This window comes from Myripristis murdjan, chromosome 16 (assembly GCF_902150065.1).
Source record: "Myripristis murdjan chromosome 16, fMyrMur1.1, whole genome shotgun sequence".
Taxonomy (NCBI): domain Eukaryota; kingdom Metazoa; phylum Chordata; class Actinopteri; order Holocentriformes; family Holocentridae; genus Myripristis; species Myripristis murdjan.
In genome coordinates, this window is record NC_043995.1 from 32,822,561 (window position 1) to 32,964,010 (window position 141,450).

At 44.3% G+C, this 141,450-nt stretch overlaps 11 protein-coding genes across 13 annotated transcripts in view; 1 reads left to right on the forward strand and 10 right to left on the reverse strand.

Annotated features, from left to right (window-relative positions):
• Window positions 1-2,122, reverse strand: part of LOC115374104 (membrane-spanning 4-domains subfamily A member 12-like) — a 5,704-nt gene extending 3,582 nt beyond the window's left edge. The window contains exons 1-2 of the mRNA XM_030072859.1: window positions 1,761-2,122; window positions 494-604 (exon numbers count right to left, since the gene is read on the reverse strand). Coding sequence (XP_029928719.1) covers window positions 494-604; window positions 1,761-1,898 — 249 coding nt within the window. The 5' untranslated portion in view covers window positions 1,899-2,122. The remainder of the gene's footprint in view (window positions 1-493; window positions 605-1,760) is intronic.
• Window positions 2,123-9,292: 7,170 nt separating this feature from the next.
• LOC115374105 (membrane-spanning 4-domains subfamily A member 12-like) lies at window positions 9,293-15,013 on the reverse strand. The gene is made up of 7 exons (XM_030072860.1): window positions 14,775-15,013; window positions 13,488-13,598; window positions 12,279-12,335; window positions 11,446-11,583; window positions 9,962-10,075; window positions 9,717-9,800; window positions 9,293-9,558 (listed from the first exon to the last, which is right to left on the reverse strand). Exons 1-7 carry the CDS (start codon window positions 14,910-14,912, stop codon window positions 9,475-9,477), a joined length of 726 nt encoding a protein of 241 aa, XP_029928720.1. The 5' UTR covers window positions 14,913-15,013; the 3' UTR covers window positions 9,293-9,474.
• A 9,097-nt stretch (window positions 15,014-24,110) lies between these two features.
• On the reverse strand, window positions 24,111-32,669 carry LOC115374106 (membrane-spanning 4-domains subfamily A member 12-like). The gene is made up of 7 exons (XM_030072861.1): window positions 32,081-32,669; window positions 30,867-30,978; window positions 27,215-27,271; window positions 26,472-26,603; window positions 24,849-24,962; window positions 24,605-24,685; window positions 24,111-24,495 (listed from the first exon to the last, which is right to left on the reverse strand). Exons 1-7 carry the CDS (start codon window positions 32,215-32,217, stop codon window positions 24,412-24,414), a joined length of 717 nt encoding a protein of 238 aa, XP_029928721.1. The 5' UTR covers window positions 32,218-32,669; the 3' UTR covers window positions 24,111-24,411.
• A 23,151-nt stretch (window positions 32,670-55,820) lies between these two features.
• Window positions 55,821-61,569, reverse strand: LOC115374339 (membrane-spanning 4-domains subfamily A member 12-like). Its single transcript, XM_030073197.1, has 7 exons — window positions 61,444-61,569; window positions 58,936-59,046; window positions 57,879-57,935; window positions 57,074-57,205; window positions 56,485-56,598; window positions 56,238-56,321; window positions 55,821-55,904 (listed from the first exon to the last, which is right to left on the reverse strand). Exons 1-7 carry the CDS (start codon window positions 61,567-61,569, stop codon window positions 55,821-55,823), a joined length of 708 nt encoding a protein of 235 aa, XP_029929057.1.
• Window positions 61,570-70,963: 9,394 nt separating this feature from the next.
• LOC115374340 (membrane-spanning 4-domains subfamily A member 8-like) lies at window positions 70,964-74,493 on the reverse strand. The gene is made up of 5 exons (XM_030073198.1): window positions 74,218-74,493; window positions 72,837-72,947; window positions 71,985-72,041; window positions 71,159-71,290; window positions 70,964-70,999 (listed from the first exon to the last, which is right to left on the reverse strand). The coding sequence occupies exons 1-5, from the start codon at window positions 74,491-74,493 to the stop codon at window positions 70,964-70,966; spliced, it is 612 nt and encodes a 203-aa protein (XP_029929058.1).
• Window positions 74,494-77,778: 3,285 nt separating this feature from the next.
• Window positions 77,779-86,555, reverse strand: ankrd34a (ankyrin repeat domain 34A). Its single transcript, XM_030072820.1, has 2 exons — window positions 86,474-86,555; window positions 77,779-80,009 (listed from the first exon to the last, which is right to left on the reverse strand). The coding sequence occupies exon 2, from the start codon at window positions 79,992-79,994 to the stop codon at window positions 78,327-78,329; it is 1,668 nt and encodes a 555-aa protein (XP_029928680.1). The 5' UTR covers window positions 79,995-80,009; window positions 86,474-86,555; the 3' UTR covers window positions 77,779-78,326.
• A 13,558-nt stretch (window positions 86,556-100,113) lies between these two features.
• On the forward strand, window positions 100,114-105,288 carry polr3glb (RNA polymerase III subunit GL b). Its single transcript, XM_030072862.1, has 8 exons — window positions 100,114-100,306; window positions 101,023-101,227; window positions 101,362-101,491; window positions 101,996-102,064; window positions 102,641-102,697; window positions 103,134-103,219; window positions 103,378-103,497; window positions 104,253-105,288. The coding sequence occupies exons 2-8, from the start codon at window positions 101,108-101,110 to the stop codon at window positions 104,337-104,339; spliced, it is 669 nt and encodes a 222-aa protein (XP_029928722.1). The 5' UTR covers window positions 100,114-100,306; window positions 101,023-101,107; the 3' UTR covers window positions 104,340-105,288.
• A 1,728-nt stretch (window positions 105,289-107,016) lies between these two features.
• Window positions 107,017-116,512, reverse strand: LOC115374100 (major histocompatibility complex class I-related gene protein-like). Of its 2 annotated transcripts, none has more exons than XM_030072854.1 (3): window positions 116,453-116,512; window positions 114,553-114,687; window positions 107,017-108,118 (listed from the first exon to the last, which is right to left on the reverse strand). In XM_030072854.1, the coding sequence occupies exons 2-3, from the start codon at window positions 114,608-114,610 to the stop codon at window positions 107,100-107,102; spliced, it is 1,077 nt and encodes a 358-aa protein (XP_029928714.1). In that variant the 5' UTR covers window positions 114,611-114,687; window positions 116,453-116,512; the 3' UTR covers window positions 107,017-107,099. The 2 variants fall into 2 exon arrangements, with proteins under 2 accessions (XP_029928714.1, XP_029928715.1); XM_030072855.1 differs by lacking the exon at window positions 116,453-116,512 and adding an exon at window positions 116,369-116,429.
• Window positions 116,513-119,713: 3,201 nt separating this feature from the next.
• Window positions 119,714-123,044, reverse strand: LOC115374098 (thioredoxin-interacting protein-like). Its single transcript, XM_030072851.1, has 7 exons — window positions 122,792-123,044; window positions 122,289-122,364; window positions 121,827-121,974; window positions 121,529-121,741; window positions 121,231-121,377; window positions 120,747-121,052; window positions 119,714-120,207 (listed from the first exon to the last, which is right to left on the reverse strand). Exons 1-7 carry the CDS (start codon window positions 123,042-123,044, stop codon window positions 120,199-120,201), a joined length of 1,152 nt encoding a protein of 383 aa, XP_029928711.1. The 3' UTR covers window positions 119,714-120,198.
• Window positions 123,045-125,981: 2,937 nt separating this feature from the next.
• Window positions 125,982-137,902, reverse strand: bnipl (BCL2 interacting protein like). Its single transcript, XM_030072852.1, has 10 exons — window positions 137,675-137,902; window positions 133,554-133,631; window positions 131,055-131,125; window positions 130,567-130,812; window positions 129,902-130,096; window positions 129,167-129,269; window positions 128,094-128,225; window positions 127,772-127,858; window positions 127,375-127,473; window positions 125,982-126,874 (listed from the first exon to the last, which is right to left on the reverse strand). The coding sequence occupies exons 1-10, from the start codon at window positions 137,716-137,718 to the stop codon at window positions 126,850-126,852; spliced, it is 1,080 nt and encodes a 359-aa protein (XP_029928712.1). The 5' UTR covers window positions 137,719-137,902; the 3' UTR covers window positions 125,982-126,849.
• A 1,750-nt stretch (window positions 137,903-139,652) lies between these two features.
• prune (prune exopolyphosphatase) overlaps window positions 139,653-141,450 on the reverse strand; it is a 26,535-nt gene continuing 24,737 nt past the window's right edge. For both annotated transcript variants that reach the window (XM_030072825.1, XM_030072824.1), the window contains 3 exons: window positions 141,207-141,365; window positions 140,615-140,705; window positions 139,653-140,518 (listed from right to left, as the gene is read on the reverse strand). In XM_030072825.1, the coding sequence (XP_029928685.1) occupies window positions 140,262-140,518; window positions 140,615-140,705; window positions 141,207-141,365 (507 nt within the window). In that variant the 3' untranslated portion in view covers window positions 139,653-140,261. The remainder of the gene's footprint in view (window positions 140,519-140,614; window positions 140,706-141,206; window positions 141,366-141,450) is intronic.

Genomic DNA, 141,450 nt, shown 5'->3' on the forward strand with positions numbered 1-141,450 from the left:
CACAGCCTCATCAAACTTTACAGACACAAACTAGAGAGCGAAGCCATTCAGAGGAGCTCTGCTTCTCCAGCTGGACTGACAATAAGGGACAGTTTCTGGCACATTTCCAAAACACAACACTCAACATCCAATTAACAAAAAATGCAGCTCTTAAAGAAATCTGAAAATGTCAAAAGTTTTTGGCACCAAATCAAAGCCTGAATTTTTCTGTGGTGTTCCTCAGGGTCTGGAGACTTTTTTACTTTTTGGATCAATTCTCCAGGGGTCAAACATGGTTAAATGTTGTACCAAATCTGTCTAACAAATGGTAACAACCCAAAAATTACTGCACCAAGTTATGGCACATAACTGAACATGGGAATGGCCTCATATACTTCCATCATAATGTTCTAACCCTTATACACTGAAAATAAACCAAAAAATAAATATATGCAACTAACCAAAACACAGGGTTTCTTTCAGATTTATGACTAGAATAACTTGAAGGACTCACAAACACGGCTCCCCACACAAAGATGCCGCTGAACACGGCGATCGAGTTTGGGGGGATCACCATCCCGATCCCGAAGAGGAGGACCAGCAGGCCGATCATGATCTGCACCGTCTGCAGGGACAATAAAACACAGCAACAATATTATTGATAACAGTTACACCGTTCATAGAATTTCAAAGAAGTAAAATAAATCAGCAGGAAAGAGGGAATTTTTAGTCACAAGTAGGTTTCACACAGAGAGGTGGATTCAAGACGCTCCGTGTGAAAAGCTTGAAATAACACAATAAAATGTATAAACTCAATTTCACATTAAAATGTGGAAGAAGTAAGAGGAATAAAGGAAATATAATTAAGATTAAGAAAAATAGACAGATAAAATATAAGATAAATAAGATACAAATAAAGATGAAGAAAATAAAAGGTTAGAAGAAATTGATTTAATTCCTTGAGTGTGGACAACAACAACAACAATAATAATAATGTTGATAAGCATTTTCTAAAAATCCATGTGAATTTCACACACATTGGTGAAGAGGCTGCAGAGCACAAACTCAACAGAAACACTGAACATCAGACACACACACACACACACAGTTGTTCCATGTTGTGACATATTGGCAGATAATAACTGATGATTAATCAGTCTTTTTTTTTTTTTTTTTTTTTAATAAATATTAGCTTATAAATGTCAGTAAAACTGATAATGATCAGGCTTCAGGGGACAAGAAATAAAACCCTGGCAGGAGAGGAAAAGTGGGCGTGGACAAAGGTCACGTAGGTGTGTGTTTTACACAAATCTAATAAAAATAATAATAATAATAAAATAAAAAAATCTCCGTGATCTTTAGGCTGCTGTTTGACTCTCCCACTGGCTGCTGGGCAAGGCAACTTAATTTGTGCTTTACACAGACCAACACAGGCAACACGAGCAATAAAAATAAATTGAATTACAATTAAAAAGATTTCAATTATATAAAAAAAAATATCAAACTAAATAAGACCAGTCGAACAGAAGAGTAAAAGTTATAGTGCAGTGTAAAGTTTTAACCAAACACCTCAAAGTTCATTTAACAAAAGTCAGGCAAACAGAAAAGCCTTCAGCCGGGATTTAACGGAGTAAATGTGTGATAGCTGGCAAAATATCAACATATAGGCTAATGATGAATTTTGCAATTATGCAGCTGAGATAAACAAAAACAGAACTTATTAAAAACCAATACTGTGTGTGTGTGTGTGTGTGTGTGTGTGTGTGTGTGTGTGTCCTCACCCCCAGTGCCAGCAACCGTCTCTGTGTGGCGCCCTGGGGGCCCAGCGGTGGGCCCCCTTGGGCCCCCGGGGCTGAAGGGTAAACCTGGGTGATGACCGTCACGCCGGCCAGCGAGGAAGACGCCACCGACGCAGACATGATGAGCTGAAATGAAGCCGCTCTGCTTCTTCGCTGCTTTTATCTGAACGAGTAACCCGAGTCTGAGAGGGAAAAGATCCCTGCAGGACGTTTTTATTGCGGCTCCCCATCCAGGAAAACAACACCCACACTTCTGGGAACACAGTTCTCACTTCCAGTACATCAGCAGCCTGGCGAATGTCCAGGATCACATACCGACTTATTAGGCACTCGTTTCTTGTCAGTTTTCGACCAGTTGCGTAACCCGACAGACTTACATAGAACTACCACAACTTCTGAAACAGACGCGTGTCATATGTGTCATATTTTGTGGAAATAGAGTCTGCCAGTAACTAACGGTTAACTGATAGGCTTGTGCCGATCGGCAACCCGATTCTTTGTTTTTGTTCTCGTTGTTTTTTTTGTTTTTTTGTTTTTTGTTTTTCAGAGAGGAACAGCAGAGCTCCTCCGAGTAGCTCTGCTGTTCCTCTCTCTTTAGCCTGGTGTTTGGCTGATCAGCTGATACAGGGCACAGTGTGTGTGTGTGTGTGTGTGTGTGTGTGTGTGTGTGTGTGTGTGTGTGTGTTTTAACGGCAAAAAACAACATCTTCGATCATCCTCTCAATCACTAATAGAGAATCGGGTTCGATCGGCACAAGCCTATCAGTTAACGGTTATTAATTGGTTAACAAACGCTAGTTAACTGATTACCGTTAAGTGATCGGTTAAAAACATTAATAATAGCCTAATAATAATAATAATAATAATAATAATAATAATTTGTGCATCTCTAATCCAGAGGTCATTCATTGCTACATCTTTTAACACTTCTCCCCGTAAACAGGTCACTGAAAAAAACATTAAAAAAAAACACCGGCACCGATCTACCAGGCATCGAATACTAATACTATGTAGCTATACTGATTTAGTGCGACAAAAACTAACGACGTCAGCAGTGTACGCTGCACGCTGTACGCTGCATTTAGTTTAATGTTTAAAGTAACGCTAGGCCTACAAACTAATCCCATTAAAAAAGGAAGTGCTAAAAGTGTTAACGGAGTTCTGGGTTTACTCTACGGGTTTACTCTATTTCGACGTTATATGACGCAAAAAACGTCACGTTACCATGACAACAAAGAGGTAGCCGATGCCCCAAATGCTTCCTGTGGCATCTATCTCAGACGCTGTGGTAGTTCTATGTAAGTCTGTCGGGTTACCCAACTTGTGGAAAACTGACGAGAAACGGGTGCCTAATGAGTCGGCATGTGACCCTGACCATTCGCCAGGCTGCTGACGCATTGGGAGCGAGAACGTGTTGCAACACTCACACAACATCCAGCCACTGTTGTAATTTAATCTTCAGTGGTTGCAGTTTAGTAGTTTAGTAATGTTCACACCTATTTCAGATAATAAATACAAAGTTTTATGAAGATATATTGATATTAAAATGGTGGTAAGATTAAACCACAAAGAAGAAAATGTTCAAATGATCCCTCAGACATTTCCCTCTTTCCTTTATTTCTAGTGAATTTAAACTACCCCTCATATTGGTGAGGACCCCTAGAGCACCTTCAAGGGCCCCTGGGGGCCCCCAGACCCTGCTTTGAAAACCAGTGTTGTAGTTTGTTTCCACCTGTGTTGAAGTGAAACTGGGGTTTCTGCCGACAGCAAAGTGGCGCCACCAAGTGGCCAACAGAGTCAAAGCACCAGCAGTGAAGTTGATGCGTGTCACCCAGGACCTTCATCCTCCTCCTCACAGCTGAAGATAAACATCCAATCACAGCAATGCGGCTCCAGCTGGAGCTCGCTGACGTCTGGAGTGTTTTCTGCCCCCTGCAGGCGACTGAGCGCTCAACATGTCTGACAGGGGTTTTTTTTCTTGCTCCAGACCCCCAAGTGGAGGTTCATTAAGCCACGCCCCCCCATCTGAAGTGGTTTTATGGACTTCAATGAGGGGCTGTGGACCCTGACATGACCTCCACCTCCCGTGGCTGCGTCTTTCTCTGTGTGACTGTCTGTCTGCCTGCCTGCCCGCTCCTGTCCCGGGTTGCCTAGTAACACACACCGACGCTGCGCACTGCGCGCACCAGGGCACCCGCATGTTTTCAAGATGTCGGCTACACCCGACACTCCACCACGTCCCAAAAAGCAAAAACGTTTGCAAAAGTACAGACGTGAATGGGAAGAGGCGAACCCGTGGCCTGACAGCGTCAGAGGCAATGAGTACAAGGCAGATTGCAAAACGTGTCGGCGAGTAGTACAGTAAGGGACGTCATTATATGATCAACTTGATTTCCTATATGGTTGTGTATTTAGCAGAAGATGTCAGTGCTTATGCTGATGTGGACATATACCCTACAGCACAGTTTCTCAAATGGGGGTATGTGGAGGAACTCCAGGGGGTAGCCTACATGAGATTTAAAAAAAAAAAAAATTATACAACACGTAGATCTGACCAAGCAATCCGACTGGTCAATCAGACGTTTAGAATGTGCTCAAATGAGCATGATAGCACGGCTAGCCGTGCTCAAATGAAAAATACCTCATCAATGAAAATGTTACTCCGCCTATATCTTATAGAGTGGTGAAGTCCCGCCCCTTCCGGTGGGCCCCCATGGGACCTTTCGGAGCGAAAAAAAAATGAATGGTGTTCAATGGACAGAAAATAATTATTTTCAGGTCCCCCGTCGTTATGCCATGGATTACACAAATGTTGTTTATAGGCTTAAATAACAAATTTTCATGTCAAGAGTTTGACCGTTTATTGCTCCATTGTTCAGTTAAATGCTGTTGAGAAAACACAATTAGAAAGACTACATACTGTGTCGCGTATGTGACGCCACGTCATCGCCGTTTCCCTCCATCCAGATTCAAGTCAAGATGCCGGTGTGTTTTGTTCCCGATTGTCCGCGTCTCCGAGGGCCGACGGAGCGCCGGGCCGGGCGGGAGGGCGAGTGGACCCCGCCGCCGGGCGGAAAAACTCAGAACCTCAAAAACTCAGCGCGGAGCAGAGAAATCGCCATGTCTGTTGTAGGCTTCCAGTGCGGGTGGTGATGTATATCATTCGCACCGAGAGCAGCGAAGAGTTGTAGTTTACAAAGCGGGCTCACACAAAACCTAGCATTATTAATATTCTTCGTGTTAAATTGTAGTCTCCTTTACGTGAAAATTTATCTTTAAATATCACAAACAACATATTTGAAATCCATGGCACAATTCAAACGGGACCAGAAAATAATTTTTATCTACCCATTGGATCGCATTCATAATTTTTTGCTTTTGAGGACCCATGTACCGGAAGTGGGTGTGTGGTTTCCATGGCAACACGGAATGTTTCACTGAAACCTGCATCAAAAGCCACTGTCAACTTTGTTAGTCTGCATAATGTACCGTTTTGTTGTCAATTTTGATTTATTTGGCGACCTAAATTTGGATGAATGGCTGAACGAGGAAGACAAAACAGAACAGATAAAGCCGAGATACGCGAGAGTGATGAGTGAAGAGCTGGATCAGCTGGAGAGGTCAGGAAATGAAGCCGGTACGGCCCGGTCAACGTCTTGGGCCGTCAAATGTCTACAAGACTACCTGACAAACACCGGGCAAACAGCTGATTTCTCAGGTGCCAGTAAAGAAGAGCTAAACAAGATCCTCCGTGAATTTTATGGAGCTTTAATTTCTACAATAAAGAAAATGAAATGCACAGACAGTAGCCTACCTGTTGAGACAGATTCAGGACCACGGACAGTACTATTCGTTCTTTAAGCGTGATGTAACACCCTTTCAAAATACCGTATTAAAAAGGTTCATTTGGCCTACAAATTAATGTTAACCACAGTCTCCTCTGACGAAGGCTGCAGAAGCAAGGTAGCCGAAACTTGTCAGGTACAAACAATTCACCTTACAGGCCTTTATAAAAGAAAAACTGTGGTTAACCATTCAAAATACTATTTCCGGGTCCAAATGCTCTGACAGATACTCAAAACAAACGACAATGGCTTAACCGGTGAACTTGTTTACAATCACTTTTTTCTTCGGTGAGGTACCTGCGAGAGTGAAAAAAGGCTACAACTCCTTCAGTTCCAACAGAAAAAGAGAGTTTACGAGGTTGAGGTGAGTTAGAAGTTAGCAGTAAGCTAGCTAGCTAGTTGACATCTTAAGATGACATGCCAAAAAAACGTACAGGGGTCCGTTTCACAAAGCAGATTTAGTGAAAACTCTGAGTCTGAGAGTCTGTTAACCCTGAAATGAGGGAAACTGGCAGAAAGAGGGGCAACTCTAGCCTGTTTCACAGAGGGAGGTAACTGCTGTTTGTTTATTAAAATGAGAGAAGTAGCAGGTTCAACCACTGCTCATTTAACCTGAATACAACTTGGGTGCACTGTATTATTGTACTGTTATATCGCAAACAACAATTTATTCAAATAAAAGGTTATACATTTGCCATTAATTGTTGTTTTCTTGTTAATATCCATTACTTTAAACCTGATTCCCTTTCAAGAAACAACAGGGATGTAGGAAACTTCGCCTGCACTGTCCAGTATCCAGGTATTTATTTCACATTCACACTGGTTTTGGCAAAAAAAATCGCTGAATCGATTTCAAGTCATTGAATCAAATCGAATCGAATCGTTCTAAATGAAGTAAGATCGTCCTTGAATCGGATCGGCAACCATGAATCGTGAATTGAATCGAATCGTTGTTAAAAATGAATCGTTACATCCCTACTTCCTACAGTAAAGACACTCCACTCTTCACTGCACTACAAGCAGATAACATCCACCAGCCGTGGGGCGATGACATTACTAACCTGACCTTTGACCTCTTACAGACGCCGGCTGCATCCACATGGAGATGGTGGTGGACATGGTGATGACTCCGGTGTTTATTTTTCAAAATAAAGTTAATTCAAGGATTCAAGGAGTCTTTATTTGTCCCCGTGAGGCAAATTGCTCTGCAGCCAGCAGTAACAAGACAAAAAACAAACAGCCACAACACAGAATAACAACTCATATAACATATAACACAGCAGATAACAACAAATAGAACAGACAATTGTTAATCACTTGTTGAGAAAACCTATGGCAGCAGGGACAAAAGAATATTTTAGTCTGTTCGTCCTGCATTTTGGCAGGATGTACCTGCGGCCTGACGGGAGCAGCACAAACTCACCAACCAAGGGCTGGCTCTGGTCAGTCAGGAGTGAGCGGGCCTTACTGAGGGTTCTGAGCTTGTATACATCAGAAAGAGCACTAAGATTAATCCCTGCAATTTTGCTGCACGCTTTCACTATGCCCTGCAATCTGTTTTTGTTTTTGAGGGAAAGCAAGCCGAACCAGCAAACAAAAGAAAAGGTCAAAACAGATTCAATGAAACAGGAATAAAACATCCTCATAAAAGTGCTGTCAACATTAAAGCTCCGCAGTTTCCTATAAAAATACATACGTTGATGTGCCTTTTTACAGACAGCATCCACATGGAAATCAAAACACAGCTTGTCATGAATGTTAGTGCCAAGATATTTGTAATTATGGACCAGCTCGACAGCTTGATCCTCAATGACAAGAGGAGAGGTGACTGACAGATGTTTACGAAAGTCTATCAACATTTCTTTGGTCTTTGACACATTGATGCACACAAAAGATGAGGAACACCAGTCCGTGAATTCCTTCACCACAGGGCCATGGTCAGGGTCGTCGCTGCTCAGCAAGGACACGATTACTGAGTCATCAGCAAATTTCAAGATGTGACGCCCCTCATATTGGCTACGGCACTCGTTCGTGTACAACACAAACAGCAAAGGTGAAAGGACGCAGCCCTGAGGTGATCCAGTGGAGGAGACAAGATTGTCTGCCAGGACACCATTGACCCTCACACATTGTGGTCTTTCAGTTAAAAAGTCCATTAACCAGGCCATATGACCAGGATCGATGCTGTGGAAGTTACTTAGTCTTTCTGTTAAAATGTGTGGCTGTATGCAGTTAAAAGCAGATGAAAAGTCAATAAATAAAAGACGGGCAAATGTCATGGCTCCCTCAAGATGAGTCAAGACGAGATTTAAAAGGGTGGCTAATGCATCTTCGACACCTCTACCTGACCTGTAAGCGAACTGCAGCGGGTCCAGGTTGTCTTGAACACAGGTCAGAAGTCTTTCCTTGACAATTTTCTCAAATGACTTCATAACAAGGGAAGTCAATGCCACAGGTCTAAAATCATTTAGGGATTTGGGGGATGCAGATTTGGGGACTGGATCAATAATGGAATCCTTCCAAAGAGAGGGGACCTTCTGAAGCTGGAGGGACATTGAAAAGATAGAAGAAAATTTGTCTGCCAGCTGGTCAGTACAGTTCTTGAGAACACGCCCTCCAATGCCATCCGGGCCAGGGCTTTTCCGTTCCTTGACTCCACGGAAAGGTTTGCACACCTTGCTCCTGTCAACAACATTATTCTGTGAGGAGATAGCATTTTTAAAAACTGACAATTCCTCACTGAAATTCCAGTTGTTAAAACGAAGGTAAAAATTGTTCAGATCATTTGAGAGCACCAGATCAGGCCTTCCATTAAGGGAGACATGGCTCTTCCTGGATTGCATCCCCATCATGGATTTGACCCCCTCCCATGCAGTATCCCATGCAGTATCACCCTGAGCAAAGCAAATGTTTCTTTGGTTAATCACAGTTTTTACACTTTTAGTCACCCACGGCTTATTGTTGGGGTAAAAGAAAATTTCTTTCCGTGGGATAATGGAGGCCTCACAGAAGGAAACATATGAACAAACAACATCAGTTAATTCATCAGTATCCACGGAAACGTAATTGCTGTGAAATGTAACATTTCATGATATTTAAATTAACATTTCAAACTGATTATAGTAAGTATATTTGCGCAAATAAAGGCTACATAGCCTATATATGTGTATATATATACATTTAAAATTGTTTTAATATCTGGAAGAAAAAAATCATCATTCCAAAGGCGTGGCGGCTTTTATTTTGCCGTAGCGGTGCGCCATGATGAATTACATGTAGCGGAAACCATGCATTCAAAATCACCAGGCTGCACCTTTAACCCTATAAAGCCATTCGTATCATATATGATACACATTTTCAATTCCGTTTTTCATTTTCAGTTTAATCAATACTTGACCAAAAAAACTCTGATTTATACAGCACTTTTCTGAGTACCCAAAGACACTTTACAACAGAGAAGTAGAGAATGGAGAAATTAATAGCCTACTTTTATGTTTTATGAACAACTGAACATTCGAAGCTGCCTTTCGCCAACTATTATGTCTGTTCTCTCACTGCTACTAGAATCTGAGCCACAGGTGCTGCTAAATAATGGCCAATTTGGTGATTTTTTTTCGGGCTTTATCGGGCTGTCAGGCCTAAAGTTCGGCTAATTAGTCAGGTCGGGTAGGGCCTCGGGCTGGCCCAGTTGGGCCCGGTTCGGGTCGGGTCTTAATTTTCAGGCCCGATGAGAACTCTAATTCTGATTGGTCAATGCACTCTGTAATCCATTATTTCTAAATGCAGCTGTGTCCTGAAGCTGTGACATCATCCGTGTTTCTGATCAGCAAAGCTCTTTAACCAGCAGCAGGTCAGCCGACAGTGGTGGTGTATGCTGGAGGCTCGCCCAGATCAGCAGCTCCTCGGTTCTCTGGTTCTTTAGGAAGCTCCATGGTCTGCAAAACAATATATCATCTATAGCAACACATCAACTATAAAACAACACATCATCTGCAAATAAACACATCTGTACAGCAACACATCATCTGCAAATCAACACATCATCTGCAACAACACATCTGCAAAATTCACGACTGCGCAGATCTACACCAACCTGGTAGATGACGGCTGAAGTGGGCGGAGCCTGCATGTTTGCTGGGAGGCCTGAAGGTAAGTTGTTGCTCATAATGAACTCCGACTGCAAGACATGACAGTTAAAGAGCTTCAAGCTGCTGCTGTCATGAGAAAATTCTCATTTCTCCAAATTTCCTCATCATTAAATTTATCTTCTTTTCAGACGGAGAACAAAGGGAAATGTCAGAGTTTAAAATCTGCTGGCATGTCGCGTGGCCGACTCACCTGGGTGTTGGAGTGGCTTTTAGCTTTACAGATTTCCACGGCGACAGTGATGGCCACGATGAACTCCAGCAGGGAGAAAATACCCAACACGGCTGACATGGCCTGTGACAGAGTCTGGAGGAAGACAGGAAGCTGCAGTCAGACTTCTAACACGGCCAGGAGAGACACCAGACTGATTATTACTAATCCAGGACACTGATGACTGATATATAGGGCCAGTCAGGGGCAGAAATCCCATTTCATTACTGGTGGGGACAATGAACAGCAAAATTTCAGAGTAATTCCTGGAGGGGACATGAAAAAATTGCTGTCTGGCACGACTGCACCTCCCTCTTTCTCTCTTACGCTCCTTTGAAACTTTCCGTACAGTGTTGAGCCCTCAGCATGTTCATATGTTTTAAATAATGCTATTAAAAGCAATAATCCTCTAACCAAATTTCTTTGCTCACTGTTCTAATTTCCACTACAGTCCATCAAAGTAGCTTTACAAGAACTAGAAACTCAAAATAAGCTCTAAAACTAGAGGAAACACCTTGAATAATCCAACTACATCAAACTATTCTTCAAAAACACATTTATTGTAGTGTCAACAAAAAACAAAGCAAGATATGGCATCAGATAGTGACATACAGATTATATTTGAGCTCTACACTGTCCCTTTTAGATAAAATATGAAAATGAAATGAAACTATGCGCCAAAATAATGCCATTTAAAATGCAAAAAAATAGATATCTATCTAGGGACAAACTCAAAATATCAGTAAAATATAAACTATTTCTGACATTAATATCCTGACAGACTTTGAAAGAATAAAAAGCTCAGTGTTTGCTCTGTCCTCTCTCTCGCTTCAGTCCTGAAACAGTCATTACCTATGAGCTTCATCAGTGAGCTGAAAGAGGTTTTGGACCAAGCAGGGAAAATATCGCTTTTCATATTACAGCCTTGTGCTTGGTGATCACTTGAGTAGGTTTTCTTGCTAGTTCTAATCAGGTTGCTACCTCTCAGGCTGACAGACTGACTGGGGGGGAGCTAAAATAGTGTGTTTTAACACTTAAAAACACACAATTTTACAATTTTACATCCGCTTGCATTGTGCTTTCATTGAATATTACTATATTATTCAAAATTACTTGTTAACAATGGTTTTTTTTTTTTTTTTTAAATTATCTATTTTAAATTATCTTATTTTTTATTTCAAACTAACAAATGTTTAATTAACATTATAATAGTGAAAATTGCAATAAAAACATTAGAAAAAGGAAAAACTCCACATAATCATTTGAAAATCTGAAAAAGTCTTTTGGAGCCATAGAGATCAGAGCAACAGTGCTGCTCTGCCATAAAAGATTTTGAGTTTCATCCCCCTTTCAATGTGATTTTTTTCCCCAGACAGAATCACTGCACTCATCAACAACAAACTGCTGTAGTAAATTCGTGGCAGAGGAAACCGTTTCATTGTTTGAAACCTGATGAAATGTCCTACCTGCCACTTATGATCGTGATAGGATCCAAAGAAAAACAAAAAAAACATGCCGAGCCCACTGACGTCAATAAAGTGGAGGATGACGGCGACAACAGAGGACAGGGTAGCAATGATGCTGAGGGTCAGGGCGGCGTTCACCTGCCGGGCAGAGCGACACCACCTGACGTTAGCCAACCATGTTGCAATTAAGCTTATTTAAATGTGTAAATATTCCCGCTCCTGCAATGGAGTGTCAAGGCAGCTGGCAGGTGAGGAATAAACCTGAGAATCCCCAGGATTAAAGTCATAAAATTACAAGAAAAAACTCTAAAAACTAGTTTTTGAAAATTCTGATTTCTTTTCTTGGAATATTACTCCACCTCACCAGGCTCTATTTTTTTATATATATGCTGCCATAAGAGAGAGAGATTAGAGAGATCTAGTCTCTTACTGTCTGTTCCTTTTCATCTTAATTTCTTATCTTTACAAAAGCCCTTTCTTGGACAGGTGTCCAAGCATCCACTACAAACACCATGATGCTGCTTTTGATAGCTGTTTTCAGTTTGTCTGTGTAAACTGTGTCAGTCCCTATCAAATAAACCATGAAGAAAATAATAAAACAGACATGAAAGACAGGGCATGACCTGCAGCTGAAGGCCTTAGGGCTCGGATTCGAACCCGGTGAGGTGGTCGACATCCACCAGGTGAACCACCGGGGCACCTGACACCTCATGTGTTTAAGTCACTGAATATGTCCTGAAAATGATTTTGTTAAATGTGCAGGAGCCCCGGGTGTGCAGGAGGTGTCGGTGTCTCTGTTTCAGTGATGAGGGACAGGAAGTGGGCGTACTGACCTTGCAGCGGTCCATGGACCTGGTGGCAGCCACCGTCAGAGAGCCTGCCAGGATGTACTGCAGGACACACACATTCAGCACCGTCAGCATCACCTCACTCATACCATCATTATTACTGTTACCAGTCACTGTTCAAAGTGAATCTGCTACCTGTTACTGAATCATATGAAACCAGACGACCTGAGGAATCTCTTGGTACCAGCAGGTCATGCTGGGCCGTTGGCAAGGCGGCTAAGTATGACTCCAAAGTGTCTCAATGAAAATGGGTTCTCTGGGCAGCCACGGCTCTCCCCTTTGACACGCCCACCTTCTGCTAATCCTATGCAGTTTGGGCCACAAAGCCTGCAGTCCACATGTGTTCTTGTGGCCTGTTGTAAAATGGTGTGTGTGTGCAGACTGGGGCCTAAACAGTCTTGGAGCTGCATCAGTTGGCTTTGACTGGAAAGCTGAGACTCTTGTGGATTCAATGAGCCACATTTGATTCCTCTGTGATGATGTTGGCCCCCATAGCAGCCATTTCACTGCAGCCACAGACTTTTGTCAAACTGGTCGTCGCTGGAGAAAACAACCTCTAGTGACCTCTAGGAGAATCACAGCCTCATCAGACTTTACACACACAAACTGGAGAGTGAGTCTATTCAGAGGAGCTCTGCTTCTCCAGCTGGACTGACAATAAGGGCCAGTTTCTGGCAACTAAAAATGTCGTTCTTAAAGAAATCTGAAAATGTCAGTTTTGAAAGTTTTTGGCACCAAATCAAAGCCTGAATTTTTCTGTGGTGTTCCTCAGGGTCTGGTGACTTTTTTACTTTTTGGATCAATTCTCCGGGGTCAGACATGGTTAAATGTTGTACTAAATCTGTGTAACAAATGGTATCAACCCAAAAATTACTGCAACAACTTATGGCGCCTTGCGCTGAAAGTAGACGTGGTTTCAGATGGCGAGCTTTTGGCGCACCTCGGCGAAGCCTTTTGGCACGAAACTGTCACTGCGCCAAGCCGAATCTGTCGGCACCTCCCCCCGCTGCGCCGCCACTCCCATCTCGGCGAACCTCCGCCTGCGAAACTTGGACACTGTCCGCCTCTGCCGTTTCGCCGGTCGAAACTAGCTCTGCGCGGGGTTCGCCTCACTGCGCCACCCCGCGCTGCGCCGGGAAACTAGAGCCCAGTGTTTCCTTCAGATTTATGACTAGAATAACTTGACAGACTCACAAACATGGCTCCCCACACGAAGATGCCGCTGAACATGGCGATCGTTTTTAGGGGGATCGCCATCCCGATCCCAAAGAGGAGGACCAGCAGGCCGATCATGATCTGCACCGTCTGCAGGGACAATAAAATACAACAACATTATTGATAACAGTTACACCTTTCATAGAATTTCAAAGAAGTAAAATGAATCAGTAGGAAAGAGGGAATTTGCAGGTTTCACACAGAGAGGTGGATTCAAGACGCTCCGTGTGAAAAGCTTGAAATAACAGAATAAAATGTATAAACTCAATTTCACATAAAAATACAGAAGAAGTAAGAGGCGTAAAGGAAATATAATTAAGATTAAGAAAAATAGACAGATAAAATATAAGATAAATAAGATACAAATAAAGATGAAGAAAATAAAAGGTTAGAAGAAATTGATTTAATTCCTTGAGTGTGGACAACAATAATAATAATACTGATAAGCATTTTCTAAAAATCCATGTGAATTTCACACACATTGGTGAAGAGGCTGCAGAGCACAAACTCAACAGAAACACTGAACATCAGACACACACACACACACACATACACACACACACAGTTGTTCCATGTTGGGACATATTGGCAGATAATAACTGATGATTAATCAGTCTTTTTTTTTTTTTTTTTTTTTTTTTTTAATAAATATTAGCTTATAAACGTCAATAAAACTGATAATCGATCAGGCTGCAGGGAACAAGAAATAAAACCCTGGCAGGAGTGAAAAAGTGGGCGTGGCCAAAGGTCACAAGAACAGTGTTTTACTAATGAAAATCTAATGAAAAAAATAAGATTAAAAAAAATCTCCCTCATCTTTAGGCTGCTGTTTGACTCTCCCACTGGCTGCTGGGCAAGGCAACTGAATTTGTGCTTTACACAAACCAACACAGGCAACACGAGCAATAAAACTAAATTGAATTACAATTAAAAAGATTTAAATTATATTTTAAAAAATCTCAAACTAAATAAGACCAATCGAACAGGAGAGTAAAAGTTAAAGTGCAGTGTAAAGTTTTAACCAAAAGCCTCAAAGTTCATTTAACAAAAGGCAGCAGCAAACAGAAAAGCCTTCAGTCGGGATTTAAAGGAGCAAATGTGTGATAGCTGGCAAAATATCAACACATAATGATGAATTTTGTAATTATGCAACTGAGATAAACAAAAACAGAACTTATTAAAAACCAATACTGTCTGTGTGTGTGTGTGTGTGTGTGTGTGTGTGTGTGTGTGTGTGTGTGTGTGTGTGTGTGTGTGTGTCCTCACCCCCAGTGCCAGCAACCGTCTCTTTGTGGCGCCCTGGGGGCCAAGCGGCGGGCACCCCTGAGCCCCCGGGGCTGCAGGGTACACCTGGGTGATGACCGTCACGCCGGCCAGCGAGGAAGACGCCACCGACGCAGACATGATGAGCTGAAATGAAGCCGCTCTGCTTCTTCGCTGCTTTTCTCTTAACGAGTAACCCGAGTCTGAGAGGGAAAAGATCCCTGCAGGATGTTTTTATTGCGGCTCTAAGGAAACCCCATCCAGGAAAACAACACCCACACTTCTCGGAAAACAGTTCTCACTTCCAATGCATCAACACGGGGAATGGCCAGGGTTACATGCGGACTTATTAGGCACCCGTTTCTCATCAGTTTTCCACGAGTTGCGTAACCAGACAGACTTACATAGAACTACCATAACTTCTGAAATAGACGACACAGGAAGCATTTGGGGCGTCAACTAACTCTGTTGTCATGGTAACGTGACGTTTGTCATATTATGTGGAAATAGAGTCTGCCAGTAACTAACGGTTAACTGATAGGCTTGTGCCGATCGGCAACCCGATTCTCTTTGGGTTTTTTTTTTTCTCGATGTTTTTTTTTTTTTTTTTTTTTTTTTTTAGAGAGGAACAGCAGAGCTCCTCCGAGTAGCTCTGCTGTTCCTCTCTCTTTAGCCTGGTGTTTGGCTGATCAGCTGATACAGGGCACAGTGTTTGTGTGTGTGTGTGTGTGTGTGTGTGTGTGCAGGCCGGGACTGTACATCGGGAGAATCGGCAGATTTCCCGAAGCGCCGGCCTGTCACTGGCCTGGTGGCCTGCCCGTCTTTTTTTTTTTTTTTTTTTTTTTTTTTTTTTTTTGGACAGGTTGCCGGCCAGGCCAATCAGCTGTCAGGCAGGTCCGCTCCGGCTTTTTTTTTTTTTTTTTTTAAGTCAGAGAGACAGGCCAGGCCAATCAGAGGCCACCAACCTGTGAAGAGATCAAGACGTGATTGGTTTGTTTTGATTAACACCCGCCCCAACAGTCCGAGTCTGTTGTAAATAGGCAGTATGCTGAGGAGGGGGTGTCCTGAATCGTGTGTGTGTGTGTGTGTGTGTGTGTGTGTGTGTGTGTGTGTGTGTGTGTGTGTGTGTGTGTGTGTGTGTGTGTGTGTGTGTGTGTGTCTGACTGTGGAGGAGAGGAGAGGAGAGGAGAGGAGGCGGATGCAGTGGCGGTTCTGCGTATGTTGCCGCCCAAGGCGAAATTACTGGCTTGCGCCCTTCATGTCACTACTCCATGTTACTACTCGAGAACAAAGTTAAAACAGCAGCGCACTGACAAAGATTGTGTAACAAAGTGAAGAGTTGCCACTCCGCTCTATTTTCACTGGCTAACAGCAGCACACTGGCTTACCTTGTCTATTCAGAGAAGAGGTATCACTTCGGCTTATTTTTCAATCTATGTTATCACAGGCATACTACTGCTCATTCATTGGTCGCTGAATTGTTAGGTCTGTTTGATAGACCTAACAATTCAGCGACCCCCCCACCCCCCTTTCGCTCTGGCCTGACACCTGACTGACACGTGGCCTGAAAAAGTATCCCAGTCTGGCCCTGTGTGTGTGTGTGTGTGTGTGTGTGTGTGTGTGTGTGTTTTAACGGCAAAAAACAACATCTTCGATCATCCTCTCAATCACTAATAGAGAATCGGGTTGCCGATCGGCACAAGCCTGTCAGTTAACAGTTATTAATTGGTTAATGAACGCTAGTTAACTGATTACCGTTAAGTGATCGGTTAAAAAATATTAATAATAATAATAATAATAATAATAATTTGTGCATCTCTAATCCAGAGGTCATTCATAGCTACATCGTACAACTTTTAACACTTCTCCCCGTAAACAGGTCACTGAAAAGAACATAAAAAAAAAACAACACCGGCACCGATCTACCAGGCATTGAATACTAATACTATGTAGCTATACTGATTTAGTGCGACAAAAACTAACGACGTCAGCAGTGTACGCTGCACGCTGTACGCTGCATTTAGTTTAATGTTTAAAGTAACGCTAGGCCTACAAACTAATCCCATTAAAAAAGGAAGTGCTAAAAGTGTTAACAGAGTTCCGGGTTTACTCTATTTCCACGTTATGTGACGCAAAAAGTGTCACGTTACCATGACAACAAAGAGGTAGTTGACGCCCCAAATGCTTCCTGTGGCATCTATCTCAGATGCTGTGGTACTTCTATGTAAGTCTGTCGGGTTACCCAACTTGTGGAAAACTGACGAGAAACGGGTGCCTAATGAGTCGGCATGTGACCCTGACCATTCGCCAGGCTGCTGACACATTGGGAGCGAGAACGTGTTGCAACACTCACACAACATCCAGCCACTGTTGTAATTTAATCTTCAGTGGTTGCAGTTTAGTAGTTTAGTAATGTTCACACCTATTTCAGATAATAAATACAAAGTTTTATGAAGATATATTGATTTTAAAATGGTGGTAAGATTAAACCACAAAGAAGAAAATGTTCAAATGATCCCTCAAACATTTCCGTCTTTCCTTTATTTCTAGTGAATTTAAACTACCCCTCATATTGGTGAGGACCCCTGAAGCACCTTCAAGGGCCCCTGCGGGCCCCCAGACCCTGCTTTGAAAACCAGTGTTGTAGTTTGTTTCCACCTGTGTAGAAGTGAAGCTGGGGTTTCTGCCGACAGCAAAGTGGCGTCACCAAGTGGCCGAAAGAGTCAAAGCACCAGCAGTGAAGTTGATGGGTGTCACCAAGGACCTTCATCCTCCTCCTCACAGCCGAAGATAAACATCCAATCACAGCAACGCAGCTCCAGCTGGAGCTCGCTGACGTCTGGGGCTCTATTTTCCCGGCGCAGCGCAGGGTGGTGCAGTGAGGCGCACATCGCGCAGAGCTATTTTCAACCAGCGCATCCTGAGGCGCGCACAGTTTTGTATTTTCGCAGACCGAGGTGCACTGAGATGGGAGTGGCGGCGCAGCAGGGGGAGGTGTCGACAGATTCGGCTTGGTGCAGTGACATTTTCGTGCCAAAAGGCTTCGCCGAGGTGTGCCAAAAGCTCGCCATCTGAAACCATGTCTACTTTCGGCGCAAGGCACAGCGGGGCTGGCGTAATGGAATTTTGGCTGACAGGCGGGCAGTGCGCACACATCTCCAAAACCTCACAATCAGCACAAACGGTGCCAGTCTCCTTTGATCTGACATCAGTTGTGACGGGGCAGTCGATATGGAGATAAATTAATGTGATATAGTGTTTTTTGTCGGTATTTATTGATCTGTTGTGTAGGACTAGGTGTTGATATCCCTCAAAAGAGACATACTTAAGGCACCGATGAGACTCTGTGGAGTTCAAGTGAGTGGTGGCATCCTTCGGGTTATCAAGTGGGCGCCCTCCTTCATGGGTGTTTCGCTGATTGACCCACGACACCTCCAGAGGGTTCAGCAGTGAGTCCCAGCGTCCCAGGTTCACTCCCTAGATGCCATCGGCTCACTTGAAGGCCCAAATCGGATCCTTTCTCTTCATCCACAGCCACTGGCTACCCTTCTCAGCAGCTCTGGAGAGGTCCTTGACTGCCTGCTTGTGGGCCTTCCCTCGCACTCCCACTTCCCTGAGTAGCCTGGATGTTGAGGTGGCTACGAAACCTCTGCAGCCTACTTCCACTGGGCAGACCTTGACTTTCCCTCCTTGTTGTTGAGCATCCGCCGCGAGGTCGGCATACCTCATCTTCTTCCGCTCGTAGGCCTCCTCCACTGCACCCTCCCAGGGCACCGTGAGCTCTATGATGTAGACGAGCTTGAGTGAGGGTGACCACAGAACAAGGTCTGGTCGCAGGTTGGTAGATGCGATCTCAGCTGGGAAGCAGAGTTTCTTGCCCAGGTCCGCCAGCAGCTTCCAGTCCCGTGCACTGCCCAGCTGCCCAGGGTCAGCTCTTATGGTGGCAAGGCTAGCTTGACCCTCCCGGACAAATGGTATTGGCTGCCAACTGGATGACGGGGGAGGAAGGGCATTCATGCTTGTCCGTCGAGTTTCCAGCACTGCTGCAAGACATTGTAACACCTGGTTGTGCCGCCAGGTATAACGGCCTTGGGTGAGGCTGGTCTTGCATCTCACTAAGATGTGCTTCAGTGTTGCTGGACTTGGACATTGAGGGCATGTGGGGTCTTCGCCATACCACTGGTTTCGGTTTGCAGGAGAAGGCAGGACATCATAGGCAGCCCTGATGGTGAAGCTCGCCCTGAACGCCTCCATCTCCCAGAGGTCTTTCCAGGAGATCTTCCTCTTCTCCACTCCTTCCCATGCCATCCACTGCCCTTGCTTCGCCTGTGACACAGCTTGTACGCGCCTTTTTGCTTCCTCTTCCCGCCGAACCTCCTGGACCACCAGCTTGCATCTCTGAGCCAGATTGGCCTTGCTCCAGGCCAGTGTACTGGCCCTGAGACCAAGACCACTCCTCCCCTCCTGAACTCAGCCCACGATGTCCCTGTGTCTGAGTGCTGCCTTTGCCTGCTCAGTTGCAACTGACGGGGTCCACTTCCTCCCGGTGGCCAGGACGGGGGTCGCTTGGGCTACAAATGGATCACTCGAGTCCAGCAGCATCATCTCCAGTCTGACTTTGGCGCACTTGTGCTCCTCTGCCAGACTGGAAATGGGCAGGTGTAGCATCCCTTTGCTGTAGAGCCCAATACTGCTGAGGCACCTGGGAAGGCCAAGCCACTTCCTTGCATATGAGTTGACCAGTCTCTCCAGCTTTTCCACCTTTGAGAGCGGGACTTCATAGAGGGTTAGTGGCCACAGGAGACGTGGAAGTAGTCCATACTGTAAGCACCAAAGCTTCAGCTTGCCCGGAAGCAGGGTTCTGTCGATGTTCTCCAGGCCACTGGCTACCTCCTTCCTGAGCAGCTCTATTTGCTCTTTATCCTTAAGGGAGGCATCATACCAGCGACCTAGGCTCTTCACAGGCTTCTCAGAGACCATTGGAATGGGTTCCTCGCCAATGTGGAAGCGGTGGTCTGACAGCTTCCCCTTGACAATGGAAATGCTCCTGGACTTGCTCGGCTTGATCTTCATGCGAGCCAACTCGATGTTCTGCTGTAGCTTCCCTAGTAGCCGTACTGTGCAAGCCTTGGTCATGGTGAGTGTTGTAAGGTCATCCATATAGGCTCTGACCGGTGGCAGCCTCAGCCCAGGTCTTACTCGCTGTCCGCCAACCGCCCACTGAGAGGCCCGTATGATGACCTCCATGGCCAGGGTAAAGGCCAGTGGGGAGATGGTGCAGCCGGCCATGATTCCCACCTCCAGATGCTGCCATGCTGTGGTGTACTCTGCTGTTGTCACACAGAGCTGGATGTCCTGGAAGTAGGCCTTGACAAGAGTTGTGAGAGCTGGTGGGACCCTGAAGTAGTCGAAGGCTGTCCACAGGAAGTTGTGCGGGACTGAGCCAAAGGCGTTCGCGAGATCCAGAAACACAACGTGGAGATCTGTTCCCTCCTTCTTGGCGACCTGGATCTGATGCCAGATGACACTTGCGTGCTCCATACATCCTGAGAAGCCTGAGATGCCTGCTTTCTGGACTGACGTGTCAATCAGGTTGTTTCTCTTCAGGAATACTGCCAGCCGATGGGCAACCACACTGAAGAAGACATTCCGGAAACCTGCCCGTGAGGTTTTGGTGACGTGTGCGCACTGCGTGCCTGTCAGCCAAAGTTGCACTACGCCGGATCCGCTCCGCCTGCGGCAGTAGACCTCTTTGTCATTTGTGTGAACTTTCATTACGCCTTCGTGCAGCGCATTTTAAAGGCGAGGACAGGGGCTCGTTTGATTGGTTAAATGTGAATCGGCTGTGTCAAACCCACTCCACGCCTTCTCTCCTCCCTTGCGCCGGTAGGAGGAACGGCGGAGTACTTGCGCCACCGAGCACGGCGTGCCAAAATTGCAAAATCCACTTGGCCACACCCAGTTGGCGCAGCGCCCCCGCCTCGTCTGGTCTGCGAATATAGAGCCCTTGGAGTGTTTTCTGCCCTCTGCAGGCGACTGAGCGCTCAACATGTCTGACAGGGTTTTTTTTTCTTGCTCCAGACCCCCAAGTGGAGGTTCATTAAGCCACGGCCCCCCATCTGAAGTGGTTTTATGGACTTCAATGAGGGGCTGTGGACCCTGACATGACCTCCACCTCCCGTGGCTGCGACTCCCAAGGCAAATTGCAAAACGTGTCGGCGAGTAGTACAGTAAGGGACGTCATTATATGATCAACTTGATTTCCTATATGGTTGTGTATTTAGCAGAAGATGTCAGTGCTTATGCTGATGTGGACATATACCCTACAGCACAGTTTCTCAAATGGGGGTGTGTGGAGGAACTCCAGGGGGTAGCTTACGTGAGATTTAAAAAAAAGAAAAAAAAATACAACACGTAGATCTGACCAAGCAATCTGACTGGTCAATCAGACGTGTATAATGTGCTCAAATGAGCATGACAGCACGGCTAGCCGTGCTCAAATGAAAAATACCTCATCACTGAAAATATTACTCCGCCTATATCTTATTGCCCGAGTCTGTGTGGTTTCCATGGCAACACTGAACGTTTCACTGAAACCCGCATCAAAAGCCGCTGTCAACTTTGTTAGTCTGCATAATGGACCGTTTTGTTGTCAGTTTTGATTTCTTTGGCGATCTAAGTTTGGATGAATGGCTGAACGGGGAAGACAAAACAGAACAGATAAAGCCGAGATACGTGAGAGTGATGAGTGAAGAGCTGGATCAGCTGGAGAGGTCAGGAAATGAAGCCGGTACGGCCCGGTCAACGTCTTGGGCCGTCAAATGTCTACAAGACTACCTGACAAACACCGGGCAAACAGCTGATTTCTCAGGTGTCAGTAAAGAAGAGCTAAACAAGATCCTCCATGAATTTTATGGAGCTTTAATTTCTATAATAAAGAAAATGAAATGCACAGACAGTACCTGTTGAGACAGATTCAGGACCACGGACAGTACCCGCCGAGGCAAATTCAGCACCACGGACAGTATAGTACCTGCTTAGAAGGATTCAGCACCACGGACAGTACCTGCTTAGGATGATTCAGCACCACGGACAGTACCTGCTGAGGCAGATTCAGCACCACGGACAGTACCCGCTGAGACGGATTCAGCACCACGGACAGTACCCACTGAGGCAGATTCAGCACCACGGACAGTACCTGCTTAGGATGATTCAGCACCACGGACAGTACCTGCCGAGGCAGATTCAGCACCACGGACAGTACCCACTGAGGCAGATTCAGCACCACGGACAGTACCTGTAAGATTTACCACAGAGATGTGCGGCTATAACTTTTTTCTTGTTATTAAAGTGTTAATGTTATCAGTTAATCAGTTATCAGTGATAGTTAATTAGCCTATTAATCATTATTCATTTGTTTATTCTTTATGAGTTGCTTAGGCCATTGATTTAATTAATTTGTCAAGTTGTTTGCATCTGTACATTGAAATGAACATTTAATAAATCAACACATCTGTGAAAACTGTATCATTTCAGAGGTAAACTGATAATGGTAACAATAATGGTGATAAGCCTTAATGTGACTGTGTGTGTGTGTGCGTGTGTGTGTGTGTATGTGTGTTTGTGTGTGTGTGTGTGTGTGTGTGTGTGTGTGTTAAAACGGTATATTGCACATGTAGTTCGGCTCAAGTTGCATTTCTCCTTTCTGAATTCGTCCGCTGCCCAACTTGTAACCATAGCAACCTGAAAGAGCACACCTGTCAAAGCTCGTCAGGACCTGCAGCAGCTCAGCGGAGAAACTGACCAGCAGAAAAACCACACCAGTGGGTTTTACTGTTCCTCAGTAAAAGCTGCGGCTGCGTCACAGGATTTGGCCCCGTGTGAACCTCTGGCTGCGGTGGGATATAAAAACACGGGGCCATGCACAGGAAGCCGATATTACAGACAAATTTCTTCTTATTTTTGTTATTTGTTCAGATCTGGATGCATCCCAAGTTGACTTGTCTAATTTTTTCTCTCGACAGAAAATTAAGAGAAAATATAAGATAAATCTTAAAGAAAATGTTGCTGCATCTGGCCCATTTGTATCTTATTTATTTTATTTTCCCCACATGTGATTTAAACAATACTGATAATAATAATTTCAGGCTCCTCCCCTCCCCCACAGTGGCAGTGAGACAGTTAAAGTTATTAGTAATAAGTCGTGGCGGTGATGAAGATGTTTGACAAGGCGAAGGTCAACGTCAACCTCCTCATCTTCCTCCTCAACAAGAAGTTCTTCAAAAAATGAACAGAGTGACGGGTCTTTTTAACACTCCTATCTCTGCATATATTTCCCTCTGCACTGTGCAGAGTGAAGCGTCTTCCTGCACTCCTATCTCTGCTCATATTAGCACTAACACTCTGATGAGGAGGTTTTCTAACCCCGTTCTCTTCACTGTCCCACTTCTTTTGGGGATTTCAAACGACTTTAAAGGGAAATGCCAGTTAAAATCTGTCCCAGGATCAGTGCTGGCAGCTTTGGGAGCGGGTTTGCAGTATCCAAAAGTACCGTAGAAAAGTGGGTACTGTGGGTACATTGGGTTGATGAGTAGGACCTCTCGGTCCTGTGATGTTGTGTTGGTTCATGCTGGTCAGACTGGTGTCAACAGGCAGGAGCGGTTTGACCTTTGACCTTCACCTGGGAAGGTTTTTACTCCTCATTTTATATTTACACATGTATGCTTATCTACTTTATCTCTTATTTAATATCACTAAAATTAAATACATCTATATATCCTCCTCACACTTCCTACAGTAAAGACACTCCACTCTTCACTGCACTACAGGCAGATAACATCCACCAGCCGCGGGGCGATGACATCACTAACCTGACCTTTGACCTCTTACAGACGCAGGCTGCATCCACATGGAGATGTTTTGGTTTGTTTTTTTAACTTTAACTTTCAGTTTTGACCACATGAAAAGGTTTAAAGTTGTGTCTCCATGTGGACCGGTGTAGCCTCACTGGGAGGGCGGGCAGATCTGTAAATATTTGCTGTCAGTCTCTCTCTGTGTTTCCTGTGTTTCTGTGTTTGTATTCATCTGAAGCTCCAGTCATGTGCAGATGTTTCTGTCAAACATCTGAGCAGTTTTATATTTTATTCCTGCCAGGCACTAAAGCTTTTCCACTTCATGTTTAAATAAAAGTTTGAATGTGCTCAAACGTCTGCTGTGTGTTGCTGTCACCACAAAATGAAGCGCTGGCATCTCCATGTATGATCAGTGTAATATCACAGGATTTGATAAATGTTTGCTGACATGGAGAAGGTGGGGAGGTTGTAGTAAATGGGACAAACATTCAAAATCACCGGGATGCACCTTTAATACACCACACCGCTTATTTGAATAGGTGGACTTACATTCTGGGTGTTGTCTTTAATGCACAGCTAACAGCTGGAATCACAATTTTCCACTCCACACTGAAACATCAAGACACACGCTGTAGTTAACACTGTTTATTTCTTACAGGAGTATGTTGAATACTTGATTCTGATTGGTCAATGCAGTCTGTAATCCATTATTTCTGAATGCAGCTGTGTCCTGAAGCTGTGAAATCATCCGTGTTTCTGATCAGCAAAGTTCTTTAACCAACGGCAGGTCAGCCGACAGTGGTGGTGTATGCTGGAGGCTCGCCCATATCAGCAGCTCCTCGGTTCTCTGGTTCTTTAGGAAGCTCCGTGGTCTGCAAAACAACACATCATCTGCCAATCAACACATCATCTGCAATGAAACAACACATCATCTGCAACAACACATCTGCAACATTCACGACTGCGCAGATTTACACCAACCTGGTAGATGACGGCAGAAGTGGGCGGAGCCTGCATGTTTGCTGGGAGGCCTGAAGGTAAGTTGTTCACAATCAACGCCGACTGCAAGACATGACAGTTAAAGAGCTTCAAGCTGCTGCTGTCATGAGAAAATTCTCATTTCTCCAAATTTCCTCTTGTCATGAAATTTATCTTCTTTTCAGACGGAGAACAAAGGGAAATGTCAGAGTTTAAAATCTGCTGGCATGTTGCGTGGCCGACTCACCTGGGTGTTGGAGTGACTTTTAGCTTTACAGATTTCCGCAGCGACAGTGATGGCCACGATGAACTCCAGCAGGGAGAAAATACCCAACATGGCTGACATGGCCTGTGCGTGACTCTGGAGGAAGACAGGAAGCTGCAGTCAGACTTCTAACACGGCCAGGAGAGACACCAGACTGATTATTACTAATCCAGGACACTGATAACTGATATATAGGGCCAATCAGGGGCGGAAATCCCATTTCATTACTGGTGGGGACAATAAACAGCAAAATTTCAGAGAGCAATTCCTGGAGGGGACATGAAAAAATTGCTGTCTGGCACGACTGTACCTCCCTCTTTCTCTCTTACGCTCCTTTGAAACTTGCTGCACAGCGTTGAGCCCTCGGCATGTTCATATGTTTTAAATAATGCTAATGCTAAAAAAATAATCCTCTAACCAAATTTCTTTGCTCACTGTTCTAATTTCCACTACAGTCCATCAAAGTAGCTTTACAAGAACTAGAAACTCAAAATAAGCTCTAAAACTAGAGGAAACACCTTGAATAATCCAACTACATCAAACTATTCTTCAAAAAAACATTTATTATAGTGTCAACAAAAAACAAAGCAAGATGTGGCATCAAATAGTGACATACAGTATATGTTTGAGCTGTACACTGTCCCTTTTAGATAAAATATGAAAATGAAATGAAACTATGCCACAAAATAATGCAATTTAAAATGCAAAAAATAGATATCTATCTAGAGACAAACTCAAAATACCAGTAAAATATGAACTATTTCTGACATTAATATCCTGAAAGACTTTTTGAAAGAATAACAAGCTCAGTATTTGCTCCTCCTGTGGTCTGTCCTCTCCCTCGCTTGAGCCCGTAAACAGTCATTAGCTGTTAGCTTCATCAGTGAGCTGACAGAGGTTTTGGACCAAGCAGGGGAAAAAATATCGCTTTTCATATTACAGCCTTGTGCTTGGTGAACAAGTGGTGTGAGAAATGACTGACTGGCTTTCACCTGAGGAGGTTTTCTTGCTAGTTCTCATCAGGCTGCTGCCTCTCAGGCTGACAGACTGACTGGCGGGGCTTTAACACTTAAAAACACACTATTTTACATTTATAATTAGCACCGCTTGCATTGTGCTTTCATTGAATATTACTATATTATTCAAAATGATTTGCTAATAATGTGTTTTGTTTTGTTTTGTTTTTTTTGGATGGAGTGGTCTTGTCCCCCCGCCCCCTCCCAGGATTTCCGCTTATGGGGCCAATATTCATTTCTGCTAAACTTGAAAATTGCAATGTCAAAGTTTCAAGTGTTAAAAGCCAACACAAACCTTGTTTCAAACTAACAAATGTTTAATTAACATTATAATAGTGAAAATTGCAATAAAAACATTAGAAAAAGGAAAATGTCCATATAATCATTTGAAAATCTGAAAAAGTCTTATGGAGCCACAGAGATCAGAGCAACAGTGCTGCTCTGCCATAAAAGATTTTGAGTTTCATCCCCCTTTCAATGTGATTTTTATCCCAAACAGAACCACTGCGCTCATCAGCAACAAACTGCCGTAGTAGATTTGTGGCAGAGGAAACCGTTTCGATGTTTGAAACCTGATGAAATGTCTTACCTGCCACCAATAACAGTCATAGTATCCATAGTAACCGATCATGCCAAGCCCACTGGCGTCAATAAAGTGGAGGATGATGGCGACACCAGAGGGGATGGTAGCGATGATGCTGAGGGTCAGGGCCGCGTTCATCTGCCGGGCAGAGTGACACCACCTGACGTGAGCGAACCACGTTGCAATAAAGCTTTTTTAAATGTTTCTAGGTTCCTGCTCCTGCAATGGCATGTCAAGGCCGCTGCCAGGTGAGGGATAAACCTGACAATCTCCAGGATTAAAGTCATAAATTTACAAGAAAAAACTCCACAAGAGAGAGATAGATTAGAAAGATCTAGTCTCTTACTGTCTGTTCCTTTTCATTTTAATTTCTTATTTCTACAAAAGCCCTTTGTTGGACAGGTGTCCAAGCATCCTCTACAAACACCATGATGCTGCTTTTGATAGCTGTTTTCAGTTTGTCTGTGTAAACCGTGTCAGTCCCTATCAAATAAACCATGAAGAAAATAATAAAACAGAGATGAAAGACAGGGCATGACCTGCAGCTGAAGGCCTTAGGGCTCGGATTCGAACCAGGTGAGGTGGTCGACCTCCACCAGGTGAACCACCGGGGCGCCTGACACCTCATGTGTTTAAGTCACTGAATATGTCCTGAAAATGATTTTGTAAAAAGTGCAGGAGCCCCGGGTGTGCAGGAGGTATCGGTGTCTCTGTTTCACTGATGAGGGACAGGAAGTGGGCGTACTGACCTTGCAGCGGTCCATGGACCTGGTGGCAGCCACCGTCAGAGAGCCGGCCAGGATGTACTGCAGAACACACACATTCAGCACCGTCAGCATCGCCTCACTCATAGCATCATTATTAGTTCAATAGTTCAAGAGTCTTTATTATCCCCTAGGGGCAATTTGTTTCACAGCATGTAGTAAAAACATAGAAAAAAACAAGCAAACAATTCCAGTTTCTTGAAAAAACATTCCAAAAAACATTTGATCCCACAAAAAAACATTCAAACAAGGTCATTCAAGAGCCTGATCACAGCAGGGACAAATGAAGCTCTCAGTCTATTAGTCCTGCATCTCGGAAGCAGATATCTCCGCCTGGAAGGTAGCAGCCTGAACTCCTCATGCAAGGGGTGGTCTGGCTCGGCCAGCCTGGCTTTGTGTAGGTCAGAGAGGTCATTTAGGGCTGTGCCGGCAATTTTGCTGCACACCCTAACAATTCCCAAGATTTTGCTCCTGTTTTTACATGTTAAAAGACCAAACCAACAGATAAAGTTAAAAGTTAGCAAAGACTCAATAAAACAAGAATAAAACATTCTCATAAAAGTAGTATCCACTTTAAAACTTCGGAGCTTGCGATAAAAGTACATCCGCTGATGAGCCTTCTTACAGAGTGTGTCAGCATGGGCATGAAAGGTCAGCCTGTCGTCAATTACAGTTCCCAAGTATTTATACTGGTTCACTACCTCCACCTTTTCTCCAAGGATTACCGCAGGTGAGGTGACCATACTATCTTTTCTTAAGTCAATGAGCATCTCCTTCGTCTTTGTGACATTAATCTTTAAAAAGGAGGACTCACACCAGTCAGTGAATTCCCTGACCACTGGCACGTGATCAGAGTCGTCACTGCTGAGAAGAGACAGGATGACTGTGTCGCCAGCAAACTTAAGGATGTGACGCTGTGGATACTGGCTGTGACAATCGTTGGTGTATAAAATGAATGAAAGGGGTGAAAGACCACAGCCCTGTGGAGAGCCGGTAGAGGAGAAAAGGACATCAGAAAAAAAACCCATAGACCCTCACCCGCTGAGACCGTTCAGTTAAAAAGTCCATCAACCATGCAATGAGGCCAGAGTCAATGCCATAAAAACGATGTAATTTCTCAGCTAAAATGTGGGGTTGAATACAGTTAAAAGCCGATGAGAAGTCAATAAAAAGTAGTTTTACAAATGTCTTATTTCCCTCAAGATGCCTCAGAATCATATTTAAGAGAGTTCCTGTTGCATCCTCCACCCACTTCAATTTGCCTATAGGCAAATTGAAGTGGGTCCAAATGATCTTTAACTTTAGATAAGAGGACCTCCTTGACAATTTTTTCAAATGACTTCATTGCTAGTGAGGTCAGAGCGACAGGCCTGAAGTCGTTCAATGACTGAGCGGCCTTATTTTTGGGGACAGGAACAATGACAGAGTTTTTCCAAAGCTGAGGGACCCTATGAGTCTGGAGAGACTTATTAAAGAGAAAGCAAAAGATGTCTGCCAGCTGTAGGGTGCAGTTTTTCAGAATGCGACCTCCTATGCCATCAGGGCCAGGACTTTTTCTCTCTTTGGTTTTTTGAAAAAATTTCAGAACAGTTCCACTGTCAATGTGCACTGTTACATCTGAGGGAACATTGTTGTAACTGGAGAGCTCCTCTGTAAAATCATAAATATTAAACCGATTAAAAAAAAGGTTAAGATCTTTAGAAAGTTCGTAATCAGACAAGGAATTAAAAGCAATTTGGGTACTTTTGGTCGGCATCCCCATCATGGACCTAACCCCCTCCCAAGCCGGCCGAGAGTTATTGGACCTGAACATATACTCCACCCTCTCCTTATAATTTACTCTAGCTAGTTTCAGTTCTGTCTTCACTTGTTTCTTAAGTATGTGATATTGGGCCATATCACCACTGTTGAAACTAATGTTTGCACAAATTAATTGTTTTCTTGACCGATATGGAGATCCAGGGTTTATTGTTTGGAAATATCATTATGGATTTCCTGGGAATAATTGATTCCTCACAAAAGGTAATATAAGAAGAGACAGTGTCTGTGAGTTCGTCCAGGCCAGTGCATGCACTTTTAAACATATCCCAGTCGGTGCAGCTAAAACAGTCCTGAAGGCAGTGGACAGACTCCTCCGACCAAACCGGAACCAAACGTCGCTCCGGCTTGTGTTTCCTCAGGACAGGTTTGTAGGACGGAACCAAATAAACAACAGTGTGGTCCGATGAGCCGAGAGGTGCTCTGCACAGGGATTTATAAGCGTCTTTCACCGTTCCATAACACAGATCCAGGCGCTTCGTAAGTCGAGTGGAACACGTCACATATTGGTAAAAGTTTCCGAGGGACTTTCCGGGTCTGCACTGGTTGAAATCCCCCATAACAAAGTTTGGGGTGTCAGGAGAAATTCCCTGAAGCCGCTGCACAGTCCTCACCATAGCCTGAGTGGCTAGGTCCACATTAGCCTTGGGATGGATATAAACAAGTGTTATGAACAGTTGTGGAAATTCCCTCGGCAGATAAAAAGGGCACAGGGACACAGACAGGAGTTCAATATCGGGAGTACACAATGTTTCTCTAATGGTGATTGTGTGACACCACTTTTTATTTGCATAAAGACATAAGCCTCCACCAAGTGATTTGCCTGTCACCGTGGAGTCCCTGTCCAAGTCGAATGGGCTCTCCGAAGCCCTCGATTTCCAAGTCGGATTACTGTTACCAGTCACTGTTCAAAGTGAATCTGCTACCCGTTACTGAATCATATGAAACCAGACGACCTGAGGAATCTCTTGGTACCGGCAGGTCATGCTGGGCCGTCGGCAAGGCGTCTAAGTATGACTCCAAAGTGTCTCAATGAAAATGGGTTCTCTGGGCAGCCACGGCTCTCCCCTTTGTAGACACGCCCACCTTCTGCTAATCCCATGCAGTTTGGGCCCCAAAGCCTGCAGTCCACATGTGTTCTTGTGGCCTGTTGTAAAATGGTGTGTGTGTGCAGACTGGGGCCTAAACAGTCTCGGAGCTGCATCAGTTGGCTTTGACTGGAAAGCTGAGACTCTTGTGGATTCAATGAGCCACATTTGATTCCTGTGTGATGATGTTGGCCCCCATAGCAGCCATTTCACTGCAGGCAGAGACTTTTGTCAAACTGGACGTCGCTGGAGAAAATGACCTCTAGTGACCTCTAGGAGAATCACAGCCTCATCAAACTTTACAGACACAAACTAGAGAGCGAGGCCGTTCAGAGGAGCTCTGCTTCTCCAGCTGGACTGACAATAAGGGACAGTTTCTGGCACATTTCCAAAACACAACACTCAACATCCAATTAACAAAAAATGTCGTTCTTAAAGAAATCTGAAAATGTCAAAAGTTTTTGGCACCAAATCAAAGCCTGAATTTTTCTGTGGTGTTCCTCGGGGTCTGGTGACTTTTTTACTTTTTGTATCCATTCTCCGGGGGTCAAACATGGTTAAATGTTGTAACAAATCTGGCACATTACTGAACATGGGAATGGCCTCATATACTTCCATCATAATGTTCTAACCGTTATACACTGCAAATAAACCAAAAAATAAATATATGCACCTAACCAAAACACAGTGTTTCTTTCAGATTTATGACTAGAATAACTTGAAGGACTCACGAACACGGCTCCCCACACAAAGATGCCGCTGAACACGGCGATCGAGTTTGGGAGGATCGCCATCCCGATCCCGAAGAGGAAGACCAGCAGGCCGATTATGATCTGCACCGTCTGCAGGGACAATAAAATACAAAGAAGTAAAATAAATCAGCAGGAAAGAGGGAATTTTTAGTCACAAGCAGGTTTCACACAGAGAGGTGGATTCAAGACGCTCCGTGTGAAAAGCTTGAAATAACAGAATAAAATGTATAAACTCAGTTTCCCATGAAAAATACAGAAGAAGTAAGAGGAGTAAAGGAAATATAATTAAGATTAAGAAAAATAGACAGATAAAATATAAGATGAAATAAGATACAAATAAAGAAAATAAAAAGTTAGAAGAAATTTATTTAATTCCTTGAGTGTGGACAACAATAATAATAATACTGATAAGCATTTTCTAAAAATCCATGTGAATTTCACACACATTGGTGAAGAGGCTGCAGAGCACAAACTCAACAGAAACACTGAACATCAGACACACACACAGACACACACACACACAGACACACATACATTTGTTCCATGTTGTAACATATTGGCAGATAATAACTAATGATTTATCAGTCTTTTTTTTTTTTTTTAATAAATATTGGCTTATAAACGTAAGTAAAACTGATAATCGATCAGGCTACAGGGGACAAGAAATAAAACCCTGGCAGGAGAGGAAAAGTGGGCGTGGCCAAAGGTCACATAGGAAAAGTGTTTTACACAAATCTAATGAAAAAAATAAGATAAAAAAAAAATCTCCCTGATCTTTAGGCTGTTGTTTGACTCTCCCACTGGCTGCTGGGCAAGGCAACTTAATTTGTGCTTTACACAGACCAACACGGGCAACACAAGCATTAAAAATACATTTATTTACAATTAAAAAGATTTAAATTATATAAAAAAAAATCTCAAACTAAGTAAGACCAATCGAACAGGAGAGTAAAAGTTATAGTGCAGTGTAAAGTTTTAACCAAACACCTCAAAGTTAATTTAACAAAAGTCAGGCAAACAGAAAAGCCTTCAGTCGGGATTTAAAGGAGCAAATGTGTGATAGCTGGCAAAATATCAACATATAATGATGAATTTTGTAATTATGCAGCCGAGATAAACAAAAACAGAACTTATTAAAAACCAATACTGTCTGTGTGTGTGTGTGTGTGTGTGTGTGTGTGTGTGTCCTCAGCCCCAGTGCCAGCAACCGTCTCTGTGTGGCGCCCTGGGGGCCCAGCGGTGGGCACCCCTGAGCCCCCGGGGCTGCAGGGTAAACCTGGGTGATGACCGTCACGCCGGCCAGCGAGGAAGACGCCACCGATGCAGACATGATGAGTTAAAATGAAGCCGCTCTGCTTCCTCGCTGCTTTTATCCTAACGAGTAACCCGAGTCTGAGAGGGAAAACTGGAAAAGATCCCTGCAGGATGTTTTTATTGCAGCTCTAAGGAAACCCCACCCAGGAAAACAACACCCACACTTCCTGGAACACAGTTCTCACTTCCAATGCGTCAACAGCCTGGCGAATGTCCAGGATCACATGCCGACTTAGCCTATTAGACACCCGTTTCTCGTCAGTTTTCGACGAGTTGCGTAACCCCACAGACTTACATAGAACTATCACAACTTCTGAAACAGACGCCACGGGAAGCATTTGGGGCGTCAACTAACTCTGTTGTCATAGTAACGTGACGTTTCTGCGTCATATAACGTGGAAGTCTGCCAGTAACTAACCGTTAACTGCTAGGCTTGTGCCGATCGGCAACCCGATTTTCTATCAGTGATTGAGAGGATGATCGAAGACGTTGTTGTTTTAGAGAGGAACAGCAGAGCTCCTCCGAGTAGCTCTGCTGTTCTCTCTCTTTAGCCTGGTGTTTGGCTGATCAGCTGATACAGGGCACAGTGTGTGTGTGTGTGTGTGTGTGTGTGTGTGTGTGTGTGTGTGTGTGTGTGTGTGTGTGTGTGTGTGTGTGTGCATAGGCGCAAATCCCGGGGGGGTCAAGTGGTCAGTCTCCCCCCCACTTTTAAGAGACGTCCCCTCCACTTTTCAAAGATACCCCCCACCCCCAATCCATGAGTTAGAAAAAAAATACATATGGGGTGAATACTGGTAAAGTGGAACGACTGGTAAACCGGAACAGTTTAGTTTAACTCTTGTTATTTTTTTATCCATATACTTCCACTGCTAAAAATCCATACTGTGCTCTACATGAGACAGTATGGTAATTAAATAAAAAGAGTTTTGGAGTCTGATATCAATTCCAGGGGTGTGGCCTATCTTCCTCTTTGACTCCACATGTGAATCAAGATGGTAAGTCAAATGACATAAGGCTCTGAGAAAAAAGATGTTAAGGTGATAAAAGAAAAACAGATGATGGATGGTTTGTAGATGTTTCAGATTTTGCTATGGGAACTAATGGTGAATCAGAATCATCAAAAAATATATTAATTTTATTCTTTTCTTTACTATTTTTTTGTGATTTTGTCACCGTTCCGGTTTAACAGTACCATATTGTTAAACCGGAACAAGGCATTATTGTCAAACCGGAACAGCCATTTAATTCATTCCGATGGGGACATTTTGCTTGTATTTGTTCCTAGTTTGTTTTTATATGTTCCTAGCAGGCCTAAGGTAACCCCCTCACTAATAACTAGCTAGCTAGTTGTACTAATAACTATAGCTAGTTAGTTGCACCTAGTGGTGAGGTTGCAGATAGCAACTGGCTGAATACAATACATTGTGGAATATTGTGGGCGTACACGTTGGCCTAAATTTAGAGCTAGAAAGCATTACAGTAAATCTCACTATAAAGTTGATAAACAGGCTAACCCTAACCCTAAAATAAATTAAATAAGAGAAATAAAATAAACTGAGATGTTGTGGGTGGACTTGTGAGGAAGGGTTGGATGGGGTGAATGTTCTGTACCCTTTTTTAAAATAAACAATTGAAAATATTTTGGTTCTCAATCATTATTATCAATAATTAAATAAATAACAACAATAATAACCCTTTTTTAAAATACCCTGTATGTAATTCAATGGCTCTAAATGGGTGTTCCGGTTTGACAGTAGAGGTGTTCCGGTTTGACAATAGCACCTGCAAAAATGTAGTTTGAGGTCAGTGTATGTTTGAGGAGGAGCCATCCCCCCTGAGTTAAATGTTTCTTTATTTTTTCTTCTCTGTAGTATAGGAGAGCCCTTAAGCTATTTAGAAAGGTGTCATGAAGACCCTGAGACATTTGGAACATTTTAAAACTGAAGATGAATTTGAAAAATCAGAAATCGTTCCGGTTTACCACTATTCACCCTGTGTGTGTTTGTATAGGTATATTTACTTATATATTTACGTTTGAAATAATTTCTCACATAAACACAACACTTTTGAAAGGATTCTTAAAGCAGCATCCCCCGTTTATCCTGCTAAATGGTTTGGTCCGGAGTCCACTCGGTCCCTACAACTCCGGTGCAACAAGTCCTAAGTGATATCAGCCCAAACGGAGTCCGCGGCCGCGGGGCTCAGCAGACAAACTCCGCAAAAATTCTGCGGAATTTGAACACAACAGTGTTGCAGCAGCAGTATCAGTGTAGCTGAACGCATCCCGCCCCCCCCACCCCCACCCCCCATCATGTTCTTATATTTTACATACATGGGCGACACGGATCACTGCCAGAGAGAGGCCAGGTGAATCCGCCGGTGATGTTTATGAGCGCGGGGGAGTGTTGGACGGTAAAGTTTGTCAGCACTCGGTGGATTATCTGAGGAAACAGATTATCTGAGGAAACTGACCACTGTGGAGCATCTAAAGTCCCAAAAACACTACAACAGAAAAAACAGTGGTTTGGGTCGGTAACATCTACTGCTTACCAGCTGGTTAACAGTCTGAAGTCATTTGAAATGTGCTGTTGTCACCGCTGATCTAGTTTCTGTCATGCTGACAGCTGACTCCCAATGTTAAAATCCGTGGTGTGCAACGGTGTCGCGCGCGCGCGCGTGTGCGTGTGTGCGCACACATGTTAAAAATTTTTATTTTTGCTCCAAACACATTGATTATAGTACTGGATAACTGTCTAAAACCTTAAAATGGAAAAAAAAAAAAAAAAAACACAGAATCCCACAGATTTTCCTCCTGAATCACCACAGAAAACCAGAAAAAAGTCCGCAGATTCTATTTGGGCTTGTATATGATTAATATCTCATCTAAACAGACAAGACTGCCCTCACTCAGAAATTATTTGTGTTTGTCATGAAAAGGAAAAAGTGTTAAGTGTTGTCATGTCTTGTCTCGTGATTTCCTGTTTTATTTTGAAATCCCACTTCCCTCTTGTGTCAGGTAACTTGTTCTTCCTATTGTGTTCCCCTGGTTGATTGTCTTTCCCCGCCCTGATTGTTTCCACCTGTTCCCCATTACCTTGTGTGTGCGTGTATATATAGTCAGCGTTTTCCCTTGTCCTGTGCCAGTTTGTCTTGTGCCGTCTGCCAAGTAAACCACGCCATTCTAGTCTTGTTTGCCACAGTTTGCCTTGCCATTTTGCCTTATTGCCACAGCGCCTTATTGCCACAGCTTTTTGTTGATACTTTGTCTAGTTATTTCCCTTGTTTTCTTGACCACGCTACAGTGAGTATTTCTGTTGATACTTTTGTCTAGATTTTTAGTTGTTACTTTTGCATTATATTTCCTCCTAGTAGAGTGTTGAATTCCTCCTAGTTGAGTGATTTTTGGTTTTGTTTTGTCCTCCTTGCGAGTGAGTATTTGTGTTGTTACTTTTTCCCAAATAAATACTGTTTTCATTCAGAACTTTTGTCTGGAGTCGTGCACTTGGGTTCTCGTTTTTGCTCGGTCCTGTCAGTGTTGAATGTGGCCAAGTCATACATGACTCTGTGTGAAACAGCTGAAGGAGATGTGCTCCGGTATCTTCAGTGTTAACCCACCTGACAGCAGACAGATGGACAGAAAGCTATTCATGTACATTTGTTGTTCATGTAAAAAGTTGTTGATGTTGAATGTGCAAATTGCACTTTCAGAATTATTCAATATTGTGGAAAAATGTGGTAAATTCATTTGATTACAAACGGTGTTGTGGACATAATAGAAATGAAAAGCCAAGCCATAAAAGACTATGATTGCACTTACCTTTTGATACGTTTTGTGAAAATAAAACAAATGAAAGAGAAAATTAAACAAGTATCATTAATGTTGTCATTTTGTCAACTGGCCCCTGGTCCCTTGCCATTTTCCTAAAGTGGTCCCCAGGTTCAGATATTTGAGTATCCCTGCCCTGGAGCCTGCCAAAATAATTAATAGGCTGCTTATATAGGCACAGCGGCCACAGAGGGCGCAGACTGGTGACGTGTAGTGTATAGTGTGCAACTATTCCAGCATGTGCATTTTATATTGTACATTGGTTAATATTGGTGTACCCCTCTCTTTTGAGAAATTGAGGACTTGACCCCCCCAGTGGTGGAGTCGGATTTGCGCCCCTGTGTGTGTGTGTGTGTGTGTGTGTGTGTGTGTGTGTGTGTGTGTGTGTGTGTGTGTGTGTGTGTGTGTGTGTGTGTGTGTGCGTTATAACGGCAAAAAACATCTTCGATCATCATCTCAATCACTAATAGAGAATCGGGTTGCCGATCGGCACAAGCCTATCAGTTAACGGTTATTAATTGGTTAACAAACACTCGTTAACTGATTACCGTTATCGGTTAAAAAACATTATTAATAATAATAATAATAATAATAATAATAATAATTTGTGCATCCCTAATCCAGAGGTCATTCATAGTTACATACCTACTACTTTTAACCCTTCTCCCCATAAACAGGTCACTGAAAAAAACATTAAAAAAAAAAAACAACAACAAAAAAAAAAAACACCAGCATCGATCTACCAGGCGTCTACAATACTATGTAGCTATACTGATTCAGTGCAACAAAAACTAGTCAGAAGTGTAGGCTACGCTGTCTGTAGCGTTAGTTTAATGTTTAAACTAACGCTACAAACTAATTCCATTCAAAATGGAAGTGCTAAAAGCGCTAACGGAGTTCCTGGTTTACTGGCAGACCACCATTTCCACGTTATATGACGCAGAAAACATCACTTTACCATGACAACAGAGTTAGTTGACGCCCCAACTGCTTCCCGTGGTCTATTTCAGACGTTGTGGTAGTTCTCTGCAGGGGCGTCGTAGTGGGGGAAAGTGGGACTGATTACCCAGGGCCACAATGTGGGAGGGGGCCCTCGAAAGGCCTGAAATAAAAGGTTTGCCTATTGGCTGGCTATACAAGGGCCCAGTAAGATTTCTTTTCATGGGACCCAAAATCCCTGGCAGCGCCCCCGCTTCTATGTAAAGCCCAACACACACCGGCGGCGGCTAGACGCGCGTCGACACGCTGCACCGCTACCTTTCACGCCACTGTCCTATTTCCAGCGTCGACGCGCCTGAAAAAGCAGATTTTCTCCCTTCCGGATGTCCATCCCAGCTTCCGTATCTGCTCTTCTTCTCTGCCTCTGTAGCACTTTCCTGTATTTTAATAAAACTGTCAGTGAAACAGATCTAGTTTACATTACAAATAAGCACTCTGCTGGTTTGAAGGATATATTGTGGTAAACATGTCCGTTATTTGTACCGTTTTTTCCTGGTTTTCTACTTTGAACATAACTGAAACTACCGCACTCTTTGATCAGTAAGCTACTGCCCATCACTGGATATAACGTTATGGTAGCCTGTCAGACAATGCTAGTTAATCTGGTTGATTTGTCTTTTTTCTGTGGTAGCCGATGTAGTTTCCCAGTTAACGCGGGTTGACGTTCTACAGCGCGACGCTTCCAGTTTGTGTTGGGTGCGTGCGGCGTCACCTGACGCCACCGGTGTGTGTTGGGCTTAAGTCTGTCGGGTTACCCAACTCCTGGAAAACTGACGAACTGACTGAAGAAACGGGTGCCTAATGAGTCGGCATGTGCCCCTGACCATTCGCCAGGCTGCTGATGCATTGGAAGTGAGAACGTGTTGCAGCACTCACACAACATCCAACCACTGTTGTAATTTAATCTTCAGTGGTTGCAGTTTAGTAGTTTAGTGATGTTCACACCTATTTCAGACAATAAATACAAAGTTTTATGAAGATTGATTGAAGATAGATTGAAGATTGATATTCAGCTTATTGAACTTGAACTCTGACAAATGGTGGTAAGATTAAACCACAAAAAAGAAAATGTTCAAACAATCCCTCAGACATTTACCTCTTTCCTTTATTTCTAGTGAATTTAAACTAACCTCATATTGGTGAGGACCCCTGGAGCACCTTCAAGGGCCCCTGGGGGCCCCAGACCCTGCTTTGAAAACCAGTGTTGTAGTTTGTTTCCACCTGTGTTGAGGTGAAACTGGGGTTTCTGCCGACAGTAAAGTGGCACCACCAAGTGGCTGAAAGAGTCAAAGCACCAGCAGTGAAGTTGATGGGTGTCACCCAGGACACTTCATCCTCCTCCTCACAGCTGAAGATAAACATCAAATCACAGCAACGCGGCTCCAGCTGGACCTCGCTGACGTCTGGAGTGTTTTCTGCCCCCTGCAGGCGACTGAGCGCTCAACACGTCTGACAGGGTTTTTTCCTTGCTCCAGACCCCCAAGTGGAGGTTCATTAAGCCACGGCCCCCCATCTGAAGTGGTTTTATGGACTTCACATGGGGGGCTGTGGACCCTGACATGAAACCAGACATTTTGCCTACAGTGTTAAAGTCTTTAGCTCTTTGAAACCTATTAAAATTAAAATGACTAGAAAATTTTCAAAAAAAGTTTTTAAAATCACATGAACCTACATTTATAATGATTCATTTAATATGAGACTCCCAAGGACCCCTGACCCCTTAGCCTACTTATTCAAATAAATAGTTAAATAAGAAATTAAAAGCTGACGTTGATGCATGGATTTAAAATTATGTCATAAGGTCACTAGTCAAATCATCCAAGGTTTTAAGTTTTCCTGTGAAATATTAAAGGGTTAAATAAGTTCAGCTGTTCCGGTTTGATCCGTTTTTGAACATGAAACCAATATTTATTCCACAGTTGAATTACAATTAAAGTGAAGGAAGAAAAATAGATTACATATTCAACTTTACTTTCTGCTAACAGGCATACAAAAATACTTTCTTTTTGTTTGGGTTTATCATAAACTTCAAGTAATCTACATACAATAAAGTCATCACAAGGTCAATATCAAACCTCTTAGCACTTAGGACAGGTCAACTTTTCTGACTCAAACAGAGAAGGAAACTGGCGTCAGCGTGGTAAGACTCAAGACATCAGAAGGTTTCAGTTCACGTCCCGCTCTGGCTGAGACCCCAAGACACGAAACTGGTTCCTAAATCCAAAAATCCACCAGACACTTTCTCCATTTTTCCTGGCAGACTAGAATAGGATGTTTCCAATGATGATTAGGCCAGTGGTTCTCAATCTCTTTTGGCCTGTGACCCCTTAAAACAAACCAGTGCCCACTCAGGACCCCCTGTCCCAGAGTGGGGAACGGTCCACCTTAAGAAAGGCCACCAGTTCAGGTTGGTTCATCTGCCTAAATATTATAGATTAACATTATAAAACTTGTCAGTATTTCACAAGAAAATAGAAACAAGAGTAAAATCTAAAAAAGTAATTATGATAATTTTGCAAACTTCTTGAGTGTGTGAGTGTGTCTTGGTCATCTTGCGACCCCAAAAACTATCTCACAAGCCCCTGGGAGGGGGTCCTGACCCCGAGGTTGAGAGCCACTGGTTCAGATCTACATTTTCACTTTTGTTTGGACCAGAAAACAACTTTTCCAGATCTTTTGTCTTTGTTTACAAGTTTAGACTAGAAAATGACAGTTGCAGTGGATGTTTAGTCTAGTCTTCTACATTTCTCTTGATGTTTAGCCTCGAACAGGAAGTTTCCCGTGGATGGGTAGTCTAGTCGTGCATGTCTCTGTAGATGTTCAGGCCATCATCTGGAGTCCTATTCTGTTCTAAACATCTACAAGGCCATCATTTGTAACTTACCAGTTACGAGTAGATATTTACCAGCTGGTTAATTCCCAGCTCGAGGCTCTCCCATCAGCCCAACATCTGTCCTTGTGGTGACCGGACACTCAGAAGTGCTTCATTGCTTTTTGGGCAGGTTGGTGAAGACCACTTCACACTGAGTGAGACTGACATCACAGCACAGCCTATATTGCACGGACAATATTTCATTAAAACAGATGAGGTCAGTCAAATCTCTACAGTATTTACAGTCTGGTGGGCTAGGAGCTTGGTTCCTGCTGTGATGCTGTTTAGGTTGAAATGCTCCAAATGTCGATGGTGTGCTCAAAATGAAAACGAGCTGTTGTCCATGGAATTTCTTTGGAATTTTGTATGTAAGCAACCGCACTTCAATTTACTGGATCTAAACACAAATTAGATAATAATATCACAGTGTTTTTAACACTGTCATGGTTATAAATCACACATAGTTGTCAGGATAGGATGGGCCAGTGGTGGCCAAAATGTCTCTTAGAACTACCAAATAAAGACAACTCATTAGAGAGAGGAACAAATGGAGCATTTAGACAGTAATATCAACTATTATTTTGAGCAATATGTAGGTAATTACAGTACATACGGCGCAATAGGTAGTCTCACACTTCCACATTCTGCAATCAAAACAATAGCTCATAAATGAAGTAACCTGGAGATAAATTAATATTTAAATAGGTAGCTTAAATACCTGATGAATAAATGACATGTTTGTGTTTCAAGAGATGCTTAAATCAACACTGTATAATTTCAAAATGGGTGGTGATGAGGAGAGGCATTCTTCTCTTCCCTCTCCTCATACTTTTTTGCCAGTAAAATGTTCCTTGGTTCTTTACAGTAGTAATAACATATTATTATACACAATGATTCCATGGGCAAAAATAGCATTTTTCACAATGGAAAAATGAACATGACATTGGTGCAAATTGTGCATTTGTAAACATCTAATAAGTCAGAAGTGTTTTCCTTTACTCTTAATTGGTTTTAGACAGCTTAACTGGAATAAACAATATGGATGAAAATTTGGAGGAAGCGTACAAATGTGTTGTAAACATGTCACAGGGTTTTTTTTCCTCTGGTACCAAGCGCACAGGAGGCAAGTCCAATGAAAAACAGTTTATTTTCACAGTTCAAACTGATAAAAGTTGGGGGTGCATAAAAAAAGTCTTTCATTCATTAGCTCCAGGCCGGGGAGAGAGGCAGCGAGCCGTCCGACTCTGCACAGGGTCTGCAGCGGTCGAGCCTCGGGCAGGAGGAAAGGAGAGGGGAGAAGCACAGATAAAGCCACACCGGCTCACAGCGGAGGCACATTAAACAAGTCCAGAGGGTTAATTACTCGCCACTATCAGTCGTGGCGATTCATTCCGTCCCGCAACTCCGTTGAAGCTCCCTCTGCCCGCGTCTGTAGTTCTCCCTGGGCCAGCCTGCCACGCACCTGTGTCCTGACAGCCTTTAATTGTCCGTCCTGCAATCATGGCTTGATTGGGTGAGTGGCTGCGGGTGCGCTGCTGTCAAATAGGGGAGGTCAACACTCAACTCACTGCAAACAAAGAGAAAAATATAAAGCAAACTGAAAACAAAGTCTCTCCTGGTCATTCTGTGACAAACATCTTGGACTTTTCACCCCCATTTTCCTGATGAGCTTCCTGTGATAGTGCTGACTGGAAACACTCAGGTGATCCTGGTGGTCTTAACATGGAAACATCAGCAAACGATGACCGAGAGAGAGGGCAGAGCCAAACCAAACTCTAAAAGAACAAAGCGTGCTCTGAAGACAGAATTGGGTTCATTGGTAAGATTATGGATATGATCTGATGAAGAAGGCTTCACAGTAAATACCTCTCTTCCAAAACGTAACCGCGCCATCATGCCATGATTTGGCACGCTCTTTAATCAATCCCCATTTGACTCGATGACCTTCTCAGACAGAATATCCTGGAAGGTGGAAAGTTGTTGCATCAGCTCCGTCTGCATGGAGTGCCTCCTCATCAACTGCTTCTTCATCTTGAAGTCTGGGCCCCGTTTGGGTGAGGCTGGGGCTACGGGCACCAGTATCTTGTGTCCAGAGTGGACAGGTGAGGTGGGCTTGCCGTTGGCCTGGATATCTGGGATGGGCCTCTGGCGGTTGATGTTGAGTGGAGGCAGGAAGCCGGGCCTAGTGTGGGAGATATGGTCCAGCAGGAGGGTCCCAGAACCCCGCCTCTCCAGGAGGGGACATCTGCGCATGGTCATGGGTTAAACCGAGTTGGGAATGTTCTCCAGGGAGAGTGGGGAGGCGTTGTACCTCCTCCGCTCCACTGACACTCTACCAGAGTCTGGAGATCCCGGGATGGACTCAGGGCAGAGATGGGTGTCCGACTCATAGTGCTCCATTCGAGTCAATTTGGGATGAGCCAGGGCCCGGGCGGCCACTGCCGCGGCTCCACCAGCGTTCTCCTGGGACTCTGGGGTGGTGTTCCTGCAGTACAGAATCTGGTGCTGTTGGACCTTGTCGGCCCAGGAGGAGCCACAGAGAGCAGCGCAATCCTCAGAGCAGGACCGGTCGATGAGTTTGGGGGAACAGGGGTCGTGAGTCTCAATGCTGTGTCGGCGTGACAAGAGAGGTCTCACCGGCTCTGAGATGGACAGGCCGTTCATCTCTGTGATCGTCTTGGTAAGATCACAGCTGCCCTCCTCCTCCAAACCGCCATTCACCCTCTCCTGGGGAACTCCACTCAACACCGAGGGGGGCACCAGGCCCCATGGCTCAGAGTTCAGCCTCTTCTATAGTTTGCGAGGGGGTGGTCTCTTCTCCCCCGGGGGTCGTGCAGAAGGTGAGGGTAAAGCAGAGGTAAGCGCAAAGCTGAAGATTCCCTCTTCCTCCTTGGACTTGTCCGTGGCCGGGGAGCCAGAAGTCCCAATCTCCACCTCAGAGGGTGACATGCAAGTGGGAGAGAGCTTGTCCACAATACCCAGTGAGGGAGGAGAGTTGAGGTACTGCTTCGTCTTCTTGGTGCCTGATGGTGATGTGTCCGTAGTGATGATGATCACCTCCTTGCCTTTGGCCTTGCAAGCGTCCAGCAACACCTGCAGCGGTTAACCTCAGCTTTCCCTGGAAGACAGCTTTGAGGAGGGCGTTCCCCTCAGTGTGGAGCGGTCCTCCCTCTCCCATGGTCCCTTCCCTTACCGCAGACTTCCTGCCCTCTGGGAGTGCGCTTAGCGCCAGCTGGTCATCCTCCATGAGAAGTCACATGATCTGGAGGAGAAAAACAAATATCACCAGTGTTTTTAGGCCAAAATCCTACAAGATCATGATGTCGTCTACCACAGTGTTTCTCAACCAGGGGACCGCGGACCCATAGTGGTCCGTGGTGTAATTGTAAGGGGTCTGTGAAAATAAAATATTTTTTTAAAAAGATTCAATGACATTTATAGAAATAAGATTATTTTGCTCAAATGTGACTGAGACCTTTATCTACCTAAACTACAGAGGGTAACAGGCCTTTTTTTTCTCTATCTGTTTCTTCATCTGTTTCACAAGTGTAAGGAGCGCCCAAGCATGTTTGCCCCTAAAATCGGGATTATTTGACTAGTGTGATCGCTCCGTTCCATGCTTGAATACAGTACACTTACCCCGCTCTGGCACGGTTGAGAAGGGGTGTGCTTTAGCACGGTATGGACGCATACACGAGCACATGCACGGTCACGCATGCAGCGCGCGAACGTGGATACGACATAAATCATGCAACTTTCTTCCTGCCTCTGCAAAATTGTTTAATGCGTGCAGCTCGATTACCAGCAAATGGACGCGTTGCGCAATCAATAATCAACCATGTTGTCTGTGTCATTGTCCGTTGTGCCACTGCAACCGCGTATAAACAAAAGTCGGTTTATAATGAAAGTATGGCAGTCTGTATGCGCGGTGCACTGGTCAGATCCAGCAGACCTGTTGCTGGCCGGCACCGCACCGGCCCTGGCCACGGCACCCGGTCAGGTCTGGTCAGCCGGATCTGACAAGTGCCGCTCCGGCTGTCAGTTGGACATTTCTGAAGAAGGAGGAAGTTACCTCTGAAACTGTCAAGATAAATAAACATCCCATGTCTGATTGAAAAGAACAAAAACGTCTTTTAGTTAAAAAAAAGACATGACGAATGTATTTGAACTGTATTGATTTATGATGACGTCGGACCATGCCTGTTGTCGTAATTCAACGTGATTACGTGCATACCGGGGCAGTCGCACTTGGGCGCGTTTGGGTTTTACGTAATGTGAGTGCAGGCCAGTTGGGGACTGGGGAGAGGGGCATTTTTGCTTTAGCACGATACGGAGCAAACGGCCCTAATGTGAGCAGGCCCTAATTCATTTTAATTTAACGAGAGATCTCGCTCCCATTTGCATTGTTAAAGTAACTGCATGACGCTGTTAATACAAACTTAACATGATCTGCATCCTTTTCAAATTATTTATTTATTTGTTTCAAATGATAAATTAATTATCATTTCTTAATAATGCTTTTATTGTGAAACATCTGCAGGAAAGTGTTGTGGGAAAAGAAAACTGGAAACACTGCACAAGTACTGCATAGGTTGTTTTGTTCTGGAAGTTACAACTGAAAGCTCTTATTTGCCTCAAAGAGTAATTAAATGCCATAATGCAATTTAAAATGCAGTTTCTGCTCTTTCTAACAAACTGGGGGTCCTCAGGGTCGAGCAGGAGGTCCAGGACCCCAAAAAGGTTGAGAACCACTGGTCTACCATAATATGCAGATGACAGACAAATCTACATAACACACCAGGCGACTGTGGACCTGTTGATATACTTTGTTAGTGCATTGAATAAATGAAAGAATTTTGGTCACCTAAACAGACACGGAGGTAACTATATTTGGTGCACAGAAAGACAGACATAATGGTTCCACCTGCCTTGATGCTCTCATAACTAGGTCAGGTCAGAAATCTTGACGTAAAATTTCAACAGCGGTATCAAATCAGTAATTTCATCGGCTTATTACCATCTAAAAAATATTGCAAGTCAGAGCTTTCAAAATAAAAGCTCATCTGACTGGACACAGAGATTTTCTTTTTGCTCCTTTTATATAAAGAGCTTTGAGCATTACCGGATAATGCAGCTTCACCAGGTTGTAAGTAATTAATTCTTCACGAATGCACTTGTTGGAGAAATACACCAGAGACTGACGTTAATGTTGCTTCTCCTGCCGTCTCCGAAATGTAAACAATTAGGACCCTAACTGTGTCTATAGTAAGTGCCTGACTAAAATATTGGAAAGGACCTGCACCGTCCTGAAAAGTGTTTGAACAAATATAATGAACATATATACTTCTTCACTCAAAATAGGGAATTTGTTACAGCCACCCCCTGAATAGCATCGCTATGAAGTAAAAAAACAATAAATTCCCTAAGGTAGTGACTCAGTCTCTGTATCGGCCTCATCGTCTGGAACGGCCGGCAACTGGACCAGACGTGCTACTGATCGCAGGTAAGTCTTGCCCCCGACTCGGACCTCGGCTGATCGGATACAGCCATCAGCACTGGCATTCAGTTTGACCACCTTCCCCACCAGCCAGTGCGCACGCGGTAGCTGAGAGTCGACGATCATCATCACAGTGTCCTGAAGAAGATCATCAGTGTGTTGCCACCATTTCTGGCGGACCTGAAGAGACGGTAGGTAGCTTCTGATGAACTGCACCCAGAAGTGGTCCACCATCATCTGGCAATGATGCCACCGCCTCCTGATGAGGGTGCCTGGAGCGTAGGTCACTTGTGGGAGGGAGGTTGGATGTTGGGTGTCACTGGATCTGGATCTGCCACATCAGATGAAACGTAGCCAATAGGCTTGGAATAAAGAATGCATTCCACCTCTATTAGAACTGTCAGCAAGACGTTTTCTTGGAGAGGCTGAGCACCAATCACCACCTGTAGCGCTTTTTTGACAGACTGTATCTCACGCTCCCATGCACCACCAAAGTGCGGAGCTCCTGGGGGGTTGAACTTAAACATAATCTGGTGTTTGGCAAGTCCCTCTTGCAGCTGAGGCGCCATTGCAGCAAATGCTTCTTTAAGCTCTCTATCTTCCCCTCGGAAGTTCATCCCCTGATCTGAAAGAACCTTGGAAGGAGTGCATGTGCAGGCGATGAAACGCCTCAGTGCTAAGAGGAAGGCATCAGCGTCGATGTTAATCAGCAAATCTAAGTGGACATATCTGGTGGTGAGACATTTGAAAATGACTCCCCAGTGCTTTTTGCTTCGCCGCCCAATTTTAATCACATATGGCCCAAAGCAGTCGACCCCCGTGGAGAAGAATGGAGGCTTAAGGAGCCACAGGCGAGCAGGAGGTAGGTCTGCCATCACTGGAACCACCGGCTTCCCTCTCCACTTCCTGCATTCAGTGCAAGTCCTCTGGTGATGCTTTATGGCCTGTCTCCCACGCAGAACCCAGCACTGACGCCTGACCTCAGCGAAGACTCTATCGGGCCCTGGGTGGAGTAAGTGGGCATCCGCATCCTTGATAATGAGTCTAGTCACCATGTGACAAGGATCAAGAATGATAAGGTGAATGTCAGTTGGACAGGGTGTATCCATGCGATGGAAATGTCCACCAACGCGAATGAGCCCCATGGCCTGGTCCATCTCTGGAGAGAGTGCACTGAGTCTACTGCTGGGCAGCAATGGTTTGCCAACCTTCAGACGCTTCACTTCTTCTGGAAAGCAGTCTGCTTGGCTGGCCTTCAGCAGGAGTATTTCGGCCTCTCTGAGGTCATACTGAGGTGTGGAAGGATCTGCTGCCGCCCCGTGGATGCACTGTTGGGTTGCTTTAACCAGGTCTGTCCAGCTGCTGAACTGCGTGAAATCAGGTATTTTGTGGTCCAGACTTGTCTGTGTAAGGCCACAGAAAGTACTTTGCTTAAGCTCTGCAACCTCCTTTGGCTCTGTAGAGGTAGGAAGCGATGGACATTTTTCAGGTGGATCACGGAGGAACAGTGGCTCCTGAAGCCACCGATTTGGTGCTGCCAGCTCACACAGGGTCTTACCGCGGGTGAGATCATCAGCTGGATTATTAACTGTGTCCACATACCGCCAGGTGTGCTGGGATGTCAAGTCCTGGATCTCGGACACTCTGGTTCCAACGAAGACCTTGAACCTGCAGGATTCTGATGTCAGACAGGTCAGTACGGTCGTGGAGTCAGTCCAGAGAAAGGTCTGGGTGATGCTTAGTGTGAGCTCTCGGTGAAGTAGGGAGCATAGCTGGGCTCCTGCCAACACTGCACAGAGCTCCAACCGTGGCATTGATTGTTGGCTCTTTGGAGCCACCCTGGACCGGGCCATCACCAATGCGACGAGGACTGTGTCATTACCCTTGGTGGTTAGGTAGGCTACCGAACCATATGCATGTTCTGAGGCATCACAGAAAATGTGTAGGGTGTAATCTGTGGCTTCAGTGGCAACTTCCAGTGGTGCATAGGTTCGCTAGAGAGAGATGTTTTCCATCTCCGGGAGTTCCTTCTCCCAGCTGGTCCAGGCCTCGAGGATGTCAGGAGGGAGGTTCGGGTCGTCCCATCCTCTCTTCTTAGCCCATAGTTTCTGGACAAGAACCTTGGTCTACATTGTATAGGGAATGATTGCACCAAGGGGGTCATATTGGCTAGCGAGAACTTTGTAGATATGGCGTAGGGTAGGAGTCTCACTTTCTACTGGCTTGGACTTGTAACCAAGTTGATCCGTTGGACAGTGCCATCGCAGACCCAGAGCTGGCTCCTGCGGGTCAGTGTGCTTCTCAGCTAGCCACAGTTCGGTGCTCTCTGATCTCAATTCAACTCAACTCAACTTTATTTATAAAGCCCTTTAAAATAACCACAGCTGCAACAAAGTGCTGTACAAAAATAGGCAATAACAGGAATTGTTTTAATAATAAATAATTGTTTTTAATGTTTCTAAAACAACTTAAAAACAATAAAAACAATTCTAGCTCTAGATCTAGCTGTGGAGGGTAGGTGGGAGACAACAGTTGGGAAGTTACTCGCCCACTGCCAGATCTCAAACCCTCCAGAGGCTAGGCACTGTCGCATCTTGTCCACAAGGATTTTAGCAGACTCTGGTGTTGAAAGGCTCTGGAGACAGTTGTCCACGTAGAATGACAACTCTGTGGATCGTAGGATGTTCTCATTCCCTTCTGCGTGGTCTCTGACATGTTTCTGCAGTGCAAAAGTAGCGCAGCAGGGGCTGCTTGTTGTACCAAATGGCAAGACCTGCCATTGATAGATGTCAGGTTTGTCTTCTCTATGCAGATTTCTCCAGATGAATCTCAGTAGTGGGTGGTCCTCAGGCAAGAGGCGCACTTGGTGGAACATTGCCCGGATATCTCCACTGATGGCAACAACATACTGCCGAAATCGCAGGAGAACTCCGATGAGGGAAGGTCCAGGTGTTGGAGCAGGGAGGAGTTGCTCATTAAGGGACAGACTGCGATAGGTGAAGGAGCAACCGAAGACCAGACGATCCTTGTCATTGTGATGGACGAGGTGATGAGGAATAAACCATGACTCACTGGTCTGATCCACCTCTTCTGCTTTGAGCTTGGTCACACACCCTCCATCGATGAGCTTTTGAATCTCCGCTTCGTAGATCTTAGCCTTGGCTGGGTCCTTCTGCAGTCGTCTTGATCTAGACGAGACCGGACTGCTAGCTTCTCACTACGAAATGGGAGCACATCAAGCTGCCAGAGACGCTCGACATGTTGGTAGAGGTCGTCTGGTGCTGGTTTGAGTGATGTGAAGTAGCAGGAAGTAGTATGAGAAGGGAGACCATCGGAACCCTGTAGCATACTTTGGGTTGATGAGTAGGACCCCTCAGTCCTGTGATGTTGTGTTGGTTCATGCTGGTCAGACTGGTGTCAACAGGCAGGAGAGGTGTGACCTTTGACCTTCACCTGGGAAGGTTTTTAGTCCTCACTTTATATTTACTCATGTATGCTCATCTACAACTTTATCTTTTATTTAATATCACTAAAATTAAATATATCTATATATCGTCCTCACACTTCCTACAGTAAAGACACTCCACTCTTCACTGCACTACAGGCAGATAACATCCACCAGCCGTGGGGCAATGACATCACTAACCTGACCTTTGACCTCTTACAGACGCAGGCTGCATCTACATGGAGATGTTTTGGTTTGTTTTTTTAACTTTAACTTTCAGTTTTGACCACATGAAAAGGTTTAAAGTTGTGTCTCCATGTGGACCGGTGTAGCCTCACTGGGAGGGCGGGCAGATCTGTAAATATTTGCTGTCAGTCTCTCTCTGTGTTTCCTGTGTTTCTGTGTTTTTATTTGTCTGAAGCTCCAGTCATGTGCAGATGTTTCTGTCAAACATCTGAACAGTTTTATATTTTATTCCTGTCAGGCACTAAAGCTTTTCCACTTCATGTTTAAATAAAAGTTTGAATTGATTGATTGATTTGATTTATTGGTCCCCGAGGGGAAATTCGTCTTCACTGACTGTACATGACAAGAGAATTTCACGTCACAAACGTACAACAACAAAAACAATACCATATAACAATACCAACATAACAATACATTCCTGACATTGCATAAATAGCAACAGCAGTGGTAGACAGACATATCAGCGTGGCTTGCTGTTCAGGGCAGCTATGGCTGCGGGGATTAAGCTTCTCCCGAGGCGAGCCCTCCTGAACTTAATTGTCCTGTACCTGAATGTGCTCAAACGTCTGCTGTGTGTTGCTGTCTCCACAAAATGAAGCGCTGGCACTCTCCATGCATGATCAGTGTAATATCACAGGATTTGGGGAGGTTGTAGTAAATGGGACAAACATTCAAAATCACCAGGATGCACCTTTAATACACCACACCGCTTATTTGAATAGGTGGACTTACATTCTGGGTGTTGTTTTTAATGCATAGCTAACAGCTGGAATCACAACTTTCCACTCCACACTGAAACATCAAGACACACGCTGCAGTTAACACTGTTTATTTCTTACAGGAGTATGTTAAATACTTGATTCTGCAATTTCGTAAGAGATCACGTGAGAAGTGAGGATGGCGTGCTAGAGCCTCTCACAATTTCAGACCCTAAAACGCATTTAAATTGTGCCTATAACAGACGAACGTCATTAACACCGCAAACTGTTGCAAAATATACCTGCAAGGTATATTTTTTGCATGGATGGCCAGTGAAACATCCCAGCGAGAAACAAGACGGAGAAAACAAGACACAGACCGCGCGGCTTACAAACAAATCATGGGTGAGGAAGACCCGCCGGCCTGGGCGCAACAACTATTGACTCAGATTAACAGCATTAAACACTCTTTTAAACCCAGATTTGATGAACTAAGTGAGTTTATCAAAGGGTTGAAAAAAGACACCCGGGCTGCGCTGAACAGGATGAGTAATGCTGAGAAACGAATTGGAGAATTGGAGGATCAGCGCAACGCAGACAAGAAAGTTATTAAAAATCTCTCCAAAGACATGGACTTCTTGAAAAGCAAAGTGACACTCCTGGAGTCCCACAGCAAGAGAAATAATTTGGTTCTGATGGGCCTGGAGGAGGGCCTGCTTGAGGCGAGTGACCAAAAAGAGGTGATGGCGGAGATACTACGGTATGTTTTGGATCTGAAGCCCACTGCCCCGACACCTGAGGTGGAGAGACAGCACCGCAGCCTCCGTCCTCGACCCGACCTTACAGAACCACCCTGACCCTACCTCATACGGCTGCTACGTTGGGATGACAGGCAAAGCATTTTAAGAGCTGCAAGTAAGAAGAAACTAACCTGGAAAGGAAAACCGTTCTATATCCATCAGGATCTACCTGTGGAGCTCCAGCGTAAACGAGCAGAATATACGGATATCAGGAAGAAACTCCGAGGCACAAACTATCGCTATGGCATCCTCCACCCAGCAAGACTCATCATTACCATTGATGGAAAAAAACATATCTTCAAAAACCCAGAGGAAGCTACTACAGAACTTAAAAAACATCTTCCAAATATATTTGGATAATTTTGAGGCACTTTTGGAGCGCACCGGCAGACAGATGTGAGTTAGCCTATTCTTATTCATTTATTTATTTATTTTATTTATTTTTTTTTTTTTTTTTTGGTTTTGTTTAGTTATATTAATGGGCTGCCGAGCATTTACGGACATTTTAAGTTTAATCAAATGAAACAGGCATGAGTACAAAGACTAAGTAAAATGGTGCAATTGATGTACTAACGTCACTTCTTGATTGATTCTTCTCGGAGGACCGATTCTGATTTCATTTTACGCACCAAATGGAATCAATTGAGCTGCCGGTGCGTTTATGTGGGTGGGTTATGTGAGGTACCGCTCTTGTGGCCCGGACCGGGCCCGGGGCTGAAGGACCCACCTATTTCTTTCTTTTTTCCTTTAAAGGGTCTGAATACTAAGGGCGGCTGCGCCCATTTCCCCTTTTTTGGCTCACGGATGGGAGACTGGTATTGCGTCGGTCTCATTTTTGATATGTGTGCATTTGCCTTTTGGCATCTTGTATGTTATGTGTTACGTGTAACTTTTTATTTCAACCCCTTGGTACAGAACACAAATAATGAGCTTCTAGGCAAGGTTCCTATACTTAAACGTCTTGAATATATATGGGCACCAATACTATAAAGCTGATATCTTGGAATATAAAAGGTGTCTCAAATAAAGTCAAACACTACAAGATCATCTCACACTTGAAATCGTTAACGTGTGATGTGGCAATGCTTCAAGAGGTACATTTAGAAGAGGCTGAAATGTCTAAATTAAAACAAAGATGGGTAGGACAAGTATTTTTTGCACCAGGCAGTGGAGCAGCTAGGGGTGTCAGCATCTTGATAGCAAAAAGAATCTCGTTTAAATTAATAGAACAAATTGTTGACAAGGATGGAAGATACATTATAATTTCAGGCGTATTACAAAATCAAAAATATGCACTTGTTAACATTTATGCACCTAATTCCAATCAAGCTGTATTTCTATCATCGCTGAGTGTACTACTATCAAAGTTTGCTGGAGACCCCATTCTGTTTTGTGGAGACTTTAATATGGTCAGTGATCCTACTACAGACCGTTCAAGCCGTCCCCTTCCATCAGATGGAGCTCCCTCTACAGCTTTTATTGAATTAAAAAAATCATTGGCACTGACTGATATCTGGCGCCTATCCAATCCCAGTACCCGTGAATACACTTTTTACTCCGCGGCTCATAATTCATATTCACGAATAGATTATCGAATAGGTTATCTGGTTATTCAGGTCCACCTGTCCAAATAATATGGGAAGCGTTTAAAGCCACGTGCAGAGGGTGGATAATACTCTACTGCAAAAAAGAAGAAAATGTTGGACAAAAAAAGAAACTTAATGACCGAACTTAAGAACTTAGAGACGCAACACATTCTTGACCCAAAAAACTTCCGACTTAGGAACTCATTATTATTGATAAGAGCTGACTTACAAGCAATTGTACATGAAGAGACATCATTTGCGTTGTCTCAATTACGCAAGAAATATTTCGAATCGGGTGAAAAGGCTGGAAAAATGCTTGCACTCAGGCTAAAACAATTGGAAAATCAACACTCTATTTCAGCAATATATGATTGTAAGGGGTCTTTAGTATGTGAGCCAAAACAAATCAATGTAGCCTGTCAGGAATTTTATTCTAATTTGTACACATCGGAATATCATGCCAATAATGAGGATATGGATAGTTTTTTTTTTTTTAAAGATATATCACTACCCACCCTAAAGATCAATGAAAAGGAGACACTGGAGACATATGTCCTGGAAACAGAAGTCAAATCTGCCATTGAAGCTCTCTCAAATGGGAAAGCACCAGGTAGTGATGGAGTAGTAAAGAGTTTTATAAAAGTTTCCAGGACATATTAGCCCCATTTCTCACCATGCTTTTCAATGATATTATTTTCAAACAGTCAATGCCAATGTCTATGCGATCTGCTATCATTTCTCTTATTCCAAAACCGAGCAAGGACCATATGCAAATGAGTAACTATAGACCATTAAGCCTTCTAAATAACGACTATAAACTGTTTGCCAAGATCCTTGCTATGCGTTTGGAGAAGGTAATACCATCATTAGTGCATTTAGACCAGGTTGGCTTCATTCGAGGCCGCCTCTCCTCTAATAATATGAGGAGACTCTTTCATGTTATGGCAGGAGCATCTACTTCTCAGCATCCAGCAGTAGCGATATCGCTGGATGCTGAAAAGGCTTTTGATAGAATAGAGTGGCCCTTTTTATTTCATGTACTGTCAAAATATGGTTTTGGACCAAAATGTATACAGTGGATCAAGGCATTATATCATGAACCGACTGCTTGTGTTAAAACAAATGGCGTATATCTTTATTATCTAGCGTACAATGTGAGGTTTCCACTGTCATGGGCATATAAAAATAAAAATCAATACATCGAGGGTAGCTGGGAGTGGTTGGAGGAGAAGACCATATCAGCATATAATAAATCAATTTCTATATCATCTTTATGGTACCATCCCAATCCTAATGTCAAAATAAATAATTCACTTATTGATTTTTCATACGAAATTGTAAAGGCAGTACACAAACAAATGTCAATACATGGATTGTCTTTACCATCTTGCCCTATCTGGAGTAACCCACTGTTAACAGCAGGTGGCAGAACATTGACCGAGAATACCTGGCAACAACACAATATTACACAGCTGGTGCAGGTTGTAAGAGATGGTGATATTATACCATTTAAGGAGATTCAAATGCAGTTTGGCCTGAATGATTTTGCATATCTTCAATATTTTCAGTTGAAATCTATTTTCAAAAACTTTAAATCTAAAGGAATCATGTTGGGATCTAAAACTGTCCTTGATGGCAAACTAAGAGCTGCTGCTACTGGACGGGGAGCAGTTTCAGTTATTTATAAATTATTAAGTTTATCCCAGCCTGACAGCACTACTTCCACCAACTTACAATGGGAACGGGACATTGGTAAATCTCTCACTGTAGATCAGTGGGATTCAATACTGAAACATTCAACTTCTGTTTCCAGTTGTGTGAGATATAAAATGATTCAAATTAAAATTATACACAGAGTTTATATCACACCACATAAGTTAAAAAAAAATGGACCCAAATGTCTCTGAACTGTGCTGGCATGGCTGCATGCGCGCGGGAACTACTTTTTGCCAGGGGGTGCTGCGTATGGGGTGGGTGGGTGGGGAGGGGGGTGCACCTGCGCGCGCACACACACACAGGCTCCCTTTCTGAAACGTTAACGTTAGCTCCAGCTGTAGTGTCCCCCGAAAAATGGTCAAAAAGAGGCGCTTCGTAACACAGAGAAGGCGACTTTATGAAGGAGAAAGTGAACGTTATGTCAAAAAAACATACTCATACGTATCTTTGCGCATTTTTAAGTGGTTATACGGAAATGCGGGACCTTTTCTAGTGGGTATACGCCGTATACCTGCGTATCACGTAGACTACACCACTGATTTGGAGGCTAAACTTTCAGTGACAGACAACCAGCTGTGCGAGCGCAGCGCAAACAAGTGAGAGAGAGTTGCAGCAGTATCCCGCTGTGCTGGCAGACTCAGCAGCAGGGACGGTTTCTGCTATGGGCAGTGCAACTGCCCAAGGCGCAATCTACTTGGGGGCGCACGAGAAAAAAAAATCACTAGTTTTCTAGACTACCGTATTGACCCGCACATGCCGCGGCACCATCAGTCGGCATCAGGCGAGCCCGCCGCGGCATCATCCGGCACCGCGCCCACCCGGTCAGGTCTGCCGGATCTGACAGGTGAGCTGCCTCATGCTGGCCGGTGCCGCGGCCGGCTCGCCTGATACCGACTGATGGTGCCGCCTGATGTGTCTCGGTGTGATTGCCCCTCTGCACGCGTTTTACATGTTTTTCGTTTTCCTTGCATTAGGTGCAGTAGATTAATACACGTTTTACTTTCTCCCCCTGTCCACACCTTAAGTGACTGCCACAATCAAGTCATTTTCAAAAGAAAATGACTTTGAAATGTGGTAAAATTAATTTGACATTTATTCCACCCCTCCTCAGCAGGGGGTGCTGCAGCACCCTCAGCACCACCCTTCCCGCGCCCTTGCATGGCTGTGGTGAGCCTGGTACTTTCATGCATTTATTATGGTTCTGCCCAGTGGTAAAACAATTTTGGTTAGAAGTAATTGATATTCTAAAAGTGATATTAAATATTCACATTCCCCAATGTCCTGTTGTATGTGTATTGGGAAGTAGAGTGGAAAATATACATGCAAGAAGGACTCAACGTACCATTGCTCTAGCTTTTCTGTCTGTGAAGAGGACAATACTTATGAACTGGAAGATACGCAAGCCAGACTGCTACAATATAAGTTGGCTGAAGGACTTTTTAGACCTGCTATCAAGGGAAAAGGCAACCTCAGTGCTTAAAGATAATGAAAATGAGCAAGGTGCTCCATGGACTGTCATTAGAGAACACTTAAACAATAGAACAATAACCTGATCTGAAATGTCTAACACTTGTTTTTGTTGAACTGAACTGATGTAAAAGAAAACGTTGAAGGATCTGCCTAATGCGATGAAGCTCTGGCACCATCATTTCTTAAGTTTATCTGTACCGACTCCACCCCCCTCCCTTTTTTTTTTTTTTTTTTTGTCTTGTCTTAAATTGTGCGTCATTGTAATGTATTTTTTGTTGTGTTATGTGAAATGTGGTGCTGTCATTGTCCTTTTTGTTTTGTTTTTTTTGAAAAAAAAAAAAAAGAATACTTGATTCTGATTGGTCAATGCAGTCTGTAATCCATTATTTCTGAATGCAGCTGTGCCCTGAAGCTGTGAAATCATCCGTGTTTCTGATCAGCAAGGCTCTTTAACCAGCGGCAGGTCAGCCGACAGTGGTGGTGTATGCTGGAGGTTCGCCCAGATAGGCAGCTCCTTGGTTCTCTGGTTCTTTAGGAAGCCCCATCGTCTGCAAAACAACACATCATCTGTATAAGAACACATCATCTGTATAACAACACACCATCTGCAAAACAACACATCATTTGCAAAACAACACATCTACAATAAAACAACACATCATCTGTACAACAACACACCATCTGCAAAACAACACATCATCTGTAAAACAACACATATGCAATAAATCAACACATCATCTGCAATAAAACAACACATCTTTTTACAACACATCATCCAAAACAACACATCATCTGCAAAACAACACATCATCTGAAAAACAACACATCATCTGTATAACAACACATCAGTAAAATTCACGACTGCGCAGATTTACACCAACCTGGTAGATGACGGCTGAAGTGGGCGGAGCCTGCATGTTTCCTGGGAGGCCTGAAGGTAAGTTGTTGCTCACAATGAACGCCGACTGCAAGACATGACAGTTAAAGAGCTTCAAGCTGCTGCTGTCACGAGAAAATCCTCATTTCTCCAAATTTCCTCTTGTCATGAAATTTGATTTCTTTTCAGATGGAGAACAAAGGGAAATGTCAGAGTTTAAAATCTGTTGGCATGTCGCGTGGCCGACTCACCTGGGTGTTGGAGTGGCTTTTAGCTTTACAGATTTCCACGGCGACAGTGATGGCCACGATGAACTCCAGCAGGGAGAAAACACCCAAGACGCCTGACATGGCCTTTGACAGAATCTGGAGGAAGACAGGAAGCTGTAGTCAGACTTCTAACACGGCCAGGAGAGACACCAGACTGATTATTACTAATCCAGGACACTGATAACTGATATATAGGGCCACTATTCATTTGTACTAAACTTGAAAATTGCAGTGTCAAAATTTCAAGTGTTAAAAGCCAACACAAACCTTGTCTCAAACTAACAAATGTTTAATTAACATTATAATAGTAAAAATTGCAATAAAAAAAATTGAAAAATCTGCATAAAAATCATTTGAAAATCTTAAAAAGTCCTATGGAGCCACAGAGATCAGAGCAACAGTGCTGCTCTGCCATAAAATATTTTGAGTTTCATCCCCCTTTGAATGTGATTTTTTTTTTTTTTTTTTTTTTTGCAAAAAGAACCACTGCGCTCATCAACAACAAACTGCCGTAGTAAATTCGTGGCAGAGGAAACCGTTTAAATATTTGAAACCTGATGAAATGTCCTACCTGCCACTCATAACAGCCATAGGGTCCATAGCAAGGGATGATGCCGAGCCCACTGGCGTCAATAAAGTGGAGGATGATGGCGACACCAGAGGGCAGGGTAGCGATGATGCTGAGGGTCAGGGCCGCGTTCACCTGCCGGGCAGAGCGACACCACCTGATGTGAGCCGGCCACGTTGCAATAAAGCTTTTTTAAATGTGTAAATATTCCCGCTACTGCAATGGAGTGTCAAGGCCGCTGCCGGGTGAGGGATAAACCTGACAATCTCCAGGATTAAAGTCATAAATTTACAAGAAAAAACTCTAAAAACTAGTTTTTGAAAAGTATTCCTCCACCTCACCAGGCTCTGTTTTTATATATATGCTGCCATAAGAGAGAGAGATTAGAAAGATCTAGTCTCTTACTGTCTGTTCCTTTTCATTTTAATTTCTTATTTTTACAAAAGCCCTTTCTTGGAAGGGTGTCCAAGCATCCTCTACAAACACCATGATGCTGCTTTTGATAGCTGTTTTCAGTTTGTCTGTGTAAACTGTGTCAGTCCCTATCAAATAAACCATGAATAAAATAATAAAACAGACATGAAAGACAGGGCATGACCTGCAGCTGAAGGCCTTAGGGCTCAGATTCGAACCCGGTGAGGTGGTCGACCTCCACCAGGTGAACCACCGGGGCACCTGACACCTCGTGTGTTTAAGTAACTGAATATGTCCTTAAAATGATTTTGTTAAAAGTGCGGGAGCCCCGGGTGTGCAGGAGGTGTCGGTGTCTCTGTTTCAGTGATGAGGGACAGGAAGTGGGTGTACTGACCTTGCAGCGGTCCATGGACCTGGTGGCAGCCACCGTCAGAGAGCCTGCCAGGATGTACTGCAGGACACACATATTGAGCATCATTATTACTGTTACCAGTCACTGTTCAAAGTGAATCTGCTACCTGTTACTGAATCATATGAAACCAGACGACCTGAGGAATCTCTTGGTACCAGCAGGTCATGCTGGGCCGCCAGCAAGGCGGCTAAGTATGACTGCAAAGTGTCTCAATGAAAATGGGTTCTCTGGGCAGCCACGGCTCTCCCCTTTGCAGACACGCCCACCTTCTGCTAATCCCATGCAGTTTGGGCCCCAAAGCCTGCAGTCCACATGTGTTCCTGTGGCCTGTTGTAAAATGGTGTGTGTGTGCAGACTGGGGCCTAAACAGTCTCGGAGCTGCATCAGTTGGCTTTGACTGGAAAGCTGAGACTCTTGTGGATTCAATGAGCCACATTTGATTCCTGTGTGATGATGTTGGCCCCCATAGCAGCCATTTCACTGCAGGCAGAGCATTTTGTCACACTGGACGTTGCTGTAGAAAACGACCTCTAGTGACCTCTAGGAGAATCACAGCCTCATCAAACTTTACAGACACAAACTAGAGAGCGAAGCCGTTCAGAGGAGCTCTGCTTCTCCAGCTGGACTGACAATAAGGGACAGTTTCTGGCACTCTTCCACAACACTCAACATCCAATCAACAAAAAATGTCCTTCTTAAAGAAATCTGAAAATGTCAAAGTTTTTGGCACCAAATCAAAGCCTGAATTTTTCTGTGGTGTTCCTCGGGGTCTGATGACTTTTTTTACTTTTTGGATCAATTCTCCGGGGGTCAAACATGGTTAAATGTTGTACCAAATCTGTGTAACAAATGGTATCAACCCAAAAATTACTGCAACAACTTATGGCACATAACTGAACATGGGAATGGCCTCATATACTTCCATCATAATGTTCTAATCGTTATACACTATGGAAAAAAAAACAAAAAATAAATATGCACCCAACCAAAAGACAGTGTTTCTTTCAGATTTATGACTAGAATAACTTGACAGACTCACAAACACGGCTCCCCACACGAAGATGAAGCTGTACACGGCGATCGTGCTTATGAGGATCGCCATCCCGATCCCGAAGAGGAAGACCAGCAGGCCGATCATGATCTGCACCGTCTGCAGGGACAATAAAATACAACAACAATATTATTGATAACAGTTACACCTTTCATAGAATTTCAAAAAAGTAAAATCAACTCAACTCAACTCAAACTTTATTTATAGAGCACATTTAAAACAACCGGGGTTGACCAAAGTGCTGTGCAGATTAAAAGCAGCACAGATGATAGCAATAATTACAATAAATAAAATAAATACTAAAAATACAAAAAAAAATAAATAAATAAAATAAAATACTAAAAATACATAAACACAGTACTATAGAACAGAATAAAACAAATTAAAATTAAATAAAAAATTTAAAAAATTTGCCAATAGTCCACTTAGACTCGATTAAAAGCCAGGGAGAAGAGGTGTGTTTTTAGCGAGGATTTAAAAACCTCAATCGATCCCGCGGAGCGGATGTGCCAGGGCAAACTGTTCCAGAGCCTAGGGGCCGCTGCCACAAAGGCTCGGTCACCTTTGGATCTTAGTCTCGTTCTGGGGGTGACCAGAAACAGCTGATTGGAAGATCTCAGTGTTCTGGCAGGGGCGTGGATATGGAGGAGCTCAGTCAAGTACTGAGGGGCCAGGCCATTGAGAGCTTTAAAAACAAACAACAAAATTTTAAAATCTATTCTAAACGCGACGGGGAGCCAGTGCAGCGAAGCGAGGACAGGGGATATGTGGTCATGCTTGCGTTTGCCAGTGAGGAGACGGGCAGCTGCATTTTGTACCAGCTGCAGGCGGTGCAAGAGTGACTGGTCCAGGCCAAAATACAGTGAGTTACAGTAATCCAATCGTGTATTAATAAAAGCATGGATTACAGTCTCGAGATCTTTCCGTGGCAAGTACCCTTTTACTTTTGATAAGATCCTCAAATGGAAAAAACTGCTTTTCACAACTGAGCTAACCTGGCGATCAAATTTCAGCCTGTCATCAAATATTACACCAAGATTTTTCACTGATGACCGTATGTTTGGTGTAAGGGGGCCCAAAAAGCCAGCAGGAAAATCAGCTGGACCACATCCAAACATTATGATTTCAGTTTTGTCTTCATTTAGATTCAAAAAGTTTACAGTCATCCAGGATTTAACATCATTTAGACAATCAAGCAAAGTCTGCACAGAGTCATTGGATTTTGATGTTAAAGGCAGGTAGATCTGGACATCATCAGCATAACAATGAAAAGAAAGATTATATTTCTTGAAAATAAATCAGTAGGAAAGAGGGAATTTTTAGTCACAAGTTTCACACAGAGAGGTGGATTCAAGACGCTCCGTGTGAAAAGCTTGAAATAACAGAATAAAATGTATAAACTTAATTTCCCATAAAAATACAGGAGAAGTAAGAAGAGTAAAGGAAATATAATTAAGATTAAGAAAAATAGACAGATAAAATATAAGATGAAATAAGATACAAATAAAGATAAAGAAAATAAAAGGTTAGAAGAAACTGATTTAATTCCTTGAGTTTGGACAACAACAACAATAATAATAATACTGATAAGCATTTTCTAAAAATCCATGTGAATTTCACACACATTGGTGAAGAGGCTGCAGAGCACAAACTCAACAGAAACACTGAGCATCAGACACACACACACAAAGACACACACACAGTTGTTCCATGTTGGGACATATTGGCAGATAATGACTTGATTATGATTAATCAGTCTTTTTTAAAAAATAAATAAATAAATAAATAAATATTAGCTGATAAATGTCAATAAAACTGATAATCGATCAGGCTGCAGGGGAAAGGAAATAAAAACCTGGCAGGAGAGGAAAAGTGGGCGTGGCCAAAGGTCACATAGGAAAAGTATTTCACACAAATCTAATAAAACAATAAAAAAAAAAAAAAAATCTCCCGGATCTTTAGGCTGCTGTTTGACTCTCCCACTGGCTGCTGGGCAAGGCAACTTAATTTGTGCTTTATGAATATGAATATGAATATGAATATGAAAACAGTTTATTTGGTTAATCCAAACTTTATAACACAGACTCATATTTCTTATCACTACCATTAATTCAAACAAACAAAAACTGTGTTGGTCTTTACACAGACCAACACAGGCAACATGGGCAATAAAAATACATTTAATTACAATTAAAGAAGATTTAAATAGAAAAAAAAATCTCAAACTAAATAACCCCAATCGAACAGGAGAGTAAAAGTTATAGTGCAGTTTAAAGTTTTAACCAAAAGCCTCAAAGTTCATTTAACAAAAGGCAGCAGCAAACAGAAAAACCTTCAGCCAGGATTTAACGGAGCAAATGTGTGATAGCTGGCAAAATATCAACATATAATGATGAATTTTGCAATTATGCAGCTTATTAAAAGCCAATGCTGTGTGTGTGTGTGTGTGTGTGTGTGTGTGTGTGTGTGTGTGTGTGTGTCTGTGTGTGTCCTCACCCCTAGTGCCAGCAACCGTCTCTGTGTGGCGCCCTGGGGGCCCAGCGGCGGGCCCCCCTGAGCCCCCGGGGCTGCAGGGTAAACCTGGGTGATGACCGTCACGCCGGCCAGCGAGGAAGACGCCATCGATGCAGACATGATGAGCTGAGATGAGCCGCTCTGCTTCCTCGCTGCTTTTATCTGCCTCCCTGTTAATGAGTAACCCGAGTCTGAGGGGGTAAAGATCCCTGCAGGACGTTTTTATTGCAGTTATAAGGAAACACCATCCAGGAAAACAACACCTACACCTCTGGAAACACAGTTCTCACTCCCAGTGCGTCGGGCAAATGGTCAGGGTCACATGCCGACTCTTTAGGCACCCGTTTCTTGTCAGTTTTCGACGAGTTGGGTAACCCGACAGACTTACATAGAACTACCACAACGTCTGAAATAGCATTTGGGGCGTCAAATAACTCTTTGTTGTCATGGTAACGTGACGTTTTCTGTGTCATATAACATGCAAATTTGCAACACTCACAACATCCAGCCACTGTTGTAATTTAATCTTCAGTGGTTGCAGTTTAGTAGTTTAGTGATGTTCACACCTATTTCAGATAATAAATACAAAGTTTTATGAAGATTGATTGAAGATAGATTGAAGATTGATATTCAGCTTATTGACCTTGAACTCTGACAAATGGTGGTGAGGTTAAACCACAAAGAAGAAAATGTTCAAACAATCCCTCAGACATTTACCTCTTTCCTTTATTTCTAGTGAATTTAAACTACCCCTCATATTGGTGAGGACCCCTGGAGCATCTTCAAGGGCCCCTGTGGGCCCCCAGACCCTGCTTTGAAAACCAGTGTTTTAGTTTGTTTCCACCTGTGTTGAAGTGAAACTGGGGTTTCTGCCGACAGCAAAGTGGCGCCACCAAGTGGCCAACAGAGTCAAAGCACCAGCAGTGAAGTTGATGGGTGTCACCCAGGACCTTCATCCTCCTCCTCACAGCCGAAGATAAACATCCAATCACAGCAACGCGGCTCCAGCTGGACCTCGCTGACGTCTGGAGTGTTTTCTGCCCCCTGCAGGCGACTGAGCACTCAATATGTCTGACAGGGGTTTTTTCTTGCTCCAGACCCCCAAGTGGAGGTTCATTAAGCCACGGCCCCCCATCTGAAGTGGTTTTATGGACTTCACATGGTGGGCTGTGGACCCTGACATGAAACCAGACATTTTGCCTACAGTGTTAAAGTCTTTAGCTCTTTGAAACCTGTGCAGATTCACTTGAATTTAATAGAGCTTTAATTCTCTGCCTTTTACGTTTATAATTATTCATTTAATTTGAAACTCCCAGGCCTACTTATTCAAAAAAATAATTAAACAAGAAATTAAAAGCTGACGTTGATGCATGGAAATATTAGAGGGTTAAATGAGTTCAGCTGTTCCGTTGTTGAACATGAAACCAATATTTATTCCACAGTTGAATTACAATTAAAGTGAAGGAAGAAAAATAGATTACATATTCAACTTTACTTTCTGCTAACAGGCATACAAAAATACTTTCTTTTTGTTTGGGTTTATCATAAACTTCAAGTAATCTACATACAATAAAGTCATCACAAGGTCAATATCAAACCTCTTAGCACTTAGGATAGGTCAGCTCTTTGTAAGACATTTCTGACTCAAACAGAGAAGGAAACCGGCGTCGGCGTTGTAAGACTCAAGACATCAGAAGGTTTCAGTTCACGTCCCGCTCTGGCTGAGACCCCAAGACACAAAACTGGTTCCTAAATCCAAAAATCCACCAGACACTTTCTCCATTTTTCCTGGCAGACTAGAATAGGATGTTTCCAATGATGATCAGGCCAGTGGTTCTCAATCTTTTTTGGCCTGTGACCCCTTAAAACAAACCAGTGCCCACTCAGGACCCCCTGTCCCAGAGTGGGGAACGGTCCACCTTAAGAAAGGCCACCAGTTCAGGTTGGTTCATTTGCATAAATATTACAGATTAGCATTATAAAACTTGTCAGTATTTCACAAGAAAATAGAAACAAGAGTAAAATCTGAAAAAATAATTATGATAATTTTGCAAACTTCTTGAGTGTGTGAGTGTGTCTTGGTCATCTTGCGACCCCAAAAACTATCTCACAAGCCCCTGGGAGGGGGTCCTGACCCCGAGGTTGAGAGCCACTGGTTCAGATCTACATTTTCACTTTTGTTTGGACCAGAATACAAAATTTTTAGATCTTTTGTCTAAACATCAGCACCTCTGTGGATGTTTACATGTTAGGACTAGAAAATGACAGTTGCAGTGGATGTTTAGTCTAGTCTTCTACATTTCTATTGATGTTTAGCCTCGAACAGGAAGTTTCCCGTAGTCTCGTCTTGCATGTCTCTGTAGATGTTCAGGCCATCATCTGGAGTCCTATTCTGTTCTAAACATCTACAAGGCCATCATTTGTAACTTACCAGTTACGAGTAGATATTTACCAGCTGGTTAATTCCCAGCTCAAGGCTCTCCCATCAGCCCAACATCTGTACTTGTGGTGACCGGACACTCAGAAGCGCTTCATTGCTTTTTGGGCAGGTTGGTGAAGACCACTTCACACTGAGTGAGACTGACATTACAGCACAGCCTATATTGCACGGACAATAGTTCATTAAAACAGATGAGGTCAGTCAAATCTCTACAGTATTTACAGTCTGGTGGGCTAGGAGCTCAGTTCCTGCTATGATGCTGTTTGGGTTGAAATCCTCCAAATGTCGATAGTCTGCTCAAAATGGAAACGAGCTGTTGTCCATGGAATTTCTTTGGAATTTTGTATGTAAGCAACCACACTTCAATATACTGGATCTAAACACAAATTAGATAATAATATCACAGTGTTTTTAACACTGTCATGGTTATAAATCACACAATAGTTGTCAGGATAGGACGCGCCAGCGGTGGCCAAAATGTCTCTTAGAACTACCAAATAAAGACAACTCATTAGAGAGAGGAACAAATGGAGCAATTAGATAGTAATATCAACTATTATTTTGACCAATATGTAGGTAATTACAGTACATACAGCGCAATAGGTAGTCTCACACTTCCACATTCTGCAATCAAAACAATAGCTCATAAATGAAGTAACCTGGAGATAAATTAATATTTAAATAGGTAGCTTAAATACCTGATGAATAAATGACATGTTTGTGTTTCAAGAGGTGCTTAAATCCTCACTGTATAATTTCAAAATGGGTGGTGTTCAGAAGAGAGGCATTCTTCTCTTCCCTCTCCTCATACTTTTTTGCCAGTCAAATGTTCCTTGATTCTTTCCAGCAGTAATAACATATTAATATACACAATGATTCCATGGGCAAAAATATCATTTTTAACTATGGAAAAATGAACATGACATTGGTGCAAATTGTGCATTTGTAAACATCTAATAAGTCAGAAGTGTTTTCCATTACTCTTAATTAGTTTTTGACAGCTTAACTGGAATAAATAATATGGATGAAAATTTTCCCGATGAGCTTCCTGTGATAGTGCTGACTGGGAACACTCAGGTGATCCTGGTGGTCTTAACATGGAAACGTCAGCAAATGATGACCGAGAGAGAGGGCAGAGCCAAACCAAACTCTAAAACAACAAAGTGTGCTCTGAAGATGGAATTGGGTTCATTGGTAAGATTATGGATGTGATCTGATGAAATAGGCTTCACAGTAAATACCTCTCTCCCCAAACGTAACCGCATCATCATGCCATGATTTGGCATGCTCTTTAATCAATCCCCATTTGATTCGATGACCTTCTCAGACAGAATCTCCTGGAAGGTGGAAAGTTGTTTCATCTCCTCCGTCTGCATGGAGTGCCTCCTCATCAACTTCTTCTTCATCTTGAAGTCCGGGCCCCGTTTGGGTGAGGCTGGGGCTACGGGCACCAGTATCTTGTGTCCAGAGTGGACAGGTGAAGTGGGCTTGCCGTTGGCCCAGATATCTGGGATGGGCCTCTCTGGGTTGATGTTGAGTGGAGGCAGGAAGCCAGTCCCCATGGCTCAGAGTTCAGCCTCTTCAATAGTTTGCGAGGGGGCGGCCTTATCTCCCCTGGGGGTCGTGCAGAAGGTAAGGGTAAAGCAGAGGTAAGCGCGAAGCTGAAGATTCCCTCTTCCTCCTTGGACTTGTCTGTGGCCGGGGAGCCAGAAGTCCCAATCTCCAACTCAGAGGGTGACATGCAAGTGGGAGAGAGCTTGTCCACAATACCCGGCGAGGGAGGAGAGTTGAGGTACTGCTTTGTCTTCTTGGTGCCTGACGGTGATGTGTCAGTGGTGATGATGATCACCTCCTTGCCTTTGGCCTTACAAGCGTCCAGCAACACCTGCAGAGTGTCACGGTCTCCCTTGTTGATGGCATGCACCAGGGCGGAAGAGCCAGAGTAGTCTTTGAGGTGGGGGTCGGCTCCGTTCTTCAGCAGTAAGGAGACCACCTCCTTCCCCCAATTCCATATGTTTCGCAAGTGTAAGGAGCACCCAAGCACGTTTGCCCCTAAAATCCGGATTATTTAACTAGTGTGATCAGTGGTGTGCACAGGATTTTTGAAGGGCAGGGGGGCATGCTTCCCCGAGAGAAAATTTTTGATAATTGTACATTTAAAAAGGGCACTCTCCCTAGGGGGGTCCGGGGGCATGGTCCCCCGGGAGAAAATTTTTGAAAATTGTACATTTAAATCCATCAATCTGGTGCCTTTTGAAAGCAAAATCAAGCTAAATAGAATAACAGTAGTGCTCTGACCTATAGGTCTAGGGCTATGTGAAAATACACGTGCAAAAAAACCTCATGAATCACAACTCTACTGTGACCAAATACACAGCAGCAGCGGCATTTTCAACCAGAGGGCACTAGGGGTGCAGCATTTTCAACCAAGAGGGCACTAGGGGTGCAGTGTTTTCAACCAAGAGGGCACTAGGGGTGCAGCGTTTTCAACCAAGAGGGCACATTAGCGCAGAATTTTCAACCAAGAGGGCAATTTAGCACATCAATTTCAACTAAGAGGGCATTTTATTGCTGCGTTTTCAACCAAAAAAAAGGGGCACTTTAACGCGCGATTTTCTACCAGGAGGGCAGCGGGGGGGGCGGTCGCTGCTGCTGCTGCTGCAACCGCGTATAAACAAAAGTCGATTTATAATGAAAGTACAGCAGTCTGTGTGCGCGGCACCTGTCAGATCCGGCAGACCAGACCTGACCGGGTGCCGTGGCCGGGGCCGGCGCAGTGCCAGCCAGCAACAGGTCTGCCAGATCTGACAGGTGCCGCTCCGGCTGTCAGTTGGACCTTTCTGAAGAAGGAGGAAGTTACCTCTGAAACTGTCAAGGTAAATAAACATCCCATGTCTGATTGAAAGGAACAAAAACGTCTTTTAGATAAAAGGAAGACATGATGAATGTATTTGAACTATATTGATTCATGATGACATCGGACCATGCCTGTTGTCGTATTTCAACATGATGACGTGCATACCGGGGGCAATTGCGCTTGGGCGCGTTTGGGCTTTAGGTAATGTGAGTGCAGGCCAGCAGGGGACTGGGGAGATGGGCATTTTTGCTTTAGCACGATACGGAGCAAACGGCCCTAATGTGTGCAGGCCCTAATTCATAGAAATTTAATAAGAGATCTCGCTCCCATTTGCATTGTTAAAGTAACTGCATGACGCTGTTAATACAAACTTAACATGATCATCTGCAGGAAAGTGTTGTGGGAAAAGAAAACTGGAAACACTGCACAAGTACTGCATAAGTTGTTTTGTTCTGGAAGTTACAACTGAAAGCTCTTATTTGCCTCAAAGAGTAATTAAATGCCATAATGCAATTTAAAATGCAGTTTCTGCTCTTTCTAACAAACTGGGGGTCCTCAGGGTCGAGCAGGAGGTCCAGGACCCCAAAAAGGTTGAGAACCACTGGTCTACCGTAATATGCAGATGACAGACAAATCTACATAACACACCAGGTGACTGTGGACCTGTTGATATACTTTGTTAGTACATTGAATAAATGAAAGAATTTTATTCACCTAAACAGACACGGAGGTAACTATATTTGGTGCACAGAAAGACAGACATAATGGTTCCACCTGCCTTGATTCTGTCATAAGTAGGTCAGGTCAGAAATCTTGACGTAAAATTTCAACAGCAGTATCAAATCAGTAATTTCATTGGCTTATTACCATCTAAAAATATTGCAAGTCAGAGGATTTGTGTCCAAGAAAGTCCTAGAAAGGCTTTATCCCAGGCCTTCATTTCTCATGCTTTTCAAAATAAAAGCTCATCTGACTGGGCACAGAGATTTTCCTTTTCCTCCTTTTATATAAAGAGCTTTGAGCTTTGAGCATTACAGGATAATGCAGCTCCACCAGGTTGTAAGTGGTTAATTCTTCACGAACGCACTTGTCAGAGAAATACACCGGAGACTGGCGTTAATGTTGCTTCTCCCACCGTCTCCGCAATGTAAACAATTAGGACCCTAACTGTGTCTATAGTAAGTGCCTGACTAAAATATTGGATAGGATCTGCACTGTCCTGAACAGTGCCTGAACAAATATAATGAACATATATACTTCTTCACTCAGAATAGGGAATTTTGCTTGGTGCATGTATACGCATGTCATGATTGGATCATTTTATTTAGTGTACATGTAAACAGTGGATTTGGAATTTCCGATCAACCAAGATTTAGATCGGATTGGAGAATTTTGCGCATGTAAACATAGCTACAGTGTCCTGAAGAAGATCATCAGTGTGTTGCCGCCATTTCTGGTGGACCTGAAGAGACAGTAGGTAGCTTCTGATGAACTACACCTAGACGTGGTCCACCATCATCTGGCAATGACGCCACCGCCTCCTGGTGAGGGTGTCTGGAGCGTAGGTCACTTGTGGGAGGGAGGCGTCCTGCCGCCCCATCAGCAACATGTTGGATGTGATCTGGATCTGCCACATCAGATGAAATGTAGCCAGTAGGCTTGGAATTAAGAATGCATTCCACCTCTATTACTCTATAACTCTGCTGCTCGCTTATTAACCAGAGCCATGAAGAGAGAGCATATTAGTCCAGTCTTAGCTGCCCTACACTGGCTCTCTGTAACATTTAGAGTTGACTTTAAGGTTCTCCTACTTGTATACAAAGCACTTCATGGGCTAGGACTGAGCTACATTGCCAACTCCCTTACTGGCTATGCACCCCAAAGAACACTGCGATCGTCTGCTGCTTATTGGTTCCCTTTATTGCCCCTTTATTCCCCTTATTGGTACAACAGTCGAAAGAAAATCGGGGATGCCGCCTTAGTTGCTTACACCCCTAAGCTTTGGAACACACTACCTTTAGACATCAGGGAATCCAGCTCACTAGATATCTTTAAAAGAAGACTAAAAATCTACCTTTTCACTCTAACCTTTAACTAGCTCCTATTTTATTCTACACTGTTGTCTTTTATTGCTTTACTTGCATCTTTTGTTTTATTTCAAAGTTCTTGTTTTTAGCCTTTCGTTTTAATTCCACTATATGCTGTTTTTAATGTTTTATTTATTGTTTTCAAATGTTCTTCTTTTTATTGTGAAGCACTTTGAGCTGCAATTCTTGTATGAAAGGTGCTATACAAATAATAATAATAATAATTATTATTATTATTATTATTATTATTATTAGAACTGTCAGCAAGACGTCTTCTTGGAGAGGCTGAGCCTTGTAGCACTTTCTTGACAGACTGTATCTCACGCTCCCATGCACCACCAAAGTGTGGAGCTCCTGGGGGGTTGAATTTAAACCTAATCTGGTGTTTGGCAAACCCTCTTGCAGCTGAGGCGCCACTGCAGCAAATGTTTCTTTAAGCTCTCTATCTGCCCCTTGGAAGTTCGTCCCCTGATCTGAAAGAACCTTGGAAGGAGTGCCTCTGCGTGCGATGAATCGCCTCAGTGTTACTCAGCAAATCTAAGTGGACACATCTGGTGGTGAGACACCACCTGTGGCTCTGTAGAGATAGGAGGCGATGGCCATTTTTGAGGTGGATCACGGAGGAAGAGTGGCCTCTGAAGCCACCAATTTGGTGCTGCCAGCTCACGCAGGGTCTTGTCTTGTCTCCATGTGGACCGGTGTAGCTTCACTGGGAGGGCGGTCAGATCTGGAAATATTTGCTGTCAGTCTCTCTCTCTGTGTTTCCTGTGTTTCTGTGTTTTTATTAATCTGAAGCTCCAGTCACGTGCAGATGTTTCTGTCAAACATCTGAGCAGTTTTATATTTTATTCCTGTCAGGCACTCAAGCTTTTCCACTTCATGTTTAAATAAAAGTTTGAATGTGCTCAAACGTCTGCTGTGTGTTGCTGTCACCACAAAATGAAGTGCTGGCACTCCCCATGCATGATCAGTGTAATATCACAGGATTTGATAAATGTTTGCTGACATGGAGAAGATGGGGAGGTTGTAGTAAATGGGACAAACATTCAAAAGCACCAGGATGCACCTTTAATACACCACACCGCTCATTTGAATAGGTGGGCTTACATTCTGGATGTTCTCTTTAATGCACAGCTAACAGCTGGAATCACAACTTTCCACTCCACACTGAAACATCAAGACACACGCTGCAGTTAACAGTGTTTATTTATTACAGGACTATGTTGAATACTTGATTCTGATTGGTCAATGCACGGTGGTGCTGTATGCCGGCGGCTCGTCCAGATTAGCAGCTCCTCGGTTCTCTAGTTCTTTAGGAAGCTCCACGGTCTGCAAAAGAATATATCATGTGTATAACAACACATCATCTGTATAACACATCATCTGCAAATCAACACATCTGTAAAACAAAACTTCTGCAAAACAACACATCATCTGTAAAACACATCTGCAACATTCACGACTGCGCAGATTTACACCAACCTGGTAGATGACGGCTGAAGTGGGCGGAGCCTGCATGTTTGCTGGGAGGCCTGAAGGTAAGTTGTTGCTCACAATGAACGCCGACTGCAAGACATGACAGTTAAAGAGCTTCAAGCTGCTGCTGTCATGAGAAAATCTTCATTTCTCCAAATTTCCTCATCATGAAATTTATCTTCTTTTCAGACGGAGAGCAAAGGGAAATGTCAAAGTTTAAAATCTGTTGGCATGTCGCGTGGCCAACTCACCTGGGTGTTGGAGTGGCTTTTAGCTTTACAGATTTCCACGGCGACAGTGATGGCCACGATGAACTCCAGCAGGGAGAAAACACCCAAGACGCCTGACATGGCCTGTGACAGAATCTGGAGGAAGACAGGAAGCTGTAGTCAGACTTCTAACACGGCCAGGAGAGACACCAGACTGATTATTACTAATCCAGGACACTGATAACTGATATATAGGGCCACTATTCATTTGTACTAAACTTGAAAATTGCAGTGTCAAAATTTCAAGTGTTAAAAGCCAACACAAACCTTGTCTCAAACTAACAAATGTTTAATTAACATTATAATAGTAAAAATTGCAGTAAAAAAAAATTGAAAAATCTGCATAAAAATCATTTGAAAATCTTAAAAAGTCCTATGGAGCCACAGAGATCAGAGCAACAGTGCTGCTCTGCCATGAAATATTTTGAGTTTCACCCCCCTTTCAATGTGATTTTTTTTTTTTTTTTTTTGCAAAAAGAACCACTGCGCTCATCAACAACAAACTGCTGTAGTAAATTCGTGGCAGAGGAAACCGTTTCAGTGTTTGAAACCTGATGAAATGTCCTACCTGCCACTCGTAACAGTCATAGTATCCATAGCAACCGATCATGCCGAGCCCACTGGTGTCAATAAAGTGGAGGATGATGGCGACACCAGAGGGCAGGGTAGCGATGATGCTGAGGGTCAGGGCCGCGTTCACCTGCCGGGCAGAGCGACACCACCTCATGTGAGCTGACCACGTTGCAATAAAGCTTTTTTAAATGTGTAAATATTCCCGCCCCTGCACTGGAGTGTCAAGGCCGCTGCCAGGTGAGGGATAAACCTGACAATCTTCAGGATTAAAGTCATAAATTTACAAGAAAAAAACTCTAAAAACTAGTTTTTGAAAATTCTGATTTCTTTTCTTGGAATATTCCTCCACCTCACCAGCCTCTGTTTTTTTATATATGCTGCCATAAGAGAGAGAGATTAGAGAGATCTAGTTTCTTACTGTCTATTCCTTTTCATTTTAATTTCTTATTTTTACAAAAGCCCTTTCTTGGAAGGGTGTCCAAGCATCCTCTACAAACACCATGATGCTGCTTTTGATAGCTGTTTTCAGTTTGTCTGTGTAAACTGTGTCAGTCCCTATCAAATAAACCATGAAGAAAATAATAAAACAGACATGAAAGACAGGGCATGACCTGCAGCTGAAGGCCTTAGGGCTCGGATTCGAACCCGGTGAGGTGGTCGACCTCCACCAGGTGAACCACCGGGGCGCCTGACACCTCATGTGTTTAAGTCACTGAATATGTCCTGAAAATGATTTTGTTAAAAGTGCGGGAGCCCCGGGTGTGCAGGAGGTGTCGGTGTCTCTGTTTCAGTGATGAGGGACAGGAAGTGGGCGTACTGACCTTGCAGCGGTCCATGGACCTGGTGGCAGCCACCGTCAGAGAGCCTGCCAGGATGTACTGCAGGACACACATATTCAGCACCGTCAGCATCACCTCACTCATAACATCATTATTACTGTTACCAGTCACTGTTCAAAGTGAATCTGCTACCCGTTACTGAATCATATGAAACCAGACGACCTGAGGAATCTCTTGGTACCAGCAGGTCATGCTGGGCCGCCAGCAAGGCGGCTAAGTATGACTGCAAAGTGTCTCAATGAAAATGGGTTCTCTGGGCAGCCACAGCTATCCCCTTTGCAGACATGCCCACCTTCTGCTAATCCCATGCAGTTTGGGCCACAAAGCCTGCAGTCCACATGTGTTCTTGTGGCCTGTTGTAAAATGGTGTGTGTGTGCAGACTGGGGCCTAAACAGTCTTGGAGCTGCATCAGTTGGCTTTGACTGGAAAGCTGAGACTCTTGTGGATTCCACAACACAACACTCAACATCCAATCAACGAAAAATGCAGCTCTTAAAGAAATCTGAAAATGTCAAAAGTTTTTGGCACCAAATCAAAGCCTGAATTTTTCTGTGGTGTTCCTCAGGGTCTTGTGACTTTTTTACTTTTTGTGCCAATTCCCCGGGGGTCAAACATGGTTAAATGTTGTACCAAATCTATGTAACAAATGGTATCAACCCAAAAATTATTGCACCAACTTATGGCATATAACTGAACATGGGAATGGCCTCATATACTTCCATCATAATGTTCTAACTGTTATACACTGCAAATAAACCAACAAATAAATATGCATCTAACCAAAACACAGTGTTTCTTTCAGATTTATGACTAGAATAACTTGACAGACTCACAAACACGGCTCCCCACACGAAGATGCCGCTGTACACGGCGATCGAGTTTGGGAGGATCACCATCCCGATCCCGAAGAGGAGGACCAGCAGGCCGATCATGATCTGCACCGTCTGCAGGGACAATAAAATACAACAACAATATTATTGATAACAGTTACACCTTTCATAGAATTTCAAAGAAGTAAAGTAAATCAGCAGGAAAGAGGGAATTTTTAGTCACAAGCAGGTTTCACACAGAGAGGTGGATTCAAGACGCTCCGTGTGAAAAGCTTGAAATAACAGAATAAAATATATAAACTCAATTTCACATAAAAATACAGAAGAAGTAAGAGGAGTAAAGGAAATATAATTAAGATTAAGAAAAATAGACAGATAAAATATAAGATGAAATAAGATACAAATAAAGATAAAGAAAATAAAAGGTTAGAAGAAATTGATTTAATTCCTTGAGTGTGGACAACAACAACAATAATAATAATAATACTGATAAGCATTTTCTAAAAATCCATGTGAATTTCGCACACATTGGTGAAGAGGCTGCAGAGCACAAACTCAACAGAAACACTGAACATCAGACACACACACACAGACACTCATACGGCTGTTCCATGTTGGGACATATTGGCAGTTAATAACTTGATAATGATTAATCAGTCTTTTTTAAAAAAATAAATATTAGCCTATAAACGTCAGTAAAACTGATAATCAATCAGACTGCAGGGGACAAGAAATAAAACCCTGGCAGGAGAGGAAAAGTGGGCGTGGCCAAAGGTCACATAGGAAAAGTGTTTTACACAAATCTAATAAAAAAAATTAATAAAATAAAAAAATCTCCCTGATCTTTAAGCTGTTGTTTGACTCTCCCACTGGCTGCTGGGCAAGGCAACTTAATTTGTTCTTTATGAATATGAATTTGAATATGAATACAGTTTATTTGGTCAATCCAAACATTATAACACAGACTCATATTTCTTATCACTACCATTAATTCAAACAAACAAAAACTGTGTTGGTCTTTACACAGACCAACACAGGCAACACGAGTAATAAAAATACATTTAATTACAATTAAAGAAGATTTAAATAGAAAAAAAAATCTCAAACTAAATAAGACCAATCGAACAGGAGAGTAAAAGTTATTTTGCAACGTAAAGTTTTAACCAAAAGCCTCAAAGTTAATTTAACAAAAGTCAGGCAAACAGAAAAGCCTTCAGCCAGGATTTAAAGGAGCAAATGTGTGATAGCTGTCAAAATATCAACATATAATGATGAATTTTGTAATTATGCAGCTGAGATAAACAAAAACAGAGCTTATTAAAAACCAATGCTGTGTGTGTGTGTGTGTGTGTGTGTGTGTGTGTGTGTGTGTGTGTGTCCTCACCCCTAGTGCCAGCAACCGTCTCTGTGTGGCACCCTGGGGGCCCAGCGGCGGGCCCCCTTGGGCCCCCGGGGCTGCAGGGTAAACCTGGGTGATGACCGTCACACCGGCCAACGATGAAGACGCCACCGACGCAGACATGATGAGCTGAGATGAGCCGCTCTGCTTCCTCGCTGCTTTTATCTGCCTCCCTGTTAATGAGTAACCCGAGTCTGAGGTGGCGACCAGGGGTAAAGATCCCAGCAGGACGTTTTTATTGAGGTTATAAGGAAACACCATCCAGGAAAACAACACCCACACTTCTGGGAACACAGTTCTCACTCCCAATGCATCAGCAGCCAGGCGAATGGTCAGGGTCACATGTCGACTCTTTAGGCACCTGTTTCTTGTCAGTTTTCGACGAGTTAGGTAACCCGACAGACTTAGGCCTAGAACTGCCACAACGTCTGAAATAGACGCCACAGGAAGCATTTGGGGCGTCAACCAACTCTTTGTTGTCATGGTAACGTGACGTTTTCTGCGTCATATAACGTGGAAATAGAGTCCAGAATTTCCCTGGTTGGGATCAATAAAATCTATCTATCTATCTATCTATCTATCTATCAACTTCACTGCTGGTGCTTTGACTCTGTTGGCCACTTGGTGGCGCCACTTTGCTGTCGGCAGAAACCCCAGTCTCACTTCAACACAGGTGGAAACAAACTACAACACTGGTTTTCAAAGCAGGGTCTGGGGCCCCCAGGGGCCCTTGAAGGTGCTCCAGGGGTCCTCACCAATATGAGGTTAGTTTAAATTCACTAGAAATAAAGGAAAGAGGTAAATGTCTGAGGGATCGTTTGAACATTTTCTTTTTTGCGGTTTAATCTTACCACCATTTGTCAGAGTTCAAGTTGAATAAGCTGAATATCAATCTTCAATCTATCTTCAATCTATCTCCATAAAACTTTGTATTTATTGTCTGAAATAGGTGTGAACATCACTAAACTACTACACTGCAACCACTGAAGATTAAATTACAACAGTGGTTGGAAGTTGTGTGAGTGTTGCAACACGTTGGGTGTCACCCAGGACCTTCATCCTCCTCCTCACAGCTGAAGATAAACATCAAATCACAGCAACGCGGCTCCAGCTGGACCTCGCTGACGGAGTCTGGAGTGTTTTCTGCCCCCTGCAGGCGACTGAGCACTCAACACGTCTGACAGGGTTTTTTTTCTTGCTCCAGACCTGGAGGTTCATTAAGTTCATTAAGCCACGGCCCCCATCTGAAGTGGCTTTATGGACTTCACATGGGGGGCTGTGGACCCTGACATGAAACCAGACATTTTGCCTACAGTGTTAAAGTCTTTAGCTCTTTGAAACCTGTGCAGATTCACTTGAATTTAATAGCGCTTTAATTCTCTGCCTGAACCCAACTGGGACCAAGCCGACCCAAAACTGCAGCCATGCAGGGGGGTAAAAGACAACATTAAAAAAAAGGAAAATTAAAATTAAAATTACTAGAAAATTTTCAAAAAAGGTTTTAAAAATAACATGGACCTACATTTATAATTATTCATTTAATATGAGACTCCCAACGACCCCTGACCCCTTAGCATACTTATTCAAATAAATAGTTAAACAAGAAATTAAAAGCTGACGTTGATGCATGGATTTAAAATTATGTCATAAGGTCACTAGTCAAATGATCCAAGGTTTTAAGTTTTCCTGTGAAATATTAAAGGGTTAAATAAGTTCAGCTGTTCCGGTTTGATCTGTTTTTGAACATGAAACCAATATTTATTCCACAGTTGAATTACAATTAAAGTGAAGGAAGAAAAATAGATTACATATTCAACTTTACTTTCTGCTAACAGGCATACAAAAATACTTTCTTTTTGTTTGGGTTTATCATAAACTTCAAGTAATCTACATACAATAAAGTCATCACAAGGTCAATATCAAACCTCTTAGCACTTAGGACAGGTCAGCTCCTTGTAAGACATTTCTGACTCAAACAGAGAAGGAAACCGGCGTCGGCGTGGTAAGACTCAAGACATCAGAAGGTTTCAGTTCATGTCCTGCTCTGGCTGAGACCCCAAGACACGATACTGGTTCCTAAATCCAAAAATCCACCAGACACTTTCTCCATTTTTCCTGGCAGACTAGAATAGGATGTTTCCAATGATGATTAGGCCAGTGGTTCTCAATCTTTTTTGGCCAGTGACCCCTTAAAACAAACCAGTGCCCACACAGGACCCCCTGTCCCAGAGTGGGGAACGGTCCACCTTAAGAAAGGCCACCAGTTCAGGTTGGTTCATTTGCCTAAATATTATAGATTAACATTATAAAACTTGTCAGTATTTCACAAGAAAATAGAAACAAGAGTAAAATCTGAAAAAAAAAAAATATAATTTTGCAAACTTCTTGAGTGTGTGTGTGTGTGTCTTGGTCATTTTGCGACCCCAAAAACTATCTCACAAGCCCCTGGGAGGGGGTCCTGACCCCGAGGTTGAGAGCCACTGGTTCAGATCTACATTTTCACTTTTGTTTGGACCAGAAAACAGCTTTTCCAGATCTTTTGTCTTTGTTTACAGGTTTAGACTAGAAAATGACAATTGCAGTGGATGTTTAGTCTAGTCTTCTACATTTCTATTGATGTTTAGCCTAGAACAGGAAGTTTCCCGTGGATGTGTAGTCTAGTCGTGCATGTCTCTGTAGATGTTCAGGCCGTCATCTGGAGTCCTATTCTGTTCTAAACATCTACAAGGCCATCATTTGTAACTTACCAGTTACGAGTAGATATTTACCAGCTGGTTAATTCCCAGCTCAAGGCTCTCCCATCAGCCCAACATCTGTCCTTGTGGTGACCGGACACTCAGAAGTGCTTCATTGCTTTTTGGGCAGGTTGGTGAAGACCACTTCACACTGAGTGAGACTGACATTACAGCACAGTCTATATTGCACGGACAATATTTCATTAAAACAGATGAGGTCAGTCAAATCTCTACAGTATTTACAGTCTGGTGGGCTAGGAGCTTGGTTCCTGCTGTGATGCTGTTTGGGTTGAAATCCTCCAAATGTCGATGGTCTGCTCAAAATGAAAACGAGCTGTTGTCCGTGGAATTTCTTTGGAATTTTGTATGTAAGCAACCACACTTCAATTTACTGGATCTAAACACAAATTAGATAATAATATCACAGTGTTTTTAACACTGTCATGGTTATAAATCACACATAGTTGTCAGGATAGGATAGGCCAGCGGTGGCCAAAATGTCTCTTAGAACTACAAACTAAAGACAACTCATTAGAGAGAGGAACAAATGGAGTATTTAGATAGTAATATCAACTATTATTTTGACCAATATGTAGGTAATTACAGTACATACAGCGCAATAGGTAGTCTCACACTTCCACATTCTGCAATCAAAACAATAGCTCATAAATGAAGTAACCTGGAGATAAATTAATATTTAAATAGGTAGCTTAAATACCTGATGAATAAATGACATGTTTGTGTTTCAAGAGATGCTTAAATCAACACTGTATAATTTCAAAATGGGTGGTGATGAGGAGAGGCATTCTTCTCTTCCCTCTCCTCATACTTTTTTGCCAGTTAAATGTTCCTTGGTTCTTTCCAGTAGTAATAACATATACACAATGATTCCATGGGCAAAAATATCATTTTTCACAATGGAAAAATGAACATGACATTGGTGCAAATTGTGCATTTGTAAACATCTAATAAGTCAGAAGTGTTTTCCTTTACTCTTAATTAGTTTTTGACAGCTTAACTGGAATAAACAATATGGATGAAAATTCGGAGGAAGCGTACAAATGTGTTGTAAACGTCTTTGACTTTTCACCCCCATTTTCCTGATGAGCTTCCTGTGATAGTGCTGACTGGAAACACTCAGGTGATCCTGGTGGTCTTAACATGGAAACGTCAGCAAACGATGACCGAGAGAGAGGGCAGAGCCAAACCAAACTCTAAAAGAACAAAGCGTGCTCTGAAGACGGAATTAGGTTCATTGGTAAGATTATGGATATGATCTGATGAAGAAGGCTTCACAGTAAATACCTCTCTCCCCAAATGTAATCGCGTAATCATGCCATGATTTGGCACGCTCTTTAATCAATCCCCATTTGACTCGATGACCTTCTCAGACAAAATCTCCTGGAAGGTGGAAAGTTGTTTCATCTGCTCCGTCTGCATGGAGTGCCTCCTCATCAACTTCTTCTTCATCTTGAAGTCCGGGCCCCGTTTGGGTGAGGCTGGGGCTACGGGCACCAGTATCTTGTGTCCAGAGTGGACAGGTGAGGTGGGCTTGCCGTTGGCTCGGATATCTGGGATGGGCCTCTGGGGGTTGATGTTGAGTGGAGGCAGGAAGCCGGGCCTAGTGTGGGAGATATGGTCCAGCAGGAGGGTCCCAGAACCCCGCCTCTCCAGGAGGGGACGTCTGCGCATGGTCATGGGGGAAACCGAGTTGGGAATGTTCTCCAGAGACTCCCTGGATGAGGCTGTAAGCAGAGAGAGTGGGGAGGCGTTGTACCTCCTCCGCTCCACTGACACTCTACCAGAGTCTGGAGATCCCGGGATGGACTCAGGGCAGAGATGGGTGTCCGACTCATAGTGCTCCATTCGAGTCAGTTTGGGATGAGCCAGGGCCCGTGCGGCCACTGCTGCGGCTCCACCAGCGTTCTCCTGGGACTCTGGGGCGGTGTTCCTGCGGTACAGAATCTGGTGCTGTTGGACCTTGTCGGCCCAGGAGGAACCACAGAGAGCAGCGCAATCCTCAGAGCAGGACCGGTCAATGAGTTTGGGGGAACAGGGGTCGTGAGTCTCAATGCTGTGTCGGCGTGACAAGAGAGGTCTCGCCGGCTCTGAGATGGACAGGCCGTTCATCTCTGTGATCGTCTTGGTAAGATCACAGCTGCCCTCCTCCTCCAGACCGCCATCCACCCTCTCCTGGGGAACTCCACTCAACACTGAGGGGGCCACCAAGCCCCATGGCTCAGAGTTCAGCCTCTTCAATAGTTTGCGAGGGGGCGGCCTCTTCTCCCCTGGGGGTCGTGCAGACGGTAAGGGTAAAGCAGAGGTAAGCGCAAAGCTGAAGATTCCCTCTTCCTCCTTGGACTTGTCTGTGGCCGGGGAGCCAGAAGTCCCAATCTCCACCTCAGAGGGTGACATGCAAGTGGGAGAGAGCTTGTCCACAATACCCGGTGAGGGAGGAGAGTTGAGGTACTGCTTTGTCTTCTTGGTGCCTGATGGTGATGTGTCGGTGGTGATGATGATCACCTCCTTGCCTTTGGCCTTGCAAGCATCCAGCAACACCTGCAAAGTGTCGCGGTCTCCCTTGTTGATGGCATGCACCAGGGCGGAAGAGCCAGAGTAGTCTTTGAGGCTGGGGTCGGCTCCATTCTCCAGCAGTAAAGAGACCACCTCCTTCCCAGCCTGCTCGGCGCAGGCGTGCATCAACGCCGTTCTTCCACTCTTATCTGGGATGTTTGGATCGGCGCCTTTTTCCAGAAGATATCGCACCATCCTCTGGCGGGTCTGCGGGTCATCATAGCTCGCTATGCAAGCAGCTGAGATGGGAGTCTCGCCACGCTCGTTGCCCTCATTGATGTAGGCGCCACCCTCTAGCAGCAGGCGGGTTAGCCTCAGCTTTCCCTGGAAGACAGCTTTGAGGAGGGCGTTCCCCTCGGTGTGGAGCGGTCCTCCCTCTCCCATGGTCCCTCCCCTTACCGCAGACTTCCTGCCCTCTGGGAGTGCGCTTAACGCCAGCTGGTCATCCTCCATGAGAAGTCACATGACCTGGAGGAGAAAAACAAATATCATCAGTGTTTTTAGGCCAAAATCTTACAAGATCATGATGTTGTCTACCAAAATATGCAGATGACAGAAAAATCTACATAACACACCAGGCGACTGTGGACCTGTTGATATACTCTGTTAGTGCATTGAATAAATGAAAGAATTTTGTTCACCTAAACAGACACGGAGGTAACTATATTTGGTGCTCAGAAAGACAGACATAATGGTTCCACCTGCCTTGATTGTCTCATAACTAGATCAGGTCAGAAATGTATGCAAACATGTAAACAGTGGTATCAAATCAGTAATTTCATCAGCTTATTACCATCTAAAAAATATTGCATGTCAGAGGATTTGTGTCCAAGAAAGTCCTAGAAAGGCTTTAACCCAGGCCTTCATTTCTCATGCTTTTCGAAATAAAAGCTCATCAGCAACTACAACTTACTCAAAATGCTGCTGTCAAAGTTCTGACGAAAACTAAGAAAAACTACCACAATACAGCAGACCTAAAGTCCCAACACTGACTTCCGATCAATAAGTGAACTGACTTTAAGATCAGCCTTAGGCTGCATTCAGAGACATTTAAACAAAAGTATTTAACCCTTTGAAAACTGAGCAAATTCACTTAATCTCTTTCAAAAACATGGGGAAAAGAAGATGAGCAAATTAACAATAAATTAGTAAAAAGTTACAAGAAAATAACCAGGAGGAAAACTGAAAGAAAATAATTATTTTTATTTATCATTTTGCTGAGGACCTTCAGGAGGACCTTCAAAGACTCCTGTGGGTCCCCGGATACCACTTTGGAAACCCCTGTAATTCTCAAATAAATCAGCAGCTCAGCTGGTGTGTATGTGTGTGTGTGTGTGTGTGTGTGTGTGTGTGTGTGTGTGTGTGTGTGTGTGTGTGTGTATGTGTGTGTGTGTGTGTGTGCGTGCGTGCGTGCGTGCGAGTGTGTGTGTGTGTGTGTGTGTGTGTGTGTGTGTGTGTGTGTGTGTGTGTGTGTGTGTGTGTCCTCACCCCCAGTGCCAGCAACCGTCTTTGTGTGTGTGTGTCAGTGAATTTCAGCTCACTGATGAGTCATTGCTGGAGCCTACAGATCTGCGACCAAGCTGTCTGGGTACACACACACACACACACACACACACTGCAGATGTCAGTGTTGACTGATGGTCTCTGGCTCCGCCCCCTCCCAGACCAAGCAGCTTCATGATTGGACACCAGAGACTGGGACCAGTTTTTTCCTCTGGATCAGAGATGGCTGCTGTTCAGGAATACCAGCTGATAAATATATATATATACAGTACAGGCCAAAAGTTTGGACACACTTTCTCATTCAGTGTGTTTTCTTTATTTTCATGACTATTTACATTGTAGATTCTCACTGAAGGCATCAAAACTATGAATGAACACATGTGGAGTTATGTACTTAACAAAAAAAGGTGAAATAACTGAAAACGTGTTTTATATTCTAGTTTCTTCAAAATAGCCACCCTTTGCTCTGATTACTGCTCTGCACACTCTTGGCATTCTCTCCATGAGCTTCAAGAGGTAGTCACCTGAAATGGTTTTCACTTCACAGGTGTGCCTTATCAGGGTTAATTAGTGGAATTTCTTGCTTTATCAATGGGGTTGGGACCATCAGTTGTGTTGTGCAGAAGTCAGGTTACTACACAGCCAATAGCCCTATTGGACAACTGTTAAAATTCATATTATGGCAAGAACCAATCAGCTAACTAAAGAAAAATGAGTGGCCATCATTACTTTAAGAAATGAAGGTCAGTCAGTCCGGAAAATTGCAAAAACTTTAAATGTGTCCCCAAGTGGAGTCGCAAAAACCATCAAGCACTACAACGAAACTGGCACATATGAGGACCGACCCAGGAAAGGAAGACCAAGAGTCACCTCTGCTTCTGAGGACAAGTTCATCCGAGTCACCAGCCTCAGAAATCGCAAGTTAACAGCAGCTCAGATCAGAGACCAGATAAATGCCACACAGAGTTCTAGCAGCAGACCCATCTCTAGAACAACTTTTAAGAGGAGACTGCGCCAATCAGGCCTTCATGGTCAAATAGCTGCTAGGAAACCACTGCTAAGGAGAGGCAACAAGCAGAAGAGATTTGTTTGGGCCAAGAAACACAAGGAATGGACATTAGACCAGTGGAAATCTGTGCTTTGGTCTGATGAGTCCAAATTTGAGATCTTTGGTTCCAACCGCTGTGTCTTTGTGAGACGCAGAAAAGGTGAACGGATGGATTCCACATGCCTGGTTCCCACTGTGAAGCATGGAGGAGGAGGTGTGATGGTGTGGGGGTGTTTTGCTGGTGACACTGTTGGGGATTTATTCAAAATTGAAGGCACACTGAACCAGCATGGCTACCACAGCATCCTGCAGCGACATGCCATCCCATCCGGTTTGCGTTTAGTTGGACCATCATTTATTTTTCAACAGGACAATGAGCCCAAACACACCTCCAGGCTGTGTAAGGGCTATCTGACCAAGAAGGAGAGTGATGGAGTGCTGCGGCAGATGACCTGGCCTCCACAGTCACCGGACCTGAACCCAATCCAGATGGTTTGGGGTGAGCTGGACCGCAGAGTGAAGGCAAAGGGGCCAACAAGTGCTAAACACCTCTGGGAACTCCTTCAAGACTGTTGGAAAACCATTTCAGGTGACTACCTCTTGAAGCTCATCGAGAGAATGCCAAGAGTGTGCAAAGCAGTAATCACAGCAAAGGGTGGCTATTTTGAAGAAACTAGAATATAAAACATGTTTTCAGTTATTTCACCTTTTTTTGTTAAGTACATAACTCCACGTGTTCATTCATAGTTTTGATTCCTTCAGTGAGAATCTACAATGTAAATAGTCATGAAAATAAAGAAAACGCATTGAATGAGAAGGTGTGTCCAACTTTTGGCCTGTACTGTATAAATATATATATATATATATATATACACACACACACACACACACACACACATATATATATACATACACACACACACACACACACACACAACATGGGTCATATTTTGTTCCTGTGTATTTTCTGGTAGAACATCTATAAAGTTTCTCATTTGTTGTTTTAGATGTTTTGTTGTTGAAAATATGTCTCCATAAATAAATAAATAATTAATTAACTGAAGAATAAGCACTGCTGCTCTGCTGAACTTTATTTATTTATTTATTTATCTATCTACGTGTGCTTATGTTGTTATTTAAAAGATCAGCAAAGCAGCACCAGGCTCTCGTCTTCCCACTGATCAGGTCTGACTGGGTTTTATTGATTGTCTGCAGGCGTTTTATAAGCTGAAGAGTCTTATTGATCAGTATTGATTTGCGTTGATCGGTTTCTGTCCTGCAGGATCAGATTAACCAGGAGCAGCAGCTGGCCAGTTAATGTTTAATGTACACACACAGATACACACACTGACACACACACACACACACACATACTGATACACACACTGACACACACACACACTGATACACACACTAACACACACAGTAACACATTGACACACACACTGACACGCTCACTGACACACACACTGATGCACATACTGACACACACACTGACACACACACTGACACACACACTGATATACACATGACACACACTGATACACACACTGTAACATATCGCAACACACACTGACACACAAACTGATACACACACTGACCCACAATGAAACACACACTGATACACACTTTAACACACCTCAACACACATTGACACACACATTGTAACACACACTGACACACATTGTAACACACACTGTAACACACACTGACACACACATTGTAACACACACTGTAACACACACTGATACACACACACAAACTCTCCAGGTGTGTGAAGTGCAGTGAAAGTGTGTGTGACATGATTTCGCGAACACGTTGCACAGGATGTTCTGTGTCTCTGCGACCGCGTTCGCTTTTTTAAGTTCTGCATTTTTTTTTCTTCTGTATTTTTCAACCTGGCCTCTTTCTTCCACCTGCTGGACCCTGAACACCTCACAGGGACAGAACCAGCAGCAAAGTCCACCTGCTGGACCCTGAACGCCTCACAGGGACAGAACCAGCAGCAAAGTCCACCTGCGCACGTGCACACCTGTCTAATCTGCCACCACGGACGCTGTAATGTTGGAACAAGAAAAACCTCTTTATCACAGCTGTGTGAGTGTGTGTGTGTGTGTGTGTGTCTCAGTGTGTTTTTGCTCCAGCCCATAAACTCTGTGAAAGCTGTGGATTATTATTTTAAATGCAATAACAACAGTTTTTGCTCATCACAGGGACTTTCCTCCAAACATTTTTTATAGTTTTCATGTTTAACACGACCAGATTTGGTTCTTTTCCTCTTTGCACGAGCGTCCTGAAAGCCTCGTGTCGCTGCCAGTGGTCATGTGACGTCTGGACCAATCACAGACAGAGACAGGAGACGGAAGAGACGTCTTCCTCTGAAGGAGATTGTGACCTTTAACCTTTGACCTTTAAGCCCGACTGTACAGGCAGCAGTGGAGTTGCTGAAAGGTTTGGGTGAGACGTCCCGCAGGCGCCGTGACACATGACCACCTGGCAGGAACTCACAAATTAAATCATTTAATTGATTTGTTTAGTTTCAGCAGCTGGCCTGTCACACAGCAGCCCGGCTGACTGTCCTCATGACGCTGACAAACCGTCACACACACAGGCGGCGCTGTGATCACATGACACTGTGACGCAGTGATGTAACACGTTACTGCTCCTGACCTCAGCGTGGTCACAGTGCAGTTCCTGATCACACAGCAGGGGGCGCTACAGAGGCTCTGCAGTTCTCTGCACAACAGGCGGACAGAAAAAACAGTCTGAAAGTCTTGACCTCTGACCTCTGGCCAGGCACCGTGCACTACTGCCGTGCACACGCACCGTGCACTACTGCCGTGCACACGCACCACGCACTACTGCCGTGCACACGCACCATGCACTACTGCCGTGCACACCCCTGTCCCTTCCCCAAACCTGCTAATACATTTTTCCAGCTGATACAACAAAACATTTTTTATTTATCTTGGTAAATCTGTGGTACGACCGCGGTGAGGAGGAGAGTTACCACAAACTACCACAGCAGGATGCTGGTTACTACAGAGTACACAGAGTACACAGCAGGATGCTGGTTACTACAGAGTACACAGAGTACACAGCAGGATGCTGGTTACTACACAAAGTACACAGAGTACCACAGCAGGATGCTGGTTACTACAGAGTACACAGAGTACACAGCAGGATGCTGGTTACTACAGAGTACACAGAGTACCACAGCAGGATGCCGGTTACTACACAGAGTACACAGAGTACACAGCAGGATGCTGGTTACTACACAGAGTACACAGAGTACCACAGCAGGATGCCGGTTACTACACAGAGTACACAGAGTACACAGCAGGATGCTGGTTACTACACAGAGTACACAGAGTACACAGCAGGATGCTGGTTACTACACAGAGTACACAGAGTACACAGCAGGATGCTGGTTACTACACAGAGTACACAGAGTACACAGCAGGCCTTGGCTTGTCCTCATGGAGAAGCTGCCGCCATCTTGCCTCCTCGTGCTCACTGAAAATGGGTCAGATCAGTTCCTGCTGCTCTGCACGCACGGCGTGCCGCGCGCCGCGCTGACGTCACACAGCCTGTTATGTAACATCACAGGCAGCATGGAGCAGGAAGCATCTGTTGATCCTCACACACACACACACACACACACACAAACACACACACACACACACACACATACAGCGAGGTGGACCGATGACACCGTGTATGATCGATTCATAATGACGATAATAATAATAATAATAATAATAATAATAATAATAGTGATGGTGATAACCCAGGTGATGGAGATGTCAAGAAATGCGGCTCCTCACTTCAGCCTTTTTTTCTTTTGTGTGTCCGTGTGTGTGTGTGTGTGTGTGTGTGTGTGTGTGTGTGTGTGTGTGTGTGTGTGCGCGTGCGTGCGTGTGAGTGCGTGTGTGTGTGACATGCACCTGTGCAGTGTGCTGCTGTCGTTAGCCTCTCTACGTCAGCGTGTGTGTGTGACGCATCAGTTTCTATATTTACAGCCGTTGCGAAGTTGCGAGCGGCGCTGCTGCAGTGAGGAGGCAGGCGGAGCCGCCGCGCGAGCCGCGAGCCCGCAGCACATCACAGCAGCCTGCTGGGACACGGCTGCACACACACACACACACACACACACACACACACATACACACACGCGCGCGCGTATCGGTACATGTGATGAGAGGCTCGACAGAGGAAGCGGCGGGCTGTTTGCTTCCTGCAGATGAAACCCTGACATGTAAAGCAGCTTACAGCACATTTAGCATCACACACACACACACACACACACACACACACACACACACACACACACACACACACACACACACACACAGAAAGAAAGACATGCGGAGGGTTTTCTTACCGCTGGCCTGATGAAGCAGCATGTTAGAGCAGACTGAGGCTGCCGAGCTCCGAGCATCACACTCCTCCTCCTCCTCCTCTTCTTCTTCTTCTTCCTCTTCTCCTCTCCTGTCTCCTCCTCCCTCTGCCTCTCTCTCTCTCTCTCTCTCTCTCTCTCTCTCTCTCTCTCTCTCTCTCTCTCTCTCTCTCTCTCCTCCCTCCCTGTTTCCCCTCCCTCCGTCCATCCTAAATATGTGATTGGCAGGTGGGATCACGGTGCAGTTTCACACCTGCAGTGTCAGCAGCGGCCGGTCCTCACAGCCAACAACATCACTAACCACTATAAATAAACAAATAAATAAATAAACATGGGATGACGGTCAGGAGTAAATTAGTAAAAAAAAAAAAAAAAAAAAAAAAGACCGGAATGTAGGTGTAAAAAAAACGGAAAAGCAGCAACAACAATAATAATAATAAATATCAGGGGGAAAAAACCGCAAAAGAATTAGCAGAGCAAATGAACACCACAGAAAAAAAAGATAAAAACAAAAATAAGAAGATGAAGACAAATAAAATTTAGCAACAGAATGACCTGATTTTTTTTTTTTTTTAATTAATAAAGACAACGAAACTATATTTGTAATGATTAAAATGCTGTATTCAAAGGTGGTGTTGATCAGATTTCTTGTATTTAAATTTAAATTGAATAAACTGGGGGAAGATTTCCCCTCCATAGACTGCAGCTATAATCACCACGACATAAAACTCTTCTGAAGTGCTTTTACTTTTTACCTGGAAACACAGCAGACCGCTGAGTTTCCCCTTCATCTTACCTGAACACAAATGACTTTACAAAAATGAAGGTGGATTTCATTTGACATTTTTTTCCATTTATCTTTAATGTCACTGTTTAATTTAAGGGATAATTAAGGCTTTCTTGCCTTTCAGGGAAAAAAAATGTTAATGTGGTGAAGTGAAATTATTCCCTTCCATTTAAGGTGTCAATTCAGCTTTTCATGTTTTAAGTGGTATTTCAGGGATAATTCAGGATTAATATTATGAAGTGTATCAGATCAAGGTCAAAACAAGGAGTTAAAAACTTTTGATTCACACCTACAGAGAGTCTGTCTCGAAAAAGTGTTAAATTACAGAGTTAAATTGTTTAAAGCCCCTCGAAACCCGAGCAAATTCATGTGATTTCTGTCAAAAACATGCAGGGCAAACAGCTGATCACCTGACTCACCGCAACGTCACAAAAATACCAGATCATTAGTAAGGACTCAGCAAAGAAAATTACAAGAGAACTGACACACGCAAAAAAAAAAAAAAAAACACAAACAAACAAAAAGAAAATACCAAAATTACAAGGAAACTATATTTAGAATTATTAAATCAAATAATACCATATAATTATTGTATAATTTTATTGTATAATGTTACTGTTGCAGTTTCTACAGCCACTGAACAAAAACTGAATGAGAGAAAAGAAAAAGATTTCAAGAGTCGTTGTAATTTTATGAGAATAAAGATGAGCAGTCATGATATTATGAGAGTAAAGTTTCGGCCGACATCAGCGAGAAATGTGGCAGAAAAGCTGTAGATCTACAGCACATAGAGCAGCTTCCACACCGACTTCACCAGCAAACACACCTCAGCATATTCCCTCTTCCTCTCATCATCATCATCATCATTATTATTATTATTATTATTATTATTATTATTATTGTTGTTGTGGATGTTGTTCATTATAATAAGATAGTGACAAAAACATTAACAACAATAATGAAGAAGAAGATGATGATGTTGTCCTCTTCATCCTCCAGGGTTTCAGTGCAGTTTTTCTGTCCCATGTTGCTCTAAATTCAGATTCAGAGGCTTTTCCACCCTGACATCAGTCACACACACACACACACACACACACACACACACACACACACACACACACACACACACACACACACACACACACACATTCCTGCCCACAAATGTAGCAGCCAGACACCAAACACTAACTCACTGACTGTTGCTATTATGGAACACAGTTTCTATGGCAACTGATTCACTGGATTCCTACAGAAGTGTTCCCACGGCGACACACTTGCTGCCTCACTTACACACACACACACACACACACGCATATACACACACACACACACACACACACACACACACACAGGTGACAGATGCAGAGTTTATGCTAATGAGGCAGAAATGCTCTGACCTCATCACAGCAGTGGGAGCAGCGATAAGAGTACTACAAGAGTACTACAGGAGAACTACAGGAGTACTACGGGGTACTGCTGTACCACAGCAGGAGAACTACAGTACTACTGCAGTGCTACAGCAGTACTACAGCAGGAGTACTGCAGTGCTCCAGCAGGAGAACAGCAGTACTGCAGCAGTAGTACTACAATAAATAATAAATAAATAAATTCTCAATTGAAACAATTCTTGGCTGACAACAATATTTTAAATGAAAATCAGTCTGGCTTTAGATCAGGCCATAGTACCATAACAGCAGCTATGTTGGTAACAAATGATATTATCAATGCCTTGGACAGGAAGCAGCACTGTGCTGCTGTCTGTTGATCTGTCCAAGGCTTTTGATTCTGTCGCCCATGAGCTGCTGTTGGGCAGACTCAGGGACTTAATTTAGCAGCTAGGAAAACACTTATACAGGCTACGTTCTTAAGTGTTCTAGATTATGGGGACATTATTTACATGCATGCTCCCTCTTCTACACTTTGCTGCCTAGACTCTGTGTATCACAGTGCTCTACGTTTTATATCCAACTCATTGTCCCATACCCATCACTGTGTACTTCATGATCTGGTTTCCTGGCCTTCATTAACCCTCCTGTTATGTTCACATTTTTCAACATCTTTTATGTTTGTGGTCAATTTGACCCCTGCAGTTTAAACCTCCACTAAATTATTATAACTAAAATTGTTATCAAAGTTTATGTGTCAGGTACTTTATGTTTCTTTGCTGACCTAAATAGCCCTTTAAATAAAACATAACTCCCCACCACCCCTACTTATACATCCAGTATTCCTATTACACGACAATGGAAAAATATTCAAATCACCATAAAATCTCACTGATTGATCTAAAATTGGAAAGAAATATTAATTTGTGGTGTTTTAATGGCTTTATATTATTTCTAAGTAACGATTTTTGTTATTTATAACCAATGCGTTACAAAGTGTGTACAGGACATTGAAAATATATCATTGTAGAAAATCCTCCCACCTGCCCAGGTATTGGTGGGCGGGACCCACACACATCAGCCAAACAGACCTCACCTGAGGTGTTAAAAGCTTCAATCAGGCATTGCTCTGCCTCTTTCCACTGTTGTTGAAGCATGCTGCCTGGTTGTGGAGCTGCAAATTTCCTGTTGATTGTTCATCTCGATGCATTATATGAGTGAGTTCATGCTGGTTATTTATATGCTGAAAAACAAGTATTTCAATAGATTCATTCCTATATTGTTGGTGATTTATTATTGCTCTAATTTGTTTGTAGCTGTTGAATCATCATCACGACCATCTGTACAACAATCAACTTTATTAAAGAAGAGAATAAGTATTGAAAGGCTCTCCTCTGGTCCTCATATTTTGACTGATATGCCAATGTAGAAGCTCAGTGTGCAACCCAGCCAATAGCAAGCAAGTTTTTACATGGTCCTTCGAGCCGGATTGCTTAGGCATTGGATATGGATCAGAGAGAGCAGCATGGTGAGGACAGAATTAGGAGAGGAGAGCGACAGAGGACAGCACCTTCATATCTCCAAGATTATGAACATTATCAAGTTTCTCTCCCTCCCTCATCGAACCAAGCACATCCTCATGTTGCTGAACCTACGAATGAGAGACAGTCTGGCCCACCCCCTATAAATGAACAAGTTGAGCAAATAAGAGATATGGTTATGCAGCTTCTCAGTAGGCAGGATGCAATGGAGGGGCAGAATGATTCTTATTCCACACGTTATGATGGTGGAGATTCAGAGACAGACTGTGAAGAATGTGAGCCCAACCCACCACAGTGTAAGCACATTCAACCACGTGCGCGTAGTGCATGTCTGTTACACCAACATGATGATCACATGCCCAATCTCCCTACCAAAGCATGCTCAGAGTCTGCACTCCAAGTGCCTCCACCATTCCAGGTGCCCCCAGCACCTCCCCCCCAGCAAGTGCATCCTTCATTCCAGGTGCCCCCAGCACCTCCCCCCCAGCAAGTGCATCCTTCACTCCAGGTGCCCCCAGCACCTCCCCCCCAGCAAGTGCCTCCTCCACTCCAGGTGCCCCCAGCACCTCCTCCCCAGCAAGCGCATCCTCCATTCCAGGTGCCCCCAGCACCTCCTCCCCACCAAGTGCCTCCTCCACTCCAGGTGCCCCCAGCACCCCCCCCCAGCAAGTGCCTCCTCCACTCCAGGTGCCCCCAGCACCTCCTCCCCAGCAAGTGCCTCCTCCATTCCAGGTGCCCCCAGCACCTCCTCCCCACCAAGTGCCTCCTCCACTCCAGGTGCCCCCAGCACCTCCCCTCCAGCAAGTGCCTCCTCCATTCCAGGTGCCCCCAGCACCTCCTCCCCAGCAAGTGCCTCCTCCACTCCAGGTGCCCTCAGCACCCCCCCTCCAGCAAGTGCCTCCTCCGCTCCAGGTGCCCTCAGCACCCCCCCCCCAGCAAGTGCCTCCTCCACTCCAGGTGCCCCCAGCACCTCCTCCCCAGCAAGTGCCTCCTCCACTCCAGGTGCCCCCAGCACCTCCCCCACATCAAGCGCCTCCTCCATTCCAGGTGCCCCCAGCACCTCCCCCACAGCAAGCGCCCCCTCTACTCCAGGTGCCCCCAGCACCTCCCCCACAGCAAGTGCCTCCTCTATTCCAGGTGCCTCCAGCACCTCCCCCACAGCAAGTGCCTCCTCTATTCCAGGTGCCTCCAGCACCTCCCCCACAGCAAGTGCCTCCTCCATTCCAGGTGCCTCTAGCACCTCCCCCCCAGCAAATGCCTCCTCATCATCAGTGGCCCTTTATGCCTCCTTATCTCCAGTGGCCCACTGCGTTTCCCCCATTTCAATGGCCCCTAGCACCTTCAGCTCAGCAGGTGCTTCCAGTATCTCAAGACACCATAGCACCCCACCTCTCTCAGGTGCCTCTTGCTCCCTCAGGTGGGCCAGCCCCTGATATGCAGCCCCAGCATATTAACCAAGCATATCAATACTCTAGTAACTCTCCCTACTCATTATGTCCCACAGGCCCAATGCCACTGTACTCAGTCCCCCCACCCGGGTACAAGTCACGTGTTGAGGGACCTACTTTTCCTAGTTTTAATAAAGATGATCCTCATGAGTATACAATGCTTAAGATGGCCCTTAGAAACCTCTTACCTCCGTGGGAGACAGAAATTTATAAGTATCATGTCTTGCTAGACCACCTTAAGCTACCCTCAGCCCGGCATATTGCATTGGCCTATGCCCATGATCCCCAGCCTTATACTAAGTCTTTAGCTGCTCTAGACCAGCAGTATGGGCAGCCCCACCATTTAGCACTGAAGGAAATAACCACAATAATAAATCTTCCCAAAGTCCAACCTGGTGATGCTAAAGCATTTCATAACTTTGCAGTCAGAGTCCAGTCCCTGGTCGGAATGTTGCAAGCTATGGGGCAGAATGAGGGAGCAGCTGAGTTAGCCTGTTCGTCGCATGTGCAACACCTCCTCAGTAAGCTGCCGGCTGATTCAGTTGCCAACTTCATCCGCTATAACCGTTCGGTCCGGCCAGGCACCCACTATACTTTAGTAGATTTTGCTACATGGCTCCAGGGTGAAGCAGAGTGTCAGTCTGTAGCAGCCCAAGTAAGACATCTAACCCCTGAGAGCTCCATGCAAATCAGGAGGTCTATGCCAAGATCTGCTCCTACAACTGCCACCATATTACATGGCACCAATACCAACCCCCAACCCCGATCTCCTTTAATGGAACCGGGAATGAGAACACTAACATGCCAATACTGCAACACGACTGATCACTCAATAATCAAATGTAAAGAACTGAAGGACCAGAAGACAGAGGACATAAAAGCCTGGATTAAGCGGGAAAAGAGATGTTGGAGGTGCGCAGGCCCACATATGGCGATGAATTGTAATCTGAAAAAGTCATGTCCCCTTTGCAATAGGAAACACCTGGGCATTCTCCACCGAGTGAACCAAAGAGAAACAGACTCCAAAGTCCTATATCTGAACCCTCAGTCTGGCTCCCCTAAAGTCCTTCTAAAGGTGGTTAAAGTGATCCTACGGAATAAACACCGCACATTAGACACCTATGCCATCTTGGATGATGGCTCCCAGCGTACAATGCTCCTCCCAGCCGCCTGTAAACAACTAGGGCTTGAAGGGCCCAGGGAACATCTTGTTGTACGCACCATCAGACAAAGAACCGAAAGCTTGGATGGTGCTGCAGTCAGCTTTGAGATTTCCCCTGCTTTGAACCCACAGAAAACATTCATGATTAAAGATGCTTTTACGTCTGATAAGCTGTCACTGGTGGACCAGAGTTATCCAGTGGATAAGCTCCAGAAGCACTACCGCCATCTACAGGGCCTTCCCCTTCAGTCCTTCTCCAAAGTGCAGCCTCTTCTTTTGATAGGAGCAGATAACTGTCATCTCATAACCCCAACAAAGAAAGTTTGCTCAGGTCCCCCGGGGGCACCAGCGGCTCTCCATACCAAGCTTGGTTGGACACTGCAGGGTCCAACCTTCCTGCATGACCAATCAGATGCCACCCAAACTCTCTTCACCTCAACCGGCACCACTTATGCAGACCTCAGCCGTAATGTGGAGAAATTATGGCAAATAGACGTTCTCCCCTTTAAAAATGAAAAGTTAATCACAAGATCCAAACAAGACAAGGAGGCTATGAAACTGTTGGAGGCCAAAACAGTTAGGATTGAAATGGATGGTACTGAACGCTATGCAACACCACTACTTCGTATACACAATGCCCCCAGTCTCCAAGCTCCCAAGGATTCAGTTATGCCCCTGCTGCGCCAGACTGAACGCCACTTAGTCAAAAACCCAGAGCTAGGCCAAACCTACACCAAAGAGATAGACAAGTTGGTGCAGGCAGGTTATGTATCCAAACTGACTACTGAGAAAATATCCAAATCATTAGAGTCCTGGTACATTCCCCATCACCTAGTGCAACACAATGGGAAGTCCCGCATTGTTTTTAATTGTTCATTCTCCTACCAAGGCCAAGTTTTGAATAGTCAACTCCTCCCAGGACCAATATTAGGCCCATCACTGCTAGGTGTGTTGCTCCGCTTTCGACAACATCGAGTGGCAATCAGTGGGGACATTAAATCCATGTTTCACCAAATAAGACTCCTCCCAGAAGACAGACCACTGCTAAGATTCCTGTGGCGTGACCTAAAAAGGCAGGACCCTCCTGATGTGTATGAGTGGCAAGTACTGCCATTTGGCACCACCTGTAGCCCCTGCTGTGCGATTTATGCTGTACAAAGACATGCACAGGAATATCAAGAGCACAACCCCGAGGTCACAGCCATAGTTAACCAGTCTTTCTATGTTGACAACTGTCTGCATTCCCTTCCATGCCCTCACGAGGCAAAGGAACTGGTTACCAAGTTGAGGGATGTGTTATCCACTGGGGGCTTCGACATCAGGCAGTGGGCCAGTAACATCCAGTCTGTTGTAGACCATTTACCCTCTGAGGCCCAGTCTGACAGCACAGAACGTTGGCTGAGCCATGACAGGATCGAACCAACAGAGGGCACTTTAGGGTTAAGTTGGCACTTTCCATCAGATGCTCTGGGGTACAAGCATAGGCCAGTAGTGTATAATGTTTTAACCATGAGGAATGTATACAAAGTACTTGCCACTCAGTATGATCCCATTGGATATATAATCCCTTACACCACCAGAGCTATAGTCCTCCTCCAACAGCTCTGGATGAAAAGAAGGGAGTGGGATGAACCCATACCCCCAGGTGAACTTCAGCAAGCATGGAAGGAGTGGGAAAATGAGCTCCCCCACTTGGCCAGCATCCAGTATCCCAGATGGTATGAATCCAGTGTACCTTGTTCTGTAAAGAAAAGACAGTTGCATATATTTTGTGATGCCTCTGAAAGAGCATATGGCTCTGTAGCCTATTTGAGAATGGAGGATGAGCAAGGGGGGACTCATGTTACATTTGTTATGGCTAGATCTCGGGTAGCTCCCAAAAAACAGCTAACAATCCCTCGCCTTGAGCTGTCGGCTGCCCTGACAGGAGCACAACTGGCACAGCTGTTGAAGAGTGAGTTAACAATCCCTATTGACAAAACTGTGCTCTGGTCAGATTCCACTGTAGTCCTGACTTGGCTACAGTCAGAGTCTTGTAGGTATAAAGTGTTTGTTGCTAACCGCATCACAGAAATCCTTGATCTAACCTCCCCTGACCAGTGGCGTTATGTCGACACATGTCACAATCCTGCTGACGATATCACCAGAGGCAAGAGACTAATGGAGTTGACAGAACTATGCAGATGGAACAGAGGCCCAGCATTCCTTGTTAAACCTCCTAATCAATGGCCTGTTCCACCACACACTCAGGTTCCAGTACCGGACCTAAGGAAGTCCATGTTTTGTGGCCTCACACATATCAACACGCCCTCAGATCTACCAGACCCGAGTCGGTTCACTACTTGGCAAGACCTTGTTGAGGCAACCCACCAAAGCCTTCAGGATACTGCCAAACACAGCCCTGCTGGAATCCCTTCTTACACCCAGGCTGAAGTTGAAATACTTCTTGTTTCAAAAGCTCAATCAGAAAGCTTCCCAGAGGATTTCCATGCCCTAAAGTCAGGTAGAGAACTTCCTGTAAATAGTCGCCTCTCTTCCCTCTCTCCACAGTTTGTGCACAAGTTAAATCTTATCCAAGTAGGAGGCAGACTGCGAATGGCAGAACAACTTGAACCAGGAACAATGTACCCTATTGTCCTGGATCCTAAACATCCAATAACCCGTCTGATAATCAAGGACTATGATATCCGCCTTCTCCATCCCGGTCCCGAGAGAGTTTTTGCAGAGATCAGACGTTCATATTGGATTCTTCGAGGCCGACAAGCTATTAAGCAGCATCAATGGACTTGTACAGAATGCAGGAAATGGCGAGCTAAACCCATTATTCCCAAAATGGCAGACCTGCCCCCTCCCCGGGTCCGTTTGACCCAGCCTCCATTCTGGTCTACGGGGATGGACTGTTTTGGTCCATTGCTCATAAAGCTGGGTCGCAAAACAGATAAAAGATGGGGGCTTCTGTTCAAATGTCTTACAACCCACTGCCTCCATATAGAAATCTTAACAAGCCTTGACACAGATAGTTTTCTTATGGCCCTGCGACGTTTTACAGCACGCCGAGGTCAGCCCTTCGAACTTTTATCAGATTGTGGGACAAACTTCAAAGGAGGAGCGAAGGAACTCAGTGATGCTTTTGAGGCATTGAATCCAGTATTGAAGGAGCAGCTGGGTAAAAGGAAGATCCACTTCAGGTTCAACCCTCCAAATGCTCCCCACTTTGGAGGCTCATGGGAGAGAGAGGTGAGATCTATTAAAACAGCATTACGAGTGACACTGGGGGCACAAACCGTTACAGAGGAGGTACTAAACACTGTTCTGATAGAAATAGAAGGCATTCTCAACTCGAAACCTCTGGGGTATGTGTCATCGGACCTGGCTGATCCTGACCCTGTGACCCCAAATTTGCTCCTTATGGGGCGGCGGGATGCCTCCCTCCCCCAAGCAGTGTATGGTGACTCAGATCTTGTTGGTAGGAGAAGATGGAGACACAGCCAGGTCCTCGCAGACCACTTCTGGAATCGCTTTATAAAAGACTATTTACCCAGCCTTCAAACCCGCCAGAAATGGCAAAGGGACAAGATCAGCCTAATGGTGTCGGATGTAGTAATGATGGTAGACCCACAGCTGCCCAGAGGACTCTGGCCTATTGGGAAGGTAACTCGCCTTATTCCCAGTGAGGACGGGCGTATCCGTACTGTGGAAGTGAACATCAAAGGGAAACTGTACATTAGGCCTGTTGCAAGATTAATACCCCTCCCCCCAATAACGGATCCTGAACCCACTCAGTCTGGTAAAGACTAAGGTAATTATCAAATATGTCACCATATTTGAGGGGCGGCTGTAGAAAATCCTCCCACCTGCCCAGGTATTGGTGGGCGGGACCCACACACATCAGCCAAACAGACCTCACCTGAGGTGTTAAAAGCTTCAATCAGGCATTGCTCTGCCTCTTTCCACTGTTGTTGAAGCATGCTGCCTGGTTGTGGAGCTGCAAATTTCCTGTTGATTGTTCATCTCGATGCATTATATGAGTGAGTTCATGCTGGTTATTTATATGCTGAAAAACAAGTATTTCAATAGATTCATTCCTATATTGTTGGTGATTTATTATTGCTCTAATTTGTTTGTAGCTGTTGAATCATCATCACGACCATCTGTACAACAATCAACTTTATTAAAGAAGAGAATAAGTATTGAAAGGCTCTCCTCTGGTCCTCATATTTTGACTGATATGCCAATGTAGAAGCTCAGTGTGCAACCCAGCCAATAGCAAGCAAGTTTTTACAATCATCATGTCAATTTCATGTTTACCTGGTAGTGCCCATTACATTAGGAACACTCATTAAATATGAAGCAAAAAAAATTATGTTAATCATTTATTTAGAGACGTTAAACATTGGCTGGGGTCAAATTGACCCCAAACATAATAGGAGGGTTAAGCCTGAGGAGAAAGCAGCATTGGTATATCTTTATGTACAAAGCCATGCTGGGTAAACTCCCTTCATATTTATGTAATCTACTATCATTCAGCTGTTATAACTTCCGTTCCACTAGAAGGCTGCTCTACCAGGTTCCCAGGATTTGCACAGAACTTGGTAGAGCAGCTTTCTCTTATTTTGCGCCATGGTCATGGAACAATCTTCAGAACATATTACAGCTGAATGATCTGGTCTCCTGGGAGAGTTCAAAGCTCTGATAAAAAACTGTGTTACTGAATGCAATTGCTATTCCTAAGCTGGATTTTGTTGTATGTGTCTGTTGTCTTTTGTCTGTTCTTAACGTGTTTTATTTTGGAATTTTTGCAACTCTGTCATGGTGTGCTCTTCTTGGCCAGGTCTCCCTTGAAAAAGAGATTTTAATCTCAAGGGATTTCCTGGTTTAATAAAGGTTAAATAAATAAAATACAGCAGGAGTATTGCAGTTCTACTACAACTCTACTGCAGTCCTTAAAAAGGAGTACTGCAGCACTGCAGCAGGAATACCACAGTGCTCCAGCTATAATACAGTAGTACTACTGCAGTTCTACTGCAGTAGTACTACAGCAGTACTACAGCAGTACCACAGCAAGAGTAATAGGCCTACAGCAGTAGCCTACAATGTCGGTGCTGCAGTACTCCAGCAGGAGTACTACAGAAGGAGTAAAATATTGAGTATAGTACAGGGTGGGAATTACACATTTTTAGTGGCAAGGCCATTTGGCCTTTGGTGTTGCTACTGTTTTTAGGGCATTAAGGCCACATGCCAGGGCACCAAGGCCAGTGAGCAAGATGTGTGGACTTGTAACCTATGCTATGAATAAACATCATGACTTCATACAATTAAACAAAAAAAATCACACAAAATACAATGCGATTATACAACTATTACCAACAAAATCAAACATAGAATCAAAATGTAGGCCTATTCATATCGTGGGCATTTTGCTCTCAAAATATCAAAGTTTTTTGCTAGTTTTCTCTCCGTTTCAGTGGAAACACATGAGATCTGACGGTAACTAGTCCTTGTCAGCCAACTTGGGCTTATCATGTTTTCTAGACATCGTGATTTCCCAAAACTGAAGAAATACACACACACAGCAACACAAAACTGCTCTGCTAGCACAATCATGTTGTAACTAGAATATCCGCTGGAAAAAATATGTTTTCATGCACTGATAGTTATACTTCTGCCGACTTCTCAGTCATTTTTAATCTAACAGTTGCCGTGACAGCGACTCAGCAGCACAGCTGATTTTTATCTACAGCCAACTTATATGAACAGTTATATTTAAATACAGGCTACTGCTTTCCAGTGTCCAGAACAAACATCTGTCTCTTCATAAAGTCACGGGCAGATGTTTTATTTCAGCTGGGGGTGTGTCACTCGTCAGCTCCGATTAATGTGGCTAAGCAGCAAAAGTAAGGACAGTAAACAGTCACATTAAGGCTGAACAGAGTTATAGAATCACCTTTTCAGGCTGTTATCAATTTACCTCTGAAATAAAGAGCACAGTTTTCACAGGTGTGTTGATTTATTAAATGTTCATTTCAATGTACAGATGCAAACAAATTGACGAATTAATTAAATCAATGGCCTAGGCAACTCATAAAGACTAAACAAATTAATAATGATTGATAGGCTAATTCATAACTGATAATATTAACACATTAATAATAAGAACAAAGTTATACCCTGCACATCTCTGTGCAAAATCTGACAGGTAGGCTGCTGTCCGTGGTGCTGAATCCGCCTCAGCAGATTCAGATGGAATCTCCATGGAAAATCCTACAGGTAGTCTTGTAGACATTTGACGGCCCAAGACGTTGACCGGGCCGTACCGGCTTCATTTCCTGACCTCTCCAGCTGATCCAGCTCTTCACTCGTCACTCTCGCGTATTCTCTTCTTTTTCTCTTCTGTCTTGTCTTCCCCGTTCAGCCGTTTATCCAAACTTAGGTCGCCAAAGAAATCAAAACTGACAACCAAACGGTCCAATATGCAGGAGAACAAAGTTGACAGCGGCATCTGATTTCAGTGAAACGTTCCGTGTTGCCATGGAAACCACACAGACTCGGGCAATAAGTTACAGGCGGAGTAATATTTTCAGTGATGAGGTATTTTTCATGTGAGCACAGCTAGCTGTGCTGTCATGCTCATTTGAGCACATTATACACGTCTGATTGACCAATCAGATTGCTCGGTCAGATCTACCTGTTGTATAATGGTTGTGTGCGCGCCTGCAAAACATTGTTTTGCTTCAAAGCCAACAGCAGAAATTTAATTAATTTTGGGTCGGGATTCGCTTTTTTTTTCCTCGGGATTTTCTTGTATCCATGACAACCTTGAGAGATTGACTGCTTGGGGCACACCGGCCAAATTGACCGTGAGGGGTACGATTATTTTCAGACATAATATATGTAGGGTTATGTTACGTCTATGGGCACTACGGCCAGAGCGAGGGGCGTGGTATAATCCCACCCTCGTACAGTATTATGTTGTAGGCTATGTGAGCCCATTACTGTCATTTTCCTGCTCGTCTGTGTTTAACCTGTTTAAGGCTGAGAGGCTTTTTGAACTTGATCTAGCCTATAAAATACATAATAATAACTAAAATATATAATAATCTAAAATAATGAACATTTGTATTAGAACTTAAAGCACAGAGGATAAAGTTTAGTTTGTGTTGTAGTGTGCAGGTTTGTAATTTTTTCTCTTTTGAGGGACAAATGTTGGTTTTTAGATTTTTAGGTCTTTGTGTTTTCAGATGTTATTCACCCGCCGGGCGGAAGGTGGCGGTGCTGCGCCACTGAGCTGGACGTCAGCCGCTGTAAAAACCAAAGAAGAAGAAGAAGAGGAAGTTGTATTGATTCCGGGTTTGACTTCGGTGCTTCCTGTTGTAAAAATGTAAACAACAACAACAACGACAATAACAGAGATGATGTGTGTGTTCGTGTTGTTACTGTCCGACATGAAGGCAGCCGGAGAACTCCCACCTGTCGCCGCGGAGGGATCTGCCAGCTAGTGCGTACCCTGCTCACGGAGCTAACACACCTGTGCTAACACAGCTAACATGCTAACATGCTAATCTTCTAGAAGACAACCAGGCAGCGTTTAGTTTAACATACCAATAAACTATTAATAACCTTTATAGTTTCTGCAGCTGAACCCTTTTCTGAAAGACGCTCCACGTACGAAGAGTCACCGCAAAACACCGCAAAACCCCGCAGCTCGGCCACGCACACCCGTCAGAAACTACAGACACCTTTTATTACGACCAGTCAATCAAAATGACCTTAAAATACCTTCAAAAACACACATTAGTAGTCTGCTGTACTGTAGGAGCACAGTAATCTCAGAGGTACCGTAAAGTACTGCAGTAAAACTGTGGTTACTGCAGTAAAACTGTGTTTGCTGCAGAAAAACCACAGGAGACCAAGTGAGAGGATTTACAGAGAAACTGGTGAAAATGAAAGTCCAGTCTGGAGTGTTTTTGCAGTTTGGCTGAATGGATATAGCTAAAAATTAATACATAAATAAAATGTACAACAGCTAAAGTGAATGTAGGTTACAGACATGACAGCGCTCGTCTGTGAGCCACAATCATCTTTAATGTCTTATGACTTCTCAGATCTTTAGTCTCATTCTGAGGACAAACAGGACGGGATCATCACTTCATCTTCTTGTGCTGCTTCTTCTTCTTCTCGTAATAATAATGAGTTTCTCTCCTCCTCTACCAGGAGCTGTTTTTCGTCCAGCTGAGGTTTCCAGTCTGAACCGGTCTGAACCGGTCTGAGGCGGTGTGACGTGGTGTCGGAGGCGGTGATGGCGGCGCGGGGCCGTGGGCGGGGCCGGCGGCTCATGAGCTTCAGCGTTGAGGCCGTGGGCATCAGCAGAGGAGAGAGTTTACCCCCATCCATCCTGCAGCCCACGCCCCTGTTCCCCGTGAGACACACACACTCACACACACACACACACACACACACAGGTATGATACGTGTATGCAAATGTCATGTGTGAACATTAACCAGTGTGTGTGTGTGTGTGTGTGTGTGTGTGTGTGTGTGTGTGTGTTTCAGCCCATGGAGCAGAAGCCCCTCCCGTTGGTTGGGGGGGAGGAGGTGGAGTACATGCTGGCTCTGAAGCAGGAGTTCAGAGGAGCCATGAGGAGCTTGCCCTTCTTCATCCAGCCGGACGCCCCGCACACAGGTCACACACACACACACACACACACACACACACCTGACACACAGGTCACACTCACCAGCTTCTAAAAGCTACAGGTCCACTTGTTTTAAAAGAGCGGCTCCAGTACCCGGAGGAGCTGCTCCGGGTCCTGGAGGACCTGGAGGAGGTGTTCTGGGTCCTGGAGGAGCAGCTCTGGGTCCTGGAGGAGCTGCTCTGGGTCCTGGAGGAGCTGCTCCGGGTCCTGGAGGAGCTGCTCCGGGTCCTGGAGGAGCTGCTCTGGGTCCTGGAGGAGGTGCTCTGGGTCCTGGAGGAGCTGCTCCGGGTCCTGGAGGAGCTGCTCCGGGTCCTGGAGGAGCTGCTCCGGGTCCTGGAGGAGCTGCTCCGGGTCCTGGAGGAGCTGCTCCGGGTCCTGGAGGAGCTGCTCTGGGTCCTGGAGGAGGTGCTCTGGGTCCTGGAGGTCCTGGAGGAGGTGTTCTGGGTCCTGGAGGAGGTGTTCTGGGTCTGACTGCCATTCTCTGTCCTCAGATGTGGAGCGGTACTCTGATAAATACCACAGCAGCGAGCCGGCTGACAGCTCACTGGACTGGAAACCAGGTGAGGCTGTGATGTCATCATGATGTCATCACACGTCGCATCAGACACTCTTGGTGCTTTTCCACTAGAACCTACTCATCTCGGCTCTACTTGTAAGCTTTTCCATTACGTGGTAGTTCCAGCAGGTACTGTTTCAGTGCCGACTCAGCCAGGGTTCCAGTCGAGCTGAGTCGAGCTGAAATGTGTCGTAAACGCCGTGCAGGCCACTGATTGGACGAGGAGTGACGACACATGAGAGCGACTCTTTCACGAAAACCAAACCCGGCATTTTTAAAAGAAAACGGCAGCAGCGACCGTGCGCATTGATCATCGCTGAAGTCGGCAAAGTCAGAAAATGGCGAGCAAACCGGTACCGTGGTCAAATGAAGACGTGGAGACTTTTCTGTGTTTGGCGGTGTGGCCACGTTGCTATGACGACTGCACCCACGGCGAGGTGTTACTCAGTTTTAATGCAAAACACTGAAACTGTGTCGAGGCGTGTAGGTACTCGTGGAAAAGCGCCATCTGACAGGACGACAGCCTGAGTTACTGACAGTCAGTGTGTGTGTGTGTATGTGTGTGTGTGTGTGTTTGCAGACTGGCGGCGGCTTCCTAAGGAGCTCAGGCTCCGGAGCAGGAAGCCTCACAGAGACGGTGAGCACCTCTTCATCCTGCTGATCTGTCTGAGCAGGTGGCAGGACCCTGAACGCACCATCTGACTGGTTTAACACACAAAGGAAGGAGCAAATAAAAAACACACTGACACAGAAACCGAACATTCCTACAACCTGCTGTTTCTCAAACACATCACTCCTCTCACTGCACTCTGACCAGTTATTTTACTTCTAGAAACTTCAGTCATGTTTAAAAGAAAAATGTAAATCACACTGTAATATTTCAAACTTTTTGAATATATTTAAAAGCAGCGGGGACAAATGGATGGATAATCAATATTAAATCTATATATGATAAGCTTTAACAGAATGACGACGGTGAAGTTGAACATAAAAACTAAACAAAGCTTCGAAACTGATGATGGTTGTCTGTGTGTGTGTGTGTGTGTGTGTGTGTGTGTGTGTGTGTCCTGCAGGCCGGGCGGCGGCGGGCGGGGCAGTGGCAGCGCGGGTCGGCCAGAAGCCCAGCAAGGAGAAACAGGAAGTTCTGCTGAAGCTGGAGGTGAAAACACTCAGAGCCGAGCTGCCGAGTCAGCACATGATCATTAGTAATAATCATCAATCAGCAGAACATTAATCGATTATTATCTGGGCGACTGATGTGAGGCTGTAGCGGTTTCTCTGGTGAAAGTGTCTCTGACTGCGTGTTTCGCTCCTCAGACTCTGGAGAAGAAGGAGGAGGAGGTGAGCTCCGGGGAGGAGGAGGGCGAGGAGAAGAAGAAGCAGGAGGAAGAGGAGGCCGAGGGTGAGGAGGAATACGACGAGGAAGAGTTTGAGGAGGTGAGACTCGACGTTCTGTTTTCGTTTTTTGTGTTTTTACACTGATTTTACTGAGAAACCTGAACCGGTAACAATATGAGACACATGAGCGACGTCAGAGAGCCAAAACACACCGACATCTGTGTGATAATGTGATTACAGTCCTAAATTTACAAGAAAAAAATCTGTTTTTCTCTGAGATTAAAAAAAAAAACAATCAGTTTGTCCTCCTCCTGTGGGATCCAGTCTGAAGGAAATCCTGCTGGTCTGAGTCCAGAACCCCAACCTCCTCCTCAGCATCTGGACTCTGAAGAGACGTTGCTGTGACTTGGGCCGATTCAGAAGAAAACAATCTGCTGATTCTGGGCTCAGATCAGCAGGATCTCCTTGTTCCTGAATCCCATGTCAGAGTAGAATCTGCTGAGGGGATCAGCTGCAGGCCTGAGACACAGCCAGCAGGGGGCAGCACAGGTGGAGCCACAGACTGAGAGGAGGAGGAAAAACTGTTTTTTTCTCATAAATTTGTAATTTTTTTTCTCATAAATCTACGACTTTGATCTTGGAAATTCTGAGTTTTTTTCTGGGAATAGATACAGGATTCTAACAGTAACATAAGTTTTGTGAAAAAGTGAAAATGTGAAACAATAACATAACATTAAGCAGACGTAAAGCAGCACCAACAGCCGGGATTATGACGGTATGATGAAGAGCGAGTGGTGGCACGCAGGCTGTGGATGTCGGTGAGGTCAGTGTGACGAGTCCCTCTCGCTCTGCAGGAGACCGACTACATCATGTCCTACTTCGACAACGGGGAGGAGTTTGCAGGCGACAGCGACGACAACATGGACGAGGCCATTTACTGAGCGCAGCGGACGGACTGCACCTTTACCGAGGACACGGGAGTTACAGCCTGCTGTCAGGGGGAGGAAGCCGAGCCGCCCAGCCGCCGTCTGAGCGTCCGGCGGCCGCCTGAGCGTCCCGCGGCCGAGTGTTGAACCCCCTTCTCTGAGCCGGTGGACAGCACCACAGCACAAACACATTTTTGAAAAAGTTTGGCCAGCTCAGTGGTTTTCCAAGTGATGTCCCGGGGCCCGCAGGGGTCCTTGAGGGCCTTCCAGGGGTCCTCAGTTTAATTTCATTTGATCATTTTCTTCTTTTCGGTTCAGTCTCACCGCAGTTTCTCAGAGCTCAAGTCTGATGGTGGAAAAAAAGGCACCTTTTTTCCTGAAAACCAGGGAAAGGCTGTGAGCAAATTAGCAAAAAAAAAAAAAAAAAAAAAAAAAAAACCCACTAAATCAGAAAAAAGCAGACAATTATTAGAAACATTTGGGTAAAATGTGAAAATTGGCAAAAATAATATGAATGAATTATGAATTATGAAAATGCAGCCATTTCATAAGAATTTAATACACATAGAAACATCTGTCTTGACCTCAGGGACCCCACAGGGTCACTTCATTTGGGGGCCTCGACTTCCTGAAAGGAGCTCGGGGGTCCGGGACGTTCTGCTGGTCGCCGTGTCGCTTATTTCTGTTCTTCTTGTTCTGGACTTTTATCGGTCACATGACCCTAAACAGCATCTGATTGGTTCCTCGGTTTTTGTGTTGTTTTTGTGTTGACATTGTGTGTGTGTGTGCGTGTGTGTGTGTGCGTGTGTGTGTGTGGGCTGTGAGCAGCTCTGATGGACCTGGAGCTTCTCGCTGTCAAACCTTTTGTCTCCGTGTTTTTGAAGCTTTTCTACTCGCCTTGTGTCGCGTCACAGATCCTCCAGACGCAGCGCAGCAAATAAACGGCAGCTAGTTCACACCTTTCCACCTGGACTCCTGTTGATTTCTGTCAGGAACAAACTGAACACACACACACACACACACACACACACACACACACACACACACACACTGGAGACGAGGTCTGAACAGGAAACAGAAGGCCAGAGATCAAATCCCACTTATTTGATATTCTATATATAGACCACACATTAGGGTGTGTGTGTGTGTGTGCGCGCGTGTATGTGTGTGTGTGTGTGTGAGAGAGAGAGAGAGAGAGAGAGTGTGCCAGCCTGCTGTCCTGTGTCAGGTTACATTCATCTGAACTGAGAGCTTCGTACCAGGAAACCGCATGTAGAGCAAACAAACCAGGGCTGTGTGTGTGTGTGTGTGTGTGTGTGTTAGTTATATAAGACAGGCTGCCCTCCTAATGGGTCACTGCTCGGCCAATCATGACAGGAGCTCAAGGGATGTTCAAACACAGGAGCTGTGAGCAAAAAAAAAAAAAAAACCCGTCATATAACCCCCTCAGAGGTTCACTTCACCCTCATGACCCTCTTTTTATTGTGGGGAGGATTTTTTAAAAATTTAAATGTAAATTTTTATTTAATTATTGATAGTTGTATTTTTTTTTTTTTATTTGATAAAGTTTACATTTTTTTTTCTATTTTTCTACCTTTTTTTAAAACAAAAAAAAATACTGTTTCTGGTAATTGTTTTGTAACATTGTAATAATTTCTTGCAATTTTTTTTTTTTGCTAGTGATTTTAAAGTGCAGTGAATTGTCTCAGGTTTTAAAGGTTTAATTCACTGGACATCAAATAAACAGTATTGATTTATTAATTGGTAACTGTAATGTTTTTATGTTTGCTATTTTTTGGTAATGTTAACAATTTTTTTTGCAAATTTTCAGATTTTTTTTTTTTTTTTTTTTTTTGTAACATTTATCTGGTAATTGTCCGGTAACTAAACTCATTTCTTGCCAACCCTTTGGTCTTTTTTTCTTTTATAAAGTCTAAAGTAGAAAAGTCTCCCCGAGTGTCTCTCTGCACCCAAACTGCAAAGGAAATTAAAAAAAAAAACAAAAAAAAAAAACTTTTTTTTAGTTTTGCACTGAAATGTTTTTCATCAGGAAACGTCTCTGGGTTTTAAATTTATTTTCAAGGGACAATGGAACCTAAAAGTGCTGGTCCAAGAAAACACACAAGGCAGTCCAGACACACACACACACACACACACATTTTATATATAAAACATCATGAGGATAGTTCTCTGTCTGTCCACATGGTGGCAGTGTTTCCACTGAGAGAGAGAGAGAGAGAGAGAGAGATTCTTCCAGGAGCAGCTCGTCCAAACACAGGAACAACAATAAAACGACGCAAAATCTGCCTCTCAACACTACAAGAGAGAAATATATATCTTTACAAAATACATTACAAAAATAAAACGTACTAAAATATATCTTAAGAATATCTGTAGATCTTTCAAGATCCTTAGAGCCTTTGCATAGATTACATGTATAATCAAATATATCTGCAAAATATTTGTAGACTAGAAATTTCCTGCCGGCGCTGTGTGGCAGAGACAGAGTCAGTTCAGCCTTTATAGAAAACATTTTATACTGATATGTAAGTCAACGTATAAGTATACATAGAATAAGAATCAGAACATAATTAAAAGATGTGTGTATATAAAAAAAATCAATGTGTGTGTATCTATGTAAAATCTGTATATGAATATATAAATTATATGAGTGTGTATGACAACAGTTGGCAGATGTTCAAGGTTCAGATCAAACTGTAAAGGACAACAAAATTTTCCGGAACAATTTAAAGAAAATCCCACAAGATGACAGTTTTATTCAGGCGTCTCTGTCATGGACCCTCCCGGCTGCTCGTTCGGCGTGACGCTTCTGGGGTTTCCATGGCGACGACCTCCGCCCTGGGGCTGTGGGAGTCTCCTCCTCCTCCACCACAGGACAGCGATGAGCAGAGTGACCGCCAGGCCGGCTGGAACGGAGACGATCGCCGCCTTGTGGGAGCGGGATGCCTCCGCCTGCCAGCTGACCTCCAGCCTGTTGTCCAGGCTCAGGTGAGAGGTCGTACAGGTGTATCTGTGTCTCCGCCGCAGCTCCTCACCACTCACCATAAGTGTCTTCCTGACTTGGTATAGCCCGTTGGCGTTGGGCAGTACGGAGCCACCGGACAGGTCGTGGTGGTCCACGGGCTCCCCGTCCCGCAGCAGGGTCAGGTTGATGTGCCGAGGGTAGAAGTTGGTGGCCAGGCAGGTCACCTGAGCCCCGCCCACCACCTGCTTCACCATGACTCGAACCCGAGGAGGAACCCTACGCATCACCAGGCGCTTCTCTCTGTCCAGGAGGATCTTCAGCGTCTGCATGCATTGGGGAAGATAGACGTTGGAGTACAGCAGCTGGTAGAACATCCTCTTGCTGGCGTCCCACTGGACATCCCAGCGGCCTCCGGCAGAGAAGGTGTAGTGCGTGATGTTGTACATCATGCCCTCGGCGTCCTCGCCGTCCGAGCTGTCTCTGAACATGATGAACGCCGGCACTCCGTCCTCCAGTGTCTCACAGCCCACCAGCCTCTGCTGCACGTGGACGCCTGCCGTCAGGTTGAAGCGATGCCTGACCAGCGACAGCTTCGTCCTCAAGGTGGCAAACGTTTCTCTGAGCACGCTCACTCCCTCCTGGCTGACATCCGGCTCCTCCTCCTGACCTCTGACCCCCACCAGCTGGTCGCTCTCTGAGTCAAAGACTCCGAGCTGGACGTCGTCCAGCATCAGGACAGCCGTGAACTCAGGGAATGGCGTCTCTCCTGTGATGTAAGTGGCCAGGATCCACAGGGAGTGCCCTGAACCTGAGAGGAGCAAAGCATTGTGGGTAATTCAGTCAGCCCAAGAAGTTTATAGAAAGCATGAAGGGCAGATAATGCTTGCTTACAGACTTAGAAGTGCTTTAGACAGGCTTAGAAATATGTGAAGAAAAAGAAAGCATTGAGAAAACATGAAAAGGTACAGAGCCCCTGAAGGGTCATGGGGAGACTTTTGCGTTTTCTCCCAGTATATTTTGGATTCTCTTGCAATAAATTTTGCATTCTCAATTCAATAAATTCCGCTCAGCTGCTCCCAGTGCAGCGAGGCAGCGCCCCAAGATGGGTCATCTTATTAACTTTGACTTTGAACTGGGCATTAATTGAGCTCATACAGTGCTACTGCTCAATAGGCACAGTTATGTTATATTATACTATATTACAGTGCATCTGGAAAGTTTTCACACCACTTCACTTTTTCCACATTTTGTTATGTTACAGCCTTATTCCAAAATGGATTTAATTCATTTTTTTCCTCAAAATTCTACATATACCACCCCATAATGACAATGTGAAAAAAGTTTTTTTGAAATTTTTGCAAATTTATTAAAAATTAAAAACTGAGAAATCACATGTACATAAGTATTCACAGCCTTTGCCATGAAGCTCAAAAATGAGCTCAGGTGCATCCTGTTTCCACTGATCATCATTGAGATGTTTCTGCACCTTAATTGGAGTCCACCTGTGGTAAATTCAGATGATTGGACATGATTTGGAAAGTCACACACCTGTCTATATAAGGTCCCACAGTTGACAGTGCATGTCAGAGCACAAACCAAGCATGAAGTCAAAGGAATTGTCTGTAGACCTCCGAAAAAGGATTGTCTCTAGGCACAAATCTGGGAAAGGGTACAGAAAAATTTCTGCTGCTTTGAAGGTCCCAGTGAGCACAGTGGCCTCCATCATCCGTAAGTGGAAGAAGTTCGGAACCACCAGGACTCTTCCTAGAGCTGGCTGGCCATCTAAACTGAGCAATCGGGGGAGAAGGGCCTTAGTCAGGGAGGTGACCAAGAACCCGATGTCAGAGCTCCAGAGTTCCTCTGTGGAGAGAGGAGAACCTTCCAGACGGACAACCATCTCTGCAGCACTCCACCAATCAGGCCTGTATGGTAGAGTGGCCAGACGGAAGCCCCTCCTTAAAATACCATCCCTGCAGTGAAGCATGGTGGTGGCAGCATCAGGCTGTGGGATGTTTTTCAGCAGCAGGAACTGGGAGACTAGTCAGGATAGAGGGAAAGATGAATGCAGCGATGTACAGAGACATCCTGGATGAAAACCTGCTCCAGAGCGCTCTTGACCTCAGACTGGGACCATGGTTCATCTTTCAGCAGGACAACGACCCTAAGCACACAGCCAAGATATCAAAGGAGTGGCTTCAGGACAGCTCTGTGAATGTCCTTGAGTGGCCCAGCCAGAGCCCAGACTTGAATCCGATTGAACATCTCTGGAGAGATCTGAAAATGGCTGTGCACCGACGCTTCCCATCCAACCTGATGGAGCTTGAGAGGTTCTGCAAAGAGGAACGGGCGAAACTGCCCAAAGATAGGCATGCCAAGCTTGTGTCATATTCAAAAAGACTTGAGGCTGTAATTGCTGCCAAAGGGTTATCAACAAAGTATTGAGCAATACTGTACATATGATTTTTCAGTTTTGTAAATTTTAATAAATTTGCAAAAATTTCAAAAAAAAAACTTGTTTTCACATTGTCATTATGAGGTGTTGTGTGGAGAATTTTGAGGAAAAAAATGAATTTAATCCATTTTGGAATAAGGCTGTAACATAACAAAATGTGGAAAAAGTGAAGCGCTGTGAATGCTTTCCGGATGCACTGTATATTATTAGAGAAAGGAAACTGAAAGGCATTCTCAAATCAAGAGACCTACAGTATGTGCTGGGAGCAGCTAAGCGGAAATAGACACACAGACATATGACGTGTTTTTTTATTGGTAAAGCTGCAGCAAACAATAAAGTTTTCCACCATTGGAGGCGGCCCGGTGGATTACCGGTAAAGAGCGCGCACCATGTACCAGGGCTCAGTCCCGATCACAGCGACCGGGGTTTGAATCGGACATCAGGTCCTTTGCTGCACGTCATTCCCTCTGTCTCCCCTGCCTTTCTTGTCTATCTCCACTGTGACTGTCAAATAAAGCAAAAATGCCAAAAAAAAATATTCTTTAAAGTTTTCCGCCATTGATTTAAATGAGCGAGCTGTTGTAGTCGTGCTCAGGTGTTCAGGAAGCTGTTCTCCAGGTGAGTAGCAGAGTAACTGGAAGCTGCTTCACCTGCTTTGGGTTGGATTCTGGAAACAGGTGGCCGGAGGGTTGTGGAGGTCGAGCAGAGATGGAGTTCGTAGCCCCCCGTGTTTTTAGCGTCAGCAGGTCAGTGTCGGTTTTTGGAGAGCCGATTATCTTGTGGCAATTTTTTGGTCATTTTATGGTATTTTTTTTTTTTTATATACTTTTAAATATACAGTTACAATCATTATGAAATAGTTTTATTGTATCTTTTTAGTAGTTTTTGATTTTTTAAAATTCTAAGGTCATATACTTGTAATTTTTTTTTCTGCCAAATTTAAGGTCATTTTCCTGTATTTTCTTTCTTTCTTTCTTTCTTTCTTTCTTTCTTTCTTTTTTTTTTTTTTTTTTTTACAAATTTATTGCTGATTTTCAGGGAGTTTGCTGATCACAAATGACAAAATAAGGCAATGAGAACATTACTAAAAAAAAAAATTAACAGAGCGTTAGTCATTCATTCATTCATTCATCATCAACCGCTTATCTGAAGTTGGGTCGCGTAGGAAGCAGTTTCAGCAGGGGAACCCAAACTTCCCTTTCCCTAGCAGCATCAACCAGCTCTGACTGGGGGATACCGAGGCGCTCCCAGGCCAGTGTGGAGATATAATCTCTCCACCCGGTCCTAGGCCTGCCCTGTGGCCTCCTCCCAGCTGGACATGCCAGGAAAACCTCTCTTGGCAGGCGCCCTGGTGGCATCCTTACCAGATGCCCGAACCACTTCAACTGGTTCCTTTCCACGCAAAGGAGCAGCAACTCTACTCCGAGTCTCTCACGGATAACTGAACTTCTCACCTTATCCCTAAGGGAGAGACACCCTCCTGAGAAAACTCATTTCGGCCGCTTGTATCAACCTTGTTCTTTCGGTCATGACCCATCGCTCATGACCATAGGTGAGGGTAGGAACGAAGATTGACCGGTAGATCGAGAGCTTTGCCTTCTGGCTCAGCTCTCTTTTCATCACAACAGTGCGGTACAGCGAATGCAATACTGCCCCTGCTGCTCCGATTCTCTGGCAAATCTCACGTTCCAATGTTCCCTCACTCATGAACAAGACCCCGAGATACTTTAACTCCTTCACTTGGGGTAAGAACTCATTCCCGACCTGCAGTGGACATTCCACCGGTTTCCTGCTGAGAACTATGGCCTCAGATTTAGAGGTGCTGATCATCATCCCAGCCGCTTCACACTCAGCTGCGAACCGGTCCAGTTAGTGCTGAAGGTCACAGACCGATGATGACATTAGGACCACATCATGTCCAAAAAGCAGCGACGCAATCCTCAGCCCACTGAACTGCAACCCCTGTCCTCCATGACTACGCCTTGATATCCTGTCCATGAAAATCCCGAACAGGATTGATGACAAGGCGCAGCCCTGGTGGAGGCCAACACCAACAGGGAACAGGTCCGACTTACTGCCGAGAATCCGGACACAGCTCTCGCTTTGGGGGTACAGGGATTGGATGGCCCTGAGGAGTGCCCCCCCTCACCCCATACTCCCGCAGCATCTCTCACAGAATATCCTGGGGAACCCGGTCATACACCTTCTTCAGATCCACAAAACACATGTAGACCGGATGAGCATACCCCCAGGCCCCTTTCAGGATACCTGAGGGAGAAAAGAGCTGGTCTGTTGTTCCACGACCAGGAGGAAAACCGCATTGTTCCTCTTCAATCTGAGGTTCGACTATCGGTCGAACCCTCCTCTCCAGCACCTTAGAGTAAACTTTCCCAGGGAGGCTGAGGAGTGTGATGCCTCTATAATTGGCACACACCCCCTCATCCCCCTTTTTAAACAGGGGAACCACCACCCCAGTCTGCCACTCCTTCGGCACTGCCCCAACCTTCCACGCAGTGTTGAAGAGGCGTGTCATCCATGACAGCCCCTCAACACCCAGAGCCTTCGGCATTTCTGGACGGATCTCATCAATCCCCGGGGCCCTGCCACCGCGGAGTTGTTTAACTACCTCAGTGACTTCCTGCTTAGAGATTGACACCAATCCCCTGTCATCCTCCAGCTCTGCCGGGTTAGTTGGGTTGAGAAGTTCCTCAAAGCTCCTTGGTGCCGACCAAAAGTCCTTCTCCATATCTTCTTCGAACCTCTCCCACATCCGCTGCTTTGCCTCCCCCACAGCTGCAGCTGCCGCCCTTTTGGCCTGTCGATACCTTGCAACTGCCTCGGGAGTCCCCCGGGACAACATATCCCAGAAGGCCTCCTTCTTCAGTCGGGCGGCTTCCCTGACCGCCAGTGTCCACCACGATGTCACCACGAGGGTTACCGCCCCTTCAGGCACCCAAGACCTTCAGACCACAGCTCAAAACTGCAGGTTCAGCTCAGCAATGGAAGCTTTGAGCATTGCCCACTCTGGTTCAATGTCCCCAGCCTCCACAGGGATGCGGGAGAAGCCCCGCTGGAGGTGGCAGTTGAAGGTTTCTCTGACCAAGGCCTCCTCCAGATGTTCCCAGTTCACCCTCACTATACGCTTGGGCTTACCAGGCCTGTCAAAAGGCTTCCCCTGCCATCGAACCCAACTCACCACCAGATGGTGATCAGTTGACAGCTCTGCCCCTCTCTTCACCCAAGTGTCCGAAACATATGGCCGCATCTCAGATGATACGATTACAAAATCGATCACTGACCTTTGGCCAATGGTGCTCTGGTACCACGTACACTTATGAGCATCCCTATGTTCAAACATGGTGTTCCTTATGGACAATCCATGACTAGCACAGAAGTCCAATAACAAACAACCGCTCGGGTTCAGATCAGGGAGGCCGTTCCTCCCAATCACGCCCCTCCAGGTGTCTCCATCATTGCCCACGTGTGCATTGAAATCCCCCAGTAGGACTGCGGAGTCCCCTACTGGTGTCCCATGTACAACTCCATTCAGGATCTCCAAGAAGGCCCATACTCTGAACTGCTGTTTCCTGCATAAGCACAGACAACAGTCAGAGTCCAACGCTTCTGCTGCCGTTCTGCTGATTGGCCGTACTGAGGGAATTCTGGGTAATGTAGTGTGGTGAATGAAAATATGTTTGGTTATATCTTCTATAGGCCCAAATCTGATTTTTCTGAGTGCTGGGATGTGGACTCTGTTCTCTCCTGCAGTCAGGACTGGATGTTCAGCCACCTTCAGCTCGTGAACCCTCACAGGTTTTGGACAGAATTTAAGTGTGTGTGTGTGTGTGTGTGTGTGTTCTCTGAGAGCCTGTGCATGCAGAGTGTGTTGGAAACCTCTGACTAAGTAAAGAGGAAGTGAAGGAGACTCTCCTCCTGCTCTTATTAAAGCTCAGCGACCTTTCCCCCAGTGACTGGAGGCTATAAGTTCATACTTCCCAGTTTATTTTAACCAGTGAGATGATTCAATCTACTGAGCAGCACGAGGACAGGCCTGAGGCATCGTGGGTAATACAGAGGGGAAACAGGAGTCCAAATATTGTTCTATTTTTTGTTGACTCTGCAGACTGGATCAAGGCAGAAGGCCTCAGTGGTCAGCAACCTGACCAGTGACATGGTGACATGATGGGTTTGTGTGAAGCCTGATGTTTTTCTGCCTTTGCATTAAAGTTTTTTTGTTGTTTTTTGTTGCCTTTTTTCTTTCTTCTTTCACAATGAAGATTAAGTCAGGGGGTGTCGCCATTTTTCTAGTAAACTTGATGAAACATAAAGTCCTTTGAGACTGGGAACACTGGTGTTGGGTTTTAAAGACACAATGATTCCATCGCCATCCAAGCAATTTTTGTTTTTTGTCCTGTTTTCTGTCCAGCAGCTCCCAGGCCGGCGTGGCGTCGGTACTTCTTTCAGCGTCCACGTTTTTTTTATATATATATATAATTGTTTATTTTCGTTGTATGTTTCATAGTATTTTGTAGCGTTCAATTAATTTGTTATTATTTCTTCATCGCATTGTAATAATATGAGCACATATTTGTTTTGGGTTTTTTTTTTGTTTTGTTGTGTTTTGTTGCCTGTCTGCTCATATTTTATTTATTCATTGTGTGTCTTGTTTGGTTTTCTTTGTTTTCTGAAAGTATAAGATACATGCATTGTGCTTTTTCTTGAAAAAGGAAAAATAAAATAAAAATTTGATCACAAAAAAAAAGGAAGCGGAGCAGGAAGCGCTGCCTTACCTCGGCCCAGAGCCCCAGGGGACATGAGAGCGAAGAGCAGCAGCTGCAGGACCACCATCGCTCAGTCTGCACCTCCACCTTCACTTTGTCGGTGGAAATTTTCAGCCAATCGGGATGCGGAGAGGACGTTGAACGCTGACAGCCAGAGGAGAGAGAGTTTGTTGTCACTCCTGTCTGAAGGAACGTTGTGGCCGCTCGACCGCAACTTAAAAATCACTCAGCATGCTAACCATGAGTCAGCGAAAGCCTGATGACTCTTTGACGTTTTACATAAACTAGTTTTCTGTCTGGTGAAGCTAAAGGCAACAGCCTTTTGGTATCTGATTTGCAAAGTGCATGAAAATAAATGGCTAACAACCTCAGGCTGCCACCGTTTTTATTCGAGGGTTTTATCAGATCAGATTTCTTGCAGTTGGGAGTTTCATGTGTGCAGGGTTGCCAACTCCCACGCATTGGCCGTGACAGTCACGCATTCAGCCTCAGTCTCACGCTCTCACGCTCAAGAGAGAAATCTCACTCCAAATCTGACTTCTTTTCTATTGTAAATTTTTCCACGGGCGCAGCCTCAAGCCGGACGTGTGTGTGTGTGTGTGACTGAGGAGCACACACCCACCAGCGCTGTCTGAAGTGTAGCGCGGCGAGAACAAAGTTGAAACAGCAGCGCACTGACATAGATTGTGTAACAAAGCGAAGAGTTGCCACTCCGCTCTATTTTCACTGACTAACAGCAGCACACTGGCTTAGCTTGTCTATTCAGAAAGGAAGTATCACTTCGGCTTATTTTTCAATCTTTGTTATCACAGGCATACTACTGCTCATTCATTGGCAGCTGAATTGTTTGGTCTGTTTGATAAGCAATTTACATTTTTTAAATAATAATAATAATTTAACATATTGTTAAATAAAAAAAAGCCAACATGATGCAGGTCAAACACTAAAAAAAGACTATTGACTAAAACTAGACTAAAATACTTGGATTTTCTTCGACTAAAACTAGACCCCCACTTTCCTCAATAAATATGCCGCAAAGTGTCCTCCTTTTTGGTGTTGTGGAAATGGCCACCCTAGGTCTGTCGGATCTGGTTGATTATTATTATCAGTTGATTATTGATTGTGCAATGCCACAACTCGCAGTTAATCGCACTGCGCACATTAAACTATTTTGCAGAAGCAGGAGGACGGCATGATTTACGTCGTATCCACGTTCGCGCGCTGCGTGCATGACCGTGCATGTCAGTCATGCATCCGTACCATGCTGGAGCACCCCCCCCTCTATGGGAGTTGTTAGTCTGGCTCTGTCCCAGTGAAGAGCTAACCTCACAGCAGCTCTGACGTTGTCTGACTTACACTCTGACAGAGCCAGGCTAACAACTCCCATAGACTTCAAGTCTTTATGCTAAGCTAACAGGAAATGCCACCCATGGGAACTGAACCTCTGAGTATTCCTTCAACTGAACTGAGTCGTGGTTGGAAAATTAGTAAAAATGGACAGTTAACATTTACATAACACTTTTGTTCCACGTAGCCTCAGGCATACCTGATATATGAAGGTCATATGTGTGTGTGTGTGTGTGTGTGTATCACGATTACATTACACACCACAGGCTTAAAACCATGAGACAGGAATAAAATCTCCATGATCATTTATATAAAAATGACATTTCTAATTACAAAGTGGGTTTCAAATAATGCTCGTCTTTGTATGTCTGATCACAAACAAATCAACAGTCAGTCAAATCTCTCAAAACCAAATGTATTCAGCTGAATAAGCAGGGACACAGGCATGTGCTGTTGTTGTCGGGAAGCGGGGGCTCACCTCGAGCTCGCTGCGTCTGACCGGAGCAACACGACGACACCGCTCGCTCCCAAAATATCGACTGACAAAACAGGTTACAGATACCTGGAACAGTTTCACTTCTTACTGAACCACGTCTGTCGTTCTCCCAGGAACTGGTTTCTCTGACAGCAACACACACACACACACACACAAACCAACAAACCACTGCTGAGGACTAAACTCTTTCACTTTTACATTAAAGTCAACTGGAGCTGAAATGACACCAGTTTCACTGTTCACCAACACACACACACACATTCATACATGCACGCACACACACACACACACACACACACACACATCACAGTCCTGAGGAGCGTATAAAAAAGGAAGTGACATCATAACATTAGGCAGCATGGGATGTATGGGATTGTACATGTTAAACTAAAAAAAAAAACAGAATTATTTAAAAAATGATCCAAAAAAAGGGGAAATGTACATAAAATGCTGTTTATGATTATTATAATTACATTTTTTAAATTATATGTTTTTTGTTTTTTAATTTTCAGGTCATTTGTTGTCATTTGTCAAATTTCATGTCAGTAATGTTTTTGTCAGTTCCACTCTGCAAGATGATTGGCTCCTGTGACTCTGATGTCATCAGGTTATCACTGGCCCACCTCACCTTGTGGGTTAACTGTCTGCCTCCACACACACACACACACACACACACACACACACACACACACACACACACACACACACACACACACAGCCGGTCAACATGTCAATCACAGCAGGAGGTGGTGACCTCTGACCTCAATGTCTGGGCTGTGCAGCAGATGCTGAGTCAGCAGTTTGACCCTCCAGCTGCAGAGGCAGAGCTGCTGAGTCATGTTTTAGGCCATGCAGACGCTGCTGGGTGTGAAGCTTTTCTTCCAGCTCAGAGAAACAAACCAGCCATGTCCCGCTGCAGCTCCAGGGGCTTCCTTCATCACTTTAGGTTATTATGAGGTTATTATGAGGTTATTAGTTTAGTTTATTAGTTTAGGTTATTAGTTTGGTTTAGTAGTTTGGTTTATTAGTTTAGGTTATTAGTTTAGTTTATTAGTTTAGTTTGTTCTACAGGAGCAGCGCAGTGCATGTCGCCAGAGCAGAAATTGTTTCTACTTTTGGAGATATTTATATACACACACATATATAGCTGCTGTACATTCATCAGTCTGTCTCATGTTGAATCAGATTACAGCTGATGTTAACACACACACACACACTCTCTCTCTCTCTCTCTCTCTCTCTCTCTCTCTAGTCCTCTCTGTGATCACGAGTACTCTCTTCTTCCTCATTGGTCAGTGCTGTGCTGCTTGGAGGCTGTGATTGGCTGCAGGGTGCCAGTCAGCCGGTGTGTGTGTGATGATCCACATTTTGACTCTGACCTGTTTCTGCCCTGAAACCGACCCACCTGTCTTACATAAAGTGAGACTGATCTCCCTCTGTACACACTGCATGTCTCTCTCTCTGTCTCTCTCTCTGTCTGTCATTTGGAGGTTTGGATGTGAACAGCTGCAGCGCAGTAAACAACAGAGTTAGGTTTCACACACACACACACACACACACACACACATACACATACACACACAAAACCAGTGTTATTTCTGATAGCCAGTCTGCCAAATGATCTTTCACCCAGTTACACACACACACACACACACACACACACACACACACACACACACACACACACACACACACAGCTGATGCCAGTCAATTGGTCCAGCTACTGGAAGATGTCATACACACACACACACACACACACACACACACACACACACACTATGAACAATTGCCAAGGGTTGGCTGAAGTGAGGACTGTTTAGACTCAACTTACAAAAGGTCAGCTGTTTTACATGGTTCAGCTTTAAAGGTGCAGTAAGTGAAGTTTTCTGTTCCATATCACAAACCCATAACCCAAAATCATATTATATCTGATCAAAGATCAGATATAATATGATTGGATGGGTTAATACAAGGTGTGGCCAAGTGGTGGTGGGCGGGGCCAGCCTACACCAATGAAAAACCACTTCCCTCCAGGCTCTGTGACACACGGGTCATGGCTTATGAAAGGTGGTGTGGCTGAGGTGGAGGGCCGGGCTGACCTGCACCAGTGATGCTGAAAGGCCACTCCCACTGACACGCCCCACCCCCCACACACATGGTTGACCCCAAGTCAAACTGTGGCTGGCAAGGGGGGAGGAACCACCAACACAGCAAGACAGAGCGACAGACTGACAGGCAGACAGACAGACACACAGACAGAGCGACAGACTGACAGGCAGACAGACAGACACACAGACAGAGCGACAGACTGACAGGCAGACAGAACGACAGGCTGACAGAACGACAGACTGACACACAGACAGAGCGACAGGCAGACAGAACGACAGACTGACACACAGACAGAGCGACAGGCAGACAGACTGACAGAGCGACAGGCTGACAGAGCGACAGGCAGACAGAACGACAGACTGACAGAACGACAGAGCGACAGGCAGACAGAACGACAGACTGACAGAACGACAGAGCGACAGACTGACACACAGACAGACTGACAGAGCGACAGACTGACAGAGCGACAGACTGACACACAGACAGGCTGACAGAGCGACAGGCTGACACACAGACAGGCTGACAGAGCGACAGGCTGACAGAGCGACAGGCTGACAGAGCGACAGTGTTTCAGCAGGATGAAGGTGCTGAGTCAGGGTAAGTGTGTATGGATTAGCAGAGTCAGACGACCAGCGGCAGAGCAGAGCCAGAGGGCCATGGCCAAGGATGACTCAGCACTTTCTTCCACATCTCTGCAGACCAGAGCCACGTCTTTGTGATGAGGCTTTCTGCCCTGCAGCCCTGCTATAATACCCCCTCCATGTACTGTAATACCCCTCCATGTACTGTGATACCCCCTCTACGCACTGTAATACCCCTCTACATACTGTAATACCCCTCTATGTACTGTAATACCCCTCTACGTACTGTAATACCCCCCTACATACTGTAATACCCCTCCATGTACTGTAATACCCCTCGACAAACTGTAATACCCCTCTACATACTGTAATACCCCCTCCATGTACTGTAATACCCCTCGACAAACTGTAATACCCCTCTACATACTGTAATACCCCTCTCTATGTACTGTAATACCCTTCAATGTACTGTAATACCCTTCTTTATGTACGATATGTCTATGTACTATAATATCACTGTCTATGTGCTATGGTATCCCTCTCTTTTTAATATGTCTCTGATGTACAGGATCTTTGTGATGACTGGACAATTAGAAGGTAAATAAAGGTAAATAAAGAGCAAAGACTGAGGTAATGTTGAAATTAAATGATTTATTCTCTGAATACAAAAATAAGCCCAGAGGGCATCATATACAAAATGGTGCATTCTTATTTACAGAGTAAAAAATATACAGTTTCATCTCACTGTAACAGCACTGAGCCGAGCCCAGAAACATCTAGAATAAACACTAGAAAACATGAGTTCACAACACGATGAAGTCTAGAAAGTGCAAAGTAATACTGAACACACAGCTGAGGCCTCAGCAGACCTGAGATCAGGTCTCATCAGGCCTGAGAGCTCGGCGCCCGTCGGCACGGAGCTGCTGTGGAATGAATAGGAGGAACGACCAGCAGCTGCACAGCGTCTGGACGAACCCATGACGGACAGGAAGTCAGGCTCTCTGGACCAGGAAGTCTTCAGTCTTCACAAACGTTTGCTGCAGTTTCTTCTTCTTGCAGCTCAAACAGGTTCTGGTTCCTGGTGGTTCAGGAGACCTGGACGACCCGACCTCTGCTGATGTCTTAATTAACCTGCAGCCAACAGACATCAAACAGAACCAGACAGGAGTCAGTATGTGACAGACAGACACCTTAAAACCATCTCAACCATCTAACCGTCTACCTGCTTTTATTGGCGCTTTTCAACAGAACAAGATTCCATAAAGACGCCAAACATATAAGAGACAAGAGAGGACTGCTGGCTCAGTTAAAGGTTAGAGTTTATGTTGTTGAGGCCTGACCTCATTTAGACCTGGAGATGATCTAAAAAAAAAAAAAGGCCCAGACTATGTGTCATGAGACATGAGTAACCTCGTTACAGCCCAGGCCCTGTTAATTAAAGGTTGGAGGTGATCTCGTTAATACCAAGACCTCGTTTTAACTTAAGAGTTGATCTAAAAAAAGCCCAGACCAGACCTCCAGGAAAGCAACCAAATAAATATTTGACAAAGCAGTCAGGTGAAATCAATAGAAGACTGCTGACTTCACAGCGGCCCAGACCTCGTTAAGGCCAGACCTCGTTAAGACCAGGGTCTTCGTTAAGGCAGAGCTGGCATGGTGTAGCTCCTCACCTCAGAGTAGGCAGGGGGTGGAGGGTAATGGTGTTCTGGTGCTCGCATGAAGAGCCCCTCCTCCTCCTCCTCGCCGTCGTAGTCGTCCAGCAGCGGCATGCTGTCGACGCGCAGGTCGCGGTGGATGTTGCTGTAGCTGGGCGGTGCCGAGGGGAAGGAGGCCCAGCTGGCCGAGGGCGAGCTCAGAGACTCCGCCTGGCTGCTCATGCTGTTCGTCCGGCTGCCAAAACCGCTGAACGGGATCGTCCCGATCACCAGCGGCAGCTCCAGGATCAGCTTGTCGCTGCCGGGGATGTGCAGGTAGAGCTGAGGGGAACATTTTAACCCCGGATTAGCCAATCAGAATTTAAAAGACAGAGTTTCACAGTGAACTTTAGCTGAGGTTTACGATATAAATGCTGTTCTGAAAGTGAGCTGAGGTTTTTAGGATATCTGAAAGCTTGTCTCCATCAGCTCCAGGTGACATCATCAGCCTGTGACTCACCATGAGGGCGTAGTCCACCTTGATGATGTCACAGCCCACCAGCGACGGCTTCAGTTTGGGCACCCGGATGGTTTTTCCCTGCCACATGTCGCACATCCCTGAGATGATGTGGTTTCCCCGAACCGCCGACAGTTTCTGCCTCAGGACCTGAAGACAAGACGGAATTCATGACTCAGCACATTTCTACCGACACCACCGCTCTGTTCCTGTCTCTACTCTGTCAATGACCCGGTTTCACGACATGGATCAGTACAATCTCGTCTTATTTCTATCTAGTCAGCGGTCAGCGGTTCCCGACCTTGATGCGCCCGTTGGCCTGGTAGGTGTGCTTGGCGACGATGGCGGCCTTCGGCACCACGATGCGGGAGCAGGAGTTCTCGAACTTGGCGTTGATGCTGATCTCCTCGCCCTCGCAGAACCCCTTCCTGTCGATCTGGGCGCTGATGGAGACCTGGCCGTCCGGGATGAACATGATGGTCACCTTCTTCTGCTTGGAGCCCGCCGCAGGAGCCTGGAGGGGGGGGGGGTTGTTAATTTTCTGTTTTTGGGTTATTTGTGCTAATTTTCTGGTGATTTGTTTCTCTGGTGTATCGTACCAGCAGGTCGGGTGTGTTGACGTCCAGCGGCTCCTCCACCTCAAACTCCCTCTCACACTGCAAAGCATTCTGGGAAGGTGCCTCCATCACCGCCCGTATGTAGTAGCGGACGTATCCGAACTTCCCCTTGAAGGACGACACCAGCCGCCTGCGGAGAGACGAGGCATCGGCGAGGTTAAAGATCACGCTCAAAGTCCCATTGACCGCTGTTCACTTGACTCTCTTTAGCCCAGTTTGAGCCTCTACGGCGCCCCCTGGGGGTAGAACATCTCCCTGCTCTGCTGATGCCAAAACTGATAACTGATATTGATTCTGATGCTGTATTGATATTTCTGGAATGACAGCTGTATACTGTGTGATATTCAGAGCCTACATTTTCATGTTAAAGAGCTTTCTGGATGTTAAAGAGTTTTCTGGATTAACTCGGTCCAGGCTGATTGGTCAGCGTGTCGTGTCACTCACCCAGGAGGCGGCAGCTCGAACCCAAACAGGAAGTGGTATGTGTTTCCAGGCTGCAGCAGGAAGCAGCCATCAGAATCTGAGGAGGATATAGGAGACATGTGAGCTGTGATCTGATTGGCTGTTTTTAGTAAAGGAAAGCATGAACTGCTGCTTTTCTGGGTGATTTAATTTTTAAATTGGTGCTATGCAGCAAATCACATGCACGGCCTGTCGGCCTGCACAGGTATTTAAACACGAGGACTCGGATCCAGCATCACTCATCTGACGTGCTTATATACAACTTTAATGTTTAGAAATGTGGTTTTCTTGTCTTAAACACATTTCCAGGTCATATTTTTTGGTGAAAGGGTAATTTTCTGGTTTTTCTCCTCATGTTTTCCCCCAGTGTTCCAGTGGTTTTTGTTAATTAAATGGTGATTTTTTTTTCCAGTTTTCTCCTGCAGCAGAAACCTCCCTCCCCCCTCCTCCCATCTATCTTCCTCCTCCTCTTCCTCTCTCCTCACCTCGGGCCAGCTCGCCCAGCTGCAGCTCCTCTTCGTACTTCAGGTATTCCACTTCCTGTTGGCCCTGCTTGCCCTTGGCGTGGTGCACACGGGCGCAGCCGGCCGCCTCCAGCCGCAGCCGGGACATCCTGCAGGGCTGCAGCACCTCCAGCACCACGTTCCCAGACACCTTGTCCCCGCTGCAGTAGAAGGCCTTGTTGGGGTCGCTGAAGACCACCTGGAAGGTCTTGGGCTTCTTCACCGCCACCACCATGATCACAAACAAACACACACAAACTAAAACTGAACCGCAAACAGAACCGCAGGGAACCAAATGAAGGAACACTGGACTGAAATAGAAGCAAAAGGAAAGCAGCAGCTGCTCTGTGCTCAGTCTCTGTGTCTCTGTTGTAAACACTGAGGCGCTGCTGCTGCCTTTATACCGGAGGGGGCGGGGCGGGGCGGGGCGGCCGTTACTGTGCACGCGGCCGGAGAATGGACACGCCAGTCCCGCGAGGCCGAACGCGCCGATTGGTCGCATCGGTCAGCGTTTGTGTCTCTCGGCCAATTAGCGTCCAGAGAGAACGCGTGGACAGGTCGTGCTCAGCCGCCGGGTGGGCGGGCCGGGAGCCGCCTGGCCATAAATGAGACGCACCTCATCTGGTAATAATAGAAAGCCAACGTGTTGCGGGACAGCTGCCCTGTGCGGGACCGTCCCGGACCAGGAGGGTCACAAACAAACAGGAAAACAACATGAGTCATAACAACATGTGAAAACAAAACGGACGGGATTCAGTTCAGTTTCATCCAAACACAAGAACATAAAGAAAGTGAAGCTGTAAGTCTGAGGAAAGTCCCTGTGGAAATGTTAAAATGAATAAAAAGGAAAAGCCAGGACAGTCAGGTCGGTCTTCAGCTCAGTTTTGAATCAAAATGATAGCACTGATTCAATATTTTATTATTCAAATAAAAGTCAGAATTATTCTAGCAATATTTAAAAGCATTCACAGTTTCAAAATAAAAACTTGAAAGTGGGAAGTTGCTTTGCAGTGTTGGTTAAGGATTTTTCATTATTATGATAATTATCTTTTTTTTTTTTTTTTTTTTTTTTTTAATTTGCTGGCATCATCCTGTGGTTTCTGTGTCTCCACCTGCATCACAGCCAAACTGAGTCAGAGCTCTGAGGCATCTCACTGATAATCAGACAGAATCAAAATAAAGCTGTGCATCACACCTGATCAATAGTGGGTCGGTTTCCCATCAGGCCGAGCAGCTGAGAGCCAAAACTCGACACCCCCCACCCCCCCAACCCCTCCCGGGATGATCCTCCCAGGCTCCTGGAGCTGCACCCAGGATTCCTGGAAACTCCTCAGGGGGTTTCTGGGAACCCCTGAGGGGTCTCCTGTGTCCTGCCCCGCTCTGCCCCCTGCTGGCTCTCACTGGGTTTTTTTCTGAGTGAAAGACACTTCAGTCTCCTGTCGGGACGTCCCAGCCCAGGCATTCAGGAGCCCCTGTGTTTTATTATGAAGAGATCAACACAGCTCCAAAAGACGAATTACCCAAGAGATTTTATTTCACCCTCTGAACAAAATTCTATTATTATAAAGAGAGACAGACAGACAGACAGACAGACAGACAGACAGACAGACAGACAGATAGATAGATAGATGTACTTTTTCATTGGTAAATTCTTGTGTCCAGCAGCAGAACTACACAAAATCTGCTGCTCAATATCTTTAGAAAAACAAAATACAGCTACAATACAACAAAACAGTGAATCAATACAAAGAAAAAAACGAAAAAAAGCATTGCATATCCTATAAGAATAATAAAAAAATAATAATAAAATATAAACAAACTGTAGTTTTGAGATAAACTTATTTTATCATACATATGTTTTTTTTTCTCATTTTAGCCCATGTTTTTATGTTTTTCAAGGAAATCGAGTGAACGTGGTCGGGTTTCAAACGGTTAAAATCCCACTAGCAATCCCCAGGAACGCCACCACACGCTGCCTGACATCACGCATATAGATCTGTAATATTTTAAATTATAGATCAGTCTTTCTAACAGCTGAGTGCCGCTGAATCCTGTAACAAGCCACGAAAAACTCCATCCAGTCAGTGCCATCAAAACCGTGGTGAAGCATCAGGCTGTTTGACTTCTCTTAATCCCCACGTGTTGACAGATTATTTCAGCCTCAGACACTTTTTACAGCGGTTCGTTCGCTTTGAATTATTACATTTCCTAAACAGTGAAAAGGAGACAACAGCAGATTTACTGCAGTCAGACTGAGCAGCACAGAGCAGCAGGTTTATTCTATAACCAACATCACATCACATTACATTACATTACATTATATTAGATTATATTAGATTACATTAGATTACATTACATTAGATTACAGTTCATTACATGAACTCCCAGAGAACAGAGACTGGCTGCAGGCTTGAGGTGAACCACCTTCAGAGAGAAAAACTGCATCATCTTCATCATTCAGTATTTTTTACAGTAGGCTAAATCCTTCCATCTTTGGTTAGTTTGTTTTTGTTTTTTAAAAGTCTTCAGATGATAAACACCGTCAGCGGCACTTTGACAGCAGCTGGTGATGTCATCTGTGGTGGCGGTGGCGGCCTCAGGGCATTCAACTCAAACTCCAAAACTAAAAAAATCTAACTTCACCACGTGTGTGACATCGCAGCGATGGTTCGAGGATGGTGCCGGTCATAGAACTTGAATCGAGTAGAACGTTTTTTTTTTTTTTTTTTTTTGGCTTCACATGTTGAGAAGATTCAGATGAACCTGTGAGGCGCTGTCAGCTGATTGATCGGGCAGACATTCCCTCTCTCACTTTATTGATCTGATCACATGTTGGTCGGTCCACCAGCAGCTTTGTTGTTTCTCCATTATTACCCAGAAGGCTTTGGGCTTCCTCGTTGCTCCGTGTCGACCTTCCATTCTTATTGTTCCTGTGCCGCTAGCCGCGCTAGGACCTCGGTTTGTTCATCTCAGACTCCAGCCGTCTGACCCAGCGGTTCCCAAAGTGAGGTCAGAGGACCCCCGGGGGGCCCTGAGGGTCTTCCATATTTTATAATTATTTATTTTATTTTTTTATTATTTTATTTTATTTTATTTTATTTTATTTTATTTTATTTTATTTTATTTTTATTTTATTTATTTATTTATTTATTTTTATTTTCTGGTAGATTCTTCAGAATTTGCTAGCTTTCAGGTCATTTCTTGCTAATTTACTCATCACCTTTCCCTCATGTTTTGGAAGGAAATCAGGGGACTTTGCTTGGAAAAACGGTGAAATAAGCCCAAAAAATAAGAAAAAGGAAAAAAAAAACTAGCAACAGTAGGCTAATTAAAATAAAATAAAATAAAATAAACAAGTAGGGGTCCTCACCAAAATGAAGAATGATGTAAATGCCTTTCAGGGGAATTTAAACACAGAAATCTGATGCAGAATCACTGATCTGACCTTGACATTGTTCGGGTCATTTCTTGCTGACTTACTCATCACCTTTCCCTCATGTTTTTGAAGGAAAAACAAAAATCACAAGAAAACCATTATCATAATTATTAAAAGGATAAGTTTAAATGTCAGCTCAGCAACACTGCAGGGGCGGGAAGGCTGATTGGCCACAAGGCTGCCGGCCAATCAGCAGCCAGCAGCTCATTACTGATGAAGACGGCTCGTTAGAAAAGAAGTTCCTCAGTTGTGTCGTTTAAAGTCACAGTCGACTTTAATCCATGATCACTTCCTTCAACCCACCTGTTTATGCATGATCAATACACATATCAGTTATTCCCAATATGTCACATATCAGTTATGATCAATACATGCGATCGCTCCCTCAGTGTGCATGGAGCCGCAGAAACACACCACATAGAAAGGCCACGAGAGCGTGGCCGTACGGGAGCCCGGAGGCTCCACATGGAGAAAACCAGTCCCGCCAGTCAGAGCAAATATAAATAATCCAGAAGAAGAGTTTTTTTTCTGTTTCCTGTGCAGAAAGGAAGTTCAGCGGCAGCCCGACCTTTGACCTCCATGGTGCGTCCGCTGTGTCTGATCCTCATCTGTTCGTCTGCTCGTCGAACCTGCAGGGGGCAGAGATCGTTCACTCTAATCTGAACACAGATTACAGCAGGACCAGATTACAGCAATACCAGATTACATCAGAACCAGATTATAACAGCACCAGATTATAACAGCACCAGATTATAACAGCACTAGATTATAACAGGACCAGATTACAACAGGGCCAGAGTCAGATGATAGCAGAGCCAGATTTAAAAGAGAGTCGGATTATAATGGTTATATAGTAGATTTAACAGAATCAGATGTGGTAGAGTGGGCAGAAACAGTAGAATCAGATGTGGTAGAGTGGGTAGAAACAGTAGAATCAGATGTAGTAGAGTGGGTAGAAACAGTAGAATCAGATGTGTTAGAGTGGGCAGAGGTGATAGAATCAGATGTGGTAGAGTGGGCAGAAACAGTAGAATCAGATGTAGTAGAGTGGGCAGAAACAGTAGAATCAGATGTGGTAGAGTGGGCAGAAACAGTAGAATCAGATGTGTTAGAGTGGGCAGAGGCTCACTGTCTGACGCAGTCGGGGATCTGCAGTCTGTCGGTGGGGATGAACTCTGAGAGCTCCTGCAGGCTGTGGATGAACCGAATCTTCCTGCTGAACTTCTCACTGCAGAGGGCAAAGGTCAGAGGTCAGCTGAGGTCAGAGGTCAGCAGAGGTCAGAGGTCAACTGAGGTCAGAGGTCAGCAGAGGTCAGAGCTTCAGATGCTTTTGGTTCCAGCTCGAAACTTTTCAGGTTCATCGCTGAGGTGTATAAACTGTAACTTATCTGTCCAAAACACCTATGTGTGTGTGTGTGTGTGTGTGTGTGTGTGTGTGTGTGTGTGTGTGTGTGTGTGTGTGTGTGTGTGTGTGTGTGTGTGTGTGTGTGTGCATGTGTGTGCGTGTGTGTGTGCGTGGGTCTGACCTGATGAAGGGTTTGACCACAGTCAGAATCATCTTGATGTACCAGGCAGGATGAACCACCAGCAGCCCCTTCAGGTCCTTCTTCAGCCTAAACACACACACACACACACACACACACACACACACACACACACACACACACAGATTTTGAAAGTTTTGATTTCACCCTCCAGTTGTCTGCAGGCTCAGGGAAAGTGCCTGAGAGCAGCTGAGAGTCTGAGAGGCTGTCAGCGTGCACGCTGGGGCTGGGCCAGGATCCACACACACAACAGTGATGTGATAATAACAACATGAATAATAAAGATAATGAAGCAGGCGCTGACCTGCGGTGGATGGAGGTGTAGCACTGGTGCAGCCACCTGATGGAGGGCAGCTTGTTCCTGGGAGCCACGCTGCACAGCAGGACCAGCAGGTAGTTCTCTGACACCATGAGGTCCAGAGTGCCCACCATGTACCTGCACGCACACACACACACACACACACCAAGACAAAACAAAAGTCCTCAACATTCACAAACCACACAGCTGATGATTGGCTGTGGAAAGCAAAACATTTCCCCGGGGACTATTTTCCCTGGCGGAGGAGGAGGAGGGAGCGTTTCAGTTTGAAAAAGTCCTGAAAAGCCAACAGTGCTGCTGCTTTTAGGAAAACTCATGTGGAGGACTTTATTCCGCTGATGGAAAACTGGAGTGAAGAAAGTGTGAAGATCAGCAGGAACATTTTTACAGAACCATCATATCAATAACATTTAGCAATAATTAATTAGTTTAATCATCAGCAGAAACTTTCTGTTGCAACAGGATGAACTGAACAAACTACCAGCTGAGCCGCTGAAGACCTGAAACACAGAATATTTCTACATCGTAAATCAGCATCAGAAACACACAATCGATCAGTCGATCAGTTACAGAAAAACTGATCAGCTGCATCCCTCACTCAGGCCAGCAGGGGGCGGCGTTCCCATAGCAGCGGATAGAGACACTCTCCTGTCCTGAGGTTTGAAAAGTTGTCTCTCCGTACGTTTCAGGTAAAGAGAATTTTTTTCACACGTGTTTAAACTCAAGAGTTTGTGACTTTATAGTCTTTGAATTTTGGATTTTTTTTCTCGTAAAATTATGACTTTAATCTTGGAAATTCTGAGTTTTTTTTCTCAGAATATTACCTCCCATCCCCCAGCTCTGTATTTTTTTTTTTCCCACAGTGGCATGAATACACCATCTGCATGAGGAACAGGGCAGATTCACTTCTTAATATTTATACTGAACATGACTGAAGTTATCAAATATGTGGAGCGAATAGTTATGATATAAATATAAAGGACAGAAACATCTGAGGTTCTTGTTTAAATGTGTGTGTGTGTGTGTGTGTGTGTGTGTGTGTGTGTGTGTGTGCTGACCTGAACAGGTGGTCCATGACGTACTCGTACTCCTCCACCGTGCTCTCTGGCAGGTAGCAGGCAGAGAACAGGATGATGGCGTTCATCCCGTCTCCATAGTAACCTTTCAACCAATCAGACAGACAGACAGAGGTCACATGGTGCTGACAGAGCCAATCCTGGATAGGCGACCAGGGAGGACATCTTCATCATCATCATCATCATCATCATCATCATCATCATTAGCAGCAGCTAATCAAAGTTTTGGGCCAAATTCCTTTTTCTATTTTTTTCTTTCTACTTTTCTTCATTCTTTCTTCTCTCTTCTTTTTCTGTGGTTTTTGAGAAAGAACCATCGGGTCTTTTCTTCCTGGCATAAAGTTACAGTGTGGATCTATTTTCCAATTCAAACAAGAAAATAACAAGAAAAGAGACGTTTAATTTCCTTAAAAAATGGGCCTCAGGGTTAGGGTTCATATTGTTTACTGTATGTTGTTTATTAAAAAAAGGCCACACCCTGATTTAAATTCTATTTTTTCACTCACATGACAAACGGCAAACAAAATTATATATAAAATAACAAAATGCTTTGAGATAATTCACTTGATTTTTTTCCAAAAACAGGAGGAAATAAGGTGCAAATCAGCAAAACGAGTAACAAAACATGAGTAAAAAAAACCCTGCAATTTTGTTTTTTACTACAAAATTTGCAAAAACTCTAATAAAAAACAAACAAAAAAACAATAAAACCCGTACCTCCGTGCGACAGGACCTGCAGGTAGGGCTCCAGCACGCTCATGTTCACGTTGTACTCGTGACCTGAGATGCAGAACTTCCTCCAGCGGCGCCCACTGCTGTCCACCTGGTCCAGCTCCACCAGGCCCATCTCCGTTTGTTCCGCCCCCGGGCTCCTGGCCACGCCCCCGCCCCGCCGCAGCCGGGGAAGGTCATCTGGAGGGCACGGGGCCTCGCTTAGTTTGTTTGTTTTAATTACAGGTTTTATTTGATTTTTTAATCCTTTAAAACCCAATTCTCAAATTAGAAAAAAAAAAAGCCAAAACGTTTTGCCAAACTTTGGCAATTAGTGATCAGAAACTGACCAGAGAATTAGCAAAAAACTAAACATCAGAAGAAAACAATATACATTTTACATATTTTTAAATAAAATTATAAGAAACCATTACCACTAAATTACCCCAAAAGAAATGTAAAAAAAAATGTAAAAATTGAGAAAATGAGAAAACAAACAAAAACAGACCCGAAAAATAGCAAAAAAAGCAGAAAAAATTCGTAAAATTAGTAAACGTTATTCTAAAACATTATATGTATAAAGAAAACACAACAAGAAAACTATATTAATGATTATTATAATGATGTGTGTTCGTGTGTGTGCATGTGTGTGTGTGTGCAACCCGTCTCACCATCCCACTCCAGGTCGTGGCTGCTGTCGGGCAGCGTGCCCGTCTCGCTGTCGGACGGCGTCTCCAGCGCCTCCAGGTTGATGTCGAAGGACGGCGTCTCATCGGGCGACAGGCCGGCGGCAGAGAAGCCGTCCCCGGACTCGCGGCTCGAGTCGGTCCGGCTGCGCATCAGCAGGGCGGGGACGGGCAGCCGCTTCTTAGCCCCGCCCCCTGCCGCTCCTGATAGGGCCAGGGTGGTGGGCGGAGCTGAGGGGGGAGTGGGGGTAAAAAATATCTTGTTAAAGACGACCGACCTTGACATTTGTGACTTTTTCACATTTCCAGTTCCTGTCCTCCTGCGTCTCTGAGGCCAGAGGCAGACTCACATCACCTGAATTAATCACCTGGATTTATAATCTGAATTTAATATCTGTATTTACCTTCTCATTCTGAGGTTTGTGTGTGTGTGTGTGTGTGTGCGTGTGTGTGCAGGTGAGGCTCAGGTGTACCTGGCTGCTTCTCGCCACTCGCCGGGCTCTCCGTCTCCTCGTCCGGACTCCCACAGTCCTCTGGGAGTGGTCTGCAGTCATTATTCATATCAGTTTACAGTATGTACATTCAGATTATTTATTATTAATATACAGAGTTTCACTTCAGCAGGAGGAACAGGGCAGGTTCTCCTCTCAATATTTGCACTGAACATTACTGAAGTGTTCAGATATCTGGAGCGAATAGTTATGATATAAATATAAAGGAATGTAAACATCTGAAGTTTTTAAATGTCGACCAGAGAATTTCAGCTGCCAGCTGCTCCATCAGATTCACTCCATTTCTCTCAGAAACATGAAATATTTAAAAGTAAAATATAAGAAAATGACCACAAAATTGCCCAAACAAATGTAAAAAAAAAAAGTAAAAATTGTTACAAGAGTTTTTTTAAATTTATTTTTACAAAGACTAGAAAATGAGAAAAAAATTGAAGTGATAAGAAAATGACCATAAAATTTGCAAAAAAAAAAAAGTAGAAAAGTAGAAAAAGTAGAAAAAGTAGGAAAAAAGTAGAAAAATTAAGCAGTATACATTATTTTAAAATATTATACAAATTATGTATTTTTAACCCTTTTGAAAGCCAATTCGAAAATTAGAAAAGATTTTGCCAAAAAATGGCAATTAAAAAATATATATTTTTAGAAAAATATGAAAACTGTACCTAAAATTAGTAAACATAATTTTTAAACATCAAAAGGAGAGAAAAAGACAGAAAAAAGAAAACCATAAACTTACTGAAAAGTTTTAAAACTTTAAATAAATAAATAAAACAAAATAATAAATGAAATAAACAAAAAAATGTTTATTTAAAAAATAAAGAAATAAAATGAAAGTTCTTTCAGAGTTTTAATTTAAAATGTGGAGCTGTTTTTATTTTCCTTGATGCCAGAGACCCGACATGAACATTTGTTTGAACGGGTCACAACGCCCTCTAGTGCATTCTGAACACACTACAGAAAATCTAATTATTTCTAAAATAACCACAAACATTCAATTCAGGGTGAGCATGGAAACACATAAATCTAACCATAAAAAATCATAATTTGCATGTTTTTTTCTGGCCTGAAATAAAGCTCCAGGAACTGAGAGGTTTTTTTTTTTTTTTGCCCGGTGGAACCAGGGAAGCGGCTGGCGCTGCTGTGACCTCCACATGAAGAACAGCAGAGCAGATAAGAAGAACAAACAGCAGCTCTGATTTAATCTGCAGCTTCTTAAAGCTCCACCCCAGTGATTCTGCATGTTTCCCTCCTCCTCCGCCAGGGAAAATAGTCCCCAGGGAAACGTTTTGCTTTCCACAGCCAATTATCAGCTGTGTGGTTTCTGAATGTTGAGGACTTTGTTCGCTGCAGAAGCAGAGCATTATAAGGCGGCTGCTTTAACCACAAACTCACATTTTGATTCTATGTTGTGAAATCTTTAGTTCCCTGCAGGACTTGATAAATGGTTTGTTGAACATAAATCTGGAAAAATGTGGGGAAATTGTAGAAATCATGCCAAAAATTCAAAATTACTGGAGTGGTCCTTTAACAGCCAGTCCGTTATTATGTTATTCATGCAGAATGAATTATAGATCAGTGGTAACATTACAAATAATTTCACTGCGTTTAAGCATGTCTGTAGGAAACATGAATGGGCCCAGAACAGAGCCTTGTGGTACACCAGAGTCTACATTACAGTACTCTGGGTTATTGGTGTGGAAGATGCAGTGTGTTCTTTTTTGTTCATTGGGAAATGGCCGTGGCCGTGTGTTGACCACCTTGTTGGCAGTGACATGCCGAGTCAGAGGATACCACACATGACCCCCTCTGGAGAAACTGCAAAAAACAGAAGTGGGCGTGGCCTGAGAGGAAGTGGGCATGATCCAATCCACGAGTTGAGTAAACATGTTTTTCTAAGTCAGGAACAAAACCCATATCAAAACTTAGTGGTGTTATGCTAATCCACCAGGAAGCTCTGTGACTGTTTGTGATAGGCCACGCCCCCTTTTGGCTAAAGGGCATGGAAAGTTCAGCACCTCTTCCTTTTCCCTTGACCGGTCTTACCACCAATTTTGTGGAAATCTCAGCATTTGTTTGGAAATTATGCCGCTGTGAGATGGATAGATGCATGGTGGGTCTTAAGCCCTGCCCCCCTTCTGATGTCATCACATTAAACTCTTTTCTGTTCAGATTGTCAGCAGTTTATTTTTAGATTAGTTCAGTTCCTTTTTTTTTATTTTCTTATTTGTCTGAATATTTTATATTTTTCTTTTTTATGGTTTTTATTTTGTTGTAAACTGTGTATGATCTGATTATTTCCGGGAAGTCATGTGATAAACACCTCTGGGCTTTTTTTGGGTCTATCTCCAGTTGTTTTGTATGAAACCATGCTAATGGATAAATAAATAAATGAAGAAATAAAATCAATTCTGTCCTGATCACACAGGTGGAGGTGATGTTAAAGCTCAGAGGTCAGCTGACCTGGGGAAGCCATCGTCCTGCCACTCCTCCCTCAGCTCCATGTCCTGGATGTCGGGAGCGGCAGCACCTACAGGAGCCCTGCAGGGACAAAACACAGAAAAGGCCCAACATCAGACCCTGAGCTGGCCCGTTTCCTTCAGCCTCTTATGAGCAATTAATTTAAACTATTCAAGATTTGCTAAGGACCCCCTGGAAGACCCTCAAGGACCCCTGTGGGTCCCTGGACCACACTTTGAAAAACTAAAGGTTAGACATCCAAACTGGCCAATGCAGGGTTCGCAGACCAATCAGGTTTCAGGATTTAGAGTCCCTGCAGTTTAACATCCTTGTGATGTGGATTTAGTTATAATCATTATTATTAGTAGTAATAGTAGTTGTAGTAACAGTAGCAGTAGTATGTAGCTCATGCTCATTAATGTAAATAAGTTATTTCTGACCACTTGCACAGCAGAGTGATATATGACAGTAAAATCACTCCACTGGAACTAACTTGTATGAATAATGGCTATATAATGATTTAACTAACTAACAATAACACCCAAATGTCTGTAATACATGATTTATTGTATTTAAATATATATTTATTGTATTTAATTATATTTATAGTGTAATCACACATGATTATCATCCTTTCAGCTGTTTTCAGCTGCCAGGTTTTATGGTATTATCTTTGTTTTACACAGTAAACAGACAGTAAAACAGTAAAACTCAGAGGTAAAGCCAGCCTCCATTCAAAACTCCTGTCAGTTTATTGCAGGTGAGCAGCCTCACCTGGCAGCACCTGACCAGCGCTCTCTGATGGAGTGTTGGTGGAGGAGCTCAAGTGTCACTGCAGTGGCTGCTGTTGCATGAATGCAGAACTAAAGAGCTCATCCTGATATTTAAACTGGAGGCTAAAGTCTCGCTCTATCAGGGATGAAACTTCACTAACGAGCAAGGAAACTCTAAAGAGGCAGATTTTTGAATGGAGTCTGGTGTGCTGGTGCTTTGGCTCTGCTGGTTTTCACACAGATCGCTCTGCAGACAACAACATGGTCTTCTGTTCAGTCTGTTTCTGTCGACTGTGAAGTAAAATTGAATCTGATGTGAAATGAAATGGAGACATGTAAAAATACAAAATAGTTTTTAATAGCCTGTAACAAAACGGGTTTTCAAAGTGAGGTCAAGGAACCCCCTCAGCAAAATGAGGAACAGTTTAAATACGTGTGAGCACAAGAAATTTGATCCAGCATCACTCATCTGACCTTTAAATATATCATTTTGATATTTATATACAAAACATAGTTTTCTTTTCATTTTTAAAAACATATTTTTGCTACTTTTCTGCCAATTTTTTTTACTTACTTCCAGCTTTGTTTTAGTAATCTTGTTTTAGTAATCTTTTAGTAAAGTTGCTTATTGCCTTTTTCCCTGCATGTTGAAAAAAATCCAGTGAATTCAAAGCATTTATTCACTAGACATCACTACCACACAAAAATCTGTAGGAGTGATTATTTTTGACTTGATATTTTAATCTCACCACTTTGAACTGATTTGGCAAGTTATGACACCCAGACAATTCCATAATGAACACAAAATAACTTTTCACATCATGGTCATGGTAGGTGGGGGTCCGGGGCCTCATGAGGGCCGACTTGAGGGTCCAGAACATTGAAAAGTTGGAAACCCCAGCGACAAAAGATCCAGCAACAATAACGTGTAAACAAAAGAAAACAAAAGAAAAGAATCATCACTGACACTTCCTCTGCGACGGCCAATCAGAAATCAGACACTTCAAAATGACAGCTGGAGGTAGGGTGTGTGTGTCTTTGTGTTCTTTGTGTCTTTGTGTGTGTGTGTGTGTGTGTGTGTGTGTGTGTGTGTGTGTGTGTGTGTGTGTGTGTGTGTGTGTGTGTGTGGCGTGACGTCACGAGTCTGACTGAAGAGATGAGCTGTTCTCTGGAATGCAGCACAGGAGGACCGGTACTGCTAAAACTGATACAACTACCACCACACACACACACACACACACACACTGATACGTTTTATTGTATTTTATTGTATTTATTAGTCTTAGTTTATCTTCTATAGGTGGTGATGGAAATTTCTTTCTCTGATGTTTCATTCCCTTGTGCTGCTGCGTCAAATTGAATTTCCCACACAGGGGATCAATACAGGCCCATCTTATCTTATCTTATCTTATCTTATCTTATCTTATCTTATTTTATCTTATCTTACTACAGCTAGTGCTACACTCACTGTACATGGCCTGTCTCGGTCTCTGTGCAGACAGGTTTCCGGTTTGTCTCGTCATGTTCTGCCTGCAGTTTGGTGGTTTTCTGATCAGCCTCCTGGTTGTTTTGTGTTGCAGGACGTTTCATCCTGCTACTGAAAAAAATCACCTTTTCCCGCCACTGACACAGTGGATGCTGGTACTGATACACTGTAATCAGATTACTCTCTGATCTGTGAGTTACCACGGAAACAGTAAGCCAGTTTCCATAATCAGGTTAGAGGGGTGAAGAGAAAGCCGGTTAGCACAGGTAGATTTCTGCTGGAGAAACCTGATCACTGTTGCCATGGAGACCCTTACTCACATTTCTGAACGTCTTTTTCCGTGTGAGCACGTGCAGAGAGAGAGCAGATAAGAATCCTGACAGGATGAACACACACACACACACACACACACACACACACACACACACAGGATACAACACTTGTTGAAGAACGGCTAATGATCTGATGTCAACGTTTCCTCTGATGGAGACAGAAGGAGAGGAGGTTGTGGGTTTGAGTTCCCACATCAGGAAGAACCGAGAAGAGAACCAAACACCTGAACACGGCTCAGGTGCACCTGGAGGTTAGATGCAAAACCCAACCAGCACATATGAGATAGTGAGAGAGTGAGAGAGAGAGTGAGACAGAGAGTGAGAAAGTAAGAGTGGGAGAGTGAGTGATTGAGAGAGACAGAGAGAGAGAGACTGAGAATGAGCGAGAGAGTGAGAGTGACAACTGAGTGAGAGTGACAAGTGAGAGAGTGAATGAGTGAGTGATAGTGAGAGAATTAGAAGTGAGAAAAAAGAAAGACTACGAAGTGAGAGAGTGAGGAGTGAGTGAGTGAGACTGGAAGAGTGAGGAGTTAGAGTGAGAAGCGAGAAAGTGAATGAGTGAGTGAGTGAGTGAGAGGGAGAGGAAGAGAGACTGAGGTGAATGAGGGTGACAGAGTGAGGAGAGAGTGAGAGATAGAAAGAAATGAGTGAGGGGTGAGAGTGAGAGATTGAGACTGAGTGAGAGAGAGGATACAGTGAGTGAGTGCGAGAGAGTGAGACTGAGACCGAGTGAGAGAAAGAAACAATGAGTCAGTAGTGAGAGAGGGAGGTGTGAGAGAGTGAGACAGAAAGTGAGGAGTGAGAAAGAGTGAGTAAGTGAGGAGTGAGACAGAGAGTGAGACAGATTGAGGAGAGTGAGGAGTGAGAGAGACTGAGACAGAGTGAGAGTGAGACAGAGAGTGAGAGTGAGGAGTGAAAGAGTGAGACAGAGAGTGAGAGTGAGGAGTGAGACAGACTGAGGAAAGTGAGGGGTGAGAGAGAGTGAGACAGAGAGTGAGAGTGAGGAGTGAGAGAGAGTGAGAGTGAGGAGTGAGAGAGAGAGAGTGAGACAGAGTGAGAGTGAACAGCTGGCTGGTTTTGGAGGCGTCAGGCTGGTGATCAGGAAGTGAGTGGAGGCTGGACCAGCTGCTCACCTCAGGTGAGTCCAGCAGGTGTGAGTCTGCAGCTCACTCACTTCCTGATGCATGAACCCGACCGCTCACACAAAACACACCAACTGACCCCAGATCAGACAGACAGGCAGGCAGACGGGCAGGCAGGCTGGCAGGCAGACAGACAGGCAGCAGTGTCTGCATGTGCCACGTGTCACATTCACTGACCGTCTGGAGAAAATAGTTCTGTTTGAAACATCACTTCCCTTTTTCACTTCTGGAAACTGAGGCTGCTCAGTGTGACACACACACACACACACACACACACACGCACACACACACACACAGTGGTTGTGAAACATGAGACTGCTGCCGGCCTCTTAAGCGCAGTGTGTGTGTGTGTGTGTGTTTGTGTGCTAAAACAACAGATAAAGCGACTCACCCGTTCAGCATGTATTTGTCCGTCTGGTCAGCGTAGCTTCCCATTCCTGCGGTGCGGCTGTGATGTCACCGTGATGTCACCGTGATGTTGACCAGAGCGCCGAGATCCCGGAGGCATGAAGGAGCTGCCGGACGTCGACTCACAGCTTCATCTTCCTGATTCTCCTGAGTCAGACTGCTGCGCTCATGTGGGTGTGTTTGCTCTGTGAGTGTGTGTGTGTGTGTGTGTGTGTGTGGGACTCGCCCTCTCTGCCCCTACAGGTTTTTCTGCATTTCAGAGCACAGCTGCCTCCTGATTGGTCAGAGCTCACCTGGCTGAGCAGACAGGTGACAAAAGAAACATCTTCAGTCTGCGTTCATCAGCTCCAACCAATCAGCTGCTGTTATTGAGGGCGGGAGGCGTGCAGGCTGCCTCTGGGTCCCAGTGCCCCCCTCCCCCACCCCACCCACTCCTCCCATTAAGATGATTAGTCTCATTTGAAGCCTCTAATGGTTTTCTATCACCAATATCAGCGAGTCCCAACGAGGCTCTGCTGACTGTCTCCACTTTTTTTCTATTGTGTCGTCATGGAAACCAGAGGCAGACAGAGCCTGGTGAACTGGTTCCAGTTCAGCAGGTTGTGAGACTCCACTCACTCGCCTGGTGTGTCGAGCCCAGGAGGAGCAATCTTACCTCAAGTGTTTTGTTTTTTTTAATTATTATTAAAGGGGCAGTGCACATCAGGGCTGTAACTAACAAATATTTTATAATCTGTGAATCCTTTTTTGATTTATTTAATCTATAACAGGGCTGAGTGACATGATAAAAAAAACATCCTGTGATGATTTTTACAGCTATTACAAATGATTTCTGAGCTCACTTCTTATTTTCTCTGGAAAGGCTGTCAAAGTGATGATGGTGTGAGTTCTGGGCTCATGTTTTCTTACACCTGGAAAACACAATTTGTGGACTTGGCCGTCTCTGCAGCTCCATGAAACTTCATTTACAACGTTTAGTCACATTTTAGCTTTATCAAAACATTACAGCTCAGGTGATCTGGATATTTCTCTTGGCCATATTGTCATTTCAGTAATGTTTTGAATGACTGTTCAGCCCTTATCTATAAAATGTTAAAACCAATAAGCCAAAAAAAAAAAAAAAAAAGAAAGAAAGAAAGAAAAAAACATCTTGATTTTATTGACAAAAGAAGTGCTGTGCTCCTACCAGGAAGTAACTCAAGTGAAGGCAGAAAAGGAGAGAAGGAAAGGAGGAAAGGAAAGGAGGAAAGGAAAGGAGGGGAGGACATGTTTGGCATTTGTACTTGATAAATGACTCTAATGATGAATTGATTATTAAAATTCTAGAGCACTTAATCAATACTTCACATTAATCAATACTTCTGTAATAGCTGCTGCCCTGATGTTAAATGTTCCTCATGTTTAACCCTTTCAGGAGCCCATGTCTGCGCTTTTATTATGAAACATTTTAGTTTCACACGCTTGAAAAAATTCACATTATTTCTTTTATTTTTCTCATTTTTGGGGGGATTTTTTTGGGCTAATTTTTTTTTTTTTTGTAATTTCATTTTTAAAATATTTATAGAAATAATATAATAATATCATAAATACTTTTCTAATAATTACAATTTTTTTATTTTTGTTAATTTAATTTTTAATTTAGTTTTAATATTTTAATAACACCTTCCACAAGCATTTAAACAAATTTAACTTATTTTTTTCTAATCTTAACATTTTTGTTTTTTTTTTCTTCTAATTTTCTAATCCCCTTTCTTCCCCCAAGTTTCTTGAAAGACACCCAGTGAACTTGCTCAGGTATCAGCTGAGGGTTAAAGTGAGGAAGCTCGATGTCGACAGGTTTTATTTCACTTCCTGTGATTGGCCAACATGTTCTGCTGCTGTTCCTGTGACAAGAGTCAAGAAATGTCAGAGTGAAACGCCTTCTGCCTGAACTGGGCAAGCACTCGCATAAAAAGAGCCAATTGGGAGTTTTGAAACAATATTTTATTATCATAAATTAACTTGCTAGTGGTTAGCTGCTCATATGATCACATGAAACTTTTCCAAAGCACAGTTTGAACGTTCAGGCGCTCCGGTTTGAACATGCACGTCTAAAACCACGTCCGGGAAAAATCACGGGACATTTCAGCCTTTTGCTTTAGACGGAGTTCGGAGGTTAAAGAGGCTCGTGCCGTTTTTTCAGTCAACAATCTTCACTGATTTCTCTCTTAACATTTCTACACTTTCATTGATTCACTTAATCATCTGACCCGGGACCTGAATTTACTGAGAAAGGACACAATGATTTCTTCCGTCACAGGATGAAACAGTTTTCCGCCAGCAGAAGGCGCTGTGCTGCAGGAGGAAACATGTTTTTTCTGATTTGGTGACTGGACAGGAAGTGATGTCAGAGACGCCCACAGGGAGGCGTCGTCAGATTGTCCCTGCAGGTTGCGGTCTGATTGGAAAAGCCTCGTGTCGCCCCGCCCACCTCAGACCGAAGCGTCCCGTTCATCTCGGCTACCTTCTTCGTCTTTACTTCCTGTCTGGGCGGCGCTCGTCGCAGACCGGCCGGCGGCGGTCTGAGTTCGTCAGTGAGCTCCGCCCCCCTCCTCCTCGCGGTCAGCCATCTTGCTGATCTTCTCCTCCAGGGCCAGGGCGCTGATGCTGGGTGGGCCGGCGTCCAGCGGGCAGCCCTCCACCAAGCTGTTCATCGGAGTGGGCGGGACCTGCGAGTCCTCCTCCAGCCCCGCCTCCTCCTGGTTTCCGCGGCAACAGTCTCCACTCCGTTCCCTCAGGAAGTCCTTGACGATGGGGAGGAGCTTCTTGCGAGAGGCCAGCGTGTTACCTTGGAGACAGATTTGGATTTAAAGCTTACATTAAGAGAAGCACCTGAGATGTGACATCATCGCAGGTGAGCTGGACTCATTACAGGTGTGTTTACCTTGGTGATAGGCTGTGATGTGAGGATGGGGGCTGCTGATTGGACAAAGGTTGAGGGCGGGGTTACAGGCCTGTTCCAGGTGCTGGCTCACCTGAGGGGGCATGATACCTGGTTGTCATAGCAACTCAAAAAATACAGACAAGAGGACGGACTGGAGAAACTAAAGCGAAAGTACAGATGAAGCAGAAGTGGTCAAATCAAATCACATGTTATTTATGAAGCTGCTTTCAGGTAAAACTGCAATAAACACGCTTAACAATAAAATAAAACACAATGAAGATACAACCATGCATACAGAATGAGAAAAAACATGACAGAATAAAGACCAGTGAGGCACAGTAGAAGAGGGATTATAGAGGATTAAACACTAATAATAATAAATAATAATAATAAAAATGAATGAATAAATAAATACGCAAATAAGTAGATAAATGCGATGGATTAAGAGAATGCTGGGCTAAATGGGGTATGTCTTAACAGGTGTTTACAGATTAGGATTAGGACGTCCTAAGCAGTCGTAGTACTCATTGTAGTAGCAGTAATACTAGAAGTAACAGTTGCCATAACGACATAAAGCTGGACAACAGTGTACCTCCTGCCTGTAGAGGGCGCTGTGGCTGTACACGGCCAGCTGTCTGAACGGCTCCTTGCTGTCAGAGAAGCTGATCGTCATGGCGATCAGCAGGTCCAATCCAAGCCTCTGACAGAACGACGAGAGCTCCGCCTCCAGCTCTGACCGCTGCAGGAACTCCTGACACACACACACACACACACACACACACACACACACAGATGAAAGTGTGTTCCAGAAATCAATGGATTTCTTGAAGTTTGAC

Coding starts and splice junctions, on each gene's coding strand:
- LOC115374339 (XM_030073197.1), bottom strand. CDS start 61,569: ATGGCGTCTTCCTCGCTGGCCGGCGTGACGGTCATCACCCAGGTTTAC. Junction 59,047..61,443: donor GACGGTTGCTGGCACTAGGG/GTGAGGACACAC, acceptor TTGTCCCTGCAG/ACGGTGCAGATCATGATCGG. Junction 56,599..57,073: donor ATGGCTGTTATGAGTGGCAG/GTAGGACATTTC, acceptor GTCTTCCTCCAG/ATTCTGTCAAAGGCCATGTC.
- LOC115374105 (XM_030072860.1), bottom strand. CDS start 14,912: ATGTCTGCGTCGGTGGCGTCTTCCTCGCTGGCCGGCGTGACGGTCATC. Junction 10,076..11,445: donor ATCACGATCATAAGTGGCAG/GTAGGACATTTC, acceptor GTCTTCCTCCAG/ACTCTGTCACAGGCCATGTC. Junction 9,801..9,961: donor AAAGCCACTCCAACACCCAG/GTGAGTCGGCCA, acceptor CATGTCTTGCAG/TCGGAGTTCATTATGAGCAA.
- LOC115374340 (XM_030073198.1), bottom strand. CDS start 74,493: ATGGTGTTTCCTTATAACCTCAATAAAAACGTCCTGCTGGGATCTTTA. Junction 72,042..72,836: donor TCGTGTGGGGAGCCGTGTTT/GTGAGTCTGTCA, acceptor TGTGTCCTGCAG/TACATCCTGGCAGGCTCTCT. Junction 71,291..71,984: donor GGTCCATGGACCGCTGCAAG/GTCAGTACGCCC, acceptor TCTGCCCGGCAG/GTGAACGCGGCCCTGACCCT.
- LOC115374106 (XM_030072861.1), bottom strand. CDS start 32,217: ATGTCTGCATCGGTGGCGTCTTCCTCGCTGGCCGGCGTGACGGTCATC. Junction 27,272..30,866: donor TTGTGTGGGGAGCCGTGTTC/GTGAGTCCTTCA, acceptor TGTGTTCTGCAG/TACATCCTGGCCGGCTCTCT. Junction 26,604..27,214: donor GGTCCATGGACCGCTGCAAG/GTCAGTACGCCC, acceptor TCTGCCCGGCAG/ATGAACGCGGCCCTGACCCT.
- polr3glb (XM_030072862.1), top strand. CDS start 101,108: ATGGCGGCGCGGGGCCGTGGGCGGGGCCGGCGGCTCATGAGCTTCAGC. Junction 102,698..103,133: donor CAGGAAGCCTCACAGAGACG/GTGAGCACCTCT, acceptor TGTGTCCTGCAG/GCCGGGCGGCGGCGGGCGGG. Junction 103,220..103,377: donor AAGTTCTGCTGAAGCTGGAG/GTGAAAACACTC, acceptor TTCGCTCCTCAG/ACTCTGGAGAAGAAGGAGGA.
- LOC115374098 (XM_030072851.1), bottom strand. CDS start 123,044: ATGGTGGTGGCGGTGAAGAAGCCCAAGACCTTCCAGGTGGTCTTCAGC. Junction 121,742..121,826: donor TCAACACACCCGACCTGCTG/GTACGATACACC, acceptor CCCCCCCTCCAG/GCTCCTGCGGCGGGCTCCAA. Junction 121,053..121,230: donor AGGTGGACTACGCCCTCATG/GTGAGTCACAGG, acceptor TGTTCCCCTCAG/CTCTACCTGCACATCCCCGG.
- LOC115374100 (XM_030072854.1), bottom strand. CDS start 114,610: ATGGTGGTCCTGCAGCTGCTGCTCTTCGCTCTCATGTCCCCTGGGGCT. Junction 108,119..114,552: donor CCCTGGGGCTCTGGGCCGAG/GTAAGGCAGCGC, acceptor TGCTCCTCTCAG/GTTCAGGGCACTCCCTGTGG.
- ankrd34a (XM_030072820.1), bottom strand. CDS start 79,994: ATGGAGGATGACCAGCTGGCGTTAAGCGCACTCCCAGAGGGCAGGAAG.
- bnipl (XM_030072852.1), bottom strand. CDS start 137,718: ATGGGAAGCTACGCTGACCAGACGGACAAATACATGCTGAACGG. Junction 131,126..133,553: donor CAGGACGATGGCTTCCCCAG/GTCAGCTGACCT, acceptor TAATGACTGCAG/ACCACTCCCAGAGGACTGTG. Junction 129,270..129,901: donor GCAGGTCCTGTCGCACGGAG/GTACGGGTTTTA, acceptor ATTGGTTGAAAG/GTTACTATGGAGACGGGATG.